Consider the following 144,179-nt stretch of genomic DNA (forward strand, 5'->3'; position numbering starts at 1 on the left):
GCTGCACAGCTGCCTCTTCTTCTCTCATTCTCCCCCCTCTCTCTCCTGTTGCTACTTCAATCATGAAACTGATCAATGATCAGCTGATCAGCTTTTCTCTGTTGTTTGTTTATCGCCCACTTCGCGCCAGAAACAGGAAACCAGCGGATGTCGCGCTAAACAACAGCAGCACATTTAAGCTTGATCAGCTGTTGTTAGAATTTATTTAATATTAATTTCTAGTATCAGCTGATGTTTGCTGGAGCCACAGCTGTAAAAAGTGCTGGTCATGATGTCAGTTTGGATATGTGGTGAGAGGGAAACATGAAGATGAAACCAGGAGATGTCCTTACTGGATCATCAGAGCTGTGATGGAGAAACAGGTTTACCTTTTAGGTGACATGAATGAGTTGAAGTTATGAACTGTTTCTGAGAGACAAATAACACCAGGATCCTTTTTTATGTAGCTGACAGCTGGTAACTGTGCAGGGGCGGGTCTAGCAAAGTGTTGCCAGGGGGCAGGTAGGGCTCTATTCAAATTCCCCAGGACGATTTTTTGTTCCAGTCCAGCCCTGTATGCAGCTCATCTGCAGTCTGGTGTTACCTACATCTTCTTATTCAGAAGGCAGAATTTCCGAGTTCTGAGTACAATCGAAAGCACCACGACTGCAGTTTTTGTGTTGGATGTAACATTAAGCAGTGACGTAGACTAGAATCATGGCAGCAGTCAATGACGGTCCAGGCGTGGGATTTCTCTCGTGGAAATGTGCACATTATTTTTCCTTTCTATTGGTAGGTGGCACAGTGCACACGTGGCAAGTAAGCAAGCTAGAAGACTGGCAAAGTTATGGAAGCAACACATTAACAAGAGAAGTCTGAGTAAAACCAAAGTTACTTTCCCTAGTAACTAGTTACTTTGAAAGTAACGAGTAACTCACTGAGTTACTTTTGATGAAAGTAACTAGTAATGTAACTAAGTTACTAATTTAAAGTAACTTACCCAACACTGATCTTCAGGTATTACACGCTTACATATACACACGCAGTTACTGTCTATTTAGAAAGGCAGAGGCGTCACGGTGTGATTATTTTACATGTAGTTGTTTTTTCCTGTGTAATAATGTTCAACATTGCTATCAATACATTTTTCAAAAAAATGCCTCTCTGTGCAAAATGGGTTTAAAAACATAAACAGCTGTGGGATCCTGTTTGTCCGTGATTTGAACAGCCCAGCGCTGCTCCTGACGACGGGAAAACCAATTATGCAGTGGAGACCTAGCTCGGCACTTGTGCAGGTGAAACCAAAGGGAAGATGCTTCACCATGTTTTCTAGTCTTTGCCTTACAATGAAGTTGGTTTGAAAACATATTCAGCTATGCTTCATCTCCTGCTTTGCATTTGTGTAGGCACCCGTGCTAGCAGTGTCCAAGCGTTTGTTTATTGGTTTTGTTTTGTTTTTTCCCCCCTTTGGGAAGGTCTGGTCTAGCACAACCCCTCACTGGAATGAGACAATTCTACAACAACAGCAAAAGCAAGACGCAAGTCACCAGAGCTCTTTTTGTTACTTGTGCACGAGGGAGAGAACTGTGACAAGCGCCGTTCCTTCAATTGAACCCAGTCGCTCTCATCTGCTCCCTCGTAACACTGCTCTTTATTGTGGTTACATGAACATGCATAGGTTCATTAACACATGACGTCTTACACAGGCATACATGTGAACAAAGAGTACCTTGTTTGTGCTTACGTATAGGTGTGTGTGTGTGTGTGGGGGGGGGGTCTCCTGTTACAGGTGTGTGAGTGCGCTGCTGCTGTCTGCACCGACTGTTTCTGTAGGTGAGTTGATGGAGGTGAAAACAATCAATGAGACTCTGTGTGTGTGTGTGTGTGTGTGTGTGTGTGTGTGTGTGTGTGTGTGTGTGTGTATGTGTGTGTGTGTGTGTGTGTGTGTGTGTGTGTCCTCCAGTGTCTCTGTCTGTCAGTCCAAACCTTCAGCAGGTCTTCAGAGGATCTTCTTCAGTGTCTCTGAGTTGTGTTGATGTTGGACAGACAGCTGATGGATGGACAGTGAAGAGGACCAGAGGAGGACTCACTGAGGACTGTGGAGCAGCTGCAGCTTTGGGAGGGTTCATGGTTCCTCCTGTGTTCTGGATCGCTCCGTCTCCTCTGGGGTAAATTACTTCTGTGAGAACTCATCTGGACAGCAGAGCGATGAAGTGTCCATCAGTGTTTCAGGTACAGACAGTCAGATGTTCCAGCTGTGTCTCTGTGCAGATGTTTCCAGAGGTTGGATGTAAAATTCCTGTTTTTCCAAAGACGTTGTGTCATGCTCTGTTTGTGTTTCTGTTGGTTAGATAAACATGTGATCCTGGAGATTCCTGCACTTCCTGTGAGGACAGGAAGTAACATGACCTTGCGTTGCAGACAGACGAATGGTGGCACAGTCAGAGCTTATTTCTTCATTAATGGAAGTCATGTTGGGTCTGAATCTAAATCATCACAAATGTCCAGCAGTCTGATGAAGGTCTCTACTCATGTTCTACTGACACATTTGGAGAATCTCATCCGAGCTTTCTGCGGGTCAGAGGTCAGAACACTGACATCACTTTTGTTTTAATGACAAGCACTCACCTGCTGACCTGATAATGAACTGACTGAACCATCTTCATCCTCACCACAGCCTGCACCTCTCCTGTTAACTCTCCCGATACTTCTCCATGTCCGTGTACTGGGACAGCATCGCCTCCTCCTCTTCCTCCCCCCCCAATCGTTGCCATGATAGCCGGTCTGGTTTCTGTGATTCTTCTGGCTCTAGTTCTGCTTGGAGCTCTGCTCCTCTATAGGAAATTAAAAGGTATAAAGTTTTTTAGATTTAACAGTTTGCAGTCAGATCAGTGTGGATCATATAAGAGTCTACAAGAGTGCAGCAGTGTCACATTCCTAAACCGTCCTCTGAAAGGCAGTGGGAAACCATTTTAACAGTGCTTCAGATGCTTTGTGATAATAATAACAATAACAACAATAATAATAAAAATAACAATAATAAAAATAAAAATGATGTGACAGCTGTTTCTCCTCTACCGTCATGATCAGTGCCCGAGCCTGTAAAGGGTTCACTCTGTTAACTTGTTAGAGTTTAAACCAGTGCAGGACCAGAGTACTGTTTAGTTTACTTGCTCTTGTACTTTAAGAATTAAGTGATTATTTAATTAATCTTTAGCTGAGTGTTAATGTCCACTCTGGGCTCTACAATATATTTTGCATTAGAGTTTAAACAAGTAAGACCTGTGTGGTTTCATCTGCTTCTGACATACTTTATAATGTGAAAGTTTATGAGCTCTCATCTCTGTCAACAGGAAGCAGCCCATGTTTAAACTTCATATCCTGTGGTCTACATACCTTTTATGTACCTGTGTCTGTGACAGGATGTGGTGTTTATGCTGCTACTCTTTGTGTTTGATGCTTGGTCAGCTCAGCATGAAAGCATTAAATTAAACATAACCTCATCCAACCAACACATTTTACAGGCATGTGTTACTGACTGACCTCCCAATAAAAAATAATCATAATAATAATCATTTTCCTCATTATCATCATAATTAACAGGATGAAACCTTGAGCAGAACCTGGAGCCCAGATCTGCTGTATAACTGCAGTATAACTAAGGAAGGATTTGAAGTGCTCTAATAGGGTGATATGGTACTATAAGGTCACGAAGATAAGAAGGACTTCAAACGAACAGTTTATTCACTAGAATATGTTTTTGTTTCCTGCTTCATTTAGGTAAACATGAAGAAAAACTGATGATGATGGTGGTGATTCAGTGTTCACCTTCACATCTACCTGATATTATTCCCTCATATTTCTGTCCCCAGGGTGTGCTCAGGTCAGTTATAGTCAGGTGGTCTTTAAAAAAAAGAAGAAATCTGATGGGTTGACAGGTAACCTTGACAACAACTCCTGAAGTCAAACGCCATCAGCAAAATAATCACCTCAACCTGACATTACATGTTCTGTTTGAGCTTGTAGGTGGAGCTAGAGATCGTCTGTGCTCACTGACATTAAACACAAAATGTTAGTTCTGCTGGATCAGTTCAATTTATTTTATTTTAGCTGTGAACTGTAACCGCCTGAGCTTACAAGTGTAAGGGCAAGTGGAAATGTGGTCCCAAATCTTAAATTGCACAAAGTCAGTGCAAATCCAAAAAAAGGAAGCAGGAAGCGAGGGCGACCCAAAAGTTGGACATCTCAAAGGATGAGGAGAGGAAGATCAGAGATGCACAGCTCCCACCGCCAAACAGGATCTCGCCTGGACAACAACATATGACAACTCCATCACCCCCAACCGGGTGGACCTGAGTCTGGTTCTGCTTAAAAGCTCTTCCTGTTAAATGGGAGTTTTTCCTTCCCACTGTCACCAAAGCACTTGCTGATAGCGGGTCGTAAGATTCTCTGTATGTATTATTGTAGGTTCTACCTCACCTGGAGGTGACTGTTGTTGTGATTTGGTGCTGTATAAATAAAATTGAATTGAACAGGAGAGGATCAGGGTTCCTGAGTGCACAGGAACACTCACCTGATCTGTGTGTCACGTATGTTTTACAGCACCGGCCTCCAAACGTTTGGTACCAGGCCACGAGAGTTGAGGCTCGGGTGGGAAATTTATGGTTTTCAGGGCCTTTATCGTTACATTTTTAAATGTTTTTATCATTAACTCGGTTTCCCTGGGTCCGCGTGTTATGAATAAGTCCTCTTTTTTTGTCACTGGTACTGGTTTTATTTTGTTGTATTTATCCACAACACCTAAAGGCCGGTCCGTGAAAATATTGTCGGACATATACGAAAAAGGTTGGGCAGCACAGAACAACAGTTTTGAGGTGTTTCACACAGAATGACCAAAGCCACTCTGTAAATGAATGAATGCATGAATTAATAATTTTAAACATTAAAATGTTTGCAGTGATTTCCACTGATTTAGACTGGTGAACTGGCCAGGTGGTATCATCGTATAAGGGTGGTGGCTGACAACAGTTTTTGTTTGCTGGATCATTTTAGTTCAGCTGCGTGTCGTTCCTTTTGTTATATTTTAGTTCAAAATGTGTTAATTACATAAATAAAATGAAATTTTCGCTGTAGCACTTCATGGATTTCATAAGCAACACACCTTAGTTGTTCACACAAAGCATAAAAGTAAAAAAAAAAAAATATACAGTGTTATCTTCATTTTAGATGTCAAAAAGTATTTGCGGCTCCCAGTGTTTTCTTTTGCGTGGAAACCGGCTCCAAACGGCTCTTTCTGTGTTAAAGGTTGCAGACCCCTGTTCCACACCTTAGTTCACAGATTCACTTTGTCTAAGGTTAATTTCTGGGATTTCACACAACCCAGGATTCAAATCATGAATACATAATGGGCTTGGATTTACAGCATTATGAATGAAATGTGGTCTGTTTGGAAGCAGCAGGTCTTCCTCCCCTTTCACCGGGTTGTGTGTGAGACTTTAAATCATCAGACTGTAAATTATAAATTATCATGGATCCCTTTAACCCGAGTCCTAAAGTGTATGTTTATTTTCTTACTCTTCTTATATTTATTGTTTGTTTACTTGCACCGCTGTAACTGCAGCCTCGTCGTCTCGTCTCTCTATATGCTGGACTGTTTGTAGCGGAGATGACAATAAAGTTTACTTTGACTTCAGCAGCGAGCAGGCGCACCGAGGGCTCTCGCGCTCACTTTTCGTGTACAGAATTTCGAAAAAACATCGGTGCAAATTATAAGTCTGTATCATAATGTCTGGTGTTTTTATTTTGTTTTATTTTGCGAGCTGATTATTAGACGCTGCTCCAGCCGGTCAGAGACTCCCCGCCGCCCCGCCCTCTCCTCCCTGTGCCGCAAGCAGCAGATGCACCTCGCAAACGGAGGGCGCCCTTACTCCCAGCAAATGGGCGATAGAAAACCAATCGGTGCCTGTACCATTCCCAATATGGCTGGCTGATGTCGGGGCAGCATGATTACGAGCATTTTTTTTTTTCTGCCGATGCCCGTGATGCCTCCCCCCACCACGATGCCGCCCCGGGCAACCGCCCGTATCAAAACCCGCTACTGACAGAGCTTTACAAACTACAAACTCTTTACATTACAATTGTGATACACAATGTAACTGTAATGTAATTTACAATGTAATTGTAAAATACAATGTAACAATTGCAAACTACGACACAGAGCGATTTAAAAAAAAAAGAATGATAGAGAGAATAAAAATAGAGCTTTTACTGAGCTCCTGCTGTCACTGACTGCAGCACTTTTCCCTCGGATGGAATAAGGAAGTCTCTGAATACGTCTCTATGAGCTTTTACTTTGAAGGTTGAAACCGAAAGTAAAACTTTCTTGTACAGCTGGAAAGTTAGAGCCGTGTGAGTTTTTGGGTGTCGGGTGGAGCAGAGTTGGTTTTCGTCTCTGCCACAGGAGGATGAAGAGCCTCGTGTCCTTCCTGCTGCTCGTGCACGGTAAGAACTTTGAACCCGTGTATAGTTGGGCTGCCGTCAGCCACAGGGGGATGTTTTCAGTATTTATCGGTCCCTGCTTCAACTCAGTGAATAACAGAGTGCTGGATGAGTCACACTCAGTCACAGCTTAGTCTGTTACTCTCCAGGTTTTACAAGTAGTTTTGTATTCTCTAAAGTAGCACAGGTCCATGTTTCCTCTTTAACATCAGTCTGTGAGCTGAGGATAGCAGCGGTTCTGGTCTGATGGAGGGTTCTAGCTGCTCAGCTGTCCTGGCTCTGCTTCGTCGCTGTTGTTGAGCTCATGATGCTCCAGATGTTGTCAGCTGATGAAAGGTCCGGACTGCAGGCGGGGCGGTTCAGCAGCCGGACTCTTCTCTTATGAAGCTGTGTTGCTGGAATAGATGAAGTCTGCGGTTTAGCATCCTTTGCTCAAACACGAAGGCCTTCCAAGAAAAACTTGTCTGCATGGAGCAGATGTTTCTTTGGCTCTTGACCATACCTTTGAGCGATGATGGAGGCTCCTGATGGGTTTCAATATGTTTTCAAAGGTTTCTAGTGTTACACACTGTGGTCATTACTGGTACTAATTTAAAACCTGTTGTTAGAACTCATCCCGACATGTGACCCACCCTGTGGACAGACTGAATGACGACACTCTGTTTCTCTTATCAGTTTCCCAGCATGCCTCAGGGGTGGAAGTGTATGAGGTGTATGAAGGGGAGGAGTCTGTCCTGCTGCCCTGTCAGGTACCTGTTAATGTTTCCAGTAGCTCCACAGCAGTGGTCTGGGACCGTGATGAGTTCAAGATCCCAACAGTCCACATGCGTGTGCAGAGCGGAGATGATATTCTGAACGATCAGAACCATCGTTACACCAACCGAACATCGATGAAAGCCGACGCCCTGCAGACTGGAGACCTCAGCCTCACCCTGAGGAACCCTACAGTCTCTGATGGTGGGACCTACACCTGCATCGTCCGCAAATATGGACAAGATCAGAGCAAGACCCATGTGCAACTGAAGGTCAAAGGTCAGTGTGTGAAATTGTCTGTACTGTCGTTATGATGTGTGTACAGTAATGCGTGACTGGAGTATGAGATGTTGTAACTCTGAGCTCACACATCACCACTGGCTGATAACTAGGGCTGCCACAAACGATTATTTTGATAGTTGACTAGTCACCGATTATTTTTGCGATTAGTCGACTAATCAGATCGTCATCCATTGGACGTAAAACATACAGCTTATTGCACCAGCAGCATCTGCACTTATATAACTATCATTAGCTTACAGCTTTAGGTGTTTAAGGTATGTGCTAACTAACAATAAAGTCAATATGATAGTTTATTAAATTTAAATTAAATTTGCAGATTGTTTCAGTGGAGTTTAATAAACTCAGCCGCCTGCTCCTTGCTATCTAAAATATAACAGGACACCGGAGTATATTCTCGAGCATCTCACACTTCTGATAATCAGCTGTCTGCTTGACGTTTATTCAGCTGTGTAAAAACTTTAATCTCAGCCAAACCGATTTACTCAGGAACAAATAAATTACTGAAAAAAGCCAAACAATAAACATAATTTCAATTCAATTCAATTTTGTTTATATAGCGCCAAATCACAACAAAAGTCGCCTCAAGGCGCTTCATAGATACAGAGAAAAACCCAACAATCATATGACCCCCTATGAGAAAGCACTTTGGCGACAGTGGGAAGGAAAAACTCCCTTTTAACAGGAAGAAATCTCCGGCAGAACCAGGCTCAGGGAGGGGCGGCCATCTGCTGCGACCAGTTGGGGTGACAGAAGGAAGACAGGATAAAGACATGCTGTGGAAGAGAGACAGAGGTTAATAACAGATATGAGTCAATGCAGAGAGGTCTATTAATACATAGTGAGTGAGAAAGGTGACTGGAAAGGAAAAACTCAATGCATCATGGGAATCCCCGGCAGCCTACATCTATTGCAGCATAACTAAGGGAGGATTCAGGGTCACCTGGTCCAGCCCTAACTATATGCTTTAGCAAAAAGGAAAGTTTGAAGCCTAATCTTGAAAGTAGAGATAGTGTCTGTCTCCCAAATCCAAACTGGAAGCTGGTTCCACAGAAGAGGGGCCTGAAAACTGAAGGCTCTCCCTCCCATTCTACTTTTAAATACTCTAGGAACAACAAGTAGGCCTGCAGAGCAAGAGCGGAGCGCTCTAATAGGGTGATATGGTACTACAAGGTCATTAAGATAAGATGGGGCCTGATTATTTAAGACCTTGTATGTGAGGAGCAGGATTTTGAATTCAATTCTGGATTTAACAGGAAGCCAATGAAGGGAAGCCAAAACAGGAGAAATATGCTCTCTCTTTCTAGTCCCTGTCAGGACTCTTGCTGCAGCATTTTGGATCAGCTGAAGTCTTTTCAGGGAGTTTTTTGGACATCCTGATAATAATGAATTACAGTCGTCCAGCCTGGAAGTAATAAATGCATGAACTAGTTTTTCAGCGTCACTCTGAGACAGGATATTTCTAATTTTAGAGATGTTGCGCAAATGGAAGAAATCAGTCTTACATATTTGTTTAATATGTGCGTTGAAGGACATGTCCTGGTCAAAAATGACTCCAAGGTTCCTCACCGCGTTACTGGAGGCCAAGGTAATGCCATCCAGAGTAAGAATCTGGTTAGATACTATATTTCTAAGATTTTCAGGGCCGAGTACAATAACCTCAGTTTTATCTGAATTAAGAAGCAGAAAGTTAGCGGCCATCCAGGTCTTTATGTCTTTAAGACATTCCTGCAGTTTAACTAATTGGTGTGTGTTATCTGGCTTCATGGACAGATAGAGCTGGGTGTCATCTGCATAGCAGTGTAAATGTATGCTATGTCTTCTAATGATGCTGCCTAAGGGAAGCATGTATAATGTAAACAGAATTGGTCCTAGCACTGAACCCTGTGGAACTCCATAATTAACCTCAGTGTGTGAAGAGGACTCTCCATTTACATGCACAAATTTGAGTCTATTAGATAGATATGATACAAACCACTGCAGTGCAGTACCTGTAATACCTACAGCATGTTCTAATCGCTCTAATAGGATATTATGGTCAACAGTATCGAACGCTGCACTGAGGTCTAGCAGGACAAGCACAGAGATGAGTCCACTGTCAGAGGCCATAAGAAGATCATTTGTAACCTTCACTAAAGCTGTTTCTGTGCTGTGATGAGCTCTGAAACCTGACTGAAACTCTTCAAATAAACCATTCCTCTGCAGATGATCTGTTAGCTGTTTGACAACTACTCTTTCAAGGATTTTTGATATGAAAGGAAGGTTGGAGATTGGCCTATAATTAGCTAAGACTGCTGGGTCTAGAGATGGCTTTTTGAGTAAAGGTTTAACTACAGCCAGCTTGAAGGCCTGTGGTACATAGCCGATTATTAGAGATAGGTTGATCATATTTAAGATCGAAGAATTAATTAATGGCAGGACTTCTTTGAGCAGTTTTGTAGGAATGGGGTCTAAAAGACACATTGATGGTTTGGAGGAAGTAATTATTGAAGGTAACTCAGAAAGATCAGTTAGAGAAAAAGAGTCTAACTTAACATCAATGGTACTAAGAGTAGCTGTAGATAATATTACATCTGTGGGATGATTATTGGTAATTTTTTCTCTAATGATAAAAATTTTATTTGTGAAGAAGTTCATGAAGTCATTACTAGTTAACGTTAAAGGGATGGTTGGCGCAAAAGAGCTCTGACTTTTTGTCAGCCTGGCTACAGTGCTGAAGAGAAACCTGGGGTTGTTCTTATTTTCTTCAGTCAATTCTCAATTCTTCAATTCTTTATTTATTTGTCACCTGTAGTTATAACTAGTACAACACACAGTGATATGTTTTTTCCGGCTAAAAAGTATCCCCCACCCCCCCCCCCCCCCCCCCCCCGACTGTGCTTCTTACTAGACTTATAATAAAAAATATCTATATAAAAGTATAAAAATGTATAATATCGTGCAAAATATTACGCTGTAATAGTTAAGAGCTATAGTGTACGTATTTACATAAATACAGATGTATATGATAAAATACAAAAAAAATAAGGATAACACTCAAAGGAAAATTATATACTGTGTATGGAATTGTCCATCATGTTGTCCGATTTGTGTTTTGATTGAGGAGTCTCACTGTTTGTGGGTAAAAACTCCTCCTGAACCTTTCAGTTCTTGTTTTCAGGCTACAGAGGCGTTTCCCTGACCTCAGTGGCCTGAACAGTTTGTAAGCGGGATGGCTGGAGTTGTTGGTGATCCTGATGGCCCGGGATCTGCACCTTTCAGCGTAGATGTCCTGCAGTGTTGGTAAAGATGTTCCCATAGTGCGTTCAGCTGTGCGCACGACCCTCTGCAGGGTCAGTGATGAATAGTAAGATGTTCTGGCTTTGCGGAGGGCTTTCTTATAAAGCAGCAAACTATTTCTCCAGGCTAAATGATGATCCTCTAGATTTGTGACACGCCATTTCCTCTCCAGATTACGAGTCATCTGCTTTAGGGTACGTGTTTGAGAATTATACCACGGAGTCAGGTACTTCTGATTTGAGGCCTTAGTTTTCACAGGAGCTACAGTATCCAGAGTCGTACGTAGTGAGGAGGTGAAATTATTAACAAGAAAATCGACCTCTGTTGGGGTAGCGTTCAGATAGCTGCTCTGCTCTGTGTTGGTACAGGGCATTGGAGATGATAACAGTGGGTGGATTATATTCTTAAACTTAGTTACAGTGCTTTCAGAAAGACATCTACTTTGATAAAGTCTACTCTCCACCGCTGTGTAATCAATTATTGTAAATGTAAATGTTATCAGGAAATGATCAGACAGGAGAGGGTTTTCAGGAAACACTGTTAAATGTTCAGTTTCTATGCCATATGTTAAAACAAGATCTAGAGTGTGATTAAAGTGATGGGTGGGTTCTTTTACATTTTGAGAGAAACCAATTGAGTCTAATAACAGATTAAATGCCATGTTGAGGCTGTCATTTTTAGCATCTACATGTATGTTAAAATCACCCACAATAATTATTTTATCTGAGCTCAGAACTAAATTAGATATAAAGTCTGAGAAATCAGACAGAAACTCTGTGTAAGGCCCAGGTGGACGATAGATGATAACAAGTAAGACTGGTTTCTGAGTTTTACAGCTGGGGTGGACAATGTTAAGCATCAGGCTTTCAAATGAATTAAAAGTCTGTCTTGGTCTTTCATTAATTAATAGGCTGGTGTGAAAAATTGCTGCCACACCGCCCCCTCGGCCTGTGCTTCGAGATTTCTGGTAGTTAGAATGACTCGGGGGTGTTGATTCATTTAAACTAACATAATCATCCTGCTGCAACCAGGTTTCTGTAAGGCAGAGTAAATCAATTTGTTGATCAATTATTAAGTCATGTACTAACAGAGACTTGGAGGAGAGAGACCTAATATTTAATAATCCACATTTCACTGTTTTACTCTTTGGTTCAGATGTGGATACTGTATTGTTCTTTCTTTGTAATTGTTTATGTTTAAGTTGTTTGTTGCTGGTTTTTAGTTTGTTTTTTGTCTTTTTGGAAGCTGACACAGTCTCTATGGAGATGGGTTTTTGGGGGGGTAGCAGGAGGAGAGAAGCTGCAGAGAGGCGTGTAAGACTGCAACTCTGCTTCCTGGTCCCAACTCTGGATAGTCATGTTTTGGGGGGTTTAATAAATTTGTCCATATTTCTAGAAATGAGAGCTGCTCCATCCAAAGTGGGATGGATGCCGTCTCTCCTAACAAGACCAGGTTTCCTCCAGAAGGTTTGCCAATTATCTATGAAGCCCACATCGTTTCTGGGACACCACTCAGACAGCCAGCAATCAGACCAGGAGAACATGCAGCTAAACATGTCACTCCTGGTCTGATTGGGGAGGGGATCAGAGAAAACTAGAGTCCGACATTGTTTTGGCAAAGTTGCAAACCGATTCAATATTGATTTTAGTGACCTCCGATTGGCGTAACTGGGTGTCATTACTGCCGACGTGAATTATGATTTTACTGAATTTACGTTTACCCTTAGCCAGCAGTTTTAAATTTCCTTCAATGTCGCCTGCTCTGGCCCCTGGAAGACAATTGACTATGGTTGCCGGTGTCTCTAGCTTCACATGTCTGAGAACAGAATCGCCAATTACCAGAGTTTGACCCCCGGCGGGTGTGTCGCCGAGTGGGGAAAAACGGTTAGACACATGAACGGGTTGGTGGTGTACCTGGGGCTTCTGTTTAGGACTATGCTTCCTCCTCACTGTGACCCAGCCTCCCTCTTTCCCCAGCTGCTTGGGATCTGCCGGGGAACAGCTAGCGGGGCCTACACTATCTTCGGCTGCCCCAGCTACAGGGGCCTGGCTAGCTACGGGTGAATGAAGGGTGCGAAGCAGAGTCTCCAATTCAGTAATCCTGGCCTCCAGCGCTGCAAATATGCTACATTTGTTACAGATATCATTATTGCTGAAGGAGGCCGAGGAGTAACTAAACATCTGACACAATGAGCAAGAAAGTGCAGGAGGGACAGGTGAAGTAGCCATGGTGCTAATGAGTCGGCTACGAGCTAAGCTAAGCTAGCGAGACAGTACAGAGACAGTGAGTGAATACTTTGGCTATAAATTAGGTAGTGAGTAAGATAAGATAAGATAAGACAACCTTTATTAGTCCCACACGTGGGAAATTTGTTTTGTCACAGCAGGAAGTGGACAGTGCAAAAGTTATGAGGCAAAAATTAGGATACAATAAGAATAAATACAGTACACAACTGTACAGAATAGAATAAAATAAAATACTATATACAGTAGAATAAAATAAAATAAATATACAATAAGATAAAAATAGAATACAAATACAAATGCTATATACAACTGAGTAAAAATACAACGATGACAGAAAGGATTATTGCACTTAGTATTATTGCATATGTATGGATGTGTGTGTTTGATCAGTTAAAGTCTTTATTATGGAGTCTGACAGCAGTGGGGAGGAAAGACCTGCGAAATCTCTCCGTCCCACACCGTGGGTGCCGCAGTCTCCCACTGAAGGCGCTGCTCAGTGCTGTCACAGTCTGCTGCATGGGGTGGGAGATGTTGTCCAACAGTGATGACAGCTTAGCCACCATTCTCCTGTCACTCACCACCTCCACTGGGTCCAGAGGGCATCCTAGAACAGAGCTGGCCGGTACACAGAAAGTGTGCTTCGGATGAAGCACGTGAAGATTATACTATGAAAGAAGAATGTATTTAAAAGTTGTTAATTAAATTGCTAAGCAAATAAGCTACTCAGAAACACCACTGTGTTTGAGCAGGAACAGGAAGTGATACTCTACTGCAGAGCGAGCGAACACCAAGTGACAGCTTTGACAGGCACTGGAAACCGAAGTGAGAGCGAGGATATTTCCTGGAACACGAGGGGGGAAAACACAGCACGAACAGAGTGTACTGAATTACACTCCTACGGAGTGTAATTCAGTTTCTATTTCTAACAAGCGTTTCCGGCGTTCTTTTTTTAACGAAGATTCAAAAGAAATAATTTCTCCTCGCATTACCACTTTAGATGTTTCAATTCAAATTCAAAATTCAAATTCAAATTCAAATTTTATTTGTCACGTACACAGTCATACACAGTACGATATGCAGTGAAATGCTTGGACAACTGCTCGTGACCTAAAGAAAACAAAAAAGGAAAAGGCTATGAATAAGACAGGAAATAAATATGAAAAATTAAAAAGGGTAAATTTAACTAGGAAGGAATAAAATATAAATTAAGGTTAAAAATGAAATAACTGTACAACACAAATTAGAATGAAGGGTAAATTTAACTGGGAGAGAATAAGATAAAATATATAAATTAAAGTTGAAAATAAAATAACTGTACAACAAAATACACAATATAGAACTATATAAGAATGTATGAAGAAATGTAACTAAATAAATACACAATAACAGCAGCTGTACAAGTATTAACTGGAAATGAAGAATATAATGTCCAGTGTTGTGCAATCCACATTTTCCCATAAAATCGAATCAGAAAAGTCCTGTTTATCATTAGTTTCCAAGAATTCTGATTTTTTAGTTGTCATAAATTGGCAAAAGGATGTCTCAGACAGGAGTGACGGGTGAAAGAGCCAGTTACCCTGTTGTTTCGTACCACAGAAGTCCAGAACTAAAGAGGTTGGAGAGTGATCCGAGATCAAGATGTTGTGATAAGTTGAGCATACAACTTTAGACATCAATTTAGACTCAAGCAAAAAGTAATCTATTCTGGAGTACGATTTGTGCACTTGTGAAAAATAAGAGTATCTCTACCAGTAGGGTTACACAACCTCCAAACATCAACTAGGTTAGTAGAAATCAACATATTATTCAGAACAGTCGAAGCGTTAAACAACTGGGAGGTTTGAGTAGAGCTATCCAAGTGTTTATCAAGTACACAATTAAAATCGCCTCCTAAAATAACATGAGTATCGGAGAGATTAGGTAATAATTAACAAACACCAGAATCAACACCCCGAGGCTGCTTTTATTGTTGCTGGTGACTTCAACCACACCAACTTAACGACAGTCCTCCCCAGATTCCACCAACATGTCTCCTGCCACACCAGAGGAGACAAGACTTTAGACCATGTGTATTCCAACCTGGCTGGAGCCTACAAAGCCACACCCCTCCCCCACATTGGACAATCGGACCATCTCTTCCTGTTCCTCACACCTCGGTATTCACCACTCATCCAACGTGTGAAACCTGCTGTGAGGACAATTAAAGTGTGGCCAGAGGGGACAGAGGCAGTGCTCCAGGACAGATTTAAAAACACAGACTGGAATATGTTCACCCACACAGACCTGGACCAGTACGCCTCATCTGTACTGGATTACATCTCCGAAACCACAGACAATGTCACCACCCAGAAACGGATCACCATGTACCCCAACCAGAAGCCTTGGATGAACCGGGATGTTCGTCTCCTCCTGAAGGCCCGCAACACTGCCTTTAGGTCAGGAGATGCACACGCCTACAGCACAGCCAGGGCTAATCTAAAGAAGGGCATCAAAAAAGCCAAACACCATTACAAAAAGAAGGTAGAAGAACACTTCTCCAACTCCAACGCCCGACGCATGTGGCAAGGACTCCAGACCATTACAGACTACAGGACCACCAAACCCTCCCCCGCATCCTCTGATGTCTCCTTCCTCAATGAGCTCAACAACTTTTATGCTCGTTTTGAGCGAGGGAACCCCACAACCACAACCAAAGCAGACATGACGCCAGACCACCAACCTCTGACTCTCTCCCCCACCGATGTAGGAGCGGTGCTGAGCAGGATCAATGTCCACAAGGCTGCAGGCCCTGATGGCATCCCCGGGCGTGTTCTCAGAGCGTGTTCTGGGGAGCTTGCAGGAGTGCTCACAGACATATTCAATCTGTCCTTGGCCCACGCTGTGGTACCGGCCTGCTTCAAATCCACCTCCATCGTCCCGATACCCAAAAACTCCAACCCATCTTGCCTCAATGATTACCGCCCAGTAGCACTCACCCCCATCATCACTAAGTGCTTAGAGCAGCTGGTCCTAGCACATTTCAAATCCTGTCTCCCCCCCACCCTGGACCCCCACCAATTCGCATACCGCCAGAACAGGAGCACAGAGGATGCAGTCTCCATCGCACTGCACTCTGTCCTCTCACACCTGGACAACAACAACACCTACGCCAGAATGCTGTTTATAGACTTCAGTTCAGCGTTCAATACAATCCACCCCTCACAACTCATCAGGAAACTGACAGACCTGGGCATCAGTTCCCTCATCTGCAAATGGTTACTGGACTTCCTGACCAACCGCCCCCAACATGTCCGGCTGGATAACCGCTGCTCATCTACAATCACGATGAACACCGGTGTACCACAAGGCTGTGTGATGAGCCCTTTCCTCTACTCCCTCTTCACCCACGACTGCAGACCTGCTGATGGTTCCAACACCATCATTAAGTTTGCAGATGACACCACGGTGATTGGCCTCATCAGTGACAACAATGAGGCCGCCTACAGGGAGGAGGTGGATCGTCTGGCTGAGTGGTGCGACACAAACAACCTGCTGCTTAACACCGAGAAGACCAAGGAGCTCATCGTGGACTACAGGAGGAATGCTGACCCACATCCACGCATCCACATTAAGGGGACGGCTGTGGAGCGTGTGAGCAGCTTCAAGTTCCTGAGAGTCCACATCTCCGAGGATCTCACCTGGACGACCAACTGCTCCAAGCTGGTCAAGAAGGCTCACCAGCGCCTTTTCTTCTTGAGGACTCTGAGGAAGAACCACCTGTCCTCAGACATCCTGGTGAACTTCTATCGCTGCACCATCGAGAGCATCCTGACCAACTGTATAACAGTCTGGTATGGGAACTGCTCTGCCTCGGACCGGAAGGCGTTGCAGAGGGTCGTGAAAACTGCCCAGCGCATCGCCGGAGCACCACTTCCTGCCATAAAAGACATCTACAGGAAGCGGTGTCTGAAAAGGGCTGGGAAAATCATCAAAGACCCCAGTCACCCATCACATGGACTCTTCACCCTCCTGCCCTCTGGGAGGCGCCACAGGAGCCTCCGGACTAAGACCACCAGGTACCGGAACAGCTTCTTCCCCACAGCTGTCAGACTCCTGAACTCTGCCTCCTGACATCTGACCCACGTTAAACTCATGGACTGAACATACACACACCCACAATGGACAACTGTACCCTCAAACACACAATAATAACATGGACTGAACCACCACTCACAACCACTAGCACTTTATATAGCCTCTGCAGAAACTATCTACACCCTCACTTATCTTAACTGCACTACTGTATAGCTCTGTGTAAATAATCATTCTGTACATTCAATAATCTTTAATCCTACAACTGTTTACAACTTGCATAGTTCCCATTTCTGTATAGCTGTATATCTCAGATTCCTGTAAAGTTATTTATTTCATATTCTGTATAGTTTTTCATATTTATATCCTGTTCATAGCCTGTACATAGCTTGTACTCACTACAGCCTGTACATACTTATAGTTATAGAATATTCACAACATACTTCATACCGTGTACATTATAACATACCATAATAGACCCATTTCTGTAGTATACTCACATATCTATATTATTGCTAATATATATTGTAATATATCTATATCACTAAAGCACTTCTGGATGGATGCAAACTGCATTTCATTGCCCTGTACCTGTGCATGTGCAATGACAATAAAGTTGAATTCTATTCTATTCTATTCTATTCTAAATTAAAAATTTATTGAAAGAAAGCTGGGCTTTAAAAATTAGGACCATATAAATTCAATAAAGTAACATGGGTTGCATGAATATGGCCCATCACCAGAACAAATCGACCATTCGGGTCACTAACCGTGGACTCATGTCTAAATGAGACTGTTCTACGGATCAATATAGCCACTCCACGGGCTTTACTGGAGAATCAGATTTACTGAAAAATCTGATTACCCAGGAGCACCTGAGCAACCTCTCTGTAGTGGGTTTCATATGTGTTTCATGAAGATACACAACATCAGCATTGTTCAACATGGGAAAAACACAAGACTAGTTGCAAATGAGGATTGAAGCCTTTGCTGTTTATTAGATAATCCACATGCATTATGATCCCTCAATACAATCAGATTCTGCTTAGAAATGCATTCAAAAGTATTGAGCCAATATATTCAGCTTATATGGCTGAAACATTTTTAAATGATGAGCTTCCAACAATGAGGGCAGGGATAGCTCAGTAGGTAGAGTGGTTGCCCCATGATGGGAAGGTCGCGGGTTCGACTCCACTGAACGGCTACCCTGAAGTACCCCTGACGTCCCTACACACTGCTCCCTGGGTGCTGCATTGGTGGCGTCCCACTGCTTCACTGGGTGAATGGGTTAAATACAGAAGAGTAATTTCTCTATGGGGACTAAAACGCATACATTATATTACGTGAGTGAAACAGTAAGAGCATGTGGAGAGTTTGGAAAGATTCCATTAAGAAAGAGAAATCAAACATTTGGATTCATTTTAATGAGCTCAGACTTGTTGAAAATGCAGAGGAGCTCGTTGTGAACTAAGCTTCCAACAAACACAACATACCCATATTCGCTGTGAAGCTTTGGGTGGAAAAAGACAGAAAAACAACATGTGGATCCTGGAATAATGGGAGCTTCCATCTTTAAGGGCTGAAGAAAAAGAAGCTTACAAGGAAACATTTAGAACAGTATAAAACATCAACTGATTGAATCCATGAATCTGAAAACATGTTTCTGAGTGAAAGTGACAGACATGTACAGACTGAACTATCTGTTCAACAGTCAGAGTGTTTCTCTAACAGGAGACACTCTTTACACTCAACTCAGCACAGGGACACTGAGGCACAAGGAGAACAGACTCTAAACCCAGGATAAAGAGGTTCAGTGAATGTGGTATTGAAGGTGTGGAGGTGGATCAGAGTGTCAGAGGAGACTCTGTAGAAGGACAGAGTGCCAGCAGGACAGTCCACATACACTGCTGCTCTGTTAGAGACAGAGGAGGAGGAGGAGGAGGAGGAGGAGGTGGATACAAAACTGTTTTCATGACAGACATAAACAGGACCATCATCAGTGCAGTACAGACTCCAGGACTGATTATTCAGTCCAAACATACAGTCATTACTGCCTCCTTTCCTTCTGATTCTTCTGTAACTCACTGATATACGAACGTCTTCTCTCCACTCGACCTCCCAGTAACAGCGACCAGTCAGACCATTTCTACACAGCAGTTGAGGTTGAACATCAAATCTGTCTGGATGATCAGGATATGACTGAACTTTCTCCACTTGTGTGACCTTCCTGTTGTTGTCAGACAGTTGGAGGTTTGTGTTCACTGTGTTTGTGTCAATTGTGAGTTGACAGGAATCTGATGGAGAGAACAAACACAATCCAGCTGCAGTTATTGATCCATCATCTGTTCATTGATTGACACTTTGCTGATGACTCCTGACATCAGAGATGTGAATGAGTGATGTGACAGTTTGAAGATGGTTGAATGTGTGCTGCTTTGTTTTCATGAATCACATTAAAAACACACTTACACTTCCTCAGACCTGGTGTCAACCATCGTTCTCCAGCAGGCTCCACCCTGAAAAGAGGAGGGGGGTCAGACCAGCACAGTCTCTTTCAGCATGCATACATGGACATTACATGAAACTGATAAAGGAACAGTTCAACATTTTCACAAATACACTTCAATCTACACATGAAGTGGATCTGTCAGTACACCACTATATTGAATGAAATATGACTGATTCAAACTGTCACCATCATTATCTTTATATTCCTCTTCTGGTTAGCTGGAAAGGACACCTCCCTGCCTTTAATTTCCTTTACTATGTGCTTTACTACAATGCTCACCCAAAAAAAATAAAAAATAAAAAAACAAAAACAGGAAAACTGTTAATCAGAGTATGGTATCAAGTCAACCCAACTTCTGGAATATTTTTCTATGAAATTATGTACCATAGGACTTTTTTTTAAATCATAGGGCTGGGCAATATGGCCAAAAATTCATATCTCAATGTCCTTTAGCTGGATGGTGATATACGATATATATCTCGATATTTTTTTAAAGCCATAAATTAGGAACAAAAAGAGAGTTCTTAGTCAAAGCTGTGTCCAAGATCTCACACAGGCACTGTTATTAACATAAAGCGCAGATGTACATGAAAAAATTACTCAGAAATAAATTATCATCCATCCATCCATCCATCTTCATCTGCTTTATCCGAGGCCGGGTCGCGGGGGCAGCAGCCCATTTATTAAATAATAATGCTTCATAAATAAAATAAAACAATGTTGTTTTTGTACATAAAAAAAAGCTCACAATTGTGCAGTCAAAACTAAAAGATGCTGAGCATAATAACAAAGAAAGAGACAGATTTCGCAGCTGCTCTGTTCCCAGGTTCTACTGCATGACTGACAACCTTGAGTTTGAAATCCGCTTCGTAACCATTTCTCTTACAGGTGCCATTTGTGGTCCTTATACACACACAATACAGTAATATTGCGGCAATATCACTCCACGAGGCTCCTGACAACAGCATTCGTAATGCTCCCACAGTCCATCAAGCTGTGCATCTTCGTAGCTTACCAAAGTCGTACTGAAACATTTTTGACAGATTGCTGAGTGCCGTGTACCACATAAAAGTAAGCACAACCAGAATTCATACAGAAGGCGCACTGTCAATTTTTGAGAAAATGAAAGGATTTTAGTCTAAGCTTATAGTCCGAAAAATATGGTATACGAGTTTTGCAAAGTGGTTTGTTTCAGGGCAGGAGGCTTGGAGACTTAGCAGTCTGGGATACAGCACAGTTTCACACACTCTTCATTTTGCACTTCATGGCGCTGTTGTAAATGGTGAAAATACTACTAGAGCTAGCTGCACGGCGTCAACGCATAAACGAGCTAACTGCTAACGCTAACCGCAATGCTAACGTGCTGATGCCGTGCAGCCCCACGCACAGGAGGATCCGCAGTAACTTGTTAACGGAGATTTGCCGTGTCAATGCAGTTATGGCGTTAACGTCATTGTAACTAGAGTAACGCTGCAGAACTAGTAATAGTAATCTTCAAATGTTTTATTTTTACTGACCAGCTCCTCTTTGACAGCTGCCGTGTCCATCTTGTCGCTGCCTGCAGGTAAAGCAATGGGGGAGGGGAATTGTTTTCAGTGAAGGAGAGGCGAGCCAGAGTAATGTAGCGTAGAGACAAAAGTGGACGAAAGACAGACAAACTTGCGGTTCCACAAGTATAATTATAACGTAACATAGACTATATCGATATAAACGATATTGTCACATCTCATATCTCGTCTAAAAATATATCGAAATATTTAAAATCTCGATATATCGCCCAGTCCTAGTCTCAACGGCATGATGTTAATGAAATAAAAAATTTGCTTGTCGTTTATGGCTCTTAAACGGGAGTTACACCTGGAGACCAGTGATGGACATTAAGAACGACTGTAAAATTGATGCGGTTTGTTCGTCCTAAAACAACATAACCAACATCACTCATCCGGCTATACCACCACCCCGATGGCGCCAGCTGCTTGAAGGTTGACGTTGACGAGAACAACAACATTCTTCCATGAGATACGATAATGAGAACAAACCGACTCTCTTGCCCCATTCCTTATGGCAACCTGTGTAGGCTGCGAACTGTTGATCTTCGCCTAGTAGGCGATAGGACACTTTCTCAGGCTGAAGACAGGACACACATCCCAACACACACGCACACATGCACACTGATATGGATACACCCTCACCACCGCCCTCCCTTCCCCGAATCCAATGCCTCCTCCCATGCTTACTTCTCAGCTGACGGGCACATGCTCAGCTGGAGGTGCAGCTTCCCAGATGCAGCTGTGCACATTGAAATTTGGTCACATTTGCGACCAAATTTCTAAATGGTGCGAGTTAAAAAAAAATCCTAGGTCGCACTGGTGCAACCAGCCGTTTAGTACAAGAAAAAAAAAAAAAAAAAAACAGTCTCAGCAACTCTGAAAGACTCCATGTGGTCAAAAACAAACACACATTATGCCCATAATGTGGTCTAAACCAATCAGAGATAGTCAGGGCGGGACCTCTCTGATTGGCCGTGGTCCAGATATTCTTGTAGTCCCTCCACATGTGGATTTTTGAAAGTGCAGGTCAATAGAGAGAGGTGAGTAGCCTGAAAAAAGCAATATCGATTGATTAAATCCTGAATCGACTTTTAAATATAAATGCATTTTGCCAGAAACACCAGAATCTCAGATTAAAGTTAGTTATACCAAACAGCTAAAACAGCAAATGAGAGCAGGTTTCCACACAAAGACGTAAACACAGACGCACAGTACGCGACGACGCGTCACGATCAGTGGGATGTTGGCTTTCTCACCCAACACCACGTACGCGGACACGCCGTCTTACTTACTATACTTCAAGAACAGTTTTCCATCTCAAATCTCTGTTTTCTGCATTATTCATTTGCTTATTACGTACAACTCGTGTACAGCGCTGTCGGCCACTGTTTTATTTATTTTTTGCCCAAAAATGACCTCTGACAAGACCTCTGCCTCATTTCTGCTGTTTAATACCAAAGAAATTTACACTTTTGCAAAATGCTTAGCTGTATCTCTAATCAAACTGCTGTAGCTCTGCTTCACTTCAGCAACATCAGGTAATGTTCATATGTTGAGTCATGTTTTTTTTTTCAGTTTTTGTTCTACTGCAGAATATTTTTAAGGTTATCTGCTATAAAAAGCCAGGCTCAGTTACTTTGACAGTGCTGTGATGCTTACACTTCTGATTAAGTCACACAGTGTCAGTACTGATAAATGATCAGAATTATAATATTTCTGACTGTCTGAGGCAAAAATTGAATCTAATCAAATGGATTATAGAAATCAGTGATGATACCAAGCCCCAGTGAGTAACCTAGGCCCGACAGAAGTGGATGTAGCTGTGGGTAATGACAAAAGATGAAAAAAACAATTGATAACTGTTTCGTTAAGTCAAGCCCTGATCCATCTGAAATTCATAACCAGTGCTGTGACACGGAATCCTGAAAAAGGACAGTGTATCCAGAAAACACATTATATGCTGTGATAAATGCACTGCCCAAGTGTCCCCTCTCCCCATCGTGGTTTGGGAACAGCTGTGTGAAGGACCATAAAGCTCTCCAGAGAGTGATCCGTACAGCAGAACGCTGCTGCAGGATTGCTCTCCCCCCGCTTCAGGACACCTACACCAGGAGATGCCGGACTAGAGCAGCGCAGATACTGAAGGACCCATCCCATCCTGGCAACAAACTGTTCCAACTTCTGCAATCTGGTAGAAGGTTCCGCATCTTCCGGGCAAGGACAGAGAGACTCAAGAGGAGCTTCTATCCCCAAGCCATCCGTGCCCTAAACACACACCCGCCCTCTCACATCATCTATAATTGACTGAGACAGGACTCTTCCAGACACTAAACCAAGGAACAATGTACATTTCAAATTCCTTTAATTTTAAATATGTTTATATTGTCTATCCTGTAAAATAGTCAGATTCTATTCATATTAATGTACAGAATTCACCTGCTTGCTGCTACTACTGCACATTCACCCAGTGTATGTATGTATGTATGTATGTATGTATGTATATATATATATATATATATATATATATATATATATATAATGTTCTTCCTCTACACCCCCCCCCCCCAATATTTGCACATGTCGAGGAGCGTGTCAGGCTACATTTCACTGTGTGTTATACTTGTATAACTATGCATGTGACAAATAAAGAACCTTGAACCTTGAACCCACTGCCTTTCAGCAGCAGGCAGCAGCAAACAGGTCGTCAGAGGAGCCGAGATGATGATTAAGTTTAACATTGCCAGAGCACTTTAAGCACAAGCAATTCTTCAATAACATATCATTCTTGTAGAACTGTGCTCCAAACAAAGAAGATGAGATAAGAGATAAGATAAGATAAAACTTTATTAATCCCTCGGGTGGGTTCCTCTGGGAAATTCGGTTTCCAAAAGCACAGCACCGACAGAAGTTACAGAATATTATACACACACACACACACACACACACACACACACACACACACACACATATATATATAAATACAGAGACATGTATAAGGTATTGCACAGTGAAAAGGCACTATAGCTTAGTTGTCCCTGCCCTCCTTTGTCCTCCTTTTTCTCCGTCCTCTCACCTCCAGAGAGGAGTTAAACAGTCTGATGGCGTGTGGGACAAAGGAGTTTTTAAGTCTGTTGGTTCTTGTCTTGGGGAGAAGCAACCTGTCACTGAACAGACTCTTCTGGTTGTTAATGGCCGTGTGCAGAGGATGCCCAGCATTGTCCATAATGTCCAGCAGTTTCTTTAGTGTCCTTTTCTCTGCCACTGTCACCAGAGTGTCCAGCTTCATGCCGACCACAGAGCCAGCCTTCCTGATCAGTTTCTCCAGCCTGGATGAGTCCTTCTTTGCTGTGCTGCTCCCCCAGCACACCACAGCATAGAAAAGTACTCCAGCAACCACTGACTGGTAAAACATCCTCAGGAGCTTCCTGCAGATGTTAAAAGACCTCAGCCTCCTGAGGAAGTACAGTCGGCTTTGGGCTTTTTTATACAGGTGCTCTGTGTTGCATGACCAGTCCAGTTTATTGTCCACCCACAGCCCGAGGTACTTGTACTTGTTGACCACCTCCACCTCCTCCCCCTCTATCTGAACTGGCAGTGGACCTTCTCTGGACCTCCCGAAGTCCACAACCAGTTCCTTAGTCTTTGAGGTGTTGAGTTGCAGGTGGTTTGTGTGACTCCATGCGACAAAGTTCCTCACCAGGCTCCTGTACTCCTCTTCCTGATCATCCCAGATACACCCCATGATGGCTGTGTCATCTGCAAACTTCTGAATGTGGCACTTGTTAGGGGTTGGGGTGTTGTTGGGGTGGTAAAGCAGGTCAGCTAGGATGGCGGTTCAATCCCAGGCTCCACCAGTCTGCAAGATATTGCTCTCCAATGCATTCATCGGAGTGTGAATGGTTATGAGTGTTAGACAGTAAGCACTAAACAGTTTAGAAAAAGTGAATGGGTGTGATTGGGTGAGTGAATTAGTTTTATAAAGTACTTTGATAATTAGTTGTATAAAGTGCTGAGATAAGAGATAAGATAAGATAAGATAAAACTGTATTAATCCCTCGGGTGGGTTCCTCTGGGAAATTCGGTTCCAAAAGCACAGCACCGACAGAAGTTACAGTTACAGAATATTATATACACACACACACACACACACACACACACGCACACACGCACACACACACACACATATATAAATACAGAGAAATAAAATATCACAGGTTCTTCCAAAATTCATTTTAAAAGATTCTGTCCCAGTTTATGACAGAACTGAGGTCTTAAATAGCTTTAACAAGCACTTCGTAGCTACTGGTTTTTTATTTAACTCTGTTGGAGCAGCCCCCATGATTCCCTGCACAGAACCCCAAACATATTTTGGGGAGCTTTTTGATTTTTCTCCTTTTTCTGTCCAGGAAGTGCATAAAGCTCTTAAAGACTTAGATCACAGGAAACCCCCAGGCCCAGACTTAATAAAGCCCTATTTTCTGAAAATAGCAGCTGATTACATTGTACAACCTCTTACGATCCTTTTTAATCTTTCAATCCAAAATAAAGAAATTCCACTTGTTTGGAAGTCTGCTTTTGTTACGCATATATTAAAAGGAGGCGACCCGGCCATTCTGACTAATTATAGGCCAATATCAAACTTGTGTGTCTTGGCAAAAGTCCTTGAGTCTCTCGTCAGTGAGCAATTAAAAGAGTTCTTGTACTCTAATGAAGTTCTTTCAAAACTACAATCTGGGTTCAGAAAACAGCATAGTGCTGTCACGGCTGCCACAAAAGTGATAAATGACATACTTGTTGCTCTTGATAAAAAACAGCACTGTGCTTCTCTCTTTATCAACCTGTCAAAAGCTTTCGACACTGTGGATCACACCATTTTAAAGCATAGGCTTCTTTCTTTGGGGCTGTCTAGACATGTCGTCTCCTGGTTCACTAACTATTTGAGTGACAGGACTCAATGCATTAAATGTGAAAATCTGTGCTCAGAACTTTTGAATATTCACACTGGGGTGCCACAGGGTTCAATTTTAGGACCTCTGTTGTTCATCATGTATATAAATGATTTGGGACAAAATGTGTCCAATGCTAGTATGCATTTTTATGCTGATGACACAGTTATTTATTCCTTTGGCTCGAACCTTGAAAAGGCAATAGAATCTTTGCAGAAAGCTTTTGACATGGTTCAGCATACACTTCTGGAGCTGAAATTGGTTCTCAATGCTGAGAAGCCAAAACTAATGTTGTTTTCAAACATGAAGAGATTTCCTCAAACTGTCCCTTTGGTGTCCACTCTTGAGGGAAACCTCATAGAAGTGGTGCATACATATAAATACAGTGGGGCAAAAAAGTATTTAGTCAGCCACCGATTGTGCAAGTTCCCCCACCTAAAATGATGACAGACGTCAGTAATTTGCACCAGAGGTACACTTCAACTGTGAGAGACAGAATGTGAAAAAAAAAAATCCATGAATCCACATGGTAGGATTTGTAAAGAATTTATTCGTAAATCAGGGTGGAAAATAAGTATTTGGTCAATAACAAAAATACAACTCAATACTTTGTAACATAACCTTTGTTGGCAATAACAGAGGTCAAACGTTTACTATAGGTCTTTACCAGGTTTGCACACACAGTAGCTGGTATTTTGGCCCATTCCTCCATGCAGATCTTCTCGAGAGCAGTGATGTTTTGGGGCTGTCGCCGAGCAACACGGACTTTCAACTCCCGCCACAGATTTTCTATGGGGTTGAGGTCTGGAGACTGGCTAGGCCACTCCAGGACTTTCAAATGCTTCTTACGGAGCCACTCCTTTGTTGCCCGGGCGGTGTGTTTTGGATCATTGTCATGTTGGAAGACCCAGCCTCGTTTCATCTTCAAAGTTCTCACTGATGGAAGGAGGTTTTGGCTCAAAATCTCACGATACATGGCCCCATTCATTCTGTCCTTAACACGGATCAGTCGTCCTGTCCCCTTGGCAGAAAAACAGCCCCATAGCATGATGTTTCCACCCCCATGCTTCACAGTAGGTATGGTGTTCTTGGGATGCAACTCAGTATTCTTCTTGCTCCAAACACGACGAGTTGAGTTTATACCAAAAAGTTCTACTTTGGTTTCATCTGACCACATGACATTCTCCCAATCCTCTGCTGTATCATCCATGTGCTCTCTGGCAAACTTCAGACGGGCCTGGACATGCACTGGCTTCAGCAGCGGAACACGTCTGGCACTGCGGGATTTGATTCCCTGCCGTTGTAGTGTGTTACTGATGGTGACCTTTGTTACTTTGGTCCCAGCTCTCTGCAGGTCATTCACCAGGTCCCCCCGTGTGGTTCTGGGATCTTTGCTCACCGTTCTAATGATCATTTTGACCCCACGGGATGAGATCTTGCGTGGAGCCCCAGATCGAGGGAGATTATCAGTGGTCTTGTATGTCTTCCATTTTCTGATAAGATAAGATAAGATAAGATAAGATAACCTTTATTAGTCCCACACGTGATTGCTCCCACAGTTGATTTTTTCACACCAAGCTGCTTGCCTATTGTAGATTCACTCTTCCCAGTCTGGTGCAGGTCTACAATACTTTTCCTGGTGTCCTTCGAAAGCTCTTTGGTCTTGGCCATGGCGGAGTTTGGAGTCTGACTGTTTGAGGCTGTGGACAGGTGTCTTTTATACTTATGAGTTCAAACAGGTGCCATTCATACAGGTAACGAGTGGGGGACAGAAAAGCTTCTTACAGAAGACGTTACAGGTCTGTGAGAGCCAGAGATTTTCCTTGTTTGAGGTGACCAAATACTTATTTTCCACCCTGATTTACGAATAAATTCTTTACAAATCCTACCATGTGGATTCATGGATTTTTTTTTCACATTCTGTCTCTCACAGTTGAAGTGTACCTCTGGTGCAAATTACTGACCTCTGTCATCATTTTAAGTGGGGGAACTTGCACAATCGGTGGCTGACTAAATACTTTTTTGCCCCACTGTATCTTGGCTTTTTAATTGATGATTCTCTGAACTTTAAATCTCACATAGATAATCTTGTGAAAAAACTCAAACTAAAATTGGGATTTTTCTTTCGAAACAAATTTTGCTTTTCTTTTGAGACAAAAAAGCATCTTGTCAAGTCAAGTCAACTTTATTTGTCAATTCTGCCACATGTACAGGACATACAGAGAATAGAAATTTCGTTACTCTCAAACCCTAGATGAAATAGCAAATGAACATTTAAATATAAGAGAGTGAGAGTAACAACAAAGTCTTATGAGGTAATGGCAGTCCAATGCTCCACGGTGACTGATAACTGGTGCAGGCCAGTGAGTGAGTCAGAGTGTGTGTGTGTGTGTGTGTGTGTGTGTGTGTGTGTGTGTGTGTGACAGAGTTCAGTGAGACCGTGGAGGAGAGAGGGGAGAGGGGGAAGAATCGGAAGGGAGTTAAGCTTCCTGACAGCCTGATGGATGAAGCTGTCCTTCAGTCTGCTGGTCCTGGCCTGGAGACTCCGCAGTCTCCTCCCTGACGGCAACAGCTTGAAGAAGCTTTGCATTGGGTGAGTGGGATCAGCCGCTATGCAAAGGGCTTTTTTATTGAGACGGGTGCTGTAAATGTCCTGGAGGGAGGGGAGAGAGACACCAATGATCCTCTCTGCAGCCCTCACTATGCGTTGGAGGGTTCTATGATAGGACGCATTGCAGGCTCCAAACCACACAGTGATGCAGCTCGACAGGATGCTCTCGATGGTGCCTCTGTAGAAAGTGTACATGATGGGGGCTGGTGCTCCTGCTCTTCTTAGTTTGCGGAGAAAGAAGAGACGCTGCTGTGATTTCCTGGCCAGTGCTGTGGTGTTGTACGTCCAGGAGAGATCCTCTGTGATGTGCACACCCAAGAACTTGGTGCTGCTCACTCTCTCCACAGACGCTCCGTCAATGGTCAGAGGAGCATGTTGGGTGTGCATTCTCCTGAAGTCCACGACAATCTCCTTCATCTTCTCCACATTCAGAGAGAGATTGTTGTCAACACACCACGTGGCCAGGCGTCTCACCTCACTTCTGTAGTCGGTCTCATCCCTGTTGCTAATGAGACCCACCACCGTTGTGTCGTCCGCAAACTTGATGAAGAGGTTGGAGCTATATGATGGAGTGCAGTCATGGGTCAGCAGAGTGAAGAGGAGGGGGCTCAGCACACATCCCTGCGGGGCCCCCGTGTTTAAAATGATTAAGGTTAATAATAATAATAGTTTTGAACAGCCATTTCCGCTTTCTTCAATTTCTGATAAGCAATGGCCACACCAGCTCTGATCAGCAAGAACCCCGTTATCATGGTTCAGAAAAGGTAGATGTCTTCAATGTCGATTGACAGTCCCACCAGGCACACAACCCTCCAGTTCCTCCACCCGTCCATCATGTATCCGACAGGGAACGTCCCTCCAGGACAATCGGGCTCTCCCGAGCCTAGGCTTCCCGTTGAGAAGAGGGTGTCAATTGCATTCAGGGACCAGTTGATCAAATCTATAATTCCTCTATTAGGCTTTAGAGAACAGGCCATGAGAGTCTTCCAGGGTAAAAGTAAACGAGACTAGACAAGGACATGAGAAGCCAAGCAGGAACGATAAGGGAGAGGAAGAGATGTGTGATCGCCTTTGTCAAGAGCCAAAGAGAGAGTGTTTCCATTTTGCATTTTGTATTCGTCCTCCGTGTTCAGGTGAAGTTCTACTTCCCAGTTCCCTCTCCTAGTCTATGCTTCCTAGTTTTAGTTTCCTGAGTCTAGTTTTAGTTCTAGTTTGAGGTTCTTGGTTTGTTTTTGTAAAATTTACATCTCACAAAGAATGTTTAAGCAAATAAAGCTGCGCTTTCATTTAACTTCCTGTTTCTGGGTCCTGCATTTGGGTCCACAAATTTATTAGAACTTTAAATTTTTATCAGTGGGCATACAATTAGTATTGTGCCCTCAGAAACATAAATTTAAGATAAGATAAGATAAGATAAGATAACCTTTATTAGTCCCACACGTGGGAAATTTGTTTTGTCACAGCAGGAAGTGGACAGTGCAAAAGTTATGATGCAAAAATTAGAATACAATAAGAATAAATACAGTACACAGCTGTACAGAATAGAATAAAATAATATACTATATACAGTAGAATAAAATAGAATAAAAATATACAATAAGATAAAAATAGAATACGAATGCTATATACAACTGAGTAAAAATACAACGATGCCAGAAAAGATTATTGCACTAAATTTATTCTTAGTTCTGTGTATTTCCAATGAATAAGTTGTCCTAACCTAGTAATTTTACGTAAGCTTTACTCAGTTTTTTTTGAGGCAACGAGTTTGCATTTTTTTAAAAGTTCTGTGAACAAATTAGATTTCACAGTGAAGTTGTTAAATGGTCTTGATGCATTCTCAATCATCCAGGTAAGTAAATCTCCAAAAGTTGATTTTGTTCATCTGGACGTTTTCAGTGGGAGAAACGTTTCGTCACTCATCCAAGTGACTTCTTCAGTCTCAGCTGACTGCTGACAATCTTATAAACAGTACATTTGCATAATGACTGAACCCAGCCCACTAAAGGAACAATGGGCTGGGAGGTCAGTTCCTTCATCGTGTTTCTGCAAATTCTCATGACCATTGATCAAAGACCACTGAGCAATGGCCATGATTACCATTCACAGTCAGTGGGGGAATGGCTGCAATCAGAGCATTGTAAGATGGCAAAAGATGTACCCTTAGCCCCCCCTCGATTCAGAGATGATCTTTCCTTTTTTATGTAAATGGCCTCCTTGACTTTGCGCTCAAACCAGTGTTCCTCCCTGTCCGGGATGTATACATCCTCATCGTTGAAAGAGTGTCCACTGGCCTGTACACTCTTAAAAACTAAAACTGACATTTACTTAACATTTTTGAGGCAACACTTTTACACTTAAAAATCTTGGGTAGATTGGAAACCAGTCAAATCTGTTCAATATACTTGATCAATTGCATAACTAAAGCTTAAACATAATAAGTTGAAATGAATAATTGTAGTTGTTACTGTAGAATATTTAGCTGATTTAGAGTTTAGAAATGTGTTATCATAGAATGTAGAACTGTTGTAGAGACACTGACACTGCCCTCAATATAATAAAGGCTGATTGTGTTGTGAACTTAGGAGTAGATAGTAGGAGACCCCTCCCCCACTTGAGCTGTGAAAGTAAAACAGAGAAGAGTTAATGCTGAGTGGAAATTCCCCAGAGGATGTAAGGGTGGGGGTCTCAAGATTTGTAACTTGATAACTGTGGTCTGGAAGTGAGAGGGGTTTTATGACCTCTAGGGAGTTACCTACACCCACAGTGTTTTAACTGTCACGCACACACATCCACACGCACACTCACTTATGTGCACACACATACACACAGGTATGCGCACACACTCCCTCACGAGCACTCACATAGACACGGGGGAACGCGCACATGTAGGCATTCATGTGCTCGTGCACATAGACACGGACACAGAGTTTCCAGCACACCGTGGGGGTTTTATGATAGGGTCTACCCTATAAAAACTTTGTTTCACAGACAAAGGGTGAAGATTTTTGCAGAGGGACACCGGCCTCGTGTTCCCTTCTAGAAGTGCATGCTTAATGAAGATAAATGAAGATGAGTAAATGAAGATGAATAAAGATGAATAAAGGTTTTATGAAAATAACTACTGAGTCCGGTGCCATCTCTGGACGCTCGAGGAACGAAAAGAACCGGGGTAAAACTGATTTCTCAACAGTTTACAAACATGAAAAAATTGAGTAAATAACACTGACATGCTTGGTCAATGTAATTTAAATATAGATGGTCAGTTAATCCAAAATTTTGTTCCATTTACTTAATATTGCAAACTGAACGTAATCAAAATTGTACTTAATATTAAATATGGTAAATGGCCTGTATTTGTATAGCGCTTTACTTGGTCCCTATGGATTGTTAAGAAATAAATATATATTCTCAATGCTTATTTGCTGATTATATTGTTTTATGTACTTTAGTAATGAAGGCTTGTAAACCAAGGCCACTTTTAACTCACAAACAAAGTGCTCAGCCAGACTGAAAAACAGAAAGTCTGTGTGCAGTTGTACAAGTATATTAATAAATACAGGAAACTAGACAGAAAAAGACGAAGCTACTGACATATAAGGAGTTGTTTGTATCGAAACTTAAAGTGTGTGTGACGTCTAGAGGAAGTATATATAAATAATCTGGTTTCCTGCTTTTGCTTGAGACTTGAGCTGGCGTTTCTGTGCTAAGTCTCCATATTCCGTAATATGTAAAATTTAAAATGTAAAATTAAAGATAATTTTTTGAGTTAGATCACTTTGAGCCGTGTCTTTCTTGGCCATTAAAGAATACAAAGAACTGAATTAATACTTGGTCCCGTGACCCGGATTCTTTTGCGGCCGAGGGGACTAATTCGGAGTTTAAGGTACGATCTGATATGAGGCGGACAACAGACCGGTCTAAAAGATTTAAAGGTAGGCACAAGCCTGTTCAAAGAAAAAGCAAATTTGTGCATATTGGATGAATTCTAAATTATTACTCATTAACATAAATGAGTACCCTCACAATGACTAAATCCACCAACATTTTAACCGCCCATGTCAGTTTTTTTTGTCTTTAAGTATCTTTCCATAGTCAAGAGATGTCCTATTTTATTCTGTATGCTGTAGTTTTCAAACTAACCTTTAAAAAAGGCAAAAAACACATGATGAAAACAAACAAAAAAAAAATTATCCATTTTGGAATAAGACGTGGCAAAATGTGGGACAATGTGAAGTGAGAGGCTCTGGGCACTTCCCCGATACATTTCATTTACTTTGCTGTCATTCATCACCACTATTGGGCAAGTTACTTTGAAGAAGTAATTAATTAAAGTTATTAGTTACTTCTTCAAGAAAGTAATCAAGTTAGTAAACGACTTACAATATTATAAAAGTAATTATTTATTAAGAAAAGTAACTATGTTTATGTTTAAGCCTCTGGGATCCAGGGTATAATTGGTTGTGTTTGACTGCTATATTTTTGCTATATTTCACCATTAAAACTAGCGCTATTTGGTATCATTGTTTTCAGCACAACCTCACGTCTGGATTTACTGTTATTTTTTCATTCTGACATACTGTATCAACACAATTGATCTAAAATCAGACAAAAAAACCCAAAACAAAATCAGAGAGGAAAAACAGTTTAAAAACTTATATTTCTTACTGCAGCAAAATACTTTTCAATACTTGAAATGCAAATATAACTTGTACATAAAAAAAAAAAACCACGAATATTTTTTGGAAAAAAAAGTATAAATGCAACCATTTATCTAAAAATGCAGCCAAGGTGGGTTTTTTTTAATAACCATTTCAAACTATTTACAGAACAATCAGGTGTTCTGCATCAAATAAGAAGTATTACAAATTATTTGTGCTGCTCAAATAATTTCTCCAGGCCTGAAAGATGTATCACTCCTCCTGTTTTCCACCTGGAGATAGCGTTTACACTACAGTCTGCCTTGATGGCTTTTGGTAAAAACTGCGTCATTCAGCAGTCGCCTCATTGTTCTGACATACACAACAAAACTATTGACTACATTACACACCAACTACACAAGACAACACACTTACTACACACTCCAAACATGCTAAATGTCACAAATCTCAAAACACACTCTTTCTCTCCCTCTCTTTTGCTCTCTTACCACAATCACTGCTGAAACTTCCCCCTCTTCCTAAACAGCCATGCTGCCATATAATTTTTGATTTGTATATTTTTCCAACAATAGGAAAGGGTGGGTGGATTTCTGTTTTTTCTTTTTTCTCGCGAGTGGAGAGTTCTTTCAAATGCTTTCCTTAGAAAACAGTTTTTACCGTTTCTTACTGCAGTAAACAAAAAACAACGATAATATTCAGGAAAAAAAATTGCATGCATCTTTTATCATAACTCTGGATTTACGTGGCCTATCAACACAATTGAAAAACTGGTATATAGTTTGAAATCAACACTTTTAACACAAAAATGGAGGCTCAGGTTTGTCTTGAGCTGACATAATAGGTTATTGCTATGTCATCTTAAATTGGTCTCGTGATTGGTTTAATATGACTACTTTATTCTTCTTCAGCCAATCAGAAACACTCGTGCGATTCCCTGCCGTTTGTGTTTCCTGATGTTGGACTTTTGGCCGCTAAAGGCTCCTTTTGTCACTTCCTCACCTGCCTCTGTAACTTTTACCTGTCCTCAGTATTATTTCACCTTTCTTACAGAGCATTTCAGGGTCAGGCTCCTGTCTATGTAGCCCATCTCCACCATCACTCTTCATCTCACTCACTGAGTATAAACATTTCAAGCTTTTCACAATATTGTTTATGTTCTGTACGTGTGGTTATACAGAGATCTGTATGAATCAAAGTCAGAGTGGAAAAAAAAAAACACATTTGAAATCAGTACACTGTTAAACATGCACGATGGTGGCAAAAGGTAGCTATTATTATTGCTCAAGCTGAATTTTGTGTCCTTCTCATAGATAAATAACTCATACATATTCAATTTAGTTACATTTTATTCATATCATGCCAAATCACACTAACAATTTCCTCCAGGCCCTTTATAAGTAAAGTAAAGACCCCGAACAATCATATTACCCCCCGTGAGCAAGCACTTTGGTGACAAAGAGGGAGAAAGAAAAAAACAAACAAACTTCCTTTTAACGGGAAGAAACCTCTGGCAGATCCAAAAAAGGCTTGCCACAACCAGTTAGGGTCAGGGGAGGTCAGACAGATCAGAAGTCACACAGTGAAAGAGAGCCAGAGATTAATAATACGTCAGAGTTAAATGCAGAGAGGTGTCTAAACACACAATGAGTGAAAAGAGGTGAAAGCTGGAGAAACACTGCAATAGATGGAATTTTCCTTTGTGTGATTGTTTATGTCACATCTGCATGAAACAAACAGGAATTAAATAATTAAATTATTTAAAGGAAATGTTTCCAGCTCTTCCTCCTCTATCAGAGATTCTCTCCTTACCTGAGAGTGTCCAGTCTCCAGCCTGGATCCTTCAGTCCAGCCGACAGCAGCTTCATTCCTGAGACCCCTGGATGATTGTAGCTCAGGTCCAGCTCTCTCAGATGGGAGGGGTTGGAGTTCAGAGCTAAGGCCAGAGAAGTACAGCCTTCCTCTGTGATCAGACAGCCTGACAGACTACAGAGAAAAAAACAAAAACAAAACAATACTGCATGTAAGGATTGTTTTATTGTTTTTTCTTATTTCCAAATCCTGGTCCATCAATCCATTTGACTAGATAACCCTATTGTTTCAAGTTTAATTATCTAGTAAGGATGTAAGCCTGCACTCTGAAAGTGAATATGCTATTATGCTTTCTTTATGGCCTGGTCATTGTTGAAATCTCCCAATTCTTTTAATCTTTGGGCTGAAGGAAGGACAATACTCGGTGTATATATGCTCAATCAACAATCATTTATTTCCATACAATTCAACACTTAAGAGCATAAGAACCATCATGATGGGGAGACCTGCATGAAGAGGGTCACAGCAAGTCTCAAAATGGTGACGGGTTACTCAGCTTCTTATAGCCTCTAGTGGCCCCCACTTAGTCGTAAAAGCCTAAACATTCACATTCTTTCTCTCTTACGGCGCCTAAGTTATGACCTCGGCTCCTTGTTTCTCTGCTCTCTGTAAGGTGGGGGTATGGATTGTGGTCTATCTCCCCGGTCTTAGACACAGAGTCTCCTGCATACAACCTTTCCTTTTATGATTCAGCAGTAAAGCATGTCAAGAAAACAGTGTAAGACATTCACAGCAGATCAAGGATACAGAGTGATGCACACTTATCTAATAAACTAATAAATGAATATGTTCTTTTAACCCAAAAGTATATATAATAAGGACTAAACTACATACACAGCACACCATCTAAACTAAATGATAATATATATGACCTACGGCAGTATCATAATTCAACTACTTTGATTACATATCTAAGGTAACATATGATAACAGAGTAATCTCACATCATTCAGGACTTTCTGAGAAAAGCATTTTAATTAAACTCTGAATTTTAAAAGAAGCCACTTAATAGAAGCTATTATGGGAGAAGCACGATCTCTGTCTCTGTAATCTCACCTCATATTAGGACCATTGGTCAAATGAAAGAAGGAACCAGCCACAACTCTGCTGCGCTTGGCACCACTGTAATGTAGTGCCGGTCCCAAGCCTGGATATATAAAGAGCTTTTTCATCAAGGTCATCTGGTGCAAAATATTTGCCAAATCAACACATGCAGATGATCAAGATTTGGTCCACGTTTTCCCCAGAGACTCAATTATCTAGGAAGCTAATGTTACAGTTTCAAATGTGTTTTCATGTCAGCTGCCCTGGCCCCAGAAATACTATAGTCACTGGAAGGACTACATGCACATTTCTGAGAACAGAGAGTGAACAATAAGAATTTACTTTTTCAAATGTTTTTTTTTACTTTGTTGTTGTGTCACAGAACAGGGAAAATTCAATTGGTGGTTTATCAAAAGTTTCTTGTTTAGGTTACACTTGCTACTTCCCAGAAACAATGTGGGCTTCATAGATAATTGGCAAACCTTCTGGAGGAAACCTGGTCTTGTTAGGAGAGACGGCATCCATCCCACTTTGGATGGAACAGCTCTCATTTCTAGAAATATGGACAAATTTATTAAACCCCCCAAAATATGACTATCCAGAGTTGGGACCAGGAAGCAGAGTTGCAGTCTTACACGCCTCTCTGCAGCTTCTCTCCTCCTGCTAGTCAACACCAGTGGGATTGAATCAAAGAAACCATTCAGATCAGATTGTAACACATTATGCTTAAGAGAATATAACTCACTATAGAACTCACTGAAACAACGTTTTAATATCAGTGGGGCTAGTTAGCAGAGTTCCTGTTTTAGATTTGATGCTTTGTATTGCTCTTGCAGCTTGAACACCCTTGAGCTGTCATGATAGCAATATACCAGGATTATCCCCAAACTCAAAATGCTTTAGTCGCAATTTCCAAAGTAGATTACTGACTGTTCATAACTTTTATGGACAGGGTTTCTAGGCGCAGCCAAGTGGCGGAGGGCTTTCACTTAGGTGGCCTCAGAATCTCATCTCTGCTTTTCGTGGATGATGTGGTTCTGTTATCATCGGGTGAGGGCCTCCAGCTTGCACTGGAACAATTCGCAGCAGAGTGTGAAGCAGCGGAAATGAGGATCAGCACCTCCAAATCTCAGGCCATGGTTCTCAGCGGGAAAAGGGTGGAGTGCCCACTCTGGGTCAGGGACAGGTTCCTGTCCCAAGCGGAGGAGTTTAAGTCTCTTGGGGTTTTGTTCATGAGTGATGGGAGAAGGGAGTCGGAGATTGACAGACGGATTGGTGCTGCGGCTGCAGTGATGCGGACGCTGCATCACTGCATCTCCCTTAGAGATAGGGTGAGAAGTTCAGCCATTTGGGAGGGGCTCAGAGTAGAACCGCTGCTCCTTCACATCGAAAACAGCTAGTTGAGGTGGTTTGGGCATCTGACAAGGATGCCTCCTGGGTGAGGTGTTCCGGGCATGTCCCACCGGGAGGAGGTCCCGGGCAGACCCAGGACACGCTGGAGAGATTATATCTCTCGGCTGGTGTGGGACCGCCTTGGTGTTCCCACGGAAAAGCTAGAGGAGGTGTCATGTTTCGGCTGTGTACAGGCAGGAGAAGGACCCAAACGCAAAACTCACGACAACGAAATGAAACTCAAAAAGCTGCTTTATTGCAGAATGGCATGGAAAACTAAACTGGGACATGGATGACTAACACACAGGGAAACACAGCCATGAGGGAGACTACGACACTGACAAAGAGAAACACAGGGCTTAAATACACAGAGGGATAACGAGGGAATGAGACACAGAAGGGGAGCACAGCTGGGAGTAATCAGGCTGGACGAGACAGGGACGCGAAACTAGAAACACTCACATGAGGCATGGACCTTCAAAGTAAAACAGGAAACACACAGACTGAATTCTAAACCGCAAACTTAACAGCAACAGGGGAGACAGAACATAGGAACCTGAAACATGGTACAAAACATCACAGTGGACATAACATGGAACACAGGGAAGCCATATGACAAAGCCAAAGAACTAAACCTATGATAACCATAACTGAGATCTAGGAAAACAAGAAACAGTACCACAAAGGACTCAAAACATAATCCATAATATAAAAACACGAGATCTCTCCAAAATGAAACAGGAAACATGAGGCAGACATGACAACATAAGACAACAGACATGAAACACACGAAGGGCAAGGGAGACTTCACAGGGGTATGACAATACAAGGGGGAACTGATAAACAGATGCACATAGGAAACATAATAAGCTTAAACATACTATAAACATCAAAATGAACTAAAACTCAAAACACTGGGTCATAAGACCCAGGATCGTGACAGGTGGCTAGGGATAGGGCTTCCCTGCTTAGGCTGCTGCCCCCGTGACCCGGTCCCAGATAAACACTTCCACAAGTTTCCTTGATTTTTCCACCTGCAGTTCCGAGTTAGTTCAACACTTAATCGAGTTAAAATAACACATCGGGAGTTGATTCCTGAAAAGTGTTGGTGTGGATTTTAGTCGTTACTGCATTTTAACACTGTGGGTGTTAAATTAGACCAGACCTTCATTTCCTGTGGAGCTCCGCATTTCAGAATCTTCGGTCACCATTTTTTCTTGCTGCTGTGGTAAGTTTTACTCGCTTAAATATTAAGTTTTAGATTGATGTTAGAACAAGTAACATGATAACTAGTAAAAGAAATAGTATTTATACCAAAATACATCATCTTTAAGTGTCATATTTGAATTTTAACTGTTTTTGTTAAGCTGGGCTACTGCTAGCTAGAACTCTTTCCTAATATTCATTTAGCATAATCTGGCTATTGGCAGACTGTAATGAATATTACTTGTTAATATATGTCACAGTTTTTATTAAATGCCTTTTATTTATTTTCGAATTAAACTGCCAAAGCCTTAGGGTCAGTGGTCCCAAACACGCGGCCCAGAGGCCACTTGCGGCCCACGTCAGGTGAGGTGAAGAAGTATAATGCAATCTGGCCCTTAAAGTGACTTTTTTTTGTCATTTAATATAAAGGCAATAAGGGCAGAGTGTTACAGGCCCTCATGCGCAGCGTAGTCCATGCTGCAGGGAGAACATGTGGAACTGCCCCTCCCGTTGTGTGTTTGAGCGTGAGAGAGGGAGAAAGTAGGAGCTGTTAACGAGGAGAAATGGAAGAAGAAAGCATGTAAATATAATAATAACCACTGCCGCCAAAATGAGTGCCTGGTTGTAAGAAAGCTGTTAAGACTCGACTGTACACTGTGTTCGCTGACAGTAAAGCTACAAGCCCGACAACCCGACATATTAGCCAGAGGTGTCATTACCACGGTTCAGAGCCGCGGACCTGGCCGAGGTAACAAGAGAGTACAAACATGTGGTTTGATTGGCTTTGTTAGTTCAGTGAGAGTCAAAAACTAATGTGAACACTTCTTTCTGCATTTTTATTTTGTTAAATATGAACAAAATTACAGCTGCAGTGCTGCAAAGTGTCTGACCAGAAAGAGAGGACCATTGTGTTCATTTGGTAGTTCAATTAAAGGCATCGGTTAGTTAAGAGTGAGGGGGGGGGGGGGGGGGGGGATGCGTTCATATTTGCAGTTTTGTCTTGTTATACAATATTTGAAATTTAAAAACGAACAAACCAAACGCTACATTGTCAGGAATATTTGTGGGTGTTTTCTTTGTGGTTTCTGTTTTTTTGAAGTAGCCCTCCAATGAGATGACAGCTCATTTAAGTTTGAGAACCTGCCTTAGGTGAACTAGGATGCTTAAGGGTAACCTGAGAGTATTTTTAAACTATAATGGCCCCTACATCTTGTAAATTATGAGAATTTCATCATAGTGCGCATTTCTGTAGCCAGTAGGTATTTTTCTTTTTTTTCTTCTTTTTTTTAGATTTACATTTGTTTGTGGTACATTAAGCATTTTCTAGTCTAAAAATGAATAACATGGTTATATTAGGGTTTGTTAGAGAGTGGGGAGGGGTTTTATGGCTTAAAACATATAAGAATAATAAAATAGAAATATGATTTCTACTAACCCCTGCGATAATTGAGAGAATACTGTATTGCAGTCATGTGGACCTTATTCTACTCTTGGAAGGTGGTGATATGCTGGTTCCCGAGAAGAGATGAAGTAATCAAAGTCAGCTTTTCAAGACGGCCTCAAGTCTCTTCGCAACTTGTGTTCAAATGTGAGGCCGTTGTCATGAAACATGTCAAAGACAACATGAAGGTGACATTTCAACATAGGCAAAAAGTGGTTCAAGAACCTGCCACAGCTTCTGCTGTCCTGGACATTTTCCCAAGATTTCTGGATACACCTGGCTTGGTAAGGCATAAAATGATTTAATGACTGCTTTGTGGTTCCTTTGTTTGTTTTGTAATCTGGTGGTATTAATGATTTGACTGACACTAGTGTTAGTGTTAGAAAATTAACACTATTCAGAGTTGAATTTTTAAACACCAGGGCTAGTGTAAAGTACTACCAACACTATTCGGTGTTAATTTTTTAACACTTAACACCAGTGTAGAATATTTTTGACACTGGTCAGTGTTACTCAGTGTTAATCTTTAACTTTGTGCAGTGTTAAAATAACACTAGCTCATTGTTAAAAACATAACACTTTGAAAAGTGTTAATTTAACACTCAAAAGAATGGACACATATAGACACTTTTCTAGTGTTAAATTTAATACTCACAGTGTTAATTTCACACTAGCGATTTTGCTGTGTAGATTTCCATCTCTGAGTACCTTAGCATATTTGATTTTCCCAACTTTTGCTTTGAGTGCTCTTGTTAGCCTAAGTGGATCTATTTTCTTCAGGCCCTCTTTCTCAAATCTTACAATGACAAATCTTGCTCACTCTTCATTACCTTCACTTTCAGTTCCTTCTGTACTCACTTCTCTTTTTCCTCTTCATTTCACTAGCTCTGCGCCTCCTCCCCCCTTCCCAACTTTTTCCCCACTCATTCTCTTCACTCTGACTGCCAATCTCTTTCTCTTGACTACAATCAATACTATTCTACTCACTCCTTCCACCCTCCATCGATGCCAAACCTTGGCCTATAAGAATAAATCTACAGGAGACCGTTACTGGACCCGTACAGGCCTTTGGCCAACTCTCCTACTTACCTCACACACACCAGCAGCTACGTTCCACACCACTGCTTTTCAAAATAGAATGAACTCTCATAGGGACTCTAACTAACTCTCTAACTCTCATTTTGTATTTTTGTAAACAAACTGAAATTAAATACACATATTAGTGAAAAGTGTCCCATAGCTCATTAGTTTTACAAAAACTAATATGTATTCTGCCATTCTCTCTCTCTCTGGGGTGCCACACTTGGATTCCTGCATAAACTGGCTGGTGGTGTTGATTCTTTCCACTGCCTTATGGTTTTGCCACAACACAGGTTAAGTTTTTATTTCCAGTATTAAAAAAGTCAAGTTGACATGAGCTATTTCTTTTTTTCATTCATTCATTCATTTTTTTTTTTTATTAAGGAAGTCAAAAGGGATGAGGAGATGTTTAAAATTCTCCCCATGTATTCAGCCAGAAATAATAAATGTCAGCAGGGTGTAAGAGTTAACATGAATAACTCAAAATCCATTATATAAACATACTTTGTAAAAAGCTACAGAATACAGAAAATGAATCAATAATCAATAATTTGAAGAAACAATACTCAGCAGGTAGAGTGGCGGCCCTGTATTCCAAAGGTCGAGGGGTTGAAAACACCGAACGGCTACCCTGAGGTACCCCTGAGCAAGGTACATTACATACAGTACATACTACATTGTCATTGTGTACTTTACCTTCAGTTTTCTAGGTTTATTACATATTTTTTGGATCAAAGGTCCATTCTCATCCCTTTCAGGGTCGCTGCCGTAGTGCAAAAGGCAGTGTACACCTTGGACAGGTTGCCTGTCTGTGACAGGGCTAACACGTAGAGACAAACAACCATTCGCACTCACATTCACACCTGTGGGGAATTTAGAATGAACAATTGACCTAACCCCAAGAAATACATGTCTTATTGGAAGAAATTTGGAGTACCCGGAGAAAACCCACACAAACATGGGCGGAACATGCAAACTCCACATAGAAAGTACCCCGTGAGGTGGTGGAATTGAACCCAGCAGCTGCTAACCAATGTGCCATCGTACTGCTGTAAGTAAAAAGGTTTGAAGTACATTTGCTGCAATCCTTTATGAAACAGTTTGTAGCAATGAAAAGTAATTGATATGTTATGAATCCAAAATATCTGCAATCTTTCAACTAGACTATTATAAATTAATGAAAAAAAATGGAATCGTCACCTGATACTTTCCAGGGTACAGTTTGGACTCTTCAATCCAGCAGACAACAGCTTTACTCCTGAGTCTTGCAGGTCATTGTTACTCAGGTCCAGTTCTCCCAGACTAAAAGACTTGGATATGAGAACTGAGCACAGAGCTTCACAACTTCTCTCTAAGAGGTTACAGCCAGACAGTCTGAAAATCAATTATAATTGTGATCAAATTAAATGACTTATTTTCAACTTACCACAGTGAAAACAAATAATTCCATGACTACTTCAGAAAACTACTTGTAATTCAAGCATGGAAAAAACAAAATAGCAGTTAGAACTCTGTATCTGTTAAACAAGTGGGGAGCTGGTACTTCTAGTAATTATAGATCAATACCCACTAATGCACTAAGGCATTCACACATTCCAATTTAGAATATCTGTAATTTGTGTCGCTAGAGTTCAAAATAGCCCTTAATTATCACATACTGAACCCTGATGCAGCCACCGTTCATCCATCTGTTGGGATGAAACTGCTTTAGCTCCTTCTAGTGATTTTATTATTTTCTTTTTATTTATATCAGTTTTTGAAAAGTTATAAAAAGTTGACCAAGAGCTTTTTTTTAAGTTACATTCAAAAATGTTTTAGAAATGCAAAGACTTCCAGCTGCCATAAATTATACATTAAATAAATATTTCGACAATAAAAGTGTGGATTCATGCATACATACAGAGCTTTGTTGGAGGATTTGATGACTGGTAGCAGCCTCAGAAGAGCCTCCTCTGAAGCAGAGTATTTCTTCAGGTCAAACACATCCAGATCTTTTTCTGATGACAGTAAGATGAAGACCAGAGCTGACCACTGAGCAGGAGACAGTTTATCTGTGGAGAGACTTCCTGATCTCAGGGACTGTTGGATCTCCTCCACTAGAGAACGATCATTCAGTTCATTCAGACAGTGGAACAGATTGATGCTTTTCTCTGCAGAAAGATTCTCACTAAGCTTCTCCTTGATGTACTGGACTTTTTCCTGATTATTCTGTGAGCTATTTCCTGTCTGTGTAAGCAGGCCTCGTAGGAGAGTCTGATTGGTCTGCAGTGAAAGACCCAGGAGGAAGCGGAGGAACAAGTCCAGGTGTCCATTTGGACTCTGTAAGGCTTTGTTCACAGCACTCTGGTAGAAGTGTGTCTCTGCAAATTCTCCTGTTTCAGACTTCTTGGAGGTTGTTTGTTGGTCTTCCAGCAGATTTTTTCCAGAGATGATGAAGGTCAGATGGACATGAAGAGCAGCCAGAAACTCCTGAACACTCAGATGGATGAAGCAGAACACCTTGTCCTGGTACAGTCCTCTCTCCTCTTTAAAGATCTGTGTGAACACTCCTGAGTACACTGAGGCTGCTCTGATATCGATGCCACACTCTGTCAGGTCTGATTCATAGAAGATCAGGTTTCCTTTCTGCAGCTGATCAAAGGCCAGTTTTCCCAGAGACTCAATCATCTTCCTGCTCTCTGGACTCCAGTGTGGATCTGTCTCAGCTCCTCCATCATACTTGACCTTCTTCACTTTGGCCTGAACTACCAGGAAGTGGATGTACATCTCAGTCAGGGTCTTGGGCAGCTGTCCTCTGTCTTTGGTTTTCAGTACATCCTCCAGAACTGTAGCAGTGATCCAGCAGAAGACTGGGATGTGGCACATGATGTGGAGGCTTCGTGATGTCTTGATGTGGCAGATGATGGTGCTGATCTGCTTCTTCTCTGCAAATCTCTTCCTGAAGTACTCCTCTTTCTGTGGGCCAGTGAACCCTCTGACCTCTGTCACCCTGCCAAAACATTGTGAAGGGATCTGGTTGGCTGCTGCAGGTCGTGTGGTTATCCAGAGGCGAGCAGAGGGAAGCAGTTTCCCCCTGATGAGGTTTATCAGCAGCACATCCACTGAGGTGGACTCTCTGGGGTCAGTTAGGATTGTAGCTTTGTGGAAGTCCAGAGGAAGTCGACACTCATCCAGACCATCAAAGATGAACACAACCTGGAAGTCTTCAAAGCTGCAGATTCCTGCTTCTTTGGTTTCAGTAAAGAAGTGATGAACAAGTTCCACCAAGCTGAACTTTTCCTCTTTCAGCACATTCAGCTCTCTGAAAGTGAATGGAAATATGAACTGGATGTCCTGGTTGGCTTTGTCTTCAGCCCAGTCCAGGGTGTATTTCTGTGTTAAGACTGTTTTCCCAATGCCAGCCACTCCCTTTGTCAGCACTGTTCTGATTGGTTCATCTCTTCCAGGTGAGGCTTTAAAGATGTCTTCTTGTCTGATTGTTGCTTCTAGACTGTCTGGTTTACTGAATATTGTTTCAATCTGTCTGACTTCATGTTCATCATTGACCACTGCAGTCCCTCCCTCTGTTATGTAGAGCTCTGTGTAGATCTGATTCAGAAGCGTTGGGTTTCCTGCTTTAGCGATCCCCTCAAACACACACTGGAACTTCTTCTTCATGTTAGATTTAAATTCATGCTGGCACCACTGGATGTTTTTAGTGCAGGTTCCTGAGTGACCTGATATACACACACACACACACACACACACACACACACACACACACACACACACACACACACACACAAATTAAGGATTTATCAAGTCCACATATTTTGAATGTATTTCTGTCCATTTCTTGAGACAATGTTGAACATTTTAGCAGCGCAAATCTTTAGAGAATAATCCTCACTTCTCAGCAAATGCTCAGCGATGTTATCCTGCTTCATTCTCCTCAGGATGTCCACTGTAATCATCACAAATGCCTCTCTGCTGCTCTTACTGTGTTCTTCATCCACACTCTGTAATATGACCTCATCCTTGCATTGACTCTTAAAACATTGTAGGTCATCTGAACTTAGGTCTCTCTGGATCGTCTTCAGCTCTTTTTTCACAAAAGTAATAATTTTGTCCTCCAGTATCTGGAACAGAATATTTTACAAATGACCCAAAAGCTTTTCTCACACAGGAGAGGAACGACGAACATAGGATGAGGTATGTTTCTGGGAATCAGTTTAATTAAGCACAATATTTACAATCTCTCAATGAAATTCAAACCCCGTCTCTCTAAAAGAAGTGGGAAAAGGTAAAATCCACATATTTCAGCATGTTTTCCATTATCTATCCGTTTCTATTGCTCTTAAATCTAAATTTTGTCAGTAAAAGTTTATGACTCATGTTGTTTATAAGAATATGTATGACACACACACATACACACACGGCTACGCCTGGAACAACACCCGAGAAGAAATGTTTTGCGACCACGCAGTGGGAAATCTTTATAGAGGCTACAACATGTTACTGGCCTCCAGGAATACTCTGTGTCTGTCATCGACTACATCAATAAGTGTATAAATGATGTGACAGTAGTCAAAACCATCAGGAGGCAAGCCAACCAAAAATCATAGATTTGTTCTTTGCTGAGAGCTTGAAACAAAGCCTTTAAATCTGAATATACTGCATCTTATATTCTAGCAAGGAAGATGCTGTCAAAAGGGATTAAAGAAGCGAAGAGGCTGTATGCACAAAAACTGGACAGCCACTTCAGGTGTAACAAAGACCCACGACGGCTCTGGCAGGGCTTACAACACATTATGGACTACAAGCCCCCTCCCCCAACATCAAGGCCGAATGATTGTTCTCGACCAGACCAGCTGAAAAATTTCTATGCACGGTTTGAGGCTAACATTACCACCCAGGCACAAGTACTCCCACTGTCATCAGGTGACCAGCTTTTTCAGCTGTCTACAGCTGAGGTGAGGAAGGCCTTTGCCAGTATCAACCCATCCTAAGCAGTAGGACCAGATAACATCCCTGGACGCAGGGGTGGTCCTAGCCTGTTTGGTGCCCTTAGCAAACACTCCCTGATCCCTTTATAACCAGTCCTAAAGTGAAAATATTAATTTTCTTTCTCTTCTTATATTTATTGTTTGTTTTCTTGTGCTGGTGTAACTGGAGCCTCATCGTCTCGTCTCTCACTATTCAGTACTGTATATAGCGGAGATGACAATAAAGTTTACTTTGATTTTAGCACAGCAGCAAGCAGGCGCACCAAGGGCTCTCACTTTTCGCGTATAGAATTTAGAAAAAACATCAGTGCAAATTATAATTCTGTATCATAATGTCTGGTGTTTTCGTGTTTGCTGGTTTGTTTTTATTTTGTTTTACTTTGCAAACTGGTTATTAGATGCTGCTTCAGCCAGCCAGAGAATACCCCACCACCCCGCCTTCTCCTCCCTTTGCCACAAGCAGCAGCCACACCTCGCAAACGGAGGGTGCCCTTACTCCTAACAAATGGGCGATAGAAAACCAACCGGTGCATATTCCATTCCCAAAATGCACTGGCATGATGTTGGGACAGCATTGTAGAGAGCGACTTTTTTGCCGATGCCCGTCATGCCGCCCCCACCACAATGCCGCCCTGGGCAACCGCCCATGTTGCCCATATCAAAAAACGCTACTGCCTGGACGTGTTTAAAAGGACTGTGCAGAGCAGTTGAAAGACATTTTTGCCGACATCTTCAACATTTCGATCAGACAGGGATTTGTGCCAGTTGGACTTAAGAGCGCCATCATAATACCAATCCCAAAGAAAATCAACCTGGCATGCTTAAATAAGTACCTAAATAAGCCTTTGGCCCTCACACCAATTGTGAGTAAATGCTTTGAGCAGCTGGTCTTTAAATACATCATGAACAGTCTCCCAACAGACCTGGATCCCCTTCATTTTGCATACAGAACCAATCTCTACCAAACTGCACGTTATGTTGTCACACCTGGAAGAACACCTAGGCCAGAGTCCTTTTCATCGACTTTAGATCAGCTTTTAACATGATCATTCCACAGCAGTTGGTGGAAAAGCTGATGCTAGTAGGCGTGAACCCGGCAACCTGCAACTGGGTTTTCAGCTTCCTCACAAAGTGCCAACAGACAGTCAAGGTGGGCAGCCACACATCAAAGACCATCTTAGTGAGCACAGGCTCTTCTCAGGGGTGTGTCCTGAGCCCGCCGTTGTTCAGCCTGCTCACTCATGACTGTACGGCCAGATTCAGCACTAATCACGTTGTGAAGTTTGCAGACGACACAACTGTGGTTGGTGTCATCACTGACAACGACGAGTCTGCCTATAGAATGGAAGTGGAGCAGCTTGAAGTGTGGTGCAGATCCCACAATCTCATGTCGCGGGGGGAGCAGCTCAAGCAATGAAGCCCAGACCTCCCCCTCTCCAGCCACCTTCTATCATGTGTCCGGGGGAACCCCAAGGCGTTCCCAGGCAAGCCAAGACATATAATCTCTCCAGCGTGTCCTCGGTTTGCCCCGGGGTCTCCTCCCAAAGGGACATGCCTGGAACACCTTACCCAGGAGGTGCCTGGGTTTGCCAAACTTCTCACCCTATCTCTAAAGGAGAGGCCAGCCACCCATCTGAGGAACTCCATTTCTGCAACCGGTATTTGCATTCTTGTTCTTTCGGTCACTACCCACAACTTGTTAACATAAGTGAGGGTTCAGGCGTAGATCGACTGGTAAATTGAGAGCTTCGCTTTTACACTCAGCTCATTCCTCACCACAGCAGACACAAACAGCATCCACAACACTGCAGCCGCAGCACAAATCCGTCTGTTTATCTAACCCTAACCCTAACCCTCCCTTCTCCCATCACTTGTGAACAAGACCCCAAGATACTTAAACTCTTACACTTGGGACAATAACTCGTTCCTGATCCGGAGTGGACACTCCACCCTATTCCGGCTAAGGACCATGGTCTCAGATTTGGTGGTGCTGATTCTCATTCCCACCACTTCACACTCGGCTCCGAACCGTTCCAAAGTGAGCTGGAAGCCATAACCCAATGAAACCAACAGAACCACATCATCCGCAAAAAGCAGTGATGAAATTCTGAGACTACACAAGCGAAAGCCTTCCACCACTTGGCTGTGCCTAAAAATTCTGTCCATAAAAATTACGAACAGAACTGTTGACAAAGGGCAGCCCTGGCAGAGCCCATCACCCACCAGGAACAAGTCTGACTTACTGCTGGCTATGCGGATCAACCTCTTGCAATGGTTGTAGACTTTCATAGGGAGGCTGAGAAGTGTAATCCCTTATAGTTGGAACACAAGGGGACTGGAGGGTGTGTTCCAACTGAGGGTGGTGGTTCCCCTGATGGAAACCACCACCCAGTCTGCCAATCCAGGGGTACTACCCCTAATCTCCGTGCAACATCAGTGCAGCAGCTTCGGTAATGGAGATGTTGAACATGGTCCATTCAGACCTCAATGTCCCCAGTCTCCCTCGGAATGCTGTTGAAGCTCTGCCAGAGGTGTGCATCGAAGATCTCGTGGACTGGGGCCTCCTGCTAGGTGTTCCCAGCACACTCCCTATATATTTAGGTGTTCTCTTCCGCCACCTGATTCGATAAAATGTTATTTTATTCCATTTCTTAATTTTGGCCTGCCCAGCTGCCAAAGTGTAAGGTTTGCTTTTCTTCTTAAACACTGAGACATGCTTGATATTTGCTGATGTATTCGCAATTCAGAGGAGTCAGAAATCGGACCATAACATTGTGTTCAGAACCCAGCGTGGAGATAACTGTGAATAGATGTAAAAGTAGTTGTTGTACATATACAGACCATAAATATGGAGTCCAGGTGTGTTTGATGCTGCTGGGCAGACTGACTACTGGGAATCTCTGAGCTCTTCTTGTCCACTCTGTGGAGACATCATAAAAAGTCAGAATAGTACAACAAAACATTGCTGGTCCTCCGCACTATTTAAAAAAAAAATAAAACAAATTCCCACTTGATAATACCCAAAGTTCTGATGGTAGCATATCTGACAAAAAAAATGTCAGTTCTCTTATCTTAACATTCTCTTGTTATTGTAATATTTGTAGCCCAGCTAGGAAAAAAAGAGCAGTGGGAAGTAATTTTTGGGTGTATGATGATAATAATAATAATGGATTGGATTTATATAGCGCTTTTCAAGGCACCCAAAGCGCTTTACAATACCACTATTCATTCACACACTGGTGGTAACACACAATGATGTAAACAATTTAGTAATTTCTTTTTTTTTTTTTTTTTAAGGGAAGGTGTGGACAAATAAAATTATTTGTTGTTGTGTAACTTGGCTGTGAAATCTAATTGTTGAATGTTGTCATTGTGCTTCTTAAATTTGTAAGGTCTGAGTTCAATCTATAGGATCAAGACATTCCTTTGTCTCTGATCACCTCTCCAGCCACTCTGTGCTGGGGGAGGTTCTAGTGCAAATACATTTTATCTGGAAGATCTGTTTCTTGTGTGGTAAGCTTCCTGCCCCTTTTATGGCTTCACTGTGTTGTGCATGGTGAACCAGTACAGGAATTGAACCATATATTGGGTGTGGGGGAGATTGCCATTTTATGACTAAGGATGTTGTTAGAAACAGCTGGAAGTCATGCACACAGAGAGACACACACATTCTCACACTCACTCAAACACACACACACACACACACACACACACACGCATAAAGATGTTTACACATACACAGTGCCTTGTCTTAGAACCATGTGGGAGGTGCTCTTGCTGTGATGTGTATTGTGTGAACTGTTTTCCCAATAAAAGGAAGCAAGCAGAGGCCGGATTTGGGGTCATTTTGTGGTAGGATTCAGAGTGCTTTCTGAGACACCGGCTGGGGCACCCCTTGCTAGCAAGTAAAAGATGTTTGTCTTGTTTTTGTCGTTAATGAGAACAAGTTTCTAAACCAGCGGGGCTTGTGGAAACACAGACCCAACATTGGCCAATTAGCAATGAGCTCCCAGCGACCCTCACTGTTGACCTTGATCACATGACTTTCCGTAGTTGCCATTTCGCTCCTGTTCATACAATGCCATGTGCCTGACAAACTAATGTTACCGAAGGCAAATTGCTAGGAGTTGCAAGTGAGTCAGCTGCAAGTTTTTTGGTCGTTCAGAATTTCACCCTGTTCATCAGTCAGGTTAGGTTTTTTTCGTTATCTGGTAAAAGGATGACTCGACAGACGAACCAAGTCTGAAGCAAGCCTCCATTGAGGAGCAGCGATTCCACAGTTCCAGTTAACTGGATGGCAAGCCAACCCAAAAGTGAATAGGATTTGCTGAGGTTTTATTGAAGCCAAAGCTTCATTCCTATTGAAGCTTCAGATACCTGCACGACTACGAACTTTCTTTCTTCATTGGAGTGTGGTAGGACGAAATGTTAAACAAACTGAACGGGCCCCAATGATCCATCAGTTACAAGACATTATTCACTCATACATATGACTCAGAGAAAGCTGTATGCGCACACTTTTATTTAGTTTGTTATTTTGGAGGGAAATATTTTTTTATTTTATTTTATTGCTTTCATTACATTTGTTTTAAGCTGCTGTGTGTCAAATATAACAAATTTGTGAACAGTTTACTCTGGTGTGGTCCCTCCTTATTGATGTTTATACCTTGGGCTCCTGCCGATCCGAGATTATCTGATACTGGCTTGTGAGAATTTGGTCATTCTTGATAATAAGTTGGGTTACATATTCTGTTGCTATCTGAACATTAACAACATAAAACTCTAGGCACTATAAATATCCAAACCCTAATAAGAAAGTAAGTATAAACATTTTATATAGCACTTTTTAAAACAGAAAGCTATTTCAAAGTGTTTCACATGGGAATATAAAAATGTATCAAATAAAACAACATATTACACATGAATATTACCCAAATGCCTGTCTAAACAGATGTGTTTTAAGCCGTTTTAAAATAAGCCACAGAGTTTATGGTGTGTAGTGGAGGAGGTAAACTGTTCCACAATATTGGAGCCAGGTTTGAAAAGCGCGATCCCCCTTTGTTTTCAAACGGGTCTGTGCAATGGTTAGAAGACCACTACCAGTGGATCTAAGGATCCGGTTTGGAGAATAGGGTTGAAGAAGCTCAATAATATAAGTGGGGGCCTCACCTCGCAAGGACATGAATGTAAAAGTGAGGATTTTAAACTGATATCTATACCTAACCGGAAGCCAGTGCAAGGATTTTAACAGAGGGGTGATATGGGAGAATTTATGACTGTGGGTTAAAAGCCTTGCTGGTGCATTTTAGACTGCTTGAAGGTGATTTAATGCACTCTTTTCTTGTCTGTCAAAGGCTTCTTTAAAGTAATCTAAACTAGAGGAGATAAAGGCATGGACAAGGATCTCCAGTTCGCCTTTGGAGACAATAGTCCTGAGTTCGGCAGTATTTCTTAAATGAAAAAAGCAGGACTTAATATGAGTGTCAAAAAGACAGAGACTGATCAAAAATTATCCCAAGATTCCGAACGGTAGATTTTATTAAGGATGAGAAAGGACCCAGACTTACAATCAATTAGAGTGGATAATTTGTCTAATTCCCAGGGTTTAAAGGAGATGCATAATTGGATATCATCTGCATGCAATAACAGGAGCTGAACAGTGATTTTTTGGTTTTGTAAAAATACCCTTTAAAAACATGAACAGCTAAAGATTCAGTATCCTCAAAGAACAAAACTATGAAACCTTTTGCTGATATTATAGAGAAATTCAGCAGTTGAAGACAGCAAGAAGAGTACCAGCGGTTTCACTGTTTCTTGTATGTCTGGAATGCCACAGCAGACAACTTTCTTAAACAGAGGTGAAAACACTATGTCCAGATGAACACAATCAACTTTTTTGGGGTAAATGTATATCAGGTGACCTTACATCCACTGAGGGGTTCCCCACACAGGCTGAAACTGAGATGTGTACTCTACAGCAGTGTGGAAGTTCCTACCTACACTGTGTTTGAAGCAAAGCAAAAAGGAGTTATCTTCTGGAGCAGCTGGAGTCCTACAGACACTCAGCCTCTTCACTACAGAAACACCTCCTACAACATCCATTCTTTACACTCTGACTGCTGTGTTCGTGGAAACACTCCAACACACACTGCTTCACATATGAACATAGAAATGTGTGTGAAAAAGAGCTGAGTTGGCATTAAACATGATGGAGGACTTATTCACAAACACTGAGTCACAACAACATTTACACACACCTCTTTGCAGGAGGACACACGCCCGATTTAAAGTCAATTTCAGCATGTTTAGACCGGTCACTCTGTAAGGACACAGAGCTGGGTGGAGGTCCAGGCTGGTTCCTGTGAATAATGATGGAGCAGTGACGTGAGTGCTGAGCTGTGACATGGAGAAGAGTCATGGACAGTTAGAGATGGTCATCTCACCTCTGAGCTTTGGTCTGGCTCTCTCTGGCTCTTTTAGAGGGAGGGACTCCCTCCTCTCTGTCCTCACACTGATCCATGCTGCTCAGCTCACACACACTTTCTACCTGCAGAGGAAACACAAATCATTCATGTGCACATCAACTGAAATCCTGCTTTCCATCATGTGTGCTGTCCAAATATCAGCTGCTGCTTTCCTGCTTGATCTCAGTGTCAGCTGGATGCAGTCAGACAGCAGTGTGAGGCAGAGGAAGCTGCCATCAGCTGCTCTACTTCTACTATCAGTCCACTAGATGGAGCCATGAAGCCCACATAATGCATTCACTCACACACACTGATTCACTGTTAATAAGAAGCTTCTTCCATCCAGGAATTCTCTGTCTTTGAGGATGACTAAAAATACTGGAATGTACTTTACTGCTACTATCAAGGACCATCAGGTGTTGACCTGTGTGCAAGCCAAGTTTCTCAGAATTCAGATTTCCCAGAATTTTCCAGAATTCAGTTCTACTATCAGTCCACTAGAGAGAACTGTTGCTTTTTTATTTCAGTTAATGGTATGTGTGACAGAGGAGGATGGGTGAGATGGAGACAGATGATACACAGCAGAGCATCAAAAGGAGATGAAGGAAAAGCTTATTATAGAACAGTGATCAGCTGTCCAAGATCCCTGGAGTATGATGATAATATTTTTTATTATTTTATTTATTTTATTTTTGTTTTAAATATTTAAATATTTTCAAAATATTTAAAACACATTTTGAAAATGTGCTCATCAGTACTTTTATTTATTTATAGTGTCTTCTTAATATGGTAAATGGAGTTTCTCTTATATAGAGCTGTTTAACTGTTAGTAACCAATCAAAGCGCTTTATTCAACCTGCCTCAATCACACTTTCACACCAGCACTTTTTTCTCTGCTGTTTCTATGTGAACACTTTCTTTCAGGCATTTAATCTGATTGGAGAACAACTTGGGGTGGGTGTGTTGTCCAAGGATATTTGGCTTGTAGACCTTGAGTACCTGGGAGTCAAACCTCCATGGCACACTAGCTATAACTAATATGTAATTGTCTAAGTAATGCAGTAAATTACTTAATTAGATACATTAGCTGTTATATTACATTTATAGAGCCCTGAAGTCTATGAACCAGTAGTTCTTAGACATTAATCCTTAGTAGTAATACGATGGCACTACTTCAAAATGGTGGCCAACCAAACAGGTTTGACAACCTGTTTGACCGGTTTCGTGCATGTGCGCATGCGCATTCAGGTGTGCTTGGGGGTATGCGAGTTCATGTGTGGAAACACATGTCACACGTCAGAGGGGTTATATGAGTTCATGTGTTTTTAACTGGTTTTTAATTTAATCAAACCGTAGGGTTTTTAATTAAACTATTTTTATCGCTTTGGCGTGTCTCAACATTCTCCCTCCTCGCGCTCACAGACACATAACGTGTATGGCAGTCCATTCTCCCTGCAACACGGACTATACTGCCCATGATGCTACATTCTTTAGAGCTATGCTTGTAGCATTCTGCCTGTTAGCTTAGCACAACAACAACAACAACGAAAAGGTTGTTGTTGCAGAGAGAGAGAGAGCGTCACCCTGTAACCATGGCAACCATAACGCTGCGCCTGGAACAACAGAACGTAGCTGTCAAACAAAACCCAAACAGTCCTGACCCGCGACAAAATGAAACAGGAAAGTACCGCAGTGTAATCCATTTATTTCAACAAAGTAACTGTATTCTGAATACCACCTTTTTAAACGGTAACTGTAACGGAATACAGTTACTCATATTTTGTATTTTAAATACGTAACGGCGGTACATGTATTCCGTTACTCCCCAACACTGAAGACAATGTAATCTTTTACTAATGTACATTTACAAAGAAATATGTAATATTTCTTACTTTTTTGACAAGGTTGTGTATGTGTGGTTTTTTAGGACTACAGTGAACAGGGGGGTGCTTGTTCCACAAACTGCGGTTACAGTACTTTTGCATATAAAATAAAATCTGTTACATTTCAGGTCTTGTCAATGATTTCACAAAACACTGAAAAACCCTATCAACATGAGATCCTTGGGCAAGATACTAACCCCAAATTGCTTTCCGATGCATCCATCGGAGTGTGAATGTTAGTCAGAAAGCACTAAGAAAAATGTTCTTGTGTCAATGGGCACAAGTTATATAACGCGCTTTGAGTGCTCAGAAAAGCGCTATATAAGAACTAATGCATTTACCATTGGAATCTGGTGACTTCTGGTTAGGCCAGATGGAACAGACCCATCATAACTTTACATAAGAAAACAGATTTTTTGGTTATCATAACATTAGATAAAATAAAGACTTAATAGATTTAGTGAGTGAAAAAGAAACAGTCAGCAGCCTACGTCTATTGCAGCATAACTAAGGGAGGATTCAGGGTCACCTGGTCCAGCCCTAACTATATGCTTTAGCAAAAAGGAAAGTTTGAAGCCTAATCTTGAAAGTAGACATAGTGTCTGTCTCCCGAATCCAAAAGAAGGTGGAAGCTGTTCTATGATGTTCATATCAGAGTTCCTGTTTCCAGCTCAGACGTGTTAAACGCTGCTGCTGCGCTACATTTGTCACTTCCTGCTTTCACTACCATCCATGTCAAAGTGCTGATGTCATCTTAACACTTTAACACTACGTCTGACATTTATTCACTGTCATCACAATCACACACAGCTGGATTAGCACCCAGACAAAGGTCTGAAAAGCTGAAAATCAGCATTTGATTATTATTATTACATATCCTGTTTTTGTGGATGCACTTTTCTTTCTGTCAGTGCTGAAGCAGACGTCACTGATCACATGACTCTGAGGGATGTTTCCAGTACGTCGCTCAGTCTGAGCCATGAAGATTTAAGGCTCAGCTCTGAAGGCAAAGCAGGTCTGAGCCTGTGTTAGCAAGCTGTACCTAATAAAGTGGCAGCAACGACTAAGTCAGTAATGATCAAAGCCAGCAGGGGGCAGCACAGAGAGGTGATGTCATAGAAGCAGGCTGACATCAGACTGCTCATATTCCACAATCTATACCTGAAATAATCACCAAACACACGCAGAGCAGAAACATGTGGAAACATCTGGACCTCAGTCTCAGCCTCAGACCTGCTCCTCTGCTTCCTGTTTATAGCGCACATAATGCTGTGTACTGAGAGTCATGTGGTCAAAGTGAGGCCCTGGTACTCTGACAGAGAGCTAGCACAGTTATCCTAATGTGTGACATCACTTCTAACCAGACAGCATTCAGCTTTCACAGCAGCCAACATCCTGTCAAACTGAGCATGTGCAAACACAGCTCTCAGCTTCCATTCAATTCAATTCAATTTTATTTATATAGCGCCAAATCACAACAAAAGTCGCCTCAAGGCGCTTCATAGATACAGAGAAAAACCCAACAATCATATGACCCCCTATGAGCAGCACTTTGGCGACAGTGGGAAGGAAAAACTCCCTTTTAACAGGAAGAAACCTCCAGCAGAACCAGGCTCAGGGAGGGGCGGGGCCATCTGCTGCGACCGGTTGGGGTGAGAGAAGGAAGACAGGATAAAGACATGCTGTGGAAGAGAGACAGAGGTTAATAACAGATATGATTCAGTGCAGAGAGGTCTGTTAATACATAGTGAGTGAGAAAGGTGACTGGAAAGGAAAAACTCAATGCATCATGGGAATCCCCGGCAGCCTACATCTATTGCAGCATAACTAAGGGAGGATTCAGGGTCACCTGGTCCAGCCCTAACTATATGCTTTAGCAAAAAGGAAAGTTTGAAGCCTAATCTTGAAAGTAGAGATAGTGTCTGTCTCCTGAATCCAAACTGGAAGCTGGTTCCACAGAAGAGGGGCCTGAAAACTGAAGGCTCTGCCTCCCATTCTACTTTTAAATACTCTAGGAACAACAAGTAGGCCTGCAGAGCGAGAGCGAAGTGCTCTAATAGGGTGATATGGTACTACAAGGTCATTAAGATAAGATGGGGCCTGATTATTTAAGACCTTGTATGTGAGGAGCAGGATTTTGAATTCAATTCTGGATTTAACAGGAAGCCAATGAAGGGAAGCCAAAACAGGAGAAATCTGCTCTCTCTTTCTAGTCCCTGTCAGGACTCTTGCTGCAGCATTTTGGATCAGCTGAAGGCTTTTCAGCGAGTTTTTTGGACATCCTGATAATAATGAATTACAGTCGTCCAGCCTGGAAGTAATAAATGCATGAACTAGTTTTTCAGCGTCACTCTGAGACAGGATATTTCTAACTTTAGAGATGTTGCGCAAATGGAAGAAAGCAGTCTTACATATTTGTTTAATATGTGCGTTGAAGGACACGTCCTGGTCAAAAATGACTCCAAGGTTCCTCACAGCGTTACTGGAGGCCAAGGTAATGCCATCCAGAGTAAGAATCTGATTAGATACCATATTTCTAAGATTTTCAGGGCCGAGTACAATAACCTCAGTTTCCATCACTCACAACCTCCAGCCTCCACTTAAAAGCCCAGAACAAAGCTTGTGACCAACACAGCGCAGACAGAGGTGATGTCCACACTCTGTTTCTAGGTGGGAAACTCAGCTGTGGGTGTGGCTGTTCCTCCCCTACAATCTCTGATGTCACAGCTGCTAAATTAGACTGAAGAAAACAGCATAAAAGATTCAGAGAGAGAACACTGCTCCATCCCTGGACCCAAATATATGTTCCACCATCACGCTGCAATGAATCTTGGAATAGGGTGGGTCCACCTGTCCTTCAAATCCAGGGAGAAGGAGGATGCGTTTGTGGGAGCCTGGGATTCTGGACGGCCTTTGTGGCCTCACTGTTATGTCATCAACCTTCAGAGGAAGCAGAGGCTGAATTCAAACACAGCCGCTGACTTCATGTGTTCTGCTCTGACAGCTGCCATGTGTCACAGCCTGGATAATAAAGCCATCAAACTTCACTCAGCTCCAATAACACCATCAGTGTTTGATGTCCAGAGGATTAATCAGCTTTAACCATGATAGAAGCAGGAAGTTAAGATGAACTATGTTGTGCCTGAAGGACAAAGCTGAAACATACAGATGTGTACAGATGTGTCAAGCTTTGGACGTAAACACAGGTGGAAAACGAAGCAACAGTCATGTTTGGAGGCTCACTGAAATCATCCCAGCTGACAGTAGAAAAGTTTGACTTTTAAAAGCAGCAAATGTATTTAATAAATCATTTTTAGAACTTCAAAGCACCACATCTATATACAAGCTTTACATGAAATGAAGCAAATGCAAACTCAGCTATCATCTATGCAAATACTTTAAAGTGTTTCCACTACAATCAGCTTCAGTTTTATGCAAGTTAGCATATGACAAATAAAACTGTCACAAAGTCAACATTGCAATTATATGTATTTTCACATGACTGTAAAACATGATTATTGGGCTTCATTTATGTACTGAACAGTCATTTTCAGAGTAGTTAGTAAATAACAATTAGCTTATGTTGTTCATGAGACCAAAATCATCTCACTTTGGTAATGTAAATATAATATGGCCAATATTAAAGTTATTATGACATTAATCGTTATTGGTTATTACAGCAGTGAACTTGAACTCTGTCGAATACTGAGCTTCAGTAAAGATTCAAGTTTTAGTTATTTATATTTCCTATCACCTTAAATCTTCACAGTCTCTGTTACGCCTTTTCCATTAGTACTTAGCTCGGCTCATCACAGCTCCACTTGGTTCTTATGGTTTAAGTGGAGGAGAGGAAGACAAGAGCGAGTGAGGGAAATCTGCTTCTGTGAATCAGCCTGCAGTACAGAAAAGAGTTCCAGCAGAACAGCTCATTCCTGTGGTCACAGTCAAAGGAATGTGTTGCTAAGCAGCAGTTATTATTCCATGTATGGGGTTGTTGACTTTTCTTTCTGTGACTCCGCCCAGATTAAAGAGTGGACTGTGACTGTTGCACTAATGTGATCCTTCACCATCACTGACGGTTTTCAGATGTTCAGGAGTTTGTCTCATAGCAAAAAATATTACCTTTATCAGGTTCTGGGAAGATATTTTAAATATTCACTAAACTAACTTTTTTATTTTTGTCACAGTTTGAAGTTTAGGATTTATTCTGTTTGTAGTAATATTGACTCCTAATATGCACAGCTCTGCTCCACAAACACAACATATCATTCTTTGATTTCTGCGGTCAAATGTTTTCTTCCAGGAGTGTCACTGCAGGGAATCAAACCTGGTCCTGCAGTTTGTTCCTCCTGACATGTATCTGAGTATAAATGCAGTCTGTGCTCATTAACTGAGGCTGTCCTGCTTCTAAGTTCACCTGCTTTAATTTAAAGGTGACATGAATCCATGTAAAGCTTTCAGTGAGAGTAAACACAGAGAATCAAAGCATCAACATGAAGAGTCTGAGAAACTGAATCAAGCACATGAACAAAGACTTCCTGACTCTGACTGAACACCTGAAGTCCAGTCTATGAGATGAGCTGTGAAGGTGACTGTGAGCCAGTAAAGATCCACTAAACTCTGCTGTGTTTGAAACAGCTGCAGGGTTTTCAGCCTGAGCTGAATCGAATGAATGAAGCTGTGTGTGAGCTTTAAAAGAAGAAGCCCTGTTAGAGATGCTGCTCACTGACAGGAGAATTCATGTCAAATCAAAGGATACTGAAGACACAACTCATTATAATGAAGCTTTCATCAAGCTGGGTATTATAGTATCTGGGCCAGTTTGATACAAAGATCCATTAATTCTTAAATCAACAGATTTAATGCAGACTAAACGTATTCTCTGTGTTTTTCTACTTTTAATAGAAAATCTTATGTGCTGAGTTCAATGAGTCCCTCCTCTCTGACTGACACTCAGCACAGCCACCAACTGACTGTACTTAACTGCTGTGGGAAAAATAACAGAAAAAAATAGAAATGCAACAAACAAAGGGAATTTTGGGGGGCTGTGATTGTTCCTTAAAAAAAAAAGAAGAAAATTCAGTCCCTGGTGAGGGAGGCAGGCTCTAGCCCCTAGTGATGGGATTTCTGGCTCTTTTTAGAGAACCGGCTCTTTCGGCTCGGCTCACTAAAAAGAGCCGGCTCTTCAGGTTTTGGTTGCTTTAATTAATTTATTATTAACAACAATATAAAATTATGCACAGAATGAATTACAAATGTAAAAAAAACTATTGTTTTATTTATGTAACCCCTATAGACATGGTTACTAGTATTTTCTTGTTTTTACCTGGTATTATTATTTCCGACACCCCTTGAACACACTTTGATTTTCCGTAGTTCAGTGAATGCAACAAAAGCACGTTGCTGCATTAAGCTAGGCAAAACGGAGCAAGACACCGAGAGCAAATAACAAGCTACACAGTGAGTCTTTTGGTATAAAATAAGTGTTATAAAGTATTTTCAACAGTCTCTAACTTAAAGTTATGTACTTTTCAGAGGCCTTTATGTGTTTTACTCTCGACCAAAACCAGGCAGAGCGTGTATTTGTTTCTTGGGAATTCCGGTGAGTTACTAGAGATGATAAGTTAGCAGGAAAACTTATGCTAATTTTACATGTGGTAAACACTGCAACAGTGCGAATTCCGTATTGTCTAAAAAAAGCTAAAACCAGTCGGAGTACTTGAATCGTGTGTGAAATGGAATGTCGTATTTTATTTTATTGTCTATTTGATTGGGCATCTTCACAAATGTGCAAAACTAATGCAGGATGCACTTCTCTTTTAGCCATAAATGTTGTCCAGTGCCTTTTCTGCACTTTGTCATTTCAGTTATAGGTTAATACATGTAAATAAGTTATTTAAAACTAGTTACGTTACAAACATTTCATGATGTGATTACATATGCCTTAAAAAGGGGTATTTAAATACAATTGATTGTAATGCTGTAAAGCAATACAAATGGAATTCATAGAGACAGAACAATGTTAAAACGACAGTGTACTTGATTTTGAAAACTTTATGAGATCTCATTTTATTTAGAAAAACTGTTAAGAACTATTCTGTTTATTGCTCTGTACTGTATGTGCAGACTGGTTTTTTGTGATCCTGGATCTGAAGTGGTTCTGGATATGGATGGCGAGCCAGACCCTGTGAAAACTCTTGGCGAATCCAAAAGCAGTGTGGCCAGCTGTTCTGGATGCAGGAGTAGAGCTACAGTCTGAATTACTTCAAATTGCAGGATTTCAGATAAGCAAGAGCAAAAACTGCTTACTTCATACGGATTGTTTCTCTGGGAAACTATTGAACTCCCAATATCCTGCTCATCAGGAGTCAGGTCTGAAGAGACTACTTATTTTATTTTATTTTGTTGTTATTTTCAAAAGAGCGCTCTTCTCTGTTGATCTTCTGTTAATTTTCTATGCTGTTTACATTGGATTATTGCACCACTGTAACACTGTAATAAATCTGCCGGCTGTTCAACACTCAATTCTCTCAAATTTATTTTACTCCTCTCGAATCTAGTCTATAAGTTTAACCCTACTATACTAAGCAGGTGTTACATAAAAGTGGCGAGCCAGCCAGGAGGAGTTTGGCTATTTAATGCCTTTAATCCAATCATTGGCACACAGTTGGCAGTTTTATGACAATTTTTGCACATTTTTCCACTGAAGTAACATGGATGTCATTGAACGTGAACGTATCAAGGTACCAAATGCTGTACTAATCAGTGGGTTTTCTGGTACAGAGACTGATGAAGAAGTTGTTAAGTTTTTGCAACACTATGGTTCTATTGCACGAACAGTGAAAATTGCTAGTTCTGACCCTGACTTTAAAGATACAGTTATAGTTGAGTTTGAGTATGGCACAGCCATTGAGTCGATTCAGGGTGAACTACCCTGTCACAGAACAACATCTGACCCAAATGTAGTTCACAGCATCCAACTCTTATCCCCAATTTACAGTGCTAAGCTAACGGCTAGTACTACAGAGTCTTACCTTTCTAATTTAAAGGGTATTGCTAAGGTGAGTGGGGTAGATTATGAGAAAATGCTACTTAATGAACTTAACAAACTTCAGGCCTCTGCTGGGGAAAGGGAGGGTACAGCCCCCTCTAAGGTCATTTCAGTAGATGACCCAGTCCCTTTAATACCTGGTTCTGTTTTGAGACGACCAAGCAGTGAAACTATCCCACCCACTCTGACCACTGACACCATCAATCCTTCCCTTACTGACAGACCAGCTCCTATTTTGAACCCTGAACACTTGACCACACCTGAAGTCCAGAGGGTCATTGTGGAGCACATTGTCAAAAGTACTGATATGTCCCAATCCTATCCAAGCTCTGTAAAATTCAGGTCCTTTTCTGGAAAAACTCCATGCCCTAATACGGAGGTTGACTATGACACTTGGCGAAGTCATGTTGAGTTTTATCTTGCAGATTCTTCTGTTCCTGAAAGACAAGTAGTACGGAAGATCATTGACAGCCTCTTACCGCCAGCTGCAAACATTGTTAAACAATTGGGTCCCTTGTCCAGCCCCAAAGACTTTTTGAGCTTGCTTGATTCTGCATATGGAACTGTAGATGACGTTGATGAGCTGTTCGCAAAATTCTTGAGTACAAACCAAAATGCTGGCGAAAAACCTTCAGCCTATGTGCACAGGCTGCAGACTACCCTTGACAAAGTTGTAAAAGGGGGAGGAGTCCCAGTTAGTGATTTCGATCAGCAGCTTTTGAAGCAGTTCTGTAGGGGATGCTGGGATGATAACCTAATCGCTAGCCTCCATCTAGAGCAAAAGAAATCCAGTCCACCCTCCTTTTCTGAGCTGCTTTTACTCTTGCGAACAGAGGAAGATAAGCAGGCAGCCAAGTCAACTCGCATGAAGCAGCACTTGGGAATTTCAAAAGTAAAGGTGCAGTCCAATCCTTTAAATGTTTACCCAACCACTGAGTTTCAAGCTGCTGCTGCTACTGACAGCTCCGCTCAAGCATCTGCCAAGAAACTGCAAAAACAAATTGCTCAACTGCAAGAACAGTTAAGTTCCTTAAAAGCTTCAATGGAAACCATGGTTGCAAAGAAACCTCAGGCAAAGTTCCCAAAAGCTGTAAAGAAACAGCAGCTAAAGGAGGCACAAACACAGAACTCTCCGTTGAAAAATGAAGGCTTTGGCAAAAACAAAAAGCCTCGCCCATGGTTCTGCTTTAACTGTGGCGAGGATGGCCATATAGCTCCCTCTTGTGACAATGAGCCGAATCCCAGTACTGTTGAAGCCAAGCGGAAAGAGCTAAGGGTAAAACAAAAAGCTTGGGAAGACCAATGTGACTCTGATTTAAACTAGTTCCTGTTTCAGTTGAGGGACAAACTGGAACTAGAAGCAACAAAAGTCCCACTCAAAACCGCCCAACAAAAAAGTGTTGTGTACGAACAAGTATGCGTCATTCCAGCTTTCCAAAGGGCTTAATTGGCAAGAAGTGCACAGCTAATGTCAACATAGCTGGAGTGAGTTGCAATTCTTTGTTAGACTCTGGGTCGCAAGTAACGACTATTTCACACTCATTTTACCAGAGACATTTGTCTGATCTTCCCATCCAGCCAATCAGTGACTTAGATGTTGAGGGTGCAAATGGACAAGTTGTACCTTATCTAGGGTATGTAGAAGTTCCAATTGGCTTTCCAAAGGAGTTTGTTGAGTCTGAGCCCCAAATTTCTACATTAGCTCTCATTGTCCCTGATTTACGTTCCAGCACAGACTTACCAGTTTTAATTGGTACAAATGCCCTTGATGTTTTATATGAGGAACACTGTAGGGATACTCCTATTTCATCAGCTGTCTATGGCTATAGTCAGATTTTAAAAATCCTTGAACATAGACATGAAACAAAAAGCACAGGAAAGCTTGGACTAATGACACTGAAGGGCAACACACCTTACGTAATACCAGCTCATGAAAGGGTTTGCCTAGAGAGTTACGCCCACCTAAATTCACCAACCACTGACAGATGGGCAGTTGTAGAGCAGCCAACTTCCTCAGCCCTTCCGGGAGGAATCTTTGTCGATTGCTGCCTTATCACAGTGCCACGTCAAAGTCCTTACAAGCATCCTATTTGGATCAGAAACGAAACCGATCATGACATCATCCTTCCTGGCAACTGCGTTCTTGCTGAACTACACATTGCAGACCAAGTCCTTGAAACTCAAACCACGTCGAGTGCAAACTCTGCAGGCTGTTGCAGCCTGTCTGCAGACTCATGTTCATTACCCAGTGACCAGTTGACCTTTGATTTTGGCGATTCACCTCTGCCCAAGGAATGGGAAAGTCGGGTCACGCAGAGTCTTAGTGCCTACCGTGACGTTTTTGCATGCCACGATCTCGACTTTGGCCATGCCACTAAAGTTAAGCATAAGATCAAGCTTAAAGACGAAACGCCTATAAAACAGAGATCGCGGCCCATTCATCCAAATGACTACGAAGCAGTCAGGAAACACCTTAAAATGCTTCTCGATGCTGGGGTAATAAGACAGTCAGAATCTCCCTTCTCATTCCCCATCGTTGTAGTCAAGAAAAAGAATGGTGAGGTACGCCTCTGTGTGGATTACCGCAAGCTTAATGTGCAAACGGTAAAAGATGCTTACGCGTTGCCAAACCTCGAAGAGACCTTCTCCGCCCTATCTGGTTCAAACTGGTTTTCTGTCATGGACTTGAAGTCAGGCTATTACCAGATAGAGATGGAGGAGGAGGATAAAGCCAAAACAGCCTTCGTATGCCCACTGGGGTTTTATGAGTTCAATCGAATGCCCCAAGGCATCACAAATGCTCCCAGCACCTTTCAGAGGTTAATGGAGAGGTGTATGGGAGACATTAATCTCAAGGAGGTACTCGTCTTCCTAGACGATTTGATTGTTTTCTCAGACTCCCTCGAGCAACATGAACAGAGGCTAAAGCATGTTTTGGACCGTCTTCGTGAATATGGCTTAAAGTTGTCCCCGAAAAAATGTCGCTTTTTCCAGACATCAGTTAAATATTTGGGCCATATTGTCTCCAAAAATGGTGTGCAGACTGATCCTGAAAAGGTTGCTGCTATCAAGACCTGGCCAGTGCCACAAAACTTGAAACAGCTGAAGTCATTTTTAGGGTTCACAGGCTATTATCGTCGATTTGTTAAGGACTATTCAAAGATAGTCCGGCCCTTAAACGATCTCACATGTGGCTATCCACCTCTCAGAAAAGGCCAGAAACAAACAGGCACTTCTAAATATCTCAATCCTCGAGAACCCTTTGCAGACAGATGGACACCTGTTTGTCAGTCAGCCTTTGAATGCATTAAGGAGAAGTTAACATCATCCCCTGTATTGGGGTTTGCAGATCCAAAGCTCCAATATGCTCTGCACACTGACGCTAGTACCACGGGCCTGGGTGCCGCTCTTTATCAGGAGCAGGATGGTAAAATGCGCGTCATTGCCTATGCTAGTAGGGGATTGACACCAAGCGAGACCAGATATCCAGCTCATAAGCTAGAATTTCTAGCTCTGAAATGGTCCATTGTCGAAAAATTCCATGATTACCTTTACGGTAACGAGTTCATCGTTGTAACGGATAACAACCCGCTTACATATATTCTGACCACGGCAAAACTTGACGCAGCGAGTTATCGCTGGTTAGCAGCGTTGTCTACCTTCAACTTCCAAATCAAATACAGAGCTGGGAAGGCTAACCAGGATGCCGACGGCCTATCACGGAGGCCTCATCAAACTCTGGCTGCAGATAGTGTGACATTGGAAGAGGAAAACAGGATTCAACAACTCACCTCACGCCTTCTCGGATCCCTTCCAAGCTCTAACAGTGTATGCCCTGACACTGTAGCAGCTATATGTAATAAGCATCTTCTCAATGAGAACAGTGAGAACTCACCTTGTGTCATTCTGGTTGAGTCCTTGGCTATGAGTGCTGATGCCATTCCTGATGCATACAGTGATGCTGAATCATCTGGTCAAGTAGCTGCTCCCTTGTTTTCTGAGCATGAGCTTAAAGAACACCAAAGATCTGACCCAAGCATAAACCACGTCATTCAGTTACTAGAATCTGGTGCTGATGTTCCATGCGAAAACAGGTCTGAAACATTTGACATAAAACTGATGCTCAGAGAATGGAAACGTTTTGAAATGAGAAATGGCCTTCTGTATAGGAAACGACAGTGTGACTCAGTTACAACTTACCAGCTTGTACTCCCTGTCTCTCTTAGGTCTACTGTTCTCAAGCTGCTCCATGATGATATGGGTCATATGGGGTGGGAGAGGACTCATGATCTAGTGAGGGCAAGATTTTATTGGCCTAAGATGGGTGCTGATATTGAGACTAAAATAAAGAACTGTGGTCGTTGTGTTAGAAGGAAGTCCTTGCCTGAAAAAGCAGCACCACTGGTTAACATCAAAACCACACGCCCAATGGAATTGGTGTGTATGGACTTTCTTTCTATTGAACCCGACAGTAAGAGTACCAAAGACGTGTTGGTCATCACAGATCATTTCACGAAATATGCAGTGGCCTTGCCCACCCGAGACCAAAAGGCAACCACTGTGGCCAAAAATCTTTGGGAAAACTTTTTAGTTCACTATGGGTTTCCCGAACGCCTCCATAGTGACCAGGGGAGGGATTTTGAGTCACATGTGATTAGGGAATTGTGCTCAACCACAGGCATTAAAAAAGTAAGGACCAGTCCTTATCACCCGAGAGGTAACCCCGTTGAGCGATTCAATCGCACCCTGCTTGGTATGCTGGGCACTCTGAAGGATGAGCAAAAGATTCATTGGCGTGATTTTGTCAAGCCTCTTACCCACGCCTACAACTGTTCAAAGAGTGAGGTTACCGGGTTTAGCCCTTACGAGCTAATGTTTGGTCGAAAACCCAAGCTACCAGTCGACCTTGCCTTTGGGTTGCCAGTTACAGGGGACTCACCAACATCCCATTCCCAGTATGTGCGCAATCTGAAAGCTAGGCTTGAGGAAAGTTACCAGATTGCACTCGAAAACTCCAAGAGAGTTGCTGAGCGAAACAAGAACAGGTTTGATAAAAAAGTCAGAGAGTCCACACTTCAAGCTGGGGACAGAGTCTTAGTCAAGAACGTTCGTTTGCGCAGTAAACACAAACTTGGCGATAAATGGGAACACATGGTGTACCGTGTTGTTAAGAAACTGGAAAATGTTCCTGTGTATGTGGTCCAACCGGAGAAGGGTGGTGGTCCGAGCAGGACTCTTCATCGAGACCTTTTACTTGCATGTGGTGATCTCTCAGACATTGAGGATGAGGTTGAGACAAAGCCCAAACCTCCACGTCGACCTAAGACTCGGCAGAGCCCTTCTGAACCTAGAGATACAGAAATGTCAGAGTCTGAGGAGGAGTATGAATGCATTTCAAGTCATCCCTCAATCCAAACCAAGACGGTTATCAGAATTTGTGACCAAACTCAAAACCATTCCCATGTGCAAAATGAGACAAGCTCCGAAATTCAAAATGATCCATGTACACTCAAAAGTGACAACTCTTTGCTTCAACCAATAGAGACAATCTCGGACGAGAATGACCATGGACAGGGAAATCAAACTGAACCTGAATTGCTGAATGAGGAATCTCACTCCAACATCATGGGAGAGAATCATATTGTCCAAGTTCAAGGAGAACCAGATGTTGAGATAGAAAACATAGAGCAGAGTGAAAATATCACTGACCAACATGCTGAACAAACACCTGAAATAACTCCTGAAACACCTCAAGTGAGAAAATCTGAGAGATTAAAGCGACCCCCAGGACGGTTTCATTATCCCCAGTTGGGTCAACCCCTTATATCCTTTGCACAACGATTTCTGGATAACTTTAACCAAGCTCTTGAGTCGTTTAGTAGCTATGAAAACACTCAAATCTATGATGTTTAGATACATTTTAAGTACATGAAGGCACTCATGTTTATTCAAAGGGGGAGGGTGTAACCCCTATAGACATGGTTACTAGTATTTTCTTGTTTTTACCTGGTATTATTATTTCCGACACCCCTTGAACACACTTTGATTTTCCGTAGTTCAGTGAATGCAACAAAAGCACGTTGCTGCATTAAGCTAGGCAAAACGGAGCAAGACACCGAGAGCAAATAACAAGCTACACAGTGAGTCTTTTGGTATAAAATAAGTGTTATAAAGTATTTTCAACAGTCTCTAACTTAAAGTTATGTACTTTTCAGAGGCCTTTATGTGTTTTACTCTCGACCAAAACCAGGCAGAGCGTGTATTTGTTTCTTGGGAATTCCGGTGAGTTACTAGAGATGATAAGTTAGCAGGAAAACTTATGCTAATTTTACATGTGGTAAACACTGCAACAGTGCGAATTCCGTATTGTCTAAAAAAAGCTAAAACCAGTCGGAGTACTTGAATCGTGTGTGAAATGGAATGTCGTATTTTATTTTATTGTCTATTTGATTGGGCATCTTCACAAATGTGCAAAACTAATGCAGGATGCACTTCTCTTTTAGCCATAAATGTTGTCCAGTGCCTTTTCTGCACTTTGTCATTTCAGTTATAGGTTAATACATGTAAATAAGTTATTTAAAACTAGTTACGTTACAAACATTTCATGATGTGATTACATATGCCTTAAAAAGGGGTATTTAAATACAATTGATTGTAATGCTGTAAAGCAATACAAATGGAATTCATAGAGACAGAACAATGTTAAAACGACAGTGTACTTGATTTTGAAAACTTTATGAGATCTCATTTTATTTAGAAAAACTGTTAAGAACTATTCTGTTTATTGCTCTGTACTGTATGTGCAGACTGGTTTTTTGTGATCCTGGATCTGAAGTGGTTCTGGATATGGATGGCGAGCCAGACCCTGTGAAAACTCTTGGCGAATCCAAAAGCAGTGTGGCCAGCTGTTCTGGATGCAGGAGTAGAGCTACAGTCTGAATTACTTCAAATTGCAGGATTTCAGATAAGCAAGAGCAAAAACTGCTTACTTCATACGGATTGTTTCTCTGGGAAACTATTGAACTCCCAATATCCTGCTCATCAGGAGTCAGGTCTGAAGAGACTACTTATTTTATTTTATTTTGTTGTTATTTTCAAAAGAGCGCTCTTCTCTGTTGATCTTCTGTTAATTTTCTATGCTGTTTACATTGGATTATTGCACCACTGTAACACTGTAATAAATCTGCCGGCTGTTCAACACTCAATTCTCTCAAATTTATTTTACTCCTCTCGAATCTAGTCTATAAGTTTAACCCTACTATACTAAGCAGGTGTTACATAAAAGTGGCGAGCCAGCCAGGAGGAGTTTGGCTATTTAATGCCTTTAATCCAATCATTGGCACACAGTTGGCAGTTTTATGACAATTTTTGCACATTTTTCCACTGAAGTAACATGGATGTCATTGAACGTGAACGTATCAAGGTACCAAATGCTGTACTAATCAGTGGGTTTTCTGGTACAGAGACTGATGAAGAAGTTGTTAAGTTTTTGCAACACTATGGTTCTATTGCACGAACAGTGAAAATTGCTAGTTCTGACCCTGACTTTAAAGATACAGTTATAGTTGAGTTTGAGTATGGCACAGCCATTGAGTCGATTCAGGGTGAACTACCCTGTCACAGAACAACATCTGACCCAAATGTAGTTCACAGCATCCAACTCTTATCCCCAATTTACAGTGCTAAGCTAACGGCTAGTACTACAGAGTCTTACCTTTCTAATTTAAAGGGTATTGCTAAGGTGAGTGGGGTAGATTATGAGAAAATGCTACTTAATGAACTTAACAAACTTCAGGCCTCTGCTGGGGAAAGGGAGGGTACAGCCCCCTCTAAGGTCATTTCAGTAGATGACCCAGTCCCTTTAATACCTGGTTCTGTTTTGAGACGACCAAGCAGTGAAACTATCCCACCCACTCTGACCACTGACACCATCAATCCTTCCCTTACTGACAGACCAGCTCCTATTTTGAACCCTGAACACTTGACCACACCTGAAGTCCAGAGGGTCATTGTGGAGCACATTGTCAAAAGTACTGATATGTCCCAATCCTATCCAAGCTCTGTAAAATTCAGGTCCTTTTCTGGAAAAACTCCATGCCCTAATACGGAGGTTGACTATGACACTTGGCGAAGTCATGTTGAGTTTTATCTTGCAGATTCTTCTGTTCCTGAAAGACAAGTAGTACGGAAGATCATTGACAGCCTCTTACCGCCAGCTGCAAACATTGTTAAACAATTGGGTCCCTTGTCCAGCCCCAAAGACTTTTTGAGCTTGCTTGATTCTGCATATGGAACTGTAGATGACGTTGATGAGCTGTTCGCAAAATTCTTGAGTACAAACCAAAATGCTGGCGAAAAACCTTCAGCCTATGTGCACAGGCTGCAGACTACCCTTGACAAAGTTGTAAAAGGGGGAGGAGTCCCAGTTAGTGATTTCGATCAGCAGCTTTTGAAGCAGTTCTGTAGGGGATGCTGGGATGATAACCTAATCGCTAGCCTCCATCTAGAGCAAAAGAAATCCAGTCCACCCTCCTTTTCTGAGCTGCTTTTACTCTTGCGAACAGAGGAAGATAAGCAGGCAGCCAAGTCAACTCGCATGAAGCAGCACTTGGGAATTTCAAAAGTAAAGGTGCAGTCCAATCCTTTAAATGTTTACCCAACCACTGAGTTTCAAGCTGCTGCTGCTACTGACAGCTCCGCTCAAGCATCTGCCAAGAAACTGCAAAAACAAATTGCTCAACTGCAAGAACAGTTAAGTTCCTTAAAAGCTTCAATGGAAACCATGGTTGCAAAGAAACCTCAGGCAAAGTTCCCAAAAGCTGTAAAGAAACAGCAGCTAAAGGAGGCACAAACACAGAACTCTCCGTTGAAAAATGAAGGCTTTGGCAAAAACAAAAAGCCTCGCCCATGGTTCTGCTTTAACTGTGGCGAGGATGGCCATATAGCTCCCTCTTGTGACAATGAGCCGAATCCCAGTACTGTTGAAGCCAAGCGGAAAGAGCTAAGGGTAAAACAAAAAGCTTGGGAAGACCAATGTGACTCTGATTTAAACTAGTTCCTGTTTCAGTTGAGGGACAAACTGGAACTAGAAGCAACAAAAGTCCCACTCAAAACCGCCCAACAAAAAAGTGTTGTGTACGAACAAGTATGCGTCATTCCAGCTTTCCAAAGGGCTTAATTGGCAAGAAGTGCACAGCTAATGTCAACATAGCTGGAGTGAGTTGCAATTCTTTGTTAGACTCTGGGTCGCAAGTAACGACTATTTCACACTCATTTTACCAGAGACATTTGTCTGATCTTCCCATCCAGCCAATCAGTGACTTAGATGTTGAGGGTGCAAATGGACAAGTTGTACCTTATCTAGGGTATGTAGAAGTTCCAATTGGCTTTCCAAAGGAGTTTGTTGAGTCTGAGCCCCAAATTTCTACATTAGCTCTCATTGTCCCTGATTTACGTTCCAGCACAGACTTACCAGTTTTAATTGGTACAAATGCCCTTGATGTTTTATATGAGGAACACTGTAGGGATACTCCTATTTCATCAGCTGTCTATGGCTATAGTCAGATTTTAAAAATCCTTGAACATAGACATGAAACAAAAAGCACAGGAAAGCTTGGACTAATGACACTGAAGGGCAACACACCTTACGTAATACCAGCTCATGAAAGGGTTTGCCTAGAGAGTTACGCCCACCTAAATTCACCAACCACTGACAGATGGGCAGTTGTAGAGCAGCCAACTTCCTCAGCCCTTCCGGGAGGAATCTTTGTCGATTGCTGCCTTATCACAGTGCCACGTCAAAGTCCTTACAAGCATCCTATTTGGATCAGAAACGAAACCGATCATGACATCATCCTTCCTGGCAACTGCGTTCTTGCTGAACTACACATTGCAGACCAAGTCCTTGAAACTCAAACCACGTCGAGTGCAAACTCTGCAGGCTGTTGCAGCCTGTCTGCAGACTCATGTTCATTACCCAGTGACCAGTTGACCTTTGATTTTGGCGATTCACCTCTGCCCAAGGAATGGGAAAGTCGGGTCACGCAGAGTCTTAGTGCCTACCGTGACGTTTTTGCATGCCACGATCTCGACTTTGGCCATGCCACTAAAGTTAAGCATAAGATCAAGCTTAAAGACGAAACGCCTATAAAACAGAGATCGCGGCCCATTCATCCAAATGACTACGAAGCAGTCAGGAAACACCTTAAAATGCTTCTCGATGCTGGGGTAATAAGACAGTCAGAATCTCCCTTCTCATTCCCCATCGTTGTAGTCAAGAAAAAGAATGGTGAGGTACGCCTCTGTGTGGATTACCGCAAGCTTAATGTGCAAACGGTAAAAGATGCTTACGCGTTGCCAAACCTCGAAGAGACCTTCTCCGCCCTATCTGGTTCAAACTGGTTTTCTGTCATGGACTTGAAGTCAGGCTATTACCAGATAGAGATGGAGGAGGAGGATAAAGCCAAAACAGCCTTCGTATGCCCACTGGGGTTTTATGAGTTCAATCGAATGCCCCAAGGCATCACAAATGCTCCCAGCACCTTTCAGAGGTTAATGGAGAGGTGTATGGGAGACATTAATCTCAAGGAGGTACTCGTCTTCCTAGACGATTTGATTGTTTTCTCAGACTCCCTCGAGCAACATGAACAGAGGCTAAAGCATGTTTTGGACCGTCTTCGTGAATATGGCTTAAAGTTGTCCCCGAAAAAATGTCGCTTTTTCCAGACATCAGTTAAATATTTGGGCCATATTGTCTCCAAAAATGGTGTGCAGACTGATCCTGAAAAGGTTGCTGCTATCAAGACCTGGCCAGTGCCACAAAACTTGAAACAGCTGAAGTCATTTTTAGGGTTCACAGGCTATTATCGTCGATTTGTTAAGGACTATTCAAAGATAGTCCGGCCCTTAAACGATCTCACATGTGGCTATCCACCTCTCAGAAAAGGCCAGAAACAAACAGGCACTTCTAAATATCTCAATCCTCGAGAACCCTTTGCAGACAGATGGACACCTGTTTGTCAGTCAGCCTTTGAATGCATTAAGGAGAAGTTAACATCATCCCCTGTATTGGGGTTTGCAGATCCAAAGCTCCAATATGCTCTGCACACTGACGCTAGTACCACGGGCCTGGGTGCCGCTCTTTATCAGGAGCAGGATGGTAAAATGCGCGTCATTGCCTATGCTAGTAGGGGATTGACACCAAGCGAGACCAGATATCCAGCTCATAAGCTAGAATTTCTAGCTCTGAAATGGTCCATTGTCGAAAAATTCCATGATTACCTTTACGGTAACGAGTTCATCGTTGTAACGGATAACAACCCGCTTACATATATTCTGACCACGGCAAAACTTGACGCAGCGAGTTATCGCTGGTTAGCAGCGTTGTCTACCTTCAACTTCCAAATCAAATACAGAGCTGGGAAGGCTAACCAGGATGCCGACGGCCTATCACGGAGGCCTCATCAAACTCTGGCTGCAGATAGTGTGACATTGGAAGAGGAAAACAGGATTCAACAACTCACCTCACGCCTTCTCGGATCCCTTCCAAGCTCTAACAGTGTATGCCCTGACACTGTAGCAGCTATATGTAATAAGCATCTTCTCAATGAGAACAGTGAGAACTCACCTTGTGTCATTCTGGTTGAGTCCTTGGCTATGAGTGCTGATGCCATTCCTGATGCATACAGTGATGCTGAATCATCTGGTCAAGTAGCTGCTCCCTTGTTTTCTGAGCATGAGCTTAAAGAACACCAAAGATCTGACCCAAGCATAAACCACGTCATTCAGTTACTAGAATCTGGTGCTGATGTTCCATGCGAAAACAGGTCTGAAACATTTGACATAAAACTGATGCTCAGAGAATGGAAACGTTTTGAAATGAGAAATGGCCTTCTGTATAGGAAACGACAGTGTGACTCAGTTACAACTTACCAGCTTGTACTCCCTGTCTCTCTTAGGTCTACTGTTCTCAAGCTGCTCCATGATGATATGGGTCATATGGGGTGGGAGAGGACTCATGATCTAGTGAGGGCAAGATTTTATTGGCCTAAGATGGGTGCTGATATTGAGACTAAAATAAAGAACTGTGGTCGTTGTGTTAGAAGGAAGTCCTTGCCTGAAAAAGCAGCACCACTGGTTAACATCAAAACCACACGCCCAATGGAATTGGTGTGTATGGACTTTCTTTCTATTGAACCCGACAGTAAGAGTACCAAAGACGTGTTGGTCATCACAGATCATTTCACGAAATATGCAGTGGCCTTGCCCACCCGAGACCAAAAGGCAACCACTGTGGCCAAAAATCTTTGGGAAAACTTTTTAGTTCACTATGGGTTTCCCGAACGCCTCCATAGTGACCAGGGGAGGGATTTTGAGTCACATGTGATTAGGGAATTGTGCTCAACCACAGGCATTAAAAAAGTAAGGACCAGTCCTTATCACCCGAGAGGTAACCCCGTTGAGCGATTCAATCGCACCCTGCTTGGTATGCTGGGCACTCTGAAGGATGAGCAAAAGATTCATTGGCGTGATTTTGTCAAGCCTCTTACCCACGCCTACAACTGTTCAAAGAGTGAGGTTACCGGGTTTAGCCCTTACGAGCTAATGTTTGGTCGAAAACCCAAGCTACCAGTCGACCTTGCCTTTGGGTTGCCAGTTACAGGGGACTCACCAACATCCCATTCCCAGTATGTGCGCAATCTGAAAGCTAGGCTTGAGGAAAGTTACCAGATTGCACTCGAAAACTCCAAGAGAGTTGCTGAGCGAAACAAGAACAGGTTTGATAAAAAAGTCAGAGAGTCCACACTTCAAGCTGGGGACAGAGTCTTAGTCAAGAACGTTCGTTTGCGCAGTAAACACAAACTTGGCGATAAATGGGAACACATGGTGTACCGTGTTGTTAAGAAACTGGAAAATGTTCCTGTGTATGTGGTCCAACCGGAGAAGGGTGGTGGTCCGAGCAGGACTCTTCATCGAGACCTTTTACTTGCATGTGGTGATCTCTCAGACATTGAGGATGAGGTTGAGACAAAGCCCAAACCTCCACGTCGACCTAAGACTCGGCAGAGCCCTTCTGAACCTAGAGATACAGAAATGTCAGAGTCTGAGGAGGAGTATGAATGCATTTCAAGTCATCCCTCAATCCAAACCAAGACGGTTATCAGAATTTGTGACCAAACTCAAAACCATTCCCATGTGCAAAATGAGACAAGCTCCGAAATTCAAAATGATCCATGTACACTCAAAAGTGACAACTCTTTGCTTCAACCAATAGAGACAATCTCGGACGAGAATGACCATGGACAGGGAAATCAAACTGAACCTGAATTGCTGAATGAGGAATCTCACTCCAACATCATGGGAGAGAATCATATTGTCCAAGTTCAAGGAGAACCAGATGTTGAGATAGAAAACATAGAGCAGAGTGAAAATATCACTGACCAACATGCTGAACAAACACCTGAAATAACTCCTGAAACACCTCAAGTGAGAAAATCTGAGAGATTAAAGCGACCCCCAGGACGGTTTCATTATCCCCAGTTGGGTCAACCCCTTATATCCTTTGCACAACGATTTCTGGATAACTTTAACCAAGCTCTTGAGTCGTTTAGTAGCTATGAAAACACTCAAATCTATGATGTTTAGATACATTTTAAGTACATGAAGGCACTCATGTTTATTCAAAGGGGGAGGGTGTAACCCCTATAGACATGGTTACTAGTATTTTCTTGTTTTTACCTGGTATTATTATTTCCGACACCCCTTGAACACACTTTGATTTTCCGTAGTTCAGTGAATGCAACAAAAGCACGTTGCTGCATTAAGCTAGGCAAAACGGAGCAAGACACCGAGAGCAAATAACAAGCTACACAGTGAGTCTTTTGGTATAAAATAAGTGTTATAAAGTATTTTCAACAGTCTCTAACTTAAAGTTATGTACTTTTCAGAGGCCTTTATGTGTTTTACTCTCGACCAAAACCAGGCAGAGCGTGTATTTGTTTCTTGGGAATTCCGGTGAGTTACTAGAGATGATAAGTTAGCAGGAAAACTTATGCTAATTTTACATGTGGTAAACACTGCAACAGTGCGAATTCCGTATTGTCTAAAAAAAGCTAAAACCAGTCGGAGTACTTGAATCGTGTGTGAAATGGAATGTCGTATTTTATTTTATTGTCTATTTGATTGGGCATCTTCACAAATGTGCAAAACTAATGCAGGATGCACTTCTCTTTTAGCCATAAATGTTGTCCAGTGCCTTTTCTGCACTTTGTCATTTCAGTTATAGGTTAATACATGTAAATAAGTTATTTAAAACTAGTTACGTTACAAACATTTCATGATGTGATTACATATGCCTTAAAAAGGGGTATTTAAATACAATTGATTGTAATGCTGTAAAGCAATACAAATGGAATTCATAGAGACAGAACAATGTTAAAACGACAGTGTACTTGATTTTGAAAACTTTATGAGATCTCATTTTATTTAGAAAAACTGTTAAGAACTATTCTGTTTATTGCTCTGTACTGTATGTGCAGACTGGTTTTTTGTGATCCTGGATCTGAAGTGGTTCTGGATATGGATGGCGAGCCAGACCCTGTGAAAACTCTTGGCGAATCCAAAAGCAGTGTGGCCAGCTGTTCTGGATGCAGGAGTAGAGCTACAGTCTGAATTACTTCAAATCGCAGGATTTCAGATAAGCAAGAGCAAAAACTGCTTACTTCATACGGATTGTTTCTCTGGGAAACTATTGAACTCCCAATATCCTGCTCATCAGGAGTCAGGTCTGAAGAGACTACTTATTTTATTTTATTTTGTTGTTATTTTCAAAAGAGCGCTCTTCTCTGTTGATCTTCTGTTAATTTTCTATGCTGTTTACATTGGATTATTGCACCACTGTAACATTGTAATAAATCTGCCGGCTGTTCAACACTCAATTCTCTCAAATTTATTTTACTCCTCTCGAATCTAGTCTATAAGTTTAACCCTACTATACTAAGCAGGTGTTACATTTATATATGTTTATATATAAATATATGCGGTGGCACCTAGAGACAAAACACGTACAAACTCCAAAACACATTTCTAGCATGAACTGAACTTCTAAAGCAGAGCTACTAGATCACTTAAATTACACAATTGAAAGCATATGTGTATTGTTTGTGTATTTATACACAGGCACTCATATATATTCAAATAATTTAAACAAATGTTCATTTACCTGTTACTACCACACACCAAATCCGGTCGTTGGTACTTCCTGGCTTGTGTAGCCACGAGGTAACAAAAGCTCAACACTGCCCCCTAGCATCCTGGAGCACTTCTGTTGTGTTTTGTACATGTTTTGTCCTAGTGGCCACCGTAAATATACTTTTATTTATTCACTCCACATAAAATGTAATAAATAAATCATATAATACAAAAACCAACTCTTCACATTTCAACTTTTAACCATTTAAATTTTCAGCTTTTTCCTTTTAGACAAACTTAAAGTGAAACAACACAAAACACTGCAAAACACAACACAATTAAATATAAATATGAAAAAATATGAAAACAAAAAGAAGATGCATATTCTCTGTCATATGGACCTGCATGAATAAACTTTCTGAATCCTTTATCATCTGGAACTGAAAATAGTTGTGGATGATTACTATACCTTTCTAATGTGACGTTGTTGTCCCTGGCTCTCTCTCTCTCCCTCCGTCTCTGTTCCTGTGCTACTGCGAGTGTAACTACCGCCCCTCCTCCCCTTCCCAGCGTAAAGCACAAGGCTCGCATGCGGAGTGAAGCGGAAAAAACGTGCGAGAGAGAGAGAGAGGGTGAGAGAAAGAAAAAAAAAAAAAAAACACGTCTCCCAATAAGGAGCCGGCTCGCGTCGTTCACTTCAAAGAGTCAGATCTAAGAGCCGTTTCGTTCGTGACCGACACATCACTACTGGCCCCTCAGGCCCACCCACAAACGACTCTGGGTTTTTCCTTCTTTCCCAAACTTTTTCTCTCCTGATCTTTGTGTCTTTCCTGATGCTGATCGTCTCCATGTGAAAGTAAGTGAGGCAGTGTCTAAAGTTTTCCTGACTTACATCAGCTTTATTCAGCATTAGTTCTTCTGTGAAACAGCAGCAGAGTTACCTGATGGTCAGCAGCTGACACACTGAATGCGGAATGAAGTCGTCCAGAGAGCCGCTCCAGAGACTCTGAGCTCTGGTCTTTATACTCAGAGAAAGAGGTCACAGTTGGTTTCATAAGCTGTGTCCCAATCCAGCGACCGCACGCTCCGGAGTATGCGCAGTTCGCGTACTAGGTACAGCGCGTACTAGGAAGTACGAGAAGTGCGGATGTGACAGCAGAGTGAAGATGACCCCCCACCCACTTGAAACGTAAAGGCAAATAGGCGGAGCGGTTAGTGCTACTTTATTTTATAGGTCATTCAAATGTCACCATCCCCCCAGACTGCTCCAAAACAGAGCAAAAAGGTCTCCTTTTTTAGTGCTACGTTTGTGCAGATTTGTGCAGGTAAAATTAGTAGGGCAGGGATAGCTCAGTAGGTAGCGTGGTCGCCCCATGATCGGAAGGTCGGGGGTTCTAATCCACTAAATGGCTACCCTGAGGTACCCTCACTGCTCCCCGAGAGGTTCACTGAGTGAATGAGTCAAATGCAGAGAAAAACAAGTCGTTTCCCCACGGGGATCAATAAATATTAGCGTTTGTGCTGCTACGGTTTCTGAGATATTCTGTTATGGTATTACTGCTGAAAAATGTCTTTTTAAAATGACTTTGTGCTTTGTGTGTTCACTTGTTCAATAAAGTTTTGTTAAAAAAAAACTTGTGTTATTCTATTTAATCAGCTAAATTTGTAATGAGTGTAATTTTTTTTTTTACTTCAATTTCTTCACTTCCATCACTTTTCGTTCATAAAACTACGATGCAAATCTTGAGGATTTTTTTCAGAGTGGATTAAAAAAAACTATTGAAAACTACATTTGAACATTTTACACTCCCATGAACACTTTTTGAGAAACGAACAAGCTAGCAGTCTTTTGCATCAAATGCACATTTTTTGGTAGAAATTAGTATTTATTGGCATTACTGTGTCTGAAGGATTCCTAGAACAGCGTGTTAAATCTGATTTCTGAACAAGGTAAGCTTACATTTAAAATACTGCAGTTTTAGTTACTGAGTTAATACATGATATAGCTAACTCTCTGGATCAAAGGGATTTTTTTTCAATGCTAAACATTTTACAGCAATTGCAAATTTGCAAATCGAAGAATACAACACGTGTTAATGGGTTAAACACTCAGACTCAAGTCAATAAAACTCACAAATTAAATAGCTCCATCGTGAAAACAAGAATTCAACAAAATATGAAAGTGTAGATTGGGGGAGGGGTATGGGCTCAAAATGTGGTCATAAATATTTTGTACTTGTAAAAAAGATTTGTGTGTGCGTAAAAAAGATTTGTGAGTCGCCAGCAGTTCAGCGCAGGTTTTGAGGCAGGAGGGTGAAACACCATCTGGTCCAGGGGCTTTCCTGGGCTTCTGTTTCTGAAATAGAATCCAGGAATTTCCTTTCCAGGGTGGTGATCTGGTCAGCCAGCTCGCACAGTGCGTTGTTTGGCCTGAGGAGGGATGTAAACTCCGACCAGCATGAAGGAAGAAAACTCCCGCGGTGAATAAAACGGTTTACATCCATCCATCCATTCACTTCCGCTTATCCTTTTCAGGGTCGCGGGGGGTGCTGGAGCCCATCCCAGCAGTCATAGGGCGAGAGGCGGGGTACAACCTGGACAGGTCGCCAGTCTGTCACAGAGCCAACACACAGGGACAGACAACCATTCACACTCACATTCATTCACACCTAGTGACAATTTGGATTATCCAATTAACCTATCCCCACAAGCTTCATGTCTTTGGACGGTGGGAGGAAGCCGGAGTACCTGGAGGGAACCCACGCAAACACGGGGAGAACATGCAAACTCCACACAGAAAGATGTATGGCCTGATGGTGGAATTGAACTCAGGACCTTCTTGCCGTGCGGCAACAGTGCTAACCACCGTGCCTAAAACGGTTTACAATTGATGAAAAAAGTTTCAAAGTTTGGGCTGCAGTATTTCTGTAACAAATCAAATCAAATCAAATCACTTTTATTGTCACATCACATGTGCAGGCACACTGGCACAGCACATGCGAGTGAAATTCTTGTGTGCGAGCCCCACAAGCAACAGAGATGTGCAAACACAACAACACAAACGAGCAAAATACAAGAATGGCTAATCTGAAACTAATAAATATATGTACAATATATAATAGTGTATGCATTCCTGGGTGTGTATACTAAATATTATCCTACGTGTGTGTGTGTGTGTGTGTGTGTGTGTGTGTGTGTGTGTGTGTGTGTGTGTGTATACACATTTTTACAAATTAAATAGTAAAAAAATAAATAAATAAAAAAATAAAATAAAATATAAATAAAATAAAATATATAAAAATATACAGAGTTGAATATGTGCAAAACAAGTGGCATTTATATACAGTGTGGAGTGCATAGTGTTGAAGTTCCAGTAGTGAAGCTGAGGTGTCTATGACGTGTTCAGCAGTCTGATGGCCTGATGGAAAAAGCTGTCTCTCAGTCTGCTGGTACGGGACCGGATGCTGCAGAACCTCCTTCCTGATGGAAGCAGTCTGAACAGTTTATGGTTGGGGTGACTGGAGTCCTTGATGATCCTCCCCCGCTTTCCTCAGGCACCGCTTCCTGTAGATGTCTTGGAGGGAGGGAAGCTCACCTCCAATTATCCGTTCAGAGCACCGCACTACTCGCTGGAGAGCTTTGCAGTTGTAGGCGGTGCTGTTGCCATACCAGGTGGTGATGCATCCAGTGAGGATGCTCTCAATGGCACAGTGATAGAAGGTCCTGAGGATGCGGGGGCTCATGCCGAATCTTTTCAGTCTCCTGAGAAAGAAGAGGCGCTGCTGCGCCTTCTTCACTGTTTTGTTTGTGTGTACTGACCACGTAAGATCCTCAGCCAGATGTACTCCAAGGAACCGGAAGCTGCTCACTCTCTCCACAGCAGCGCCGTTGATGGTGATGGGGGTGTGTACTTCTCTGCACCTCCGGAAGTCCACTATCAACTCCTTTGTCTTTGCGACGTTGAGGGTGAGATGGTTGTCTTGACACCAGTGGGTCAGGGTGCACTGTGACATCAGTCCACCAACCTCCATTAATGTAGAGGCAGACTCCACCACCCTTTGTTTTCCCTGAGAGCTTCGTTTCGCAGTCCACCCGGTGAAGTTGGAAGCCCGGCAGATTTAAGACAGCGTCTGGGACTCACTCACTGAACCAGGTTTCAGTGAAGCAGAGTTCAGCAGAGCCTGCAAAGTCCTTGTTAGTCCGGTTTAAGAGCAGTAATTCGTGGACTTTGTTTGGAAGAGAGCGGAGACGCCGACATAGTTTCATTAGCGCACCAGCGCGACTCCCCCGTCTACGTCTCCTCAAGGAGCCACAGAGAGCTGCTGCGCATCCAACTAAAATCTCCCAAAAACTTTCTGGGTTTGTGAAAAATGGATAAGAACTATTGTGACACGACTGCCTGATGTTTAGCAGTTGATCTCTGGAGAAAGTGATGTGTTCTGAGTGACCAAAAGCGTAGAAAATAAACAAAAACAAGAAAAGTGCAAGAGAGCGCAGTACCGAGGCTGCCATCCGTGGCGCCATCTAGAAAGTTTCTTTCGTCGAGATACAGTGGCTTTCAAAAGTATTCGGCCCCCTTGAACTTTTCCACATTTTGTCACATTACAGCCACAAACATGAATCAATTTTATTGGAATTCCACGTGAAAGACCAACACAAAGTGGTGCACACGTGAGAAGGGGAACGAAAATCATACATGATTCCAAACATTTGTTACAAATAAATAACTTAAAATTGGGGTGTGCGTAAAAAAAGAATGATAGAGAGAATAAAAATAGAGCTTTAACAGAGTTCCTGCTGCCACTGCAGCACTTTTCTCTCAAATGGGAGAATGAAGTCTCTGAATACGTCTCTATGAGCTTTTACTTTGAAGGTTGAAACTGAAAGTAAAACTTTCTCATTACAGCTGGAAAGTTAGAGCCGTGTGAGTATTTGGGTGTTGGGTGGAGCAGAGGTGGGACCAGGTTATAGTCTTTGTCACAGGGGGATGGAGAGCCTCATGCCCTTCCTGCTGCTCGTGCACGGTAAGAACTTTGAACCCGTGTATAGTTGGGCTGCCGTCAGCCACAGGGGGATGTTTTCAGTATTTACCGTTCCCTGCTGCAGTCAGTGAATAACAGAGTGCTGGGTGAGCCACTCTCAATCCGTTACTCTCCAGGGTTATCTGCTTTCAATCCATCCAGTCTTCATCCAAAGACGCAGGTGGCTCCTGGCTAGGGTTGCAAACCGTCCCTTAAAATACGGAATCGTCCCGTATTTCGAAACAAAAGTACACGTCCCGTATTGAGCTAATAAGGGACGCACTTTGTCCCGTAATACAGTGAGAATCAAAAGTAGGCTATAACTTTTAATGGAATTAACACTTTGTTTGAAAACATAATTCCCAGCCCCTCTCCTGCTTTGTGACCAATGAGCTGACAGCACACTTATGACAATTCGAGTATGACAATTCAGATTACTGCTCATCTCATTGGTCGAGGAAAGGTCGCTTGCGGAGAAAATACCGGAAGACAACAGATGACCACAACAAGAAGCCTGGCCAACAGGGAAACAAACGCCGACACTGCGGTGCAAGTCTCGGACGACAGTACACCTAAAGCTGGGCAAACACTGTGCGATTTTTTCAGTCACGTTATTCAGCTCCTGCTCAAACTGCACAATTGACTCGCAGGGGTTAGAAGTTTGCAGGTCACGATGCAGGTCTCACACTATACCGCCCGCCCGATGCTCTGATGCGACCTGAGTGCTCACACTGTGCCTCCATAAAATGAAGGTTATAACAGAAAATCTGTCGCGCTCGCTCTCTCTGTCTTTCACTCACACAGACACACCACTACCATCAACTTTGCTAAATTGCTAATGAAAAACATTGATCAGGCAGCTGTGATTGAGCAGCAATGTAAATCCAACTATTTTCACGGTTGTTGTGGTCGTGATAATTTTGTGATGCCACATCGAAAAGGCTCGGATGAGCTTTCCAAAGTTACCCCACGTATACTACACGATGCAGATCACTCAAAAATCGGCTCAAAATGGGCCTAAAACCGCACAGTGTGAGCCCAGCATTACAGCAGCAATGTTTGTTCCCCTCAGAGAAAGGGAAGAATGGGAAAAGGAAAACACCTGGCTGGAAAAAGTTAATATGGGCATGTGCAGTGAATATCAGCGCTATGTGGTCAGAAGTGTGATAATATAATTTATTTTGTGTAATAAACAACTGCAAGGATAGATGATTACAACAAATTGATGACTAATACATAAAAGTAATACATAGATGAATAATGATGATGAGTTAAGATGCTTAATCATGGGAACAAGCGGGTTTACAAACAGGAGCAGCTGATTAGCTTTAGAAAAGCTGAAATAATACCTCAACTGAAGCCAATTGTACTAAATGCACTAAATGTGCACTGTTACAAGAATGTTTTTCTTTCTATTGTTTTCTATTATTTTAAGTTAAGCAGGACAGAGTGCTTTTAAAGAAAGATTTACTTATATTCTCAAAAGTTAAGCATGACAGGCTTCTGTTTAAGAAGGAGACCTGTTTTATTGTGTTAATGTTGTCATTTTTGAGCTAAAAATAAATGGCTAAATGATCATTTGTTTCACATGTGTTCATATCACGAAGAATAAACATCTACTCAAGTCAAATGGTTAAAAAAATAATTTCACACACAAAAAAAGAGCTAGAAAATTCACCACACTGGGAAGGGTGAAGACAACTGGGTCGCCCGGCCCTGGCCACGAGGTGTCCCTTATTTATTTTTCAGGGAGTTGGCAACCCTACTCCTGGCCTACATGCGAAGTAGTTTTATATTTTACAAATAAAGTTTTTTCTCCAACTGAACACACAATTTGTTTTAACTCTTATATGTAGTTAGTTTAAAACGTGTGATCAGGATGTTTCACAACCTTTTCACAATAAAGCAAGGAGTTGGCTGACCTTGGGTGACCAGTAGAAACTTTTATTAATATTTTTAAAACAGAAGCAGCACAAACATTTGACATCAGTTTGGTCTGATTTGAAGAAGGGAGGGGGGCAACTTCACTCACTTTGTTTCAGCACGAGCACAGGGACAGACAACCCTTCTTTTCCTTCGTCTCTGCATTACCTCATAAATATGTCATAATGCTTGAACTCTAATCTTGAATGCTCCCACACCCTCTGCTGTGATCAAACGTTTGCATTTCACTGCTGCTTGTGTGCCAGGAAGAAATTTCCGTGCGTGTTTTTTTTTTAGCTGGATAAAAAGGAATTTTTTACCCTGTGGCAGGAATGTTCAGGCTCAAAATGTCTCCATATCATTCACGACAAATTATAGGCCAACAAGTCATTTCCAGCAGTTTGGATGCAGGCAATACATTTTTTGCTAAATAACAGCAAATGTGTGTGTGAGGATTTGTCTAACAGCAGACAGAGAAGTGAGTATTTGGGTGTTGCTGAAGGAGCCACTTTTACGGAACAGCTACTAAAAAAAAAGGAAATAAGCATGACTCGTGTCATGTGAGAGGACGTTACACTGAGTTTCAGGTCAGATTAATAAGGGGAGGTTTGCATTGACGTCAAACAACAAGCTTGCTTGAAAGGAAAAAGTGGAGTTTTAAAAAGATAGAGGGTAAAAATATGAGCTTCCCGAGAAATGCTCAAAGTACAGAAAACCGAAAATGAAATATCTAAAACTCAGAGAAGCGCTGGAGTTTGAAAATGGGAAGTTAACTCAGTTCCACAAAAGTCCTGACTGTAAAATCTGAATAAAAACAGAGTGCAATGATTTGTAAATGTCATGAAACAACAATTTACAGTTGTTTACAGTAGAAAACAAAACATTTTTCAGCTGTCTCTGAAGTATTACAGGTCCATGTGTCCTCTCCAGTGATGCGAATAACGGCGTTACAAGTAATGGCGTTATTACTTTACTTTTTTCAGTAACGTAAGTTACAGTTACTAACAAGAAAATGCGGTCCGTTACTATTTTTCAACAAACAGACGGTTGAAGCTGTGTTCAGCTTACTGCACCTTATATTAGCTGCAGAAACTAGTAGCTGACTACGTAAGTAATCTGGGCGCTACAGCTTTAAGCAGCTGCGCGCTCCCGCGGACGGTTTTCACGATCTAGCACAACACCTGGAGCTAAGGGGGCAAAACAATCACATGAGTGCTGCTGTTTGACTGAGGAAGAATAAAGTAATCGTGGTAAGCTAATTACATGACCACTTAAAGGCAAAACAACAAGGTGATATATACCAGTTTTAAATTGTGTTGAAAAACCAGAGTCATCATAAACAATACACGTGTTTTTTTCCTCAATAATTCCATCAAGTTTACTGTCTAATGTTAGCGCAGCAAGAACTCTCTGCTTATGAGCAAAAACAAACAAACAAACCAAAAAAATAAGTTTTAGTAGTGACTGAGAGAGAGAGAGAGAGAGAGAGAGAGAGCAGAAAAAGAGAGAGAGCAGGTTTTGAAATGTGAGAGATTTGTGATGTTTAGCGTGTTTGGAGTGTGTAGTTAGTGTGTAGTGTTGTGGATAGTTTTGTGTTGTGTATCAGAACAATGAGGCGACTGCTGTCTCCAGGTAGAAACAGGAGTGATACACCTGCTGCTGTCAGACCTCAAGGTATCAGGCTGTGATGTTCTCCTTTATTGTTAAAATCGGTCTAAATTCTTTCATCTTTAATTAAATCATCAGCGTTGTTGCTTTACCAGGTGTAACAATTAAGTTTAACATCCATGCATCCATGAAAACAGAAGTTATTACATTTAACGGAGTTAGAAGTTAACAGGAAGTTAGCTCGTTAGCTCGCTAGATTCCACCTAAACATGTTGTGCTACGTGATTGCTAGCAACACAGCTATGTTAGCATAACATTAGCACAGTGCAGCTGGAGGAAGAACACCAATTTTTTCCACTCGATAAAAGTTAACGTGAGGGATTCTGGTGGTCAGGGACAAATGCAATCACATAGCAGGATTCTATACACGGGGCAAACTTCAGTCAGGAGAACAACTGAGATCATTCATCCACAATACGAGGTTAGTTATTAATATACTCCAGCAACATGGGAATAGAACAGCTGCGAGAGAATTCAGCATTATTGAATCAATGTTACCGAGGTGGAGGAAGCGCAGTTTTTGGCTTTCCCCATATTTCAAAAGTGCTTCATCTCTTTGCTGTGACTGTCGCCCGGCATAATTTGCAGATGATAATGGTTGTAGCCGCTGTGATGCTTTCGACCAAAACAGGCGCAGCTTGATGACATCATCAACATGCGCTATCGCAATAGAGCGATATAGTCAAAATCTCTATCGTTGGCCAAATTTATATCGTTTCTATCGTATATCGTTTATATCGCCCACCCCTACCTCAGTGTGAAAGTCAACATAGCTTGGTACTGAAACAAGACCCTCCTTTTCAAGGTCGCCTTTGAAACTGTTTCTAAACTATGGAGAATATCTGTCTGTTCAGCTGTTTCACTGTTGCTCCTGAATGCAACTCATGAGAAACTTTCCACTCTAAGTTTCATATGACTTCAATACAGATTGATGAGATGTCTGTGTCAGTCGTTTTCTTTTGAAATAAACTTTACTGAGATGAAAAAGATCAGGAATTTAAAGGATTCAGAAAACTGATGCTAAAAGTTCTCGGAGTTCAGTGTAGAAATATCTTTTAACTCATTGTGGAAACTCTGTCAAAGTTAAAGTCTGGTTTTAAACTTTGAGCTTTTTTGCTCAAACAGTGTTACAGAAATAATATTAAACTATAACAGTACTGTCATATGCAGTGATAACCCCAAAAACTAAACACATAGAGATATAAAACATTAAAACATAAAAAAAAATAAAAAATCTGAACAGGCACTGTTGATCTATTTATGAAGAACAAGCAAAAATGGTCATCAGAGGTGGGAAAAATCCCCAAAATGACTCTTTTGTATTCAAATGTAAAGTAACCGTTCATGTGTTGTTCCTACACGTCTCATACAAATTACATTTGTTACAAATCAAAGTTTGAATTCATATTCACTGCAGTGAGCGAAAACAGTACAATTTAGTGCAAAAACACTTTTTCTGTTTCACAGTAAAATATAGATATGAAAACATCTGTAACATTGCACTTTGACCAAATATATTCCTATTATTTCTATTTTGTACAGACCGAAGACAAAAGGTTTAATTTAGTATTTATATATAATAAATAAAAGGCCTCTACAAATTAAATCAATATGTAAAATACAAAACAGGTTTTCCTTCAAACTTTTTTTCTCACCTGGAAACAAACAAAACTTTTGTCACAGCTCAACGTCTGAGTTTTACTAATCATATAAAAATAGTGACTGAAGCATCTTTAAATGTTCTGATTTATTAACAGAGTGTTTTAAATTTAACTTTTGTTCAGTCTGAGAAATGTAAAACCTGTTTCAGTGTGAAGCCAACAGTTGATGATAATTTTAACAGAGGCCGACCTGCTGAATCGAGGCTGCGTCGGTTTTAAACAACACTTTACTAAGTCCTCTGCTGTCTGCTGTCCTCCACCTGAACACAAAGAGGGTGAGAACTTTATGGGTAGATATGTAACCACCTTTAAATGATCTCAGTGACTGACAAATGAAGGAAGACATCTGTGGTGGCTCCACCCGAAACATATCCACAGACTGCAGAGTTGTTATACTTTTGTCATTTCTAATTAGCTTATATTTGCACTTTTTCACTTTGTCTTTTTAATTCTGTTTAATTTTGGTTCGTTTGCTTCTTTTACTTTAGATTTTACTTTTTAATTATTATGTATTTAGGGTGCATGTCAGAGGCTCGACTGATTTATATTAATGCAGATTTTATAATAAAAACATTAAACTCTTTGAAAGCAGTGACAGGTGTTTTTTTCATTGTTTGTTTTTAGCCAAACTAAAAAACACTAATGGGACATTTCCTGTAAAATGTTATTTAAATCATTTCATTGATCATTATAAACAAATTAGTTTTTATTTGTATTTTAACTTTTTTTCAGATATAGTTTTAGTTCAGGGTTCAGTTTTAGTGAACTACAATAACGTTTGTGTGTTTGGTTACACTTCCTCCTGTTGGAGCTGAGCCAACTGTTTGTGATGCAGTATTTTTAAGACCGCCATGTTGAATCTGTATCTAACACACATCTACACAAAATAATCATTCACAAAGTCCGCTCTCGGTGTCCTGCTGTCCCTGTAAATAAAAACACCCGGAGCTCATAGTGTCTCCGATCGAGCTCAGGCCACATTCAATGTGTTCTGATTCCCCGACTCTGATCACGCACTAACAGAAAATGTGTGGTTAGTTGAGTATCTGAGACTGAGACCACAGGACTGTAAAACATGATTGTTGGGCTTCATTTCTGTGCTGAACAGTTATTTCAACGCCCTGATTGTGCAGCTTTAATTTTAAATGGGTGATAAGTTTAGCAAACCGAAACAGATAACTGGTATTTGGAAATATTATATGGAAATACATTTCTTGTACAAGAAATGATTATTTTTATTTTTATTACTTTATATTTTTTTATATTAACAACTTGTTAAAATATATATTGAAAACATTACATTTATCAATGTTTTATTAATTTTTAACACATCTCTTCCATCTCAGGATCTGACTATCTTTTGATGTACCAATTGGAACTCATATCTAATTATCTGTTACTGTTCTGATTAATTAACAGACAGATGCATACGTAATACACTATTTTTGGTTGGTCTAATTAAGTCAGTTCAAATAACAAACACAACATCCTGTATTTTTGTATTTGGCTATTACACAAAGAATGGTTGTGATAACCGTTAAAGCAGATTCAACATTTGTGACAAAGGATTTTTAAGCATACAGAAGCCAACATGTTCAATTCAGTTCTGTACTACATTTATACATCAATCTACACTGTAATTATAAACACCACCACTTTCTATCAGCTCTTGACTCTAACCTGTTTGACCATCATCAGTTAATCTGACAGCTGTTTCTCTGGAATAGCATTTGAGCTCAGACTGCTTTACTGAGAGCAGCAACTCCTCCTCCACAGACTGATGGAGGCAGGAAAACACTTTTGATTTAAATGATTAACAGATCATTCCTGAGTTTACTGAATCTTGAAATCACATGAATAAAGAGCTTCATCTAAATACAGCTTTTTACTGTGTCTGCAAACTGATCTTGGTGTCTCACGTTAGATTGTTTTTAACTGCAGCATCTGTGTGTGTGTGTGTGTGTCACACCTTCTGACTGCTCAGACCGAATCAGACTGAAGTGCACATGCTTACATGCACTGTTAGGGTTGTTACAAATGGTTTTACATTTAATTGTCTTGATGCATGCTCAATCATCCAGGTAAGGAAATCCCAAAAGATTGATTCTGTTCATCTGCAGCGCTTTCAGTGGGAGAAACCCTCATCCAAATGACTTCTTCTTTAGTGTCAGCTAACTGAAGGTTTCCACAACCTTATACAAAATCTTATAAACATCATTCTTCCGGCAGACAAGGGTAGGTGCACGGTCTTGCTAAACCAGAAAGACTATCGTGAGAAAGTGTTGTCACTACTCACCATAGCTGGACTGGCCAAGCGGCCCACCAGGCATTGGGCCGCTGCGATTTTTTGTTTTTATGGGCCGACCGATTTTTTTTTTTTGATTTTTTTTTGATTTTTTTTTTTTTTTGGAAGGGTATAAATAATGAAAGGTGTTGGATTGGCCAATTGGTCATGATTGACTCTGGGCTGGACCAATTACAGCCGAGGAGGTCGGATGCACCCCCCCCCCCCCTTGTTTAGCAATCTTATAGACGAACTAAAGAAAATGGAGAAAAAATTAGGGCCAAAAAGAAACAAGCCCTTCAGGCAGACACTGCCAAAATGTGTAAAAATAACTGAATTGTTTGGCGGTAGCTATGGCCTAGCTTCCACAGATTTAGCAACATCAGCAAGTGGTGGAGGCCAGCAGGTGGATAAGGGAAAGGGGAGGCAAGAGGAGGAGAGACCCGAGGCGGCCGCCGGTCATAGTGGCAGAGGAACTGAACTTCAGGTAAGAAGTTATGACCTGCTGTCTATCTGTGTCAGATATAAACCAAGTTTAGGTGCAGTTTGTTTTCGCTGTGCTGACTTTTTACTGTCGCTTAGAATAACTGGTACTGCGTACTAGCTAGCATGACGGAGTTTATATACTGCTGGGCGGGTGCTATGATGTTACTGATAGTAAATTTTATTTTATGCTTAAGGTTAATTTCTCAAACTCCTCACAATCTTAACAAATTGTGCCAATCCTTACATGTTGCACCAGGCTGATTTATCATCAAAAGTGGAGAAGACAGAAGAGCAGCAGAGAGAGATGGAGATGGAGAGATGACTTCATGTCATCCATGAGGGATGCATTTGACATATGTTTCACATATTATAGCCCAACAAGTTACTCATAGCAATTTAAATACCAGCAATCAGTTTTTGGCACAACACCGGCTATTGCAGTTAATAATACAACAGCTTCTTGCCATTTTTTGTGTTTCTTTTTATCGCTGTGTAACTGAGTTCAATTAAAAGCCTGCGTGCGCTAGTACCTCTTGCCACAAGTTCCCAGAATCCTTTGCGGTTTTACCCCTGAATGACGTCACATTTTTGGTGGGCCGGTCTCTAGTCAAAATGCCCGGGCTGATTTTTTGTCCCAGTCCAGCCTTGCTACTCACTGAGAAAACCTGTAAAACCTGTTTTATTCTCCTCTCTTTGTTTCACTGTAAACAGTTTGTCACAGTAAGCTTAACTGAGGCTGACATGTTAAATCAAGGCTAGATGTATTTTAAAGAAGACTTTATAAAGTCTTCTGTTAACCGGTGGTCTCCCTGCATTTACTGTGTCTGATCACAAAGACCTCACGAGTGAGAATTAAAATTAAATAAACATTTTAGCAAATGATTACGCATCTTTAAATGATCTCAGTGTCTGACATACACCCATTACATGCAAACAAATAAAGGAAGGCATCTAGGGTGGCTGAAACCCCACCAGAATAGAAACAAACACAAACAGCAGCGTTATTAATGTTTGGAATTTCTAATTAATTTCTAATTTTCTTTGTATTTCTTTTTGACTTTGTGTTTTTATGCAGTTTAGTTTCAGTTAGTTTCCAGAGTGAGTTTGCTCATTTCACTTCAGAATTTTATTTTTTAATGCTTAGAATTGACCGAGCTTATATTAGTTTGAGTCTTCATTTGAGTCTTTATTTATTATTGTATTTAGGGTGTATGTGAGAGGCTAGGCTGATGTAAATTAATGCAGATTTTAGAATAAAAACACAGAACATTTTGAAGCAGTTTCCTGTCAAATTTCCCTTTTGTTCTTTTGTAAAGTTTTTTATGTTTTCCAAGTTCAAAGTTATCTTTATCGAGCCATTTAGTTAGAATGGTTAGTTATAATATATCTTCTTCAACATTTTGTTTCTATTTAGTTTGGTCTAGTTCTGAGCTTAATTTCAGTGAGCCGAGTGTTTTGTAACACTTTTGGAGCCGAGCCAGCAGTCTGTGGCGCAGTGTTTTTAGCCGACATGCTGAATCTGTATCTAACGCACATCTATGTAGAATAATCATTTATAAAATCTGCTCCCCAATCTTCTGCTGTCACTGTGAATATAACAACCCCGAGCTCAGAGTCTGTCTGACTGAGCTCAGGACACATTCAGTGCGTTTAGTTTGATTCCCGGATTCTGATCATTCACACTAACAGAAAATGGCGCACAAACTCAAACACTGGCTCAAAGTCAGTGTGGAATTAATGGAGAGACCGGAAATACAAACACTCACAATTTGTTGTGTGAAGAAATCCAACATGAGCTGAACAAACAGTAAAGTTCCTAAAGACAAACTGTTAAAGGAGGAAACAAAGCAAACTTACAGTTTCTTCACACACCAACAACAAGCTCCACTCCACACCTGGATACTAAACACGGACACACAGGTGAGCTGCTTCCTGGAAGGAGGCGGGGCTCCACCTGAAACTCAGCACAGGTGGGAGGGGCTCAGCTCTGTGTGTGCTGATGTGTTAACTTTAAAAATATGCCGTCTGACTGCTCAGACTGAGTCAGAGTAAAGTTCACATGCTGACGTGTGGAGACATGAAACCTTGTTGTAGCTGCAGGTGTGAACACACTGATCCCAGATCAGCTCTGCTGTGTTTGTAACATGAACATTTCTGCTGCAAAGCTTCAAATGTTCAGCATGTTTCTCTGTTTCCAGTCTGTAGATCCAGTCACTTGCTAACGAGAGAAGGCTGGTCAGAACCAAGCTCTTGGAGCTGAACGCTCCTCACCTGTTTCCCAGCCAACTTCAAAGAAACAGCCTTCCCTGCAGCCTTTTATTCTGTAAATACAAGCACCACCCACTGTAACACCCATATGGTCACAAAAGGTTAAAATATGCTTAAACATGCTGTTTAAGACAAGGTTTACAAATTTAAGTACAACAATGGCAAAATTTAACAATTTATTCTGACATGGACTCACATGAAAAACTACAAGTGAAACTCGAAAAATTAGAATATCACACAAAAGTTAATTTATTTTATTAAATTAACTCAAAAGGTTAAACGAATATATGATATAGACTCACTACAGGCAAAGCGAAATATTTTAAGCCTTTATTTGTTATACTTTTGATGATTATGGTACTGATAAACAGATGAGCTGCTACCTGGAATGAGTCAGAGCTCCACCTCTAATGTGCACATAAAGACAAAAACTGTGAAGCAGCAGTTTTAACAATATGTGAACGATGAATGTGATGAACAAAGGCTATCTTCACTCCAGCTCATGATTAAGAAACAACAAAAACACCATCAAACACTTTGAGAATAAAAGTGTCAGAAGCAGAAAACAATGATTTCATGCTGCTTTATGGACACTGCAAGAAACCCTGAATAGTTTTCTCTGGCCTGTAATGAGACATCCCAAACAGCGCAGCGCGCAATTTTTGTGCGTGGGATTACGTCCGACTTTAAAATGAACATTCATGCTGTTGTTGGGTTGTTGACCCATGGTTTTGAGTTTATTATATTATTTATCATTTCTAGTCGGGTGGGGTGTGGACAGTGGTTGTGCTTTTGTAATGTTGAGGTATGGACAGCTACACACTGAGGCTTTGAGCCTCAGTTCTGCCTGTTCACATATTATTCTGTAAAAACTGTATAGGAATTTCTTTCACTTATGTATTAATACCATACCATACCATACCAACTTTATTTCTAAAGCACTTTAACATAAAACCAGGGTTTCACAAAGTGCTGTACATGTTAATAGCATACGTAAAGAAAATTAAAATGAGATACGATAAAATAAATAGATACAATAAATTAAAACATGTTAAAACAAATTGAGTCAACCCCTCTAATCAATGCCAAAGGCTTCAGCGAATAAATATGTTTTAAGAAGACTTTTAAATTCAGAGACAGAAGAGGCCTGCCTAACATGCAAGGGCAGATCATTCCACAACTTTGGAGCAGCTACAGCAAAAGCACGATCACCTTTAAATTTATACTTAGTTTTCGGTACCTTAAGGAGCTGCTGATTGGCAGACCTAAGGGAACGGGCAGGTGTATATGGTTGTAGTAGCTCCGAGAGGTAGGGGGGGGCCAGGCCATTAAGAGATTTAAAAGCAAATAAGAGAATTTTAAAAACAATCCTAAAATGTACAGGTAGCCAGTGGAGTGAAATTAAAATAGGGGTAATGTGCTCAAACTTTTTTGTTCCAGTTAAAAGACGTGCTGCAGCATTTTGCACAACCTGCAGGCGCCTAATGGACGCATCACTAATCCCAAAATAAAGTGCGTTACAATAATCCAGCCTAGAAGTAACAAAGGCATGGATTACTGTCTGAAAATGCTGTTTCGATAAGATAGGCTTTATTTTGGCTAATTCCCTCAAATGAAAAAAGCTAGATCTTACAACAGCTCTGACCTGGCTTTCAAGTTTAAGATTTGCCTCTATTTTAACTCCCAGATTAGTGATGACTGGTTTAACATACTGTGCCAGTGAACCAAGATCTATAATAGTGGCCTCAGAAGCGCCACCAAAAACCATCACTTCTGTTTTCTGTTCATTAAAATGTAAAAAGTTCAAAGCCATCCAAGTCCTTATTTCATCAAGGCATCTGAGCAGCGGGTCTACTGAGAAGCCATTTATCTTTTTAAGTGGGAAATAAATCTGGGAGTCATCGGCGTAGCAGTGGAAAGAAATCCCATGTTTCCTGAAAATAGACCCAAGGGGTAGGAGATATAGAGAGAAAAGAAGCGGGCCTAAAACTGAACCCTGTGGAACCCCACATTGAAGAGAAGCAGTAGAGGATACAAACTCCCCTAGTTTCACAGAGAACGTTCGCTCTGCCAAATAGGATCTGAGCCACTGCAGTGCGGTACTCCGCATACCCACCAACTGCTCTAAACGGGAAATTAAAATATTATGATCCACTGTATCAAAAGCAGCAGTTAAATCTAACAGCACAATAATAACACAGTCACCTGAGTCATTTGCCAAAAACACATCATTAAAAACTCTTAAAAGGGCAGATTCAGTACTATGTAAAGCTTTAAAACCAGATTGGAAAACTTCTAAAATACCGTGTTCTTCTAGGAAGGACATTAATTGCTTGTAAACTACCTTTTCAAGAATCTTTGAGATAAAAGGCAGTTTGGAAATAGGTCTGTAATTCGCAATAATATCAGGATCAAGAGCAGGTTTTTTGAGTAGAGGCTGAATCACTGCATGTTTGAGATTGACAGGTACAACACCAGAGGACAGACTACTATTTACAATGGATTGTACAGCTGATGCTATAGTGAGAAAAACCTCTTTGAAAAATCGAGGAGGGAGAGCATCATAAGGGGAACCTGAGGGCTTCATGTGAGCAACCAACTCCTGCAGGCAGAGCATGGAAACTGGCTCAAACCTGTCAAAGACAGCAGAACTAGGGACAGGGGTAGAAGGGTCAGGAACGGACTGGGAAGTCTGTGCTTTGACAGATAGCACTTTATCAATAAAAAAGTGTAGGAAGTTTTCACAAATTTCCTGAGAAGACTCGACACCAGCAGTCTGTGGAGCATGAAGGACCATGTCAATAGTCTTAAATAAGACATGAGGCTTACGACAGTTTGCCTGAATAATAGTAGCGAAATGTTTCCTCTTAGCATCTTTTACAGTTTTCTGGTAAGAATTCCAGTAATCTTGTAACATTTGGTATGACACCTGAAGTTGATCCTTCTTCCATTTACGTTCAGCTCTCCTGCACTTTCTTCTGGCAGCCCGGGTGTCTTCATTCAGCCAGGGTTCAGATTTGGCTTTAACTTGCTTAAGCTTAAAGGGGGCCACTGAATCTAAAGCAGTTTGGCAGACAGAATAAAACCACGTACTCAGCTCTTCTGTATCATTGCATATGAAATCAGGAAGGCCGCCGTTCTGATTAAAAACAATAGAGAACTGTCCAGCAGAGGAAGGGTTAAAAATACGACAGCTCCTAGCAGCAACAGGAGGAAGATTAACTTTAGTACAAGGAAGGAAAACCTCAAACAGGACAGGCCTATGGTCTGACCATACAACATCACAAACCTCTAAGTTAGAGACAGGTAAATTATGAGTTAAAACAAGATCCAACGTGTGCCCATATTTTTGTGTAGGCACAGACACAGGTTGCACAAGATCAAAAGAGTCAATAAGATTTAAAATGTCCTTTGCCATTGGCTTGTCAGGGCAGCACACATGAATATTGAAGTCCCCAATAATAAGGACATGATCATATTTTGGCATAATTTCAGCCAACAGATCAGAAAAGTCATTTAAGAAGTTCTTATTGTATTTTGGGGGTCTGTAAACCACAGCACAGAGCACTGTGTGAGCGCGACCTAGCTCAAACATGCTCAGTTCAAAGCTACTAGGTGAGGTTAATAATGGCAGTGGTTTACATTTATACTGCTTCTTAAAAACAACCGCTAGTCCTCCTCCTCTGCCTGATATTCGAGGAGAGTTTAAGAAGCAGCAGTCATCAGGTAAGAGATCTGTAAAAGCGCTGGACTCACCGGCCCTCAACCATGTCTCAGTTATACAGAGGAAATCCAGTCCTTGGGTCATAAATAAATCCCTTAAAATAAAAGTTTTATTACTCAGCGATCTAGTGTTCACCAATCCAATCCTGGTGGAGGTCAGCGTGTTCGTGGCTGACAGCGAGACCCGACGCAGCGGCCGCAGGTTCTGTAGGTTCGCACCGTGCCGACGAAGATGAGGGGAAATCTTTCGTGGCTGGGACATCTGATCCGAGCCAACAACGGGCACCAGCCAGGCATCGATGGGCTCCAGAGAGCACGGAGAAAAGGCATGACAAGGTACCGATCCACGTTCGTTCCAAAGAGCCGGAGAAGAGCGCACCAAGTACGCCTTAAGTTTCACGAGTAGACCGCTACGTTTGCCCCGGCGTCTGAAACGCTTTCGCCGTGAGGCTGGGGCCAGGGTCCGACAGAGGTTAGCTGGTATCCCAGACAGGAATGGAGGTAACGCCTTATGTCCATTATAAGTTGTATTGGTAAGATCACTGGCAACTGGTCGGAGGTCCAAAAGTTTTTGGCGATTGTACATTAAAAGAGAGTTGACTCTAGCAGTAAAAAACAACATAAGCAAACACAACAGAGGAAGAGCCAGACGGCGAGCCACACACACTGGCGCCATCTTGAAACTCAACCGCCTACTGGTCACGTTATTGTAATGCCTTGGTGCCACTGGATTTTAACATGTCTGACACTCATACTTAAGACAAATGGTGGGGGTCTAGTAAGGAAGTTGAGGGAAGTGTAACCAGTTTCTGCTTCATCCCGCTGCAACAGTTCGGCCCAAACAGACTCCTCACCTCTGCGTTGTGTTTTTAAGAAGACAAGGAGTCTCTGATCGATCGTTGCCACTTTATTTCCTGAATGGAAACATCGGTGTTGTATCAGTGCAAATGGCTCGCCACACACCACTCCGCACAGCACACTACGGCAGAACATCTCATTAGCATTCCACTTTAGCATACAGTTTCACACATTAATAAACAAATGAAAAGTACATAAAACTGGTGTTGGACATGTGTCCACTAAGCACTTATTACACTCGGTGCTCGTCAGCTAATCAAACATGTTTTATGTGTCTGTACTACTTAGCTATATCGTGTGTGTGGAACAATACAACTCACCTCCCGTATGGCTACTGCAGCCAGTCTCACCTAACCAGCCACACCGAGAGGGGGGGGGGCTGTTTCCCCATTACACTGACATTTGTGGCAAGTGGAATAATACCACATAAACACTTTTACAGAAGCAGGAGTCTTTTGTCTCTTCGAGGACTCTGGGAAGAAGCAAGGGAGTGTGAACCTTAGAGTGTGAAACAGCTGCACACTGCCTTTTGTTCCTGGAGAAGGTATTTAACTGAGAGCCATGCTAGGCTCAGGGAGACTCTGCTGACCATCTGTGCCGCGGACATGTAGGGACTTCATCAAGCTTGTTTGTATGTTCTTTGTGTGTTTGGATTAAAGAATGTTAGCTACCGCTCACCGCTCGTCTGCAGGCTTTATTTAAATGGAAAACTTCCACAACACCAGCAAATAAACACTGAATATTTCATGTGTGACATTTGTGAGGTGGCCTTAAACACAGTCCGTCAGTCTTTTTGCTCTTGAACAGTGAAATATTAAAAACTGTCTGGAGTTTATTTGGTGATGTTCTCGTGCACGAGGCGAAAACAGCAAACAAACGTCACAGTAAATCTTTCCAGCTGATGTTAGGCATCCTCCACCTGCTGAATCCACTTCAGCCTCTTCCTGCTCATGTTCCTGTTTAGAGGCACAGTCGGCCTGTAAATGGAGAAAACTGAACACAGGAATATTTGGATTTCCTTCTTTTTCTCTGCTCATGTTCAACTTGTCTGATTCAAGCTGGGAATATTTATTAGAAACAAAGTGAATAATATTATTTTATTATCACGTTGATGCAGCACATGGTTCAGTTAGCTTTGTATAAACACGTGTTAGAAATGTTCTTCAATCAGCTCTTTTTACTCTCATTTCACAGCCAGTACTTTTTACTTTTACTTGAGTAAAGAGGTTGAATTAGTACTTGGAGTATTTTTAACAGTAGTACTTCTACTTCAGTACAGACTGTGTGTACTTTTACCACCTGTGTCTGAGACCTCCTTCAGGGTCCACCTGAAGCTCTCAGTCTGCTGTGGAAAAAGGAAATCCAGGTGAGTTTCTCCTGATCACCTGAGGCCGTCATTACTGTGTGAACCCACACACCACTCCTCACTCCTCCACCCGCTGCACACAGTCACTGAGTACAGGCGGAGCAACACCTGAAAAACAAGAAGCCCAACGTCATTTTGCAGAAGTGAAAGTGTGAGAGAGCAGCAGCAGAGCTGCAGTCGAGTCCTGTTTGTCTCTAAAAGAAGATTCACTGGAGTCCATCAGGTTCCTCTCAGCAACAGTGGTGAGTGCAGCTGATCACACTTCCTGCCACCTCATTTCTCCATGGTGCCACTTAGGCTACGTCCGCACTCGCCTGGATAGATTTGAAAACAGCGCTCCGCGTCCACACTAGTGTTTTCAGTCGTTTTCACAGAGTTGTGCGTCCACATTAAGACGGCCGAAAACGCTTACGTTCCAGTCCTGCGCATGCGTGAAACGCAAGACGATTCGACCGGTCTCATTTCTGTCTGCCGCTTATTCACTTTCCGGCTGTTTGAAACGTCGCGGCGAAAGGTGGAGGAAAAGCACCGAGTTTTAAAATGGACTAACAATGAGGTGGAGTTGTTGCTGCGAGTAACACAAAAGTACAAAGTTGCAAAACCGAGAGAGAATTAAAGAATTTGAAGAAAAGCTCTGTGGAGCATGTGCAGACTGATATTCATCTTTAATAGGACTGTCAAAACACAGCTGTATAATACCTTTGTTTAATTGGTCACATGACTAACATGCGTCATCGTTTTAGAAAGTCTCTGGCTGTATCCCAATTCAGGGTCTGCAGCCTTAAAGGCCAAGAGCACCTGGCTGCAGCCACTGTGGAGCTCCACAGTAACCGGAAACACGTAACTTCGGTTAAATCAACTTTGACAGCGAAAACTAAATTGCGTTTTTGTTACTATAAAATGGTTTTAAGTGGGTTTTTTTTTAACACTCTGGGTTTGTTCAAAAAAAATTCACCATCCCCTAAATTGTTCGTGGCCAAAAGTGACACTTGCTGTTTCGCTGATTTATTATTTGTTTTACAGTACATCGTGTTGTGCGTTCTGATTGCTGTAGACCATTGTCAATCAATCTAGTCCAGTGTCTCCTGTACAGGAGCGGTCCCTAATAGGCCCGTCCGTGAGTCTTTTGGTACCGTTCCGCGAGGGTTGATCCTCCGGTGTGAAATGTATGGTTGTAGTTGTGTGTCTTATTTTGAAAGAACTATTTACACGTTACCATAGCAACCAGAGAGCGTTAAAAAGCAGAGAGGAGGATGTCGTTGTCGTTGTTGTTGGCGCACAGATCAAGTCACGTTTATTATTATATTTACAAAATACCACAGTTTCTTTTTTTAATTCTTTTGTTGTATTTATCCGCAACACCTTAAAGGTCGTTCCCTGAAAATATTGTCTGACATTAAAGTGGTCTGTGGTGCAAAAAGGTTGGGGACTCCTGCTGTACAGTACAGAATGCGTTTAGCTTGTCGAATTTACATATATCTTCGCTAGCAGTGTAACTCTGAAGTGCTGTACTGTATGTTTGTAAGTTTTCTCCCAAACAAACACAACAATGCCGACGAAACGTTTTGCACCCTCAAATGCACCTTTAGGTTTCATTCCATAATACTGGACTTGTGTTTCTAAGGTTTGAACTCTAAGAGTGTTTAAACAAAGAGAAAAGTGTGAAAATGTTCATGCCTGTCTGAGAAAAGTGTATAAAGCAAGTAGTGAGGGGTTTTACAGTCTTAACATCTGTAATAATTGTAAAAAAATAAAGTTGGCTACTTCATGGATTTCACCTACCGCGGGTTATTTTTTGAACGTAACACCAGCGATAAACGAGGAGTTGCTGTATTATTAATAGTAGAGTCTGGGACATCTAATTGATTAACATCAACATTGATTATTATGCACTATTATTTTTGTTCAAGGAGAGCCAAAAATATAAAACTCTCTCAGCTTGTTTGTTGCCAAAAATGGCCACTTTTTGTGTATGTTCACAAAATGCTATAAAATGTATATTTCTTAAAACATTTATCTACTTTTACCGACGTGACTCTTTAAAATAGCACCAGTCCTTTTCATCAAAATCAAAATTGTATCTAAATGTTTTACTCTTTATAGCCAGTTAGGTTATATATTACCTAAAGTCCTAATGTTTTCATGAAACTTCCTTTTTTTCCCCATCTGAGCATCGGGGAAAAGGCTGTCTTGCAATTGTTGAGGTCACTAGTGTGTGCCCCATTTCTTCCAGGATCACTCTCTTTATAGGTTTTAGTGGACTCCTAGTACTGCGAAGTGGTTTCATGGTACAAAGGGATTGTATTCCAAGAGCTGGGAGACTGTAGAAATGAGCAGTGATGCCTTTCCTACCATCTTTCCAGAAAAATAAGTGATCTGTAAGCTGTTAGGCTTACTTACAGCAGCAGCACTTTCTGCACCTGCATAAACTCCAGGACACATTTACTAACGGTGTTTGTTGCTGTATGTGCAGCTTTGAATTTTTTAATAATATATATTTTGTTAATATTTTGGCTATGGTGTCTTGTTATGAAATGTAAAAGAGTAAAAGTGTTGTTAGCAGGTGCTTCAAAGCTAAGTTTGACTGGGAAACTCAAAGCTCAACAGTCTGTATCAACAGAAATTCACTGCAGCCTGTGTAATATTTCATGCGTCATAATTTATTCTACTCTATCTTGCAAATACATATTTGTGTGGCAATGTCATGCACAACACACACAACTATTAGATCCTTAAGATCAAACCCGTGTCATTCTTTTGGTCCACTGCAGTGCAGTAGTCAAAAAACAGAATAAGTGAAGTGTCCACAGATGGCCAGGATAGAGCCCAGAGTGTTAATGTTTAAAATGTATAAAAAATATTATTGATTACAATTCTTTACTATTAATATCAACAATAAGCTTTTTATTTTGAAAATACAAGTTCAAAAAAAATGCTGTTACATTTACATTTAATGCTGTTACACTGTAATCCTTTATTATAAGTATGGACACAGAATAAAGTGAACAACATTTTGAAATAAGTTTAATTGGAATTTTGTACTACGCAAAAAAACAAAACAAAAAAACAACAACAACAACATATTAAACAAACAAACAAACAAACAAACACAGCCAGTGCCTTCATTTGTCCATTACATGTCAAACATAGCACTGACCCTTAGTCCCTGCTCATCAGCACATGCTTTCAAAAAGAGCTCCATGTCCTCTGCAAACTGAAAAACAAAGAGGAACAAGTCCCTTGCTCCAGTGTCTTCTTCCTCTGACATGTCTCTTAAGACCCTCTGCTGGTCCCCTTGATTTAAGGACAGATATTTGGGCATTGTTACATGTCCACAGAAAAGTGCCTTATTTTGGACAACCCACTGCTCAGCAGGACGCAGATCTTCAACAACTGCTGGCTCCTGTGTCTGGCAAATGGGGATGAAAACATAGTTATTTCTCTGTTGCAGAACAGTTTTTTAACACTTATTCAAATGTCAATAACCATGTAATTACACTACTGTTTAAAGTGAATACTGACCTGACTGACTTCCTGGAACTTGCGCTTTTTCAGTCTGAAAGTGGGCACGTGTTGTCCTTCAAGCACAGCTTTGGCTTCCTCTCTCCAGTGTGCAAATAGCTTGCCAGAGCTACGAAGAGTAAGGCCACAGTGAGGGCATGTCATTATCATGGACTTTCCATCAGCTGCAGTTTTATTGAACACAGAGGGTAGAGCATATGAATGTTCTAACAAAGACTCAGAAAATGGTTCAGATACCGAATACAAAACCTTGGGGAGGAGACGGGGCTCCTCGAAGAGTACTGCCGGAGGAATACGGGTCTCCTCGAAGAGTTCAGCAGGGAGCAGTCCTGATAATGGTGGCTGACTTGGCATTGAAGAATGCTGACAAGACAATAAATGCCTTGCCATATCCCCACGCCGTATGATTGTAATCTTACAGACAGGGCGGTGAAAGTGTCCTGTTGTCCTACAAGGCAGCCTGCACCGGCATATCATTTTATCTGTAAGAGAAAAACAAACAAACAAACGTAATTTAAATGTAGTTGTATAGAATGCAATCAATTTGTCTAACAATCAGATTGTACATGTTAACAAAAACATCCAAGCCAACCTCAATAATGAAAGAAAAATGGTATGGATCACAAAACTTATGTCAAGGAAAGTGGTGAAAAGTAAATAAAAATATATTTTATAAAAACACTATTTTTGTTGCAGATGAATGCACTGAACTGTACAATATCAACAGCAACTTTTAAGTCAACAAAGATACTGCAGAAGTGCTTAAAAAAGTGCATATTTATAACTATAAAGTATATTTAATACAAACATACCTTTGAAAGGCAAAGCATTTTTTATATGCACACTTAGATGCTCCTCAATCTTTGCCCTGACAGTAGGGCTGAAAGTGGGGCACAGAGGGCAGTGAAAGAGTCCTCTGCAACACGTGTTGCATTCCTGCAATTCTGGCTTTAAGCCCGAATTCCAGATTGATATGTGCATCTAAAACACAGAGAGAAACAGATGAACACCATATACACATTTAAGTTAAGGTTTTAGCAGAAATAACAATTTACAGTTGGCATGTAATAGATTAGGGAAGAAAATTCTTGAAAAAAAAAACCACACAAATATTTTAAAAGACACTTTAATCTGTGAGATATGTTTCTATTGACATATAACAGTCAATTGAACAGAGGCTAACTAAAATCTGGGCAATAAAAAAGCTGTACAGAAAAGAATGACGAATAGAAGTATTGATAAATATATAAATCTGTTTGTGACGAAATTTACAGTGTTGACGCTAACCAAAGGTGTCACAAGTACACACGTTCCTTACTACAGTTTAGATACCTCTGTTTAAAAAGCACCGACTCGACTTTTTAGTCAAGTGGAAGTAAGAAGTACAGGGTCTAAAATATAATTTATGTACAAAATTTTGAAGTAATCTTACGTCCAAAGCACGCGTGCGGGGGGCTGATTTACAAATGTACGCATTACAAAGTACAGATACGCGTGCTAAAATGTGAGAAGTATAAAGAAGTATACAGTAGGCACAAAAAAGTACAGCAGTAAAGTAAAGATACCAGAAAATTCTACTTAAGTACAGTATTGAAGTATTCGTTATTTTGCATCTCTGACGCCAACAATAAATCATACTCTAATGCAAAATGTGTTTTTTGCTTCTTCTCGCCCACAGAAGCCGTTAATCCAGCTCTCTTACTGAAACCAGGCCCAGGAAAAAGCATATCTGTGTTTCTCTGCCATGGAGCACGATGAAAAAACATTAAAATAAGGAGGAATGTTGTTGTAACGCAAAAAAAGTGGCAACATGATCATTGTAAGAAAACTAGACGATTCCTAGAATTATGAAATCACTAACGGCAAATTTATATAAGAAAGACTTAACCAACCTTTGCGATCAACTTGCAAGACTTCCACGGCTACTGTGGAGGTCACGTGTATCCGGTTACTGTGGAGGTCACGTGTTTCCGGTTAGTGTGGAGGTCACGTGTATCCGGTTACTGTGGAGCTCCACAGTGGCTGCAGCCAGACCCTTCTCTTAAAGGCCGCATTTCAAGGCCGATTACGTCACTGCGACGCGACGAAGGCTGTCCCAATTCTAAGGCTGCTCGAAATGCGGCCCTCAAATGCGTCCTTCATTTCCCTGAATTTTAAAGCTGTGGCGGTGTAGACTTCGTGGCCCAACATATCCCAGAATGCATAGCGCGGCGGTCAGTGTGGATAATTTTGCCGAAAAAAAACGACAAGGGGTGCCCGAAGAGTAAACTTTAAGTACTGAATATTATGTCACTTATTTATGTGCAAATGTTCAATAACGAAGAACATTAAAATATTGCTGTTGGCCACATGTCGGCAAAGTTATGTGACATTAGTGACGTTTTTTGGTTTTTTTTGTTTGTTTGGGGTTTTTTGCCTGTCCCGTTTGGCTCTTTTGCATCAGAATTATTGTCTAAAGGCAAAGAAAGATGCCCAACGGATTTACTTTACCAAATTGACCATCCCAGCCTTGCCGTAATGGTCCATTTGATTCACCTTTTATTGTTTATCTTATTTATTTTTTATTTTCACTTGCTAGATACGGGACAGACTTGAATGAGGAAAAGAAAAGGGAGAAAGGAAGAGGGGGAAAAACTGCGGAGAAGAGGGACGAGGATAAAGGGCAAAAAACAAAAACCAACTAAATAAGCAGACAAAAAAATACATCTATCGATCACCTGGATCACCTGTTGAGAAAGAAAAAAGAAAACAAGCAGAAGAAAACGAGAGCAATACAATAAACACATCACGATGATATATGGGAATATAACAGTAAATACTAAATATTAAACATTATTGTGCAGCACGTAAGATCGTTAGTGACGTTTGTACTAACTTGGTTTTAAAGCTTAATCTTACAGAGAATGATCAAAGCTCATGTAGAAACAAACAAACAAATGAACAAATTATTTTCTCCTTCATTTCTGTCAAACAAAGCTGTATGAAACGTTTCCAGCTGTTAGTATCATGGTTGCTAGGCAACCTGGGCAGCGCAACGGAGGCTACACCGTCCCATTTCACAAACCTCGCACTTCCGGCCTTAGCGGTTATTAAGTACGCGGACCTTGAGGATCGTTAGGCTGCAGACCCTGAATTGGTCTCTGTTTTCACTGTTCACACTGTGACACAAACGCACCGTCTCCAAATGTTTCGTTTTCAAAATGTTTTCCTTGGAGAAAACGCCGTCTCAGTGTGGAGGCCAAAGCGGAGAGAAAACGCCGTCTCAGTGTGGAGGCCAAAGCAGAGAGAAAACGCCGTCTCAGTGTGGAGGCCAAAGCGGAGAGAAAACTGCTTTTTCAAACAAAAACGCATTAGTGTGGACGTAGCCTAAACAAATAGGTCACACCGGTACAACCAGCCATTCGAGCAAAAACAAAAGGAAAAGTCTCCGTGTGGTCAACAACACTTTATGCCCATATCGTTGGCTAAACCAATCAGAGAGAGGGCAGGACCTCTGTGATTGGCCGTGGTCCAGATATTCCTGCAGGCCTACGTGTGGACGTTTGAAAGTGCAGGAGGTGAGCAGCCTGATAGGATGGATGTAGCTGTGGGTAATGAGAAAAGATGAAAAGAACGACTGATAACTTTTTCGTTGAGGCCGGTGCTCTGACATGGAGCCATCAACCTCTCAGTGTCTAACAGTCGAAGAAGCTGTTGAAGAATCTTGTTCTGTGTGTGATGCTGCTGTCCGCTCTGTTGTGTCTGAGATTGTATGTGCAGCTTTGTATGTGCAGGTCCATGGATGCAAGTGTTGTTCCCATAATCCTCTCTGCAGACTTTCTGACTCTTTGCAGAGCCTTCCTCTCTGTCTGTGTAGTGTTTCCATACCAGACAGTGATGCCTGCGGTGAGGATGCTGTCTATCAGTCCTCTGCAGGCCTGGGTGAGAGGGTGGTGGTTCATGCCAGCTTTCCTGAGCAGCCGAATGAAATAAAGCCTTTGCTGGGCTTTTTTCACAGTTGCTGTAGTGTTGAGAGTCCAGCTCAGGTCTGATGTAACCTGCAGTCCCAGGAATCTGTGGCTGTTTGACCTCTCCACCTCCGTCCCTTTGACGATAAGAGGCTGCAGGGGAGGGAGTTCTTCCAAAAGTGCAGTATTCATTCCTTGGTCCGTGTTGAGGATGAGGTGAAGAAGCTTCTGTGATGAAAAGAAACTTAAAGAAGTCCAAGCTTTTCTCTCCAAGCTCCTCAGACTACTGACGCTTGTTTCTCTCTTTGTAAAATGAAATTTAAAGTGAATTTTGAATCAAATGTTTCTTTTCTTTCTCCCTCAGAGTGCAGACACGTCTGCTGCCAGCAATCTGCGATCTGAAGATCAGTTTCTGTGCTCCATCTGTCTAGATGTGTTCACTGATCCAGTCTCTACACCATGTGGACACAACTTCTGCAAAACCTGCATCAGTCAGCACTGGGACATGAATCAGAGCTGTCAGTGTCCCATGTGTAAAGAGACTTTCTACACTCGACCTCAGCTGAGGGTCAACACCTTCATCTCTGAGATGGTTGCTCAGTTCAGACGTGAAGCTCAGCAGAAAGCCAGCAGCAGCAGCTCAGAGCAACAAGCTGCCAAACCAGGAGAAGTTCCCTGTGACGTCTGCACTGGAACCAGACTGAAGGCCCTGAAGTCCTGCCTGGTGTGTCAGACCTCCTACTGTCACACTCACCTGGAGCCTCATCTGACACTGAAAGGCCTGAAAAGACATCAGCTGGTTGATGCTGTGGAGAACCTGGAAGGCAGGATGTGCACGAAGCACGATAAACTCCTGGAGCTGTTCTGTAAGACCGACCAGACATGTGTCTGCATGCTCTGCTCTGTTTTAGACCACAAGAACCACGAGTTTGTTCCTCTGAGAGAAGAATATGAAGGAAAGAAGGCAGAGCTGGAGAAGACAGAGGCTGAGATTCAGCAGATGATCCAGAAGAGACGACTGAAGATTCAGGAGATCACAGAGTCGGTGAAGATGAGTAAAGATGCTGCAGACAGACAGAAAGCAGAAGGTGTTCAGGTCCTCACGGCTCTGATGGAGTCTGTTGAGAGACGCCTGAAGGAGCTCATGAAGGAGATCGAAGACAAACAGGAAGCTACAGAGAAACAGGCTGAAGGTCTCATCAAAGATCTGGAACAGGAAATCTCTGAGCTGATGGAGAGAAGCTCTGAGGTGGAGCAGCTCTCACGCTCTGAAGACCACCTCCACCTCCTCCAAAGCTTCTCCTCCCTGAAAGCTGCTCCACCCAGCAAGGACTGGACAGAGGTCAGAGTTCATCCACCATCATATGAGGGGACTGTGGGGAGAGCTGTGGCTCAGCTGGAGGAGACAATCAGGAAACTCATGAAGAAGAAGCTGTTTGAGGCTGAGCTGCAGAGGGTGCAGCAGCATGAGGTGGATGTGACTCTGGATCCTGATACAGCAAATCCCTGGCTCATCCTGTCTGATGATGGAAAACAAGTTTATCATAGTGATGTGAGGAAGAAACTTCCAGACAACCCAGAGAGATTTTCTTACTGTGTTTGTGTTTTAGGAGAGCAGAGTTTCTCTTCAGGCAGATTTTACTTTGAGGTTCAGGTTAAAGGAAAGACTGAGTGGGATTTAGGAGTGTCCACAGAGTCGATCAACAGGAAGGGAAACATCACAGTGAGACCTCAGGATGGTTTCTGGACTGTAGCACTGAGAAATGGAAATGAGTACAAAGCTGCTGCTGACCCTTCAGTCCGTCTCTGTCTCCATCCTGGTCCTGAGAAGGTGGGGGTGTTTGTGGATTATGAGGAGGGTCTGGTCTCCTTTTATGATGTAGGTGCTGCAGCTCTGATCTACTCCTTTACTGGCTGCTCCTTCACTCACAAACTCCACCCATTCTTCAATCCCTGTATCAATGATGGAGGTAAAAACTCTGCACCTCTGATCATCTGTCCTGTCAATAACATTAATCTATCCCGCCGTTTGATTTCTAGTCTGATTCTGATTGAAGGGAACAAATGAACATATTGAGTGTAAATCCTCTACAGCAACGGTCCCCAACCCCCGGGCCTCGGACCGGTACCGTGAGTCGTTTGGTACCGGGCCGCGAGAGTTGAGGCTCAGGTGTGAAATGTCTGGTTTTCAGGGTTTTTATCGGTTTCCAGCGTTATTTTGTTATCGTTTTTATCGGTTACTCGGTTTTCCTGGGTCTTTTCACGAGTGTTATGAATAAATTTTCTTTTTTTGGTACCGGTACTAGTTTTATTTTGTTGTATTTATCCGCGACACCTTCAAGGCCGGTCCGTGAAAATATTGTTGGGCATAAACCGGTCCGCGGTGCAAAAAAGGTTGGAGACCGCTGCACTATGTTGTTATGATGTAGGTGCTGCAGCTCTGATCTACTCCTTTACTGGCTGCTCCTTCACTCACAAACTCCACCCATTCTTCAGTCCCAGTCTGAATTATGGAGGTAAAAACTCTGCACCTCTGATCATCTGTCCTGTCAATAACATTAATCGATCCCTTTCATTGGAAGAATTGCTTGATTTCTATTCTGATTCTGATTGAAGAGAACAAATGAACATATTGAGTGTAAATCCTCTACAGTCTCCATGTTTCTATAGAATCTGATCATCAGGACTCTGATTCACACTTTGATTCTCATGGAGTTTGATTTGAACAGAAGAAAAGTTGAATCAGGAAATGTTCCCACTGATGGAGACTCGAGCTGAAGAGCAAATATCAGAGAACAAATGTCCAAAAGCTTCATTTCCAATAAAGTTTGTTCAATGCTTTGAGTGAATCCAGACTCATGTGTGGCTGTTATACGGAGCATCAGAGTCCAGCTGAGTTATGTTGGATACAAACTGCTTATTTTGGCTCTGTGAGGAGTTTTGTTCACTGAAAACTGATGAGACGGATAATATTCAAAGAACTCTGTAGAGATTCATGTTCTCCACCTGCAGGTGTGGAGGAGAAAGGTGGAGCACAGACTGCTGCATCCTTCCAGTCACATCATTTTGATGATTATATTTGCATGTTGTGATGATTTGGGTTAAAGACAAACAGAGTTGAACGGCTGCAGTCACAGCATGAAGACGATGCTGAAGCTGAGCTGTCAGTGAACATGTTTCACTGTGATTTGATTTGAAGAATAGAAAGTGTGTGTGGCTGCTGACAGCTGCAGTCTCTGCTAGTCTGCATAACACACACACAACTTTCCCCCTGAGGCAACGATGCAGCAACAACACAACAGCTGCAGACACACACACGATTGTGCGCTCCCTTTCAGTCTGAACTCTCAAACACACAAACAAACTCTATCAATGTCGTACTGTTAAAGAACTCCTCCTTCTTCAGTAACAATGATTTGAGGTCTCTACCAGTGTCTCTTGTTTTGACCTTTGACCTCTTTATTCCTTATAACCAAAAAAACCCTTTTATCTGATATTTTCACCTTATTGATTGATTATATATATCTATTATATTTTCTCACCTTACCTTATTTTGACCTTTGACCTATGTCCTTGTTAGCCTTGATCTTCCTTCATCAAAGGTGAAATTTCTTTCACCTTTGAACTTAAAGCTTAAATCAAACCTTTGTTAAAAAGCTTCTCACCAACTTGTAATTCCAACTTTCTGCATTAAACACGTATCTTATCATATAAACACTGGATCACTGAGAGAACTTTAGGCAGAACCAAATGAAGCAGCTGACCTGGTCAAACTCACAGCGACAGTAACTGACAGTGAATTATTTTAATGTTCTTCACTGTATTTGTTAGAAACATTTATTTTCCTTTAATTGGACTTTGGTTAAGTTCAATCCGATGTATTAACCGACCTTTGAGGTGAAGTGCAGCTGTGAAGAACGCTACGGCAGGCAATGAGGTGCGTTTAATGTCGCTCTGTTAATTTGAGCGTCCATAAATTGAATGTCTTATTTTTTCTTACTTTATTATTGCTAATTTATTGGAGAATTTGGCCATTTAATTAAGATAGATTTTATGTTGTTGGTGGTAAAGATCTGGATGGATGTTTTACTTTATTCTGTGTTTCTATTTTTCAGTTTTACTTTTCAAGACTTGGTGAATTGCCTTTTTCTACTTTTTGTTTAGTTTTGTTAAAATTAGCAGCAGTGAGAAGTGTTGTTGTCGGTCTTGAATATATTTGATGTAGCCCATACTGTTAAGGTAAGTGTCATGTTTTTAGTTGTTAGTCTGATGAAGAATCTTTTATTTTTCTCCAAAAGTTGATTGTGTTTATCTGGACATAGTGTTTTTCAGTTCCAGCTGAATGCAGGTTTCCCCAGTCTTATACGTTGTGACAGCCACTATGGTGTGGTGTCCCTTTAAGACACCCAAGTCGAGGGTTGATGGTGTCATCAGTTTGTGCCGCTGCTCTCTCTCTGGGATTATGAGGACACGTGCCTGCACGCTTCTGCTTAACGAGGGACGGATTTACGTTTTCTTCTTGTTTTGTTTGCAACGCTTGGGTTGTATGAACGCTGGGCGTTATGCTGTTGAGCCACAGCCGTTCAGCCGGGCTTTTATATGGTTGTTGAAGAAGGCGTATTAAAGAACCACCGTGGATTACCGATACCAGCGTGGGTGTGTGTTCTTCCGACTAGCCTGCTAGGTGTTTTGCCGCCTCCTCTCAACCACGCAACACAACCCAACGTTCCAACGTGTCAGGAGCATCAGCACAGCTGAAATGCATTTTTTCTAAGCACCGCGTCTCTGTGGCTTTTAAACCCCAAAACACGCTACAACAAAAATGGGTCCACCCGAAGGATGGGGCCCCCCGGTGTAGTTTCCACTGTGACAGACTGTGGGCTTCCTCAGAGTGAGGCTGAGAGCGGCAGGCCCAGCTGGAGTCTGACACGTGGCCCTTCAGATAAAGCTGAAAAAGGCCAATATATGATATTAAATATAAAATATAATTAAAAAACAACATCAGAATGAACAACGAGCTGCTGTTAAGAACTCCCGACGTCCATCCAAGGCCCGATTGGTTTCTGTTTCCATGACAACAACAACCGTATGTGGAAAAGACCAAAAACTGAAGCGGTGAAAACGTTTTGTTGCAGATTAACTATTAACTTTATGTTATTCATTGTCAGCTCGTGCCATCATTAAAGCATGTTAGAACACACATGTAGGATTTCACAAATCATCGCTCCTACATTTAATCGTATCCATAACAACTGTGTGTGCGTGTTCGCTTTGAAAACATCACATTCTTTATGTTGGTTGGTTTAGACGAGTGATCTCCAGGATGAATGAGGGCAGAGGCCCGTTTCATGGAGACTGTTTAAGTGTAAACCTGGATTAAAAGCCACATTTGAACACCTTCATCAGAGGCTGTGACCATGTTGAAGGACTGATGCTGACGTGCTCTGACACTCATTAGCATAGAAAACAAAGTGGTGAAAGCACAGAGCCCTGAGGAGCTCCACTGGACGGTCTGTTCACAGAACATTTAATTATTTCACTTTTATTTACATGCAAAACAGCCTCAGAGAGAACAGCTGTTTCAGAGCTGCCAGCTTTATTGGAAAGATGAACTGAAATCCTAAAATTTATGACAAACTGACACGGTGAAATGTTGCAGGGTTAAAATGTGTCGATGGATGAACTCTTTCAGTATAAGATGCAATAATACAAAACACATGAAGGTGAGGAGGAATTCATTTAAAGTAAGTGTGATTTAAAGAGGACTGATTGTTTCCTGGTCAGGCTGAAGCTTTCACCGTCTGACCTCTGTAAACAAACCGAAACACGTTCAGTGTTTAGTTTTACCAATTAGGTTTCATGAATCACCATCTGAGAACGTCTCCGATGTGGGCGCCACTCACAGGGATCACTTCCTGTAGAAGGGTCACATGACCTGTTAAACCCAGAGAGCTTCGTGTGACCTCTGACCCTGATCACCAGCGTCAGGGTCAGTGAAGGTGAGATACCGTGTGACAGGAGGAGGAACTATAAAGTTTTATTTGTACGAACACGTAGAACAGATGAAGTCAGAACGAAGCAGGTGGAGCTCAGTCAGGGTGGAGGTGCAGACAGGTGAGCTGAAGGGGAGGAGCCAGTCTGGTCAGGAACTCTCTGTCTCCTCGAGTGAACCTCCTCACCTCTGAAACACACACACACGACTCTGAAGGTTGCAGTCAGGTTGGTCAGGGTGGTGAGGGTGGGGTTACCTTCTGGTCTCTGGTTGGTGTGTTTCCTGCAGGTGAGGCTGAGCGGCCGAATCATGACATCACTGCTGCACAGACACAACAGGAAGTGGAGGAGGAAGTCGTCAGCGTCCCCGTCACACACCTGAGACAGACACAGAGGTTATGTCTCTGCAGACTCACGGCTCGGCCCTGTGGAAACGTCCTGCAGGACGCCTGTTTCTCTCTGTGGTGGCCCCCCCACAGCGTCCACACCGTGCTTCACTGTGTGGACGCTGTTCTTTGGGTTGTAGCTGCATCTTCTTCTCGTTTCACCTCCTCTGACCACAGGACGTTTCAGTCTGCAGGGTCTTTTAACACAGCTCCACCTGTGGGTGGAGGGGCCCTGTGGGTTCTCCTGGTGTGACCCGAGTCCTAAATGCCTCTCGCTGTCCTGCCCCTCCCCTGTGGTCTCCACCCTCCATGTGGGAGGTGTGGCATTCACAGTCAGCCCTGATTACCCTCAGAACTACACCACCTGCTGCTTCATCAGGTCGAGTGGGTGGAGTCAGGGGCACGACCTGAGTCTCGCTGAAACACACAGCTGTAAGGCCCCTCCCTCCTGTTCACGTGAGCCCAGCGTGGGTCCGTCACACCTACAGACTTTTAAAGGTGGAAGTGGCCACACCCCCAAACCAGTTCAGCAGTAAGGTGTGAGCAGACGGAGCTGTTACCAGGATGCAAACAGGATGTGCCCTTTCACAGTTAAAGCCTCATCTTAAATTTTAAAGACAAAATAAAGTCTAAAGACGACGATGAGCACGTGACTCACCTGTGACAGGTAAACATGTACACCTGACAGGTGCTACTGACCTGGCTCTGCCCACGAGGGAAGACTCTGATGTGACCTCTGACCCTGAGTGCTCTCTGAAGCCCCTCCCACTGAGCATCAGCCAATCCCAGCAGAGCACGAACCAGAGCAGCTGAGAACCAGACGTGAGCCTCACCTGTTCCGTCATCGATCACCAGCCTGATGGAAGAGCAGAGCGACATGGTTTGATCATGTGACTGTCACCTGACTCATCCAGGTGATTAACACGTATCAGCAGGTGAGCTCAACAGGAAGCTGCTCTTACTTTGCTTTGGACTGAAACACTGACGAGGTCGAGTGACACTGAGAGCTGCTGCAGCCCTGAGAGAGAGAGAGCAACAGGTAAACACACACACCTGAAATCGTGAGCAGTTTCCTCCAAAACGACACTTTACTTACTGCACCAACACTAACACGCCACCAACACGCTAACAACACATGAAGCACTCTGAGTACTTTCACTGCACCCGAGAAACTGACACTAAACACATCCTGTACACACTGTGTGTATTTTATGCAGTACCTGTGTGTACACGCTGCCACACAGCGAGCAGCTCCACTGCAGTTGCAGGAACAGGAAACACACCACGTGACCTTTGACCTGTCCCACAGCGCACCTCTGCTTGCTGCTCAGAGCCCACTCACCCAGGTGCATGATGGGAGCAGGAGGAGGAGGCTGGGCCGAGCTGATAGAAACCAAACAAACAAGTAAACAACAGCACGACAAACACGTGAACCAGACTTTACCTGTAAACTTACCTGGTGTCTCCCAGGGAGACCACAGTTATGGAGCTGACAGGTAAGTACGTGCAGTACACACTTCCTGTCCTGAAACACACACACAGGTAAACCGCACAGGTACGTAACCATCGGCGTGACTTTGTATTGAACATTGGGGGTCAAGATCTCTGTCTAAATAAATAAATCTGGGTACATTCCAGATGATTAAACAACTATTTTGCTGGTAACACCTGAAACCAGTAAAGAAAATCAGCAGCCTATTGATGCAAGATGATCCAGAACTTTATTGGGGGTGACATTGTTGGAAATGAGTCCAAACAAAGAGTCCAAACTTTTATAAGCCCGTCTATGTGTGTCTCACCTGGACAGCCTCCTCTGGAAACCAGACAACAGCAGAGTGTTACCCGGCAACAGGCCAGGTGGGTAGGGGGTGTGGCTTAGGTCCAGGTACACCTGCAGACTCCTCCCAGCTTGGTCACAAAGAGTGAGACGCACAGCTGCACACACACATTCAGCGAACAGTCAGACCTGAGACTCATACCTGAAGCACTGATGCCTGCAGTTCCTCTAGTGTCCAGCAGAGGCAGCAGTGAGTCGCCCCCATAGATCCCCATGTTACAACTTCACAGCAGAAAAGCCTGATACACAAACCACCTGTGTGTTTGTACCTGAGCGTGTGTGTCCAGAGTGGGCGGTCCTGTTGTTCACACTGATCCTTTCAGACACCACACCCTGAAAACACACCAGCTCTGAGCTGAAACACACACACACACACACACACACACACACACACACACACACACACACACACACACACCAGTAAGAGTTTAAAGCAGGCTGCAGCTGCAGTTCCTCGGATGGCCACAGGGGGCGACTCAGTGAGGGACGAGCAGTTTACCTGCAGTCTAAGACCTCTGAGACAGACAAGACTGTGGGTGGGACGGCCTGAAAACACAGAGAAGAGACATTAAAAATATGACGTCATTCAGGGGTAAAACCACAAAGGATTGTGGGAACGAGTGGCAAGCGGTGCTAGCGCACGCAGGCTTTCACACGAAAACAGTCACACAGTAATAAAAACAAAGACAAAAATGGCAAGAAGCTGCTGTATTATTAACTGTGTTGTATTATTAAGTCTTCTGTTGTAGTTATTACGTAATTTATCATAACATGATTGTTGATGTAGGTTACAAATAAGTCTTATATTGATTTGAATTGAATTCGTTGCTATGCTGCTTTGTTCACTGTGGCTTTGCGGGCTAATGTTTGTTGTGTTTTGTAGGAAAACCAGAAACAAAATGCAGGAATGTGATCCAGACTGGGCGCCTTTATCAGCCTGGGTCATACCGAGTTTAAAGCTGCTACCACAGCCAGATCTGATTGGTTAAGAGAGAGAGCGATATCAAAACAGCCACTAAACGTCTACATATATGTGCCCAAGTGTTGTACTGAAGCAAGCAAGTGATGAATAACTGTTTTCCAGTTTGTTGTTAGCAATGTTTTTTTTCTTCTTTTTCTTTGCATTGTTGATTTGTTTTTCACGAAGCAGCTAATAAAGCTGATGGATTTTTACAATGTTGCCTCTTTCTTGTAAGATTCTATAATAGAATGAAACAATGATGCCAGTTATAAATAAAGACAATGAATTGAATGAATTACGAAACACTCATTGTTTTTCTATTAGATCTGAAAATGTTGTGTAACACTACAACCTGAAACGACAAACAGATTGTGTTGGCCTGTACAGAAGATAAAATATTTAACAACAGCTAAATAAACGGTAAATGGCCTGTATTTGTATTGTTTACTTAGTCCCGAAGGACCCCAAAGTGCTGGAAATACTAGCGCTTGATGCAGTGTTTTGATTTTGTTGCCACTTGTACCCACAATGCAATGCGTGAAAGTGACATGGTCTGTCAATCTCTAAAAAAAAAGTTTAAGGGTCCTGGAGGAAGACGGGGAGCAAACCGAGTGTTACCTGTCTGCAGGTGGGCAGCAGCAGTGGGCGTGTCAGAGTGTGGAATCTCCAATCACGTCTGACTTGTAGGGTCGACTCAGCGTGGAGATCCACCCCACTGCGCTCAGAAACTCCACAGCCAATCAGAACACTGGGATCCTGATTGACAGATACATGGGCCAATCAGCTGCAAGGATTCAGGTGAGATCAACTCCCCACAAACAGGAATGGTGGGAGCTTTCCTCCCCTCAGGAACTCTCTGCAGGAGGGGGAGATACAGGAGAGGTGGAGGAAGATCTCAGCCTGGGCGTCTATTGTCTCATGTAGTCTGGAAGACGAGTGGATGGTGGGGTGGGTGCAGTTTTCTCTGTGGTGGGGTTGGGTGGACTGTCCCGGGCTCTGTGGGGCCGGGGGGCGCTGCTGCGCTGGGCCCCGGTCTGGATGGGCCTGGGCCCCCTTTTCCCTGGCGGGTCGCGGAGTATGGGGGTGCCTACTGGGGTCAGCGGGGGAGCTGGCCCCAGGGAGGGGTCACTTGCCCCTCCCTTCCTTCCCTCCCCATCTCCAGCTGCCTCCCTCCTCCCACTCCACCACAACCACCCACACATGCAGGGCCTTGGAGTAGGAGTATGTCACCAGGGTGCAGAGGAGGCTACCCCCCCCCCCCCCCCTTCTGTCCCCTTCTGGCTGCCTCTGCCTCAATTTTATCCCACAACTTAGACATTCACATTACTCACACCCTCATTACACATACATATAGGATCTTGGGGGTGGGCACAATACACGGAGTCCAAGTTACCATCAGGGTGTACACTTCACCCCTGGCATCGTTGCCCACCTCTCAATTTTAAATACACGTAGACATTGAGGGCTAACAGGAGGGACTATGCGCTTACCTGCTGCTCTCTGGCAGGTAGCTCCATGCCCTCCTGGGTTTTAATTGCACCTTAGAACACACATACATCAACATTACAATGAGCGGGTGGAGGGAGGTTTGGAGTCTTCTCTCACCCCCGTTCTCTACGGCCTGCTGGAGCGGGGGGGGCTAGGAGGAGTTGGCCGTCCGACTGCGGTCTGGGGTGTGGGGCCTCCCTGCTGCTGCGGAGTCGGGGCGGTCTGCCTCTCCCCACCGCAGGGAAAAGGGTAACACCACCCGGGTCTGGGTGCGGTTGCCCCCTCCAGGGGCGGGGGTACCTAGACCCAGTTTGTAGAGTACGCTTGGGGAGTGTGATCGTGTGTACAGCGTCTCTTTATGTCTGTCTCCACGTCGGTTGAGTGTGAAGTGCACATGAGAGCATGAGGGTGGGAATGGATGTTTGTGTCTGTGTGTGCCTGTATGTTTGTGTCTATATGTCAGGTTGGGTATCAGACGCCACCTCTCTGGGGACATCTCGGGCCTTCCAAGGTTTGGAGGCCTATCTCCACCCACCACCACTTCCCCTGCCGGTGGTGGACTCCCTCAGGTGTCGGTGCGTTGGTGGTTCTTTGTATCTGGGGGTGGGCGTCCGGGTACACACCGGCTCACTCCTTGGCGGCCGCTTATTGGGGCTCGCTCGGGCCATTTCGGAGGTGGGGTGCCCCCGGCCTCTCGGCCTGGGGCTCGGTCACTCAGGCACAGCTGGCTGCCGGCGGAGCTCGCGGGCGCGTCACTGCAACTCCCCCTGGCTTCTGCTCCGCGGCTGCTGAATGAGCCCTCATCTGGGACTCTCCTTAGCTCTTACTGGGACAGTGGCGCAGCTGCCCCTCTGTGGGTCTTCCTTGGTCTCTTGTGTTCTGGGGGCCTCTGGATGCCTGGAGTTTTGATCTCCTCCATACCTGCTTGATACCATAGAGGACAGGGCTGTGGCTCCCCACACTCCCTAGCAGATTTTTACATGGAGAAACCTTTGGAATGCAAGCATGCTGATCCACACAGGTATGCACACAGGTGTACACATGGGTATTCACAGACGCGGACTACAGCTTTCTTGGCTGCTGCCTCAAAGCACACTGTGCACTGTCTATCTTGAGTGTTGCACAATATCGTTTATTATTTAGTAACTATTGATATCTATGCCTAGCTAGTTTATTGTGATGGTGCTTCTTTTTTTCTATTATCATGTTGCTCTTTGTTGTTTGCTGTCTCCTCTGTTTTTTTTTTTCTCCATACAGGTGACCCAGGAGTGTTTTTTTTTTTCTCTCTTCCCCCCCCTTCTCACCGTCTTTTCTCCCCTTTGGTTTTCTTTCATTCTTTCCCCCTGTCCTATCCCACAGTTATGTCTGTCCCGTTTGCAACTGAAAATAAAATAAATTCATAATTATAATAAAGGTCAATCAAATGGACCAATATGGCAAGGCCATGATGATCCACTTGGTAAAATAAATCCGCTTGGCATCTTTCTTGGCCTCAAGACAACAATTCTGATGGCTATAGATCCAAACGGGACACAAAAAAAGAAAGAAAAAAAGGAAAAAAAATAAAAGAAAAAAGAAAAAAAAAAATATAATAAATCACCAGGGTGAATGCAGTACCTAAGTGGAACACAAGACCTGTATTTCATAGCTTCGTGCAGATATCAACAAACCCTGCTTGTCCCACTGCCTGCAAGGACGACTAACATCCAAAAGCAAAATGTTTCTGAAGCACAAAGTGGTGCACCAGGTGAAAGAAATACAGACTCCCAGTTAGAAGTTTAAATTTAATTTCATAAGCCTGAGGCCACATATGTCTCATATAAAACTAAAAAAAAGCATAGTCTACACATAAGTCTCAGGACTTGGGAATAGGTTTTGCAAGAATAAAAGCAAAACTCCTACAACTGTGTTTAAAAACATAGCACACCATGTGCTTCTTCACCATGCTAGGAGATGCTAATTCCTTATTTTGTACTAGTGTCTTTTCCCAGTTCGATTCCTTTGATTTTGCAGTGGCGAAACTGTACGCATGGCCTAACTACGGCCCGTGAAAATAACTGAGTTGCATATTGTTCTGACTCATATACATGCCAGGAGGTGGAGTCAGGTATTGTGATTGCGTGAGGCTAATAACAGTAGAGTGGGAGGAAGAGGTGTACATAAGAAGTTAAAAAGGCTATAAGGCTTACAGCAGGCGTAGGCGTCTGGGTCTAAACGTGTGTGTGTGTTTGCATGAGCATACAGTGTAAGTGCAGGCACTATGTGGTACAGTAACCCTGCACTAATAAATGTGTGGGATGTGAGGAACGTTGTGGAGCCCCAAAGAATAAAAGAAAAGGAAAAAAAAAAAAAAAGGAATGGTGGGAGTCATCTGCATAGCAGTAAAAATGTAAGCTGTGTTTTGATGATGCTGCCTAAGGGAAGCATGTATAATGTAAACAGAACTGGTCCAAGCATTGAACCCTGTGGAACTCCATAATTAACCTCAGTGTGTGAACAACTACAGTTAAAGCTGAAAAACGTGTTCATGTGTACTAATATTAGAGAGCAGAGACCGATGAGGCCAACCTCTGGCCACGCCCCTTAGTGACATCATCAAAGCTGGGTTGATACCTGAGTGTTAGCGGCGATGAGTCTGTAGAAACATCCAGGCTGGAGGACAGGAAACCACCGCGTACACACACCTGAGAACACCAGCACCACCTGCACGCACACAGACACACACACACACACACACACACACACACACACACACGTAACTGTGTATCCAGGTGAGCTCAGGTAAACACACACAGGTGCGTCTCTCACCTTTCTCTCCTGCTTTTGTTCACTTTCTTTCTCTGTCATTGGCTCATTCTTTGGGTCCCGCCTCCAGCTGACCACTGGACCAATCACAGCAGCTTTCACTGAGAAGCACAGTCTCAGCCCTGCCTCCTGATCCTCTGCCTCCGCCCCTGTATTCCTCCAGGACACACCCTCCTTCTGCTCCACCCTGATCACCATGGAGACACAGGGCCAGGGGTTGCCGGAGTTGGCTTCTTCTTCTTCTCTTCTCCTCCTCTTACTCCCAGCAGTCTCTTCTTCTTCTTCTACTGCTTCCTGGCAGTGACATCCCCTCCTGGCTCCTCCCCCTTGTGTCTCAAGTGTGTCTCCATGGCAACAAATGGACTCAGGATGTGCAGGTGGTCCAGAGAGAACTGCATGTAAACCCTGTGAATTGAACCCAGCTTTATTTAACTCATAATGTTTACAACCAGGAAGGAAGCTCACACCCTGAACCAATCAGACGCCCTCTTACATCACAGAGAGTGGACCAATGAGCAGTCAGCAGGTTGTGTGTGTGTGTACCTGCAGTGTTTGTGTGTGATGAACCTGTCCTGGTCCAGGTGTTGGTAGGAGGGGAAATCTGATTGGAGGAATCTCTCTGTCACCATGGTGAACTGCACCACACCCACCAGACAACCTGCAGCGCACACACACACACACACACACACACACATTAAAGAATAAAGCTGTGTGTCACTGTGTGTGTGTCTGTGTGCGTGCATTGTACCGATCCAGGCGCTGTTAAAGACCGCCCTCTGCGCTCCCTCCTCCTCCTCGCTGCTCTCCGTCAGCACGCAGGCTGCAGCTCCCGCGGCGTCTCTGAGCTGCATCGAGTGTTTGAACTCAGACGTCTGTGACGGCAGCTCCAGCACGCCGACCAGCAGCAGGGGGCGCTGCCTGACACACAAACCGGCAAAAACCATTGGTACGTAATCACATGACTTCATGTGGGAGCTGCTGTCACCTTACCTGACAGCGTCTCCACCCTGAGGCTCGGAGGACAGAGTCCTGCAAGACCAGGACAGGAACCCGTTGATCTGGGAGGAGGTCAGGTTGGAGCCATCAGGGGGCAGCAGAGAGCTCAGAGGGGACGAAGACCAGCAGCCAGTCTGCAGGGACTCCAGGAGCTCCGACACACCGAGGTACTGCCGGACCGCCGAGGACACGCTGTACTGCAAGGACACAGAGCACACTGAGCATGCTCCACACTCACCTGTAAGGAAGACAGGTGAGTGTGGGACCTACCTGCGTCACAGGACAGGTGTGAGGCTCGTCCAGCATCTCAGCGTAGATGTCTCTGCGTCCTCGTCCTCCAGCTCTGCTCAGAGTCTCCATCAGCCTCCAGGACAGCAAGCACACACACTGCTGCCTCCACACACCTTGGACCAGACTGAGGACCAAGACCAGAACCAGGACCAGGAAACAAGCCAGAGCCAGCGGAGGACAGGAGGACAAAGGTTAGGCTCTGCTGTCTCTGACTGTGGACAGGTGGTGGTGGGTGGAGCCTCACCTGTGTGCCAGCTGCGAGCTTAGGTGACAGGTCCACAGGTAATCGGACACATCTGTGTTTCTCTGCAGCAGTAACCGTGGTAACGCCCCATCTCCCGGGCAGCGGTTGTCGGGTGGCGAGCCTCCCGCCCTGCTGAAGGCCGTCACCCTCAGGCTGGAGCGCAGGCAGGTGCAAAGCATGCTGGGAGGGAAGTCCGGGCAGGGCCGGTACAGGAAGTGGGCGTGATGCAACTGCAGGAGGAGGAACCATCAAACTTTATTAGTCGTGGCTGCCACGAACACAAACGGACATGATGATGTCACATCATGTGACTCACCTCCACTCTGTCTCCCGTCCTCAGCTTCCTCTTCGCCGCCGGCTGATAGGCCACTCACAGACCCACCTTCCCATCCAGCACGTAGAGCCCCGCCCCCTCACTCACAACTTCAGTCACCGTGCCCTATCACAGCAGAGGAGGCTTAGTAATCAGCACACAGGTACAAACCTGTGGTAGCCAATCAGAGCTCACAGCACTCTCACCTGGTAGCTGATGACTTTGGATTGCTTTATCCTCACAGCTGATTGGTCCAGCTCCACCTCCTCATGCTCCGCCTCCTCACAGTCGTCCTCAGCAGGCTGTGACAGCAGGGACTCAGAGTGTGTGTGTTCCTGTGTGTGTTCCTGTGTGTGCTCCTGTGTGTGCGTGTAGTCGGCGTGCAGCTCGGAGCGCTTCGTCACACACAGGATGTTGTTTCCTCTCCAGCCTCGTAGCGCACACACACGTAGAGCTGTCACACACACGCTCTGCCCGACACACACACACGCTGGATCCAGCTGAGCCGGCTGCTGTCCTGCACACACACACACACACTGAGCTTCATCGTCCATCCTCACCATCATCATCCTCAGAGAGCTGGTACCTGTACGAGCACGGGCAGCGAGCGCGACTCATCCGTCAGCGTGAAGCAAAAGAAGGTCGTTCCTGCCACGGCCAGCAGAGGGCAGACTGAGCCCACCTCTCCGAACACGCTCAGCCGCTGACCTTTGACCCTGGAGCACACACACACATCTGTCACACACACACTGCTCAGAAACTCCACTGCAGTTCAGAGGTCATGTGACCCACCTGTGCCTCAGCAGCCTGCCGGCCTCTCCGACTCCCACCGCTCCGCTTAGCTCCACCCTTCCAGGAGCAGCAGCCAATCCCTGCTCAGCACCAGGACACAACAGGACAGGGGAGCCAATCAGCTCCAAGAAGCCTGCGGCCTCTTCCTGGCCCGATGCATTGTGGGGGATGTAGTTCCAGTGAGGGAGGAAAACGGGACGATCGAGCCACAGGGGCGAGAGAGACAGGCACTGGATGAGAGAGAGAGAGACGCGGGTGAGAGAGTGGCGGAGTGTGTCCTGGGTGGATGCTGGAAGCCTGTACTGATGATGACAGCTTCATCAGCTCTGATCTGCAGTGATGCCGTTTGTTTTATAGCTGCAGTAGATTAGATTAGATTAGATTAGATCAGATCAGATCAGATCAGATTAGATTAGATTAGATCAGATTAGATCAGATTAGATCAGATCAGATTAGATCAGATTAGATCAGATTACATTAGATTACATTAGATCAGATCAGATTAGATTAGATCAGATCAGATCAGATCAGATCAGATCAGATCAGATTAAACTTTACTGATCCATCGGCTGCGTTCCTCCAGGAAAGCATGTGATGACCAGACTCTATCAGCACTTGTGTCCCTGCACAGAGAATGAGCTGAATTAAAGAGGAATTAGATTTCATTCACGTTGCACATGAACACCTGCAGTTTGTTGTGACCTCGTTACCATCAGTTCTGACCAGATCCCGTTTAGTGACGCTGCTGTGAAGAGAAGCTCCTGAGAACTAACCAGCTGATGGACGATGGGTTAAGGTTAGGCTCCTCCCCCTCTGACTTACCTCACACATGACGCTGCCGCTGGCGTCCGTCAGCCTGTACTCTCCGTCAGGGCCTTCTCTCAGACAGCCAATCAGCAGCAGGTTGACCCTCGGCAGCGCCCTCTGACCCGGCACGGTGAGCTCCGCCTCCCTGGCCCAGGCTCTCTGCTGATTGGTGCTCCAGAACAGGTTGCTGACGCAGGCCAGGTGCTGCTGGGAGACGAGCTGGGAGACGGACAGCAGCCTGCGGACAGACGGGAGGACAGCGGTAAGGCCATGGTGAACTGCACCACACCCACCAGACAACCTGCAGCACACACACACACACACACACATTAAAGAATAAAGCTGTCCCTGTGTGTGTGTCTGTGTGCGTGCATTGTACCGATCCAGGTGCTGTTAAAGACCGCCGAGCTCCGCCTCCCTGGCCCGTGACCTGCTACAGCGATGATGTCAGCGGGCGTTACCTGTAGCTGACAGGTAAGCTGTGGGCCACACACATCTGCTGCTGGATCGCCTGCACCGCACACATGCTCAGATCGAAGAGGCTGAGGTCACCGTGGTTACCTGGGAAAACAAAGTTTAAAGGGTAAACACAAACATAAACAACTGAAGCCCCGCCCACTGAGAACACCTGAAGTGGACACCAGAGCTGGTGTGTGAACAGGTGGGACCACCTGAGGAAGCAGCTGCTCTTCATCCTCAGACTCTTAGTCCTCCCTGTTCCTCACTGACAGTCGGTCACCTTCATGGCTCTGACCTTTGAACCACACTCACATCTACACACTGGACTGCTCTGATGACACCTGTGAGGGCAGGTGAGCCCTGCTTTCACTTTTTAAATAATGGTTTAAATAGTATTTGGTTTCATAAAAGACATGGACATCGTCATTAAGGATTTAAAGTACAGCTGATTTATCAGCCAGCTGTTTCAAACAAACAGGAACTCACCTGTCTGGGAGGGGGCGGAGCTACACACCACAGGACTCAGGTGTTCAGAGATGGAGGTGAAGATGTTCTTTAACCACAGGGACTCCTAAAGAAACAAAGCAGCGGGTCGGAGGTCACAATAATAAATGTAGAACAGGCTCACATCCTTATATTCTCTTTTCTGTGTGGATTTCTGCTATAGAATTAGCTCGAAACAGCGATTGGCTGCTGCTCTGCCTTACGTCATGACGCAGACAGTCTACGTACGCAGGGCTGTGCGTGTACGTAGACTGTTATTTATCGCTCAGTTCGGGCAAACAGGGTCAGTCTGGGACTCACCGCCTCGGTGCTGGGCTTGACCCAGGTCCAGGAGCTCCAGCAGGGGGTCCATGTCTTCGCTCCGGGTGCCGGTTTCTCCCCCTGCTGACAAACTCCCGCTCACGGCTTTCAAACAGCTTCCGGTCCTCCTCCTGTTGATGTCCTCCTTCTGACCGTCGCCCCCGTGTTCCCGCCTCTTACCGTTCATAAAGCCGCCATGATGCCCTACCGTCCTACTTTGTTTACTTTTGTTCTGTATTTTAAACAAATCATCAAACTTATTAAACTGACTAGTCTCTGCTCACGCAGGATCTCTACCGCGCATGTGCGGAACAACTTTTCCCTACCCTGCATTTCACAATAAAAGCCCTTCACGTTCACATACACTCAGTGGTCTCCTACCTCCTTTCCTAAGCACTTTTCCTTGTTAGAAACGTTCTGAGGTGGAGGAAATGTGTTTAGGAGATGTGATAATAACTCAGGAAAGGAATTCTCCACCAGGCAAGACCCCAGGTGCAGGCTGTGTAAAGATGCCCCAGAGACAATCCAGCACATTACAGCAGGGTGCAAGATGCTAGCAGGCAAGGCATACATGGAACGCCATAACCAAGTGGCCGGCATAGTGTACAGGAACATCTGTGCCGAGTATAACCTGGAAGTCCCGAGGTCAAAATGGGAGATGCCCCCAAGGGTGGTGGAGAATGACCGAGCTAAGATCCTGTGGGACTTCCAGATACAGACGGACAAAATGGTGGTGGCTAACCAACCGGACATAGTGGTGGTAGACAAACAGAAGAAGACGGCCGTAGTGATCGATGTAGCGGTTCCCAATGACAGCAATATCAGGAAGAAGGAACACGAGAAGCTGGAGAAATACCAAGGGCTCAGAGAAGAGCTCGAGAGGATGTGGAGGGTGAAGGTAACGGTGGTCCCCGTGGTAATCGGAGCACTAGGTGCGGTGACTCCCAAGCTAGGCGAGTGGCTCCAGCAGATCCCGGGAATAACATCGGAGATCTCTGTCCAGAAGAGCGCAGTCCTGGGAACAGCTAAGATACTGCGCAGGACCCTCAAGCTCCCAGGCCTCTGGTAGAGGACCCGAGCTTGAAGGATAAACCGCCCTCAGGGGCGTGCTGGGTGTTATATATATATATATATATATATATATATATATATATATATATATATATATATATATATATATATATAGTGAGAGAGAGAGAGAGAGAGAGAGAGAGAGAGCTTGCAGAGCATAGATGCAGATCAAACTGAAGGTTTGTCACTGTTTTTTGTTCACTTTTTATCCAGGCTGCAGGTGTCTCAGTGGAAAAATAGAGCGTGGCTGAGCGCACCTGTGCAGACCAGTGATACAGTTTAAGATCAGAGAATTGTAAGGTACAACAAGCCAAGTCTTCATCTAGGACCTTTGTTATTCCAAATTAACCAATTAAAGATATCGTTTAACTTCTGAAAGGATTCTTTTGGAGGAGGCAGAGGACGTGACTCAATATAAAAACTTTGCATAACCCTTCATCCTTGTTCAGGAATAGGACAGAGGAGGATTTTGAATCATTTATAGCCAGAAAATCGTCTAAATAGCTCCATTTGTAGCATTAATTTTGCAACTTGGCTAACAGACAGCCAGTCTAGGGCCTAGGGCCAATCTCTGCTCTCGATCTCCTAACTGGAAACCAAATAGTACAGCTCTCATTGTAAGTGTCATCACCAGAGGTTCCATAGTCAGAATGAATAGCATTGGAGATAACGGGCACCCCTGATGAGTGGAACGCTCCAATGTGACGGGTTAAGTTGAACCCATCTGAGAAAATGATTTCCAAATCCATATCTTGGGAGAAGGTTAAATAAATCTGACCAGTCTATTCTGTCCGAGGCCTGACGAGCGTCCAGTGATAATAAAGCTGCATCGTTAGCATCACATCTCTCATGAATTATATGAGAACCCTTCTTATATTGTGAAACCCTTGATGCTTTGGTACAAAGCGAATCAAATGTGGGATCCAAGGCTCTGATCTTCATGCTAAACATTTAAAGTATTTTAGTGTCAACCCCCGTCAGACTCTAAATGATGAGTGTTCTGCAGGTTTAGCAGGTTTCTCAGTACTCACTGCCTGTCTCACAGTGGGTGGAGAGCCTCCGTGTGATATGCTTCTACATACATGTTAAAAAGTGGAATTATTCTTTCTTCTGGGAAGGTTTTGTAAAGTCAGAAAGCCATCTGGCCCAGGTGCCTTACCACACAGCAAATCCAACATGTCCAAATGAAGACTGTCAGGTTTGATTTCAGCTCTTTTAAAGTGTCTTTATAAGTTAATTTAACTCTTATTGGAGAGTTGGAACGTTAACTCTGACTTAGTGTTAAATACCAAATCTGTCTGGAGTTGATCATTCAACACTTATTCATGCTAACTAGGTGTTAAGAGTTTATATACTAACCCCCACAGAGGATTTTAGTTTAACTACATAAGAGTTATCTTCTAATTCATTCTGTGAATTTTACTGTTCTGAATTTCTAGAAATTCCTTTGGAAATAAACATTATTGCAAAGAGGACTGCATCAGCTGAGGCAACATGGTGTCCTGTGAGCTCAATTTCCTTTTAATCAGAAAAGGTCAGACACAACAAAAGCCAAGCAAAGCATCAAACAAAGGAAAAATAAAGACAAGTCAAATGCCCAGCCAAAGGATTTATGGGAGACTCCATCAGGGATGGACCGAGTCAACCGGAGCCACAGCTGGACTGGCCAGAGTGGCAACAAGCTCATCAGACCTCTGTGTTGGGCAGGTTTGGGGAGTGTCTGTGATGATAAAGCCACGACTCTGAAGACGACTGCAGAGTTTGGTGCAAGATGTTGCGTCCTTGCAAAACTCCTGCAGCTCCGAGAAGCTCCAGAGTCGACCTTCCCTGGAAAACAGCTTCTGGGAGGCTTTAGCTCTGGAAGCTTCTTGCTCCCTCTCCTGTGCTGTGCCGTGTTTCAGGCACACTCCGCTCAGGTGATTCCAAATGAACAGCTGGGGCTTGTTGCACAGCAGGCAGTACACAATGTTTTTCTCCATGTTGTTTGGACTGCAAATACAAAGAGAGAGACAAACTCTGCACATCACTTTATAGCACCAGTAGCGTGTCTCGGTATGATGCAAAGCTAGCTATGTCGCTACACTGGACACAGAGCAGTACCTACTTTAAAACTGAACCAGAGGTTCCAAAGTCAGAATAAATAACATTGGAGATAACGGGCACCCCTGATGAGTGGAACGCTCCAATGTGACGGGTTTAGAAACTATTGTTTGTTACAAACAGTGTTGGGAAGGTTACTTTTAAAATGTATTCCGTTACAGAATACAGAATACATGCCCCAAAATGTATTCTGTAACGTATTCCCTTACGTTACTCAATGAGAGTAACGTATTCTGAATACTTTGGATTACTTAATATATTATCATGTGTTGGATTGTAGTGTTATTTTATGCCATGTTATGCCCCGAATTAAAGATTGTGAAATATTATGTAGTTTAGTTTGCATTTTTCCTCCTGAATTAGAAGAAGCTGATAACAATTGCATTAGTTAAACTGATTTGCATTACATTAAACTGCTGACTTGTTGTGAATGAATGACATTGCTTTATGATGCATTATACTGCTGAGTTATAAGAAATACTGTACACAGAGAGTTATTGTCTTATTTGTCTGATTAGAAGAGAACATGCTGGAGTTTTCTGCCCCATCGCAGCAGGAGCAGATAAACAGGGAGCCAAGGTCGTAGCTTAGACGCTGTGTGAGAGAAAGCATGTGAATGTTTAGGCTTTTTATGATAAGGTGGAGGCACCAGAGACTATAAAAGTTTGAGCAATGCTCCACCATTTTGAGATTTTGAGGCTGTCTGCATCAGTGTCCATCTCCCACGCGTGTGATCATTAAAATCATCGTTTGACTCAACCCGACCGGACCAGTGTTGTTATTGTGGTTTTTTCTCTTGTTTCCATCCCCAATTTTGAACTCGTAACAGTTTGGGGGCTCGTCCTGTGGTATTGGGGTGGAATTTAAAAGTTTGGACGGTCCGAGGTTGTCGAACGGACAGGCACGAGCCAGTGGTCTGATGTGAGTGGACAAAAGCCGGCTTATCTAAAGGTAAGGCACTACCTGTTGAATTATTTCCAAAGTGTGCCAAATTGGATATGTGTCACGGTCCTGGGTCTCCTGACCCAGCGTTTTTAGTTCTTTGTGATGTTTGTATTATTGTACTTGTGTGAGTTATTCTATGGTTTCTAGTTTCGATCCCTTGCCCTTCATGTTGCTCTGTGTCCCCTCTGTTCTGTGTAAGTCTGTGTCTGCATATTTGAGTTCCCCTCTGTGTCTCTCGGTTCTTAGAGTCCTCTGCCTTATGGTTTATGTCTCTGTGTTTCTTAGTTGCTGTCTCCACTGTCAAGTTCGCGTCTCTGTGTGATCCTTCCTGTTTTACTTTGAAGGTCCGTTTCTTATGTGAATGTGTCCTGCTTTGCTTGTCTCGTCAGTCCTGATTTCTCCCAGCTGTGCCCTCCTTCTGTGTCTCATTCCCCTCGTTACTCCCCAGTGTATTTAAACCCTGTGTTTCTCTGAGTCAGTGTCGCGTCGTCCCTCATGCTGTGTGGATCTCCCTGTGTGTCTCTCTGTGAGTTCTCTAAGTTCCCAGTTTAGATTAGTTTGTTTTTTCCCTGCCAGCAAATAAAGCTGAGTTTTGAGTTCACCTCCCTGAGTCTGTGAGTCCTGCATTTTGGGTCCAACTCCTGCCTGCCGCACAGCGATTCATGACAATATGACTAAATTAAAGTCTACTCACTGAAATTACTGGTAGAGTGTCTGTTTTGATTTTGATGAGAATCACCGTGTGTTATGCAGTTAAAGTTGCTTAAGAGTATTAAATGAAGTTGAAAAAGTATGAAAGAAATGTTGGGTTTGAGTCCCTGGATATTGAGTTAAAGGCTCAGGTAGTTTGGTAGGGAATTGGCTAGATATATTTTAGAAAATGAGACCAGAAACTGTTCCAGAAGTAACAGAGGCTGGCATTGGCCGCAAAAAAGTGAGACTTTCTTCGGTGAGACCTGTTAACTTAAATTTTTCAAATTGTGTAGGTGAAAATTATTATAGGACGGCACTGGAAGATGCTAAGAAGCACATAGCCCGGAGGTTACGCTCCCTCCTGGCCGTGGACGCGCGGTCTTGACCTGTCGGCGAACAGGGTTAGTTCAGTTTGGCTTATCTGTGGGGTACAGGGCATCTCGAGAATAAGCTAGGAGTTAGAGTCTCCTCACCGTCGGAAACGGTGTCATGTGCTTTTTTGGACACAGTTAAATTGAGTTAGGGATTTTAGAAATCAGGCCATAGGCTGTTCTGGAGGAAACAGATACTGGTTAATTGATTACAAAAAAGTTATCTTTCTTCGGTAAGACCCGTTATAGTAAAATTTGTCGAAATTGTTTAGGTTCTTTAGAAATCAGGCCATAGGCTGTTCTGGAGGAAACAGATACTGGTTAATTGATTACAAAAAAGTGAGACTTTGTTAGTAGTAGTATTTATTGTCATTGTCAAGAACAATGAAATTGCGTTTGGGGCTTCCATACAACCCAAAAAAAGAAGAAAATAATAAATACCCCTTAAAACCCAAGTGTACATATTTAACCCAGTGTGACTCCAATGCAATAAGACAATCCTTAGCAATAATGTTCGTAGAAATTCAGACAAAGACCTGAGAAACATGACAAAATACAACAATGCAACCCATTCAATATTATTGTACTGTGAGATATGATATCAGATATGATAGTTATCTATTTAAGAAAGAGGGGGGGGGGGGGGCAGGAGGGGGAAGAGAATAAAGATATGATGCACCAATGCAGACCAGTTCATTGCTATTAAGAAGTTGGATATGGTTATTGTCCGTGAGAGGGGGGCAGAGAGTTCAGGAGCCTCACAGCTTGTGGATACAGGCTGTTGGCCAGTCTGGATGTTCTGGCCTGTATAGACCTGTACCTTCTCCCTGAGGGCAGCAGATGGAAAAGGTGGCGCGCAGGGTGATGTTGGTCCCGCAGGATACTGTGCACCCTCCTCAGACAGCGAGTGGGGAAGATATTACTGATCTCTGGCAGACTTGTTCCAATAATTCTGCCAGCTTCTTTCACCACCCGCTGGAGTGCTTGCTGATCGGCCTTGGTGCAGCTGGGGAACCACACTAGAAATCCATACGTCAGAACGCTGCTGATGGCACAGTTGTAGAAGTTCAACATCAGAGATCTGGGAATGTGTGCGCTCCGCAGTCTCCTCAGGTAGTAGAGGCGCTGTTGGGCCTTCCGTGCAACTGAGGTGATATGGTTGCCCCAGGACAGGTCCTCGGTCACAGTTACCCCCAAGAATTTAAAACTGCTCACCCTCTCCACCGCCTCACTGCCAATGAAGAGAGGCAGATGGTTGTTATGACCCCTCTTCTGGAAATCTACAATGATCTCCTTGGTCTTTTTGGTGTTTAAGACCAAGTTATTGTCGTGGCACCATGACTCTAGTTGTTGCACCTCTGTCCTATAGTTTGTCTCATCATTGTTGGATATAAGTCCGAGCACTGTAGTGTCATCTGCAAACTTAACAATGAGATTGGACGCGCAGGAGGAAATACAGTCATGGGTGAAGAGAGTGTATAGCAGAGGGCTCAGAACACACCCCTGAGGGGCACCGGTGTTGACCACAAGGGTGGAAGAGGTGTTCTTACCCACTCTGACACTCTGTCTACGGTTAGTGAGGAAGTCCACAATCCAGTTGCACAGAGAGGAGTTAAGTCCCAGTTGGTGGAGTTTGGGACGGAGTTTATATGGCCGGGTGGTATTAAAAGCCGAGCTGTAGTCTACAAAGAGGAGCCGTGCATAGGTGTTCCTGTGTTCCAAGTGCTTCAGTAATGTGTGCAGCACTGTGGCGATCGCATCCTCGGTTGACCGGTTCTCCCTGTATGCAAACTGGTGCGAGTCCAGGGATGGTGGAAGAGCAGCTCTGATGTGTTTAATGACCAGTCTCTCCAGGCATTTGGCGGGAATGGGGGTGAGTGCCACAGGTCTGAAATCGTTCAGACATGTGACATTTGACTGTTTTGGGATGGGAACGATGGTTGCTGCTTTGAAACAGGATGGTACCAGTGAACAGGACAACGAGGTGTTATATATAGAGGTGAAGACGTCCGCCAGGTCCGCAGCACAGTCTTTTAGCACCCGGCCCAGCACTCCATCTGGCCCGGCCGCCTTCCTGGTGTTAATGCTCCGGAACACACGCCTCAGCTCATGAGTGCTCAGGACTGGAGCAGGATCGGTTGAGGGGAGAGGGGACAGGACAGGGTCGGTGTTCTCCCTATCAAAACGGGCATAAAAGAGATTTAGATCCTCAGCCAGAGTAGAACTGTCGGCTGAGGGTGATGGTGTTCTTCTTTTGTAGTCCGTGATAGCCCTGATGCCCTCCCAGACCTGCCTTGGGTTTGTGTTGTTCTCAAACCTGGCCTTGATACGCCTCCTGTGCTGCTGCTTGGCAGTCTTGATGCCTCTTCTCAGGTTGGCCCTGGCAGCACTGTATGCCTCCTGGTCCCCAGATTTGAAAGCGTTGTTCCTTGTTCGAATAAGTTGTTGAACTCCGTATGTCATCCAGGGTGGATTATTAGGGAACACACGGAATCGTTTCCAAGTTGTTACATTGTCCACACAGAAACAGATGTAGTCCAAGACAGTGGAGGTGTAACTGTCCAATGCGACACGATTGTCAGTGTCCTGCACCTTGAATACATCCCAGTCTGTGCAGTGGAAACAGTCCTGAAGCATCGGAATAGCATCCTGCGGCCATGTTCTCACGGTTTTGGTTGTAATCCCAGTGCTCTTGATCTTTTGTGTGTATATTGGGTGTAGCAGAAGGGAGAGATGGTCTGACAGACCCAGGTGGGGATAAGCCTGGGCTCTGTATGCATTCGCCATGTTGGTGTACACCTGGTCCAACGTTCTATCTCCTCTGGTAGCACACTTCACATTACGGTGGAAATTGTGAAGTACAGATTTCAGGTCCGCGTGGTTAAAATCCCCAGCCGCAATAAAGACACTGTCCGGGTGTGCTACCAGGCTGTTATTGATGCTGCTGCTCAATTGTGCTAACGCTAGCTTAGCATTAGCATCTGGTGGAATGTAAACAGCGCAGATGTAAACGGCAGAAAATTCCCGAGGGAGATAGAATGGACGGCACTTTAACACCAACAGTTCTACCTCTGTACTGCACAGTCTTTCCGTTACCGTGACGTTCGTGCACCAAAAGTTGTTAATATAGATGCACAGCCCCCCGCCAGTCTTCTTACCCGAGTCCGCAGACCTGTCGGCTCGATAGGCGGTGCGGCCTGCTAGATCAATAGCCGCATCGGGAATGGCGCTGTCCAGCCAGGTTTCAGTGAAGATCATGCACGAACAGTTATTAAAAGTCCGTCGAGTGGCGATCTGCAGTCGTATTTCATCCAGTTTGTAACGGATTGAACGGGCGTTGGAGAGGAATATGATCGGGAGTGGTGGTTTAAACGGACTAGTCTTTAGCCGTGCCCACAGGCCTCCCCGCCTGCCTCTTTTCTGCCTCTGCTCGCAACGTCTCCTCCTGCGGCTTGCTGTTGCGGGTAGGCCCGGGGGTTGCTTAACGATCTCCGGGGGGATGAGATACTCGGATGTTAGTTGAAGATCTCCACGGCTTAGTTGTAGTAGATCATCTCTGTTGTATTGAAGTAACCCCAGACTGTGTGAAATAATACACAGTACCACCAAAAGTGCAAAAGTGTAGGAGCTCCGGGCCGCTGCGTCTGTGCGCGCCGCCATCTTTCTTCGGTGAGACCCGTTATTTTAAATTTGTCGAAATTTGTTAGGTGCAGAATCTGTCAGGCCTGTCAGTGGTTGTAAATATAAGACGTCTTTGTAATATAAAGTAATAAAGTTTTGCCTGAGCTTTGCGTGAGACTCTGTGTGACGTGCAGCTGCAGCGCTGCGAGCTATTTTTAGACGGTGTGTGAACATGCAAATGAGCTGTGACGCGCACAGAGGACTTTGCTTCCTGTTTAGCGTGTTATTGAGTTTTATAATTTTGATTTGCAAACAATGATACATGCCTGTAATTAAAACGCTGATTTTGCTGATTATGATATTACAAATAAGGTTTTGAATGACTAGGGTGTGAATGATGTTGGGTTTAAAGCTGAGTGTGTTGGGAGACTGGCATGTAGTCTGCAGTGCAAAGGTGGGCGTCTTGCCTGCTAGTCTATTTAACAGTGATGAAAATGATATTAAAGAAATCTCTCAGTGTGTTGATACAGGTGGCTACGGGGCTGGACCAACTGCCCCCACAAGCACAGCGGCCGAAGCAAAATTATAGTAATGGAAACCAAACTCAGCAAGGATCAGCAGCTGTGGAAAAGACAGCAGCTAGCAGAGAATTAAAGGAGAAATTAAGAGAAGTTTTAACACATAAAATTGGGGCCGACAGACTTGTGGAGGTTGGGAAGGCGTCCGGAGCATCACAACAAAAAGGTGAAACAAAAACACACACAAGCAGAGAAATGTGAGAGAGAGGCACGTGCTAGAGAAATGCCTCGTTTGAGAAAAGAACGTTAAATTAGCCCATGTACAAACGCACATACACGCGATGAAGAAACAGCTTAAACCCATGAACACGTGAAGATTTTCCAGCAAGTAAAGCAGTGAAACTTAACATACATCCGCCGTTAAATAATAAAGTTTATCCACTACTAACAAATAAACCCTCTGGGTTGCAGGACAACAACTTAACTTCAAAAAAAAAAAAAAAAATCACAACCAGTGATAACACAACAAATTTAGTGGTTAATAAAAGTCAAATTGTGACATGTTTTCTTCTGATTGATTAATACAAGTGATTACTAAATGAAAGAAAATTCCAATTTTTGTGCTTTTAAACACGATCTTAAGAATTTTAACATGTACCTGTGTTGTCCTGTCAGCTTGGCGGGTCATGAGTGGATAATATGGTGAGAAAAAACAAAAAAGGGGGAGAGAAGGCTGACACAGGGCCTGGTCCCGTTGTTTCTCCCCCTCTGAATAACACAGCCAATACAACATCATTTTCCTGTTCGTTTGTTTTTGTTTGTCTTTGTTTTGTTTTTGTTTTGTTTTTTCTCTTTATGCTTGATTACAGGCTGCTTTGTCACCCGGAAAAGCCGAGGCTGACCCTGGACTCCTGCTCTCCCCTCTACCATCTTTGCTCTCTCCTCTACCATCTTTGATGTGACCCTGACCAAATGCTAAAGCAGCTGGACCCACAACAACAACCTGAAAATGTCAACAGTGCTGCAGGAAAATGATCTCATGCAGCAGAGACGGAGAGAGTTAAATCCAAGGCCCGTTTCACTACACGGGGAGATTTCCGTCAGCGTCTTTTCTTTCTGAGAAGACTGAGAAAGGCCCGGCTCCCACCACCGATTCTGACCACCTTATATAAAGGAACTATTGAGAGCATCCTGAGCAGCTATATCACTGTCTGGTTCGGGAGCAGCATCATGCAGGACAGACGAGCTCTACAGAGGGTTGTGCGATCAGCTGAGCGCACCATCCGCTCCGAGCACCCTGACCTGCACTCAATCTACAGCAGGCGGTGCTGGATCAAGGCCAGGAAGATCGTGAAGGACCTCAGCCATCTCAACAACAGACTGTTCTCTCTGTTGCTGTGTACGTGACAAATAAACAGTGTTGGGGAGTAACGGAACACATGTACCGCCGTTACGTATTTAGAATACAAAATATGAGTAACTGTATTCCGTTACAGTTACCGTTTAAAAAGGTGGTATTCAGAATACAGTTACTTTGTTGAACTAAATGGATTACACTGCGGTACTTTCCTGTTTCATTTTGTCGCGGGTCAGGACTGTTTGGGTTTTGTTTGACAGCTACGTTCTTTCGTTCCAGGCGGCAGCGTTACGGTTGCCATGGTTACAGGGCGACGCTCTCTCTCTCTTTCTGCGACTGTGTGTTTCCTGGGTGAGAGAGCGCCTTTTCGTTGTTGTTGTTGTTGTGCTAAGCTAACAGGCAGAATGCTACAAGCATAGCTCTAAAGAATGTAGCATCATGGGCAGTATAGTCCGTGTTGCAGGGAGAATGCACTGCCATACACGTTATGTGTCTGTGAGCGCGAGGAGGGAGAAAAAGGCGAGTGGAAAGGTACGAGTTGTCGTCGAGGAAAAACGGGAGCTGGAAACATGTAAATATAATAATAACCACTGCAGCCAAGAAGAGTGCCTGACGAGCCCAGTTGTAAGTAAGCTATTAAGACTCGACTGTACACCGTGTTCGTTTTTTCCTCCGAAAACAATAAGTTCCGTTGGAGCAGTCTTTCAACGCCTCTCTCTGTCTCTCGCAAGAAAAATTGACCCACACAACAAAGTAAAGCTATTTTTCGGCTACGAGCCGACAGGGACCCCGCCGTATTAGTCAGAGGTCCCTTTACTACAGTTCGGAGTCGCGGACCTTCAGTAATAGTAATAAATCACACAGCAATAGTACATTCACGTTGTTGTAAAAAGCATGATAATATATTAAGTATTCCAAAGTATTCAGAATACGTTACTGTCATTGAGTAACGTAACGGAATACGTTACAGAATACATTTTGGGGCATGTATTCTGTATTCTGTAACGGAATACATTTTAAAAGTAACCTTCCCAACACTGCAAATAAACATCTGGATTTGGAAAACGAGGCACTCGCAAAGCCACCAGCATTGTGCCTGATCGGACACACCCCTCTCACACACTCTTCACATCCTTGCCATATGGAAAAAAGACAGCTTCAGCTGACAGAGCTGTGACGAGACGCCCATTAAGCCCAGATGAAAAGAGAGGCCGAGCAAAACCATGCTGACCTTAACCACTCTGCATTAAAACTGTGCAGGACAGTGACGGACCAACACTGACCATCGGGCAGCAAGAAGGGCGTGCCAGAGACAGGAGGAGTAACTGAGGTCAGGAGGCACCTCAGAACGGACAAAACACCAGGAGAAAATAAGCTGAAGGCACAGGTGTCGGGGCTTGGCCAGGAGCTGACCTCTGAGAAGAGCCGAACAGCAGAGCCGCAAAAGGCCGTGGAGCAAAGCAAGGAAAACATCAATGGACTTCAATCTGAAGTGGACGGAAAAGATTGTGAGGTTTCTGCCCCTCAGTAAGAGCTCAAGCCATCAGAGCAGAAAACTGAGCATGGCTCAGGAGGAGCTGGCTGATTATCGAACCCATCAGACTTGAAGTCCCAGACACACGACTTGACATCAGGCTCAGGGCCTCAGCAAGGAGATGAGAACAAAGCAGAACGAGCAGCAGTGACAGCAGCTGAACTTTGACCTGAACAAAATCTTGAGTTGGCTGGGAGAAACAGAGGAAGAGCTGGAGCAGCAGCGTAGACTGGAGCTTGACACTGACATCCAGATGATTGAGCTGCGTATCAAAACCCTGAAGGAGCTACAGAAGCAAAAGGGTCAAGCTAAGGAGGAGTGGAATAAGGAGAAGATGCAGGACACTGGAGAAAAGCACTGCCTCAATTGGGGCCAGAACCAGTATGGACAGAACTTTGAGCAGCAGCAGCACCAACGGATGCAAACGGACTGAAATGGAGGAGGGCAGGACCCCAGGGCACGCTTCAGGCCGTGGTTTATCCAGAACACCAGAACAGGAAAGTGATGAACATAAACACCCACACAAACACACACATCTACATTCACTGACTCAGAATGAAGAGAAACACACATATGAACATATGCACTCGTTGATTGAGTGAGAAATGACACACACACCTGCAAAAAATCAAAATGCTGATTCAATTCACTGAGAAGTGATCCACACACACACACATCTACAAGCTTGTGCAATAAAGAGTGACACACACACACGCTGATGCAATGAAGAATGCTTTACTAACAAATGCTGCACACAAACATCCGAATATGAAGTCGGTTACAACAATAAGAAGCCATTGATTGTTTATTGGTTAAATGCATTTCATGCCACACAGAGGGCATCTGTGTAGATTTAGGGGACAAGGTCTAAAGTAGTTTGGTTGTGAAAACAATGTCTGTGCGTGATGTCTGTTGATGGCTTAAGGCCTCCACTGAATTGTGTACTGTGCTTCACACAGCCTGATAAGGAGCAGTGGTACAGAGCGAAAATGATGAGTGAACGATGTGAGTTTTATTTCGGAGAGAATATGAAAAGGTTGTGTGGATTTGACTCAGTTGTTTAAGTTTCTGCCAAAGCAAAACATTTGTGTGCAACTAGTGTCCACTATTGAATCAAGTCAATCCAACATGTCTTTGTCAGTGCAAAAAAGGAGTCACGGTGCCTGTATGCCTACACAATATAGTGTGTGAAGTTTTGGTTGATTTTGGGTTCTGTTTGACACTAGGTTGATTCTATCAGTGAGGTTTGGATTGTTTTCTTTCTCTAAGAGAGAGAAAGATGGTTTGAACTTTGGACATGTTTGCAATGGGCCCCAGTATCTGTTATTATATGAGTGTTTTATTGGTTACGTTTGTTTTTTCTTTTGTTACAGTGCACTGAGATAAGAACATCAGAGAGGTGTGATCCACCGGTGGTGATATTTTGGTATCTTGTGAGTTCCTGATTTAACAAATCAGCTCTTTAATCCAGGCCTGAGAGATTGAACTTTAAAGCGCTATAAAATATTCTTATTGAAAACAGTCGCAAAGTATTTTTTCTCCATGATTACAATGAGCTTGGGAGAAAATTCACTTATATGGGACACTAATCGAATGAGACTTCCGGATCCTAAAAGGATTGCAGCGAGTCAATCCAGTCCAAAGAAGGAAAAACAAACAAGGAACTGTTTCCTTTAAAATGATGACGTCATCTTGCTGGTGATGGAGCCTCGAATAGGCTGCGCGTGAGACTCCATTATCAGCAACTTCTGGTATGAATGTGTGTGGATGTATGCATGTGACTGGACTGTGACGGACTGACGACTAAAAGTTTAACTGACTTGATACTGAGACAAAAACGGTGCCGACTTTAGGATTATTGAATGTCCACAGACAATTCACCCAGCCTGTAAAAGAAGGGTGGATGTTTTGTCTTGCTTTGTTTTGTTTGCAAGAACAGAAGAATGACAGAGACTAAAGAGCTGTAGCTTCACAGCAGTGTGAACTGCAGACTGAACCCTTTGGTTGCTAAGTTTGAGTTACTGATATTTGCATTAAGAAAATTGTGTTTTAGTAGCTGTGTTTTAATTAAGGTATCACATTATATTGTTGGGAATGTTAAATGCTAAAGTGAAGAAAAGCTTAGATTTCACTCATGACTGAACATGTTATTCTTAACGATAGTGGGTCACTGTAAAGAGTCAATTAATTGTATAAAGAAAAAACAAACAAAAAACCCTCCACCGAGGTCTATGAATAAGAGGGGAATGATAGACAGCCACACTCAAAATGGAGATATGTAATGATAAACACTGGTCCCCGCCTTTTGGGCGCTTTCTTGAAGTAGTCAACAATTTAAAAGTAAGATAAAATAACAGGGGCATGTGCTGAGGGGTGGTGCTGCACAAGAACAAGAGTAAAATAAAGAAAATATTGTTTTTAGTTTTGAGAAGTGCAAATTAAAATGTACCATTACACCCAGAGGATCAATATGAAGCTTGATATTTGTTAATTTTGAATGAAGTACATGACTGGTGACTGTTCTGTCCTGAGCTTTTGTTTTTACAGCACCCGCTTGATCACACCAACAGTTTCTCGCCACCGAGGAGGGGTACTTGCAAAAAATAAAGAACGGGGAGGAATATCATCAAAACTGGAAAAAGGTAATCCCCAAAGGGGGTGATAACGCCATAACTTTCACTTATGGTCAAATTCTCAAAATTTGACCCCGAACTCGAAAAATTCTTCAAACATTTAGAGACAAAGTGGAGATTTAGATAAATATAATGTCGTAAAACACATAAGGATGAAGTATTTGATTCAATAAGATGGTGAAATAACAAGCAGCAAAATGTTGATCATGTTGATTATGTTTATTCAAGGGTGCAGAGAAGATTATTATTATTAAAGACAACAAATGAAATAACAAAAACTAGAAGTGAAAAATTTGCGTTAACGGTAATAAAATCAAAACAAAAAGGAATACTAACTAAAACTGTACTGAATGTTCACAAAACTAACTAAAATTAACTAGATTATAGCAAAATGTGTTTGGTTGCATTGATGTGTGCAACCTCTGTAGAGCTCGTCTGTCCTGCATGATGCTGCTCCCGAACCAGACAGTGATATAGCTGCTCAGGATGCTCTCAATAGTTCCTTTATATAAGGTGGTCAGAATCGGTGGTGGGTGCCGGGCCTTTCTCAGTCTTCTCAGAAAGAAAAGACGCTGACTGGGACCAACCCAGAAGTCACTGACACTTCACTAGCTGTAAACTATTGGTTCAGGAATAAGTGAGGGCACTGAACTTTCTATTTCACAAAAGTCAATTTATTTAGGATATCTGAGGAAGTACTGATTTTATTTGGAGACACAAAGGAACATTTGGCACTCCCCTCATCTCACATCTGTTTCATTGTTACACCCAGCCATTCTACAACTGAAATGCCTTGGACTGTTAACCATTTCAGGCAAGCGGAGTGAACCATATTTTGCTAGACTCTCATCGGATGGGGGCTTCCTTTTATTGATCTTTGGAGAGAACTCTTCATTACTGGTACTATTCAGGTCTTGTTCACAGGTTTGTCCCGGGTTTCTCAGCCAAGAGGAGCTTAAACTCCAGGTACCGTGAGTTCTTTTCACACATTGAGATCACTGATAACTTTTAGCAACGACGTGATCTTGTAGAAACAATTAGGTGTTATGGATTCGACTATAATTGCGACTCTTATTTTTTACTTTACTGGAAAAGATTTCTGCATTTTACCCATATTTTATTTTTTAACTCAAAATCAAAATTCCAGATTCTACTACATGTTGGTTTTGCACCAGATAGGATGACAGATTTCAGGTGGCCCCGTGTCTTTCTCTATTACATCTGCCATTGCATCTCGATAATCTTTGTGTGGCTTCTAGTGGGTCCTGACCCTCTCATATGTTGAAAAATCTATGTTTGAATCTCCCTTAATAATTGTGTTAAAAATTCTCTCCGCCTTTGTCAAAAGTTGTGTATTAGGAAAAAGTGAAATAAATATGGGTAAAGAGAGGGGCTGAGCTGTCAACTGATCACCACCTGGTGGTGAGTTGGATCAGGTGGCGGGGGAGGACACTGGACAGACCTGGTACACCTAAACGAGTAGTGAGGGTGTGCTGGGAACGTCTAGCAGAGGCCCCAGTCCGCGAGATCTTCAACGCACACCTCCGGCAGAGCTTCAACAGCATTCCGAGGGAGACTGGGGACATTGAGTCCGAATGGACCATGTTCAGCGTCTCCATTGCCGAAGCTGCTGTATTGAGCTGCGGCCGCAGGGTGGTTGGTGCCTGCCGTGGTGGTAATCCCCGAACCAAATGGTGGACACCAGATGTGAAGGGAGCCACCAGGCTGAAGAAGGAGTCCTATCTGGCTTGGTTAGCCTGTGGGACTCCGGAGGCAGCTGACAGGTATCGACAGGCCAAGCGGAATGCGGCTCGGGCAGTGGCTGAAGCAAAAACTCGGGTGTGGGAGGAGTTCGGAGAGGCCATGGAAAAAGACTTTCGGACTGCCTCGAAGAGATTCTGGCAAACCGTCAGGCGTCTCAGGAGGGGAAAGCGGTGCTCTACCTGCACTGTGTATAGTGCTGGTGGAGCGCTGTTGACGTCGACTGAGAAAATTGTCGGGCGGTGGAAGGAATACTTCGAGGACCTCCTTAATCCCACTGACACGTCTTCCGAGGAGGAAGCAGAGTCTGGGGATGAGGGGAATGACCCGCCAATTTCCGGGGGCGAGGTCAATGAGGCAGTTAAACAACTCCTTGGTGGCAGAGCCCCTGGTGTTGATGAGGTCCACCCCGAGTTCCTGAAGGCTCTGGACGTTGTAGGGCTGTCCTGGTTGACACGCCTTTGCAATGTTGCGTGGAGATCAGGGGCAGTACCTGTGGACTGGCAGACCGGGGTGGTGGTCCCCATCTTTAAGAAGGGGGACCGGAGGGTGTGTTCCAACTACAGGGGGATCACACTCCTCAGCCTCCCTGGGAAAGTCTATGCCAGGGTGCTGGAAAGGAGAGTTCGTCCGCTAGTCGAACCTCGGATACAGGAGGAACAATGCGGTTTTCGTCCTGGTCGCGGAACACTGGACCAGCTCTTTATCCTCTCGAGGGTACTTGAGGGCGCATGGGAGTTTGCCCAACCAGTCTACATGTGTTTTGTGGACTTGGAGAAGGCATTCGACCGTGTCCCTCGGGGTGTCCTGTGGGAGGTGCTGCGGGAGTATGGGGTGTCTGGCCCATTGCTACGGGCCATTCGATCCCTATACAACCGTTGCAGGAGCTTGGTTCGCATTGCCGGCAATAAGTCGGACTCGTTCCCGGTGGGTGATGGGCTCCGCCAGGGCTGCCCTTTGTCTCCGGTTCTGTTCATAATTTTTATGGACAGGATTTCTAGGCGCAGCCAAGTGGCGGAGGGCTTTCGCTTTGGTGGCCTCAGAATCTCATCTCTGATTTTTGCGGATGATGTGGTTCTGTTGGCTTCATCAGGTGAGGGCCTCCAGCTCGCACTGGAGCGGTTCGCAGCCGAGTGTGAAGCAGCGGGAATGAGGATCAGCACCTCCAAATCTGAGGCCATGGTTCTCAGCCGGAAAAGGGTGGAGTGCCCTCTCCGGGTCGGGGATGAGTTCCTGCCCCAAGTGGAGGAGTTCAAGTATCTCGGGGTCTTGTTCGCGAGTGATGGGAGAAGGGAGCCAGAGATTGACAGACGGATTGGGGCTGCAGCTGCTGTAATGCGGACGCTGCACCGGTCCGTCGTGGTGAAGAGGGAGCTGAGTGTAAAAGCGAAGCTCTCAATTTACCGGTCGATCTACGTCCCTACCCTCACCTATGGCCACGAGCTGTGGGTAGTGACCGAAAGAACGAGATCGCGGATACAAGCGGCGGAAATGAGCTTCCTCCGAAGGGTGGCTGGCCTCTCCCTTAGAGATAGGGTGAGAAGTTCGGCCATCCGGGAGGGGCTCAGAGTAGAGCAGCTGCTGCTCCACATCGAAAGGAGTCAGCTGAGGTGGTTCGGGCATCTGACAAGGATGCCCCCTGGGCGCCTCCTGGGTGAGGTGTTCCAGGCATGTCCCACCGGGAAGAGGCCCCGGGGCAGACCCAGGACACGCTGGAGAGATTATATCTCTCGGCTGGCCTGGGAACGCCTTGGTATTCCCCCGGATAAGCTGGAGGAGGTGGCTGGGGAGAGGGAGGTCTGGGCCTCTTTGCTTAGGCTGCTGCCCCCGCAACCCGGCCTCGGATAAGCGGTTGAAGATGGATGGATGGATGGATGGATGGATGAAATAAATATAAATATAAAGTCCCAAGGTGTAGAGCACACATTAATAAATTAGTCATGTTCCCTGTGAAAGTAAATGAGCCTAAGTCTTAAAGACCCCTCAAATTATTTACTAGATGTTTATTTTTTGAAAAAAATAAAAATCTGAGTTTAACAGAACATTTTAATTGTAAATATCAAGCTTACCTTTCTTTCTTCCATAAAATGTGCTGGTGGGCACGCCAGCCATTTTGAAAAGGGGGAAAAACAATTGGCAAGGCCACACCCCCACACATGTGATATAATTTTAAAGGTACTGTTGTCCTCTCTAAGAAACATCAGGACTTAGAGGAGTGGCAAGTAGAGTATGAGAGCTACAAGCAAAAACTAAAATGTGTACTACAGTGTGCAAAAATGAAATACTGGGTCATCAGGGGGTCATGAGGGACATTTATAAAACTAAAAATCCCACTAACCTTAAAGTGCTCTTGAAAAGCTCACACAAGAAGGTTAACCTAGTTTACCTAGAAGACCTCATCAGGGGGAGCACACTCCCCCTCCTTGAAGAGCTCACCCACTCAACCCGCATCCCCAGAAAACAGCTAACCCCAGATAAGGCAGCGTGATGTATCCCGAGACAACAGGACTGGGACATCTAAATAAAGGTGTGAAACAATCGCCTTCAAAAGGTTATCAATTCACTTCAACCAAAATTAGGACCACTCGGTGCGGCAAGAGTTAATAGTTATTAGTCTCAACACCCAAGGATAACCAGAAGAGCATGACTGATATGATGGAACTGAGATTTTGTTACACTTAATTTTTGCAAAACACAAATAAAACTAAATTGAAACTAAGGATTTTCAGAAAATAAAAACTAGACTAAACTAGCAAAGAATTGGTAAAAACTAATTACAACTGGTAAAAATTGAAAATCTGGAGTCGAAACTAAATAAAAATAACAACTAATGGAAATGGCGAAAAGTTTAAAACCCTGGAGCAGAGATTGGCAAATCTGACCAGGAAACGTTATAAAATGGATTGTCAGGATAGTCAGCGTTAAAGCCACTTTTGACAGTCCATACGAGGATGGCATTGGACATCTTCGGGGTGGGAGAGGGTTGGTGTGACCAGGGTGTGGTTTTGCTTGTTGTATGTATATTTGAGATCATATGGCTCTGGATGGACCAGTTACCAGGGCATGGAAGGAGGACAGACTCATTAAAGGAGGAGAAGGAACTTCCTGGGATTGGAGATCCTCTGGGTGAGTGGTTGATTAAAAGCATGCATAAAATAGAAGTTATCTGTTGTTATTGATTGGTAATAGATTGATAATTGGCCACATTTACAGCTGTATTGACTTGTTGTAGAGGTTTAAACACTCTAATTAGCAGGTTGAAAATAGTGACATTAAAGGAAGAGTATGCAGCGCCACCCTGTCAGACGCCAGTGACGGTGGAGCTCACTGATGAATCAGGTGAGCTGGATTCATGGCTGATTTAAAACTAAGATCCCCCTGCTGTGGTCAAAAAGGGGAGAAAAAGGGGAAATAAAATTAAGAATAAAAGGCATTTATAAACGTTTAGGTGTCAAGTGAAACGGGACAAAAGGGGGTGTTTTACTGTTATTTTCAATGTCAGCATTATTATTGTATGAGAATCATGCAACAAACATTGCATCGATGATCATTTATTGAAGCTTTTTGACCTTATACTAACATCTGTGTTCCTGTGATTGTTATAACCTGTGATGAATCTTCTATTTACAGGTGTTAGGATAATGATATAATTTTTCATTGCAGGTGT

At 43.0% G+C, this 144,179-nt stretch overlaps 2 protein-coding genes, 2 long non-coding RNA genes and 2 pseudogenes across 6 annotated transcripts; 3 read left to right on the forward strand and 3 right to left on the reverse strand.

The window, feature by feature from the left end:
* Positions 1-6,409: 6,409 nt before the first annotated feature.
* On the forward strand, positions 6,410-7,544 carry LOC309698999 (butyrophilin-like protein 10; the record flags this gene model as incomplete). The annotated part of the gene is made up of 2 exons (XM_082521812.1): positions 6,410-6,480; positions 7,153-7,544. The coding sequence occupies exons 1-2, from the start codon at positions 6,444-6,446 to the stop codon at positions 7,542-7,544; spliced, it is 429 nt and encodes a 142-aa protein (XP_082377938.1). The 5' UTR covers positions 6,410-6,443.
* Positions 7,545-18,098: 10,554 nt separating this feature from the next.
* LOC309703487 (protein NLRC3-like) lies at positions 18,099-91,998 on the reverse strand. The gene is made up of 10 exons (XM_082528350.1): positions 91,908-91,998; positions 52,864-52,967; positions 52,678-52,779; positions 49,262-49,340; positions 45,325-45,553; positions 43,336-45,151; positions 42,636-42,809; positions 35,213-35,386; positions 19,596-19,642; positions 18,099-19,420 (listed from the first exon to the last, which is right to left on the reverse strand). The coding sequence occupies exons 2-10, from the start codon at positions 52,938-52,940 to the stop codon at positions 18,879-18,881; spliced, it is 3,240 nt and encodes a 1,079-aa protein (XP_082384476.1). The 5' UTR covers positions 52,941-52,967; positions 91,908-91,998; the 3' UTR covers positions 18,099-18,878.
* Positions 60,056-61,250, forward strand: LOC309703710. Its single transcript, XR_014275973.1, has 3 exons — positions 60,056-60,227; positions 60,303-60,369; positions 60,894-61,250. It is a non-coding gene; the product is annotated as an uncharacterized lncRNA (long non-coding RNA).
* A 4,275-nt stretch (positions 91,999-96,273) lies between the features above and the next one.
* Positions 96,274-107,802, forward strand: LOC309699008 (E3 ubiquitin-protein ligase TRIM21-like; annotated as a pseudogene). The gene is made up of 3 exons (XR_014280838.1): positions 96,274-96,377; positions 98,407-98,507; positions 106,099-107,802. The product of XR_014280838.1 is annotated as an E3 ubiquitin-protein ligase TRIM21-like (transcript).
* Positions 102,153-103,703, reverse strand: LOC309703746. Its single transcript, XR_014276011.1, has 3 exons — positions 103,680-103,703; positions 102,600-102,768; positions 102,153-102,269 (listed from the first exon to the last, which is right to left on the reverse strand). It is a non-coding gene; the product is annotated as an uncharacterized lncRNA (long non-coding RNA).
* Positions 107,803-111,755: 3,953 nt separating the features above from the next.
* On the reverse strand, positions 111,756-124,237 carry LOC309703690 (CST complex subunit CTC1-like; annotated as a pseudogene). Its single transcript, XR_014280839.1, has 25 exons — positions 123,909-124,237; positions 123,591-123,675; positions 123,107-123,206; positions 122,661-122,883; positions 121,839-122,068; positions 121,633-121,762; positions 121,253-121,563; positions 121,050-121,172; positions 120,734-120,963; positions 120,469-120,613; positions 120,193-120,395; positions 119,951-120,120; positions 119,746-119,860; positions 119,206-119,607; positions 119,011-119,100; positions 115,528-115,665; positions 114,448-114,494; positions 114,218-114,303; positions 113,911-114,046; positions 113,568-113,636; positions 113,332-113,494; positions 113,074-113,129; positions 112,811-112,967; positions 111,983-112,103; positions 111,756-111,915 (listed from the first exon to the last, which is right to left on the reverse strand). The product of XR_014280839.1 is annotated as a CST complex subunit CTC1-like (transcript).
* Between the last annotated feature and the right edge of the window lie 19,942 nt (positions 124,238-144,179).

This window comes from Aulonocara stuartgranti, assembly GCF_965226115.1.
Source record: "Aulonocara stuartgranti genome assembly, chromosome: 3".
Lineage (NCBI taxonomy): Eukaryota > Metazoa > Chordata > Actinopteri > Cichliformes > Cichlidae > Aulonocara > Aulonocara stuartgranti.

Bases quoted from the DNA above. Each gene is read 5' to 3' on its own strand.
- LOC309703487 (XM_082528350.1), bottom strand. From the start codon at position 52,940: ATGGATCAGTGTGAGGACAGAGAGGAGGGAGTCCCTCCCTCTAAAAGA. The intron at 52,780-52,863 runs GTGAGATGACCA...CATTATTCACAG, and splicing joins AGCCAGACCAAAGCTCAGAG to GAACCAGCCTGGACCTCCAC. The intron at 42,810-43,335 runs GTATGTATGCAT...ATTGATTTTCAG, and splicing joins AAATCCTCCAACAAAGCTCT to ACTGTCTGGCTGTAACCTCT.